The sequence below is a fragment of the Camarhynchus parvulus genome, chromosome 23 (assembly GCF_901933205.1).
Source record: "Camarhynchus parvulus chromosome 23, STF_HiC, whole genome shotgun sequence".
Lineage (NCBI taxonomy): Eukaryota > Metazoa > Chordata > Aves > Passeriformes > Thraupidae > Camarhynchus > Camarhynchus parvulus.
In genome coordinates, this window is record NC_044593.1 from 249,840 (window position 1) to 386,061 (window position 136,222).

General features: G+C 57.9%; 8 protein-coding genes across 8 annotated transcripts in view; 4 read left to right on the forward strand and 4 right to left on the reverse strand.

The window, feature by feature from the left end:
• Positions 1-7,905: 7,905 nt before the first annotated feature.
• On the forward strand, positions 7,906-39,679 carry WASF2 (WASP family member 2). The gene is given in 10 exon segments (XM_030964626.1): positions 7,906-8,006; positions 24,492-24,645; positions 28,418-28,552; positions 29,050-29,203; positions 30,257-30,374; positions 31,131-31,261; positions 32,611-32,766; positions 34,545-34,908; positions 34,911-35,064; positions 35,484-39,679. Coding segments are annotated over 9 exon segments (1,500 nt in total). The 5' UTR covers positions 7,906-8,006; positions 24,492-24,515; the 3' UTR covers positions 35,642-39,679.
• Positions 39,680-44,451: 4,772 nt separating this feature from the next.
• GPR3 (G protein-coupled receptor 3) lies at positions 44,452-46,869 on the reverse strand. The gene is made up of 2 exons (XM_030964725.1): positions 46,763-46,869; positions 44,452-46,318 (listed from the first exon to the last, which is right to left on the reverse strand). Exon 2 carries the CDS (start codon positions 46,145-46,147, stop codon positions 45,158-45,160), a length of 990 nt encoding a protein of 329 aa, XP_030820585.1. The 5' UTR covers positions 46,148-46,318; positions 46,763-46,869; the 3' UTR covers positions 44,452-45,157.
• Positions 46,870-48,153: 1,284 nt separating this feature from the next.
• On the forward strand, positions 48,154-53,033 carry CD164L2 (CD164 molecule like 2). The gene is made up of 6 exons (XM_030964726.1): positions 48,154-48,334; positions 49,780-49,881; positions 50,197-50,274; positions 50,452-50,517; positions 51,136-51,301; positions 52,645-53,033. The coding sequence occupies exons 1-6, from the start codon at positions 48,250-48,252 to the stop codon at positions 52,649-52,651; spliced, it is 504 nt and encodes a 167-aa protein (XP_030820586.1). The 5' UTR covers positions 48,154-48,249; the 3' UTR covers positions 52,652-53,033.
• SYTL1 (synaptotagmin like 1) lies at positions 52,682-59,071 on the reverse strand. Its single transcript, XM_030964727.1, is given in 17 exon segments — positions 52,682-53,700; positions 53,821-54,026; positions 54,101-54,200; positions 54,308-54,386; positions 54,454-54,615; positions 54,711-54,813; positions 54,892-55,065; positions 55,232-55,344; positions 55,608-55,705; positions 55,824-55,859; positions 55,862-55,922; positions 56,147-56,186; positions 56,480-56,579; positions 56,655-56,800; positions 57,129-57,393; positions 58,219-58,331; positions 58,891-59,071. Coding segments are annotated over 15 exon segments (1,773 nt in total). The 5' UTR covers positions 57,344-57,393; positions 58,219-58,331; positions 58,891-59,071; the 3' UTR covers positions 52,682-53,560.
• A 5,238-nt stretch (positions 59,072-64,309) lies between these two features.
• TMEM222 (transmembrane protein 222) lies at positions 64,310-70,101 on the reverse strand. Its single transcript, XM_030964596.1, has 6 exons — positions 69,975-70,101; positions 68,421-68,505; positions 67,736-67,767; positions 66,664-66,760; positions 66,246-66,376; positions 64,310-65,383 (listed from the first exon to the last, which is right to left on the reverse strand). Exons 1-6 carry the CDS (start codon positions 70,088-70,090, stop codon positions 65,296-65,298), a joined length of 549 nt encoding a protein of 182 aa, XP_030820456.1. The 5' UTR covers positions 70,091-70,101; the 3' UTR covers positions 64,310-65,295.
• A 4,698-nt stretch (positions 70,102-74,799) lies between these two features.
• On the reverse strand, positions 74,800-98,782 carry WDTC1 (WD and tetratricopeptide repeats 1). Its single transcript, XM_030964664.1, has 16 exons — positions 98,626-98,782; positions 93,215-93,352; positions 90,791-90,874; positions 89,679-89,725; positions 88,447-88,558; positions 87,844-88,031; positions 87,271-87,453; positions 86,932-87,026; positions 85,740-85,855; positions 84,589-84,664; positions 83,912-84,008; positions 82,426-82,599; positions 78,923-79,158; positions 78,381-78,549; positions 77,806-77,998; positions 74,800-77,697 (listed from the first exon to the last, which is right to left on the reverse strand). The coding sequence occupies exons 2-16, from the start codon at positions 93,320-93,322 to the stop codon at positions 77,500-77,502; spliced, it is 2,076 nt and encodes a 691-aa protein (XP_030820524.1). The 5' UTR covers positions 93,323-93,352; positions 98,626-98,782; the 3' UTR covers positions 74,800-77,499.
• Positions 98,783-103,652: 4,870 nt separating this feature from the next.
• On the forward strand, positions 103,653-128,923 carry SLC9A1 (solute carrier family 9 member A1). Its single transcript, XM_030964712.1, has 12 exons — positions 103,653-103,995; positions 120,511-120,971; positions 122,446-122,696; positions 123,160-123,377; positions 123,815-124,017; positions 124,236-124,325; positions 124,664-124,734; positions 125,210-125,383; positions 125,511-125,625; positions 126,043-126,144; positions 126,573-126,645; positions 127,289-128,923. The coding sequence occupies exons 1-12, from the start codon at positions 103,668-103,670 to the stop codon at positions 127,609-127,611; spliced, it is 2,409 nt and encodes an 802-aa protein (XP_030820572.1). The 5' UTR covers positions 103,653-103,667; the 3' UTR covers positions 127,612-128,923.
• Positions 128,924-134,891: 5,968 nt separating this feature from the next.
• Positions 134,892-136,222, forward strand: part of TENT5B (terminal nucleotidyltransferase 5B) — a 5,223-nt gene continuing 3,892 nt past the window's right edge. Inside the window, exon 1 of the mRNA XM_030964637.1 lies at positions 134,892-135,316. Within this exon, the coding sequence (XP_030820497.1) occupies positions 135,137-135,316 (180 nt within the window). The 5' untranslated portion in view covers positions 134,892-135,136. The remainder of the gene's footprint in view (positions 135,317-136,222) is intronic.

Here is a 136,222-nt window from a genome sequence, read left to right on the forward strand (position 1 = left end):
CCACCCTGGTGGGCACCAAATGGCCCCTGGCTGTGACATGATGGGGGAAATGGAGGCACGGGAGCAGGCTGGGGCGTCCAGCCATGCCTGCATCCAGGACTCATGCCAAGGTGCTGAACCCCCCCTCTGGCTCCTCCATGGCCCCTCCTGGCTGGTCTCGTGGGGGTCCATGACCCTCCATTCCCAGCTTGCCTCCAATAGGATGCTTCCCACGAGCATCAGATTTACTCTTTCCCACCCCATTTTTCCTCTCTCCCATTTCAGGTCACAACAAGCAGCCCTGAAAGATGATTAAATTCCCCCCCAGTAGGTAAATCCCACCAGGAAGCATCACCTGGCACACAGAGCCTCGCTGGGTATGACTGGCTGCTTGGACCACAGCTGGATTTCACTTATTTTATTATTTTTTGTCTTTTTTAAAGCCTCAATTATATCTCTCAAGCAGCATGAGCCACTCTGGAGCCTGAAAAACCTCGTGATGGGGCTGATTGTTGGGGATTGATCAGCACAGCCCAGCACCGCCTGGGTTTGCTGGGGGAAAGGAGGGAAAAGCTCAAAATTTTGGGGGGAAATGATTGTTTTGCTATTTTTTAATTTGTTTAGCATGGATTTTTGGAAGATTTCTGGGAGCTGCATTTGGGAGCACCCAGGGTGAGTCCGGCAGGGCCACGTGGTGTGCAGGGATGTGGGGTGAGCCAGGTCCTGGTGCCTGGCTGTGCCTCGGGATGGAAATGATGGTTTTAATTAAGCAGCTCTGCTGGGAGGAGGGCTCTGGCCTCTCAGGATGCTGCAGCTTGGAGACCAGGGATGCTGCAGGACCGTGGGATCAGGGATGCTGCACGTCAGAGGGGTCCAGGGCTGGGCCAGCACAGAGCCAGAGCACTGGATCCATGGCGAAGAAGGATGTAGGGACACTCAGAGGGCTGTGCCAGGATCCAGCACCCACCTGGCAAAGGCAGCTCTGCCTCCATTTCCACTGCCACCATCCCTTTGGAAACACGGCAGGAATTTGCCCCCCTGCCCCTGCCTTCCCCGCTGCCCATCACCCGGGGCCGGAGCCGGGGCAATTCCTCATTCCCGGGACTGTGCGGGGCTCGGGATGGTGAGCACGGATCGCGCACGTGTTGCACGCCCCTGTGCACCGCGGCCTGGCACGGGGAGCACACGGGATGCCTGTGCCGGTGCCCGGCCCCCCGAGGTTCGCGTCCCCCTCGCCAGGCAGGGCAGCAGCCGGAGCCGCCCTCGCCCCGAAGGCTGGAGCTGCCGGCAGCTTTGGACACCCCCTTCTCCTTCAAATTAATGGCTGTGCCGTGAAGAAAATTGAAGCCATTATTCTTCGCTCGCATCCTTTATACCCACCAACTTCAACCACTTGACATGCTAATCACAGCTAACGAGGGAGGGAGGCGATTTCCCACGTCAGACCCGCAATCCAGCGGAGCCGGCTGGGGAGCGGCTCCGTGTCGGGGGCACCGGCACCCCCAGAGCGGCACCTGCGCCCGCCCCGGCCCTTCCCGCAGCGGAGCGGTGGCAGCAGCGGCAGCCCCTCCTGCAGCCCCTCCTGCAGCCCCCACGGCCGTGCCACCCCGCACTCTCCGCTCCCGTTGCAGCCGGGATGGGGGTGCGGGTGGGTGCCGGCGGTGCCACCCCGCCGCGGGCAGCCCGTGCGGTGCCAGCCCGGCCGAGCCCACCAGACCACCCCTGCCTTTCCCAGAGCAGCGGCCGGGCCCGTGGAAGGCGCTTCCAAGCCCCGCGTGCCCGTCCCCGCCGCCCTCCTGCCGCCCTGCCGGGCCCAGCCGCGCTCCTGCAGCCGCCTGCCCATCCAGGGCTGGATGCAGCCCAGCCGCCAGCCGGGCAGAAAGCTCTGGAGTCCATTAACATTCCCCGGAGCGATCTAATCCCCCTCTCTGCCCTGGCTCTGGCTTTCACTTGGGTTTTAATCAAGCCCAGCCTGGCGCCTCTGCAATCAGGGGGGCGGATGGCACCCAGCTCCCGGTGGCACATGGGTGCTGCTGGCCCCGGGAGGGTGCCAGGGACGAGGGGGCGCCCGGGGCAGCGTGCTCGCAGGGGTCTCCACTCTCTGGTAATTTTAAAAGGCATTTTGGAGCCAGAGGAGCTGAGCTCAGCAGAGCCAGGGCCAGCAAAGCCAGGGAATAAAAGCACAGGCGGCTGCAGGGTTGTTATTAATGTTTGCTGGATGGTGGTGGAGGGAGGGCTCGGCACCGGGGGGGAAATAGCAGGCTGGGGTCCCTGGGAAGGGAGGGGGGTTTGGCAGCTGGATGTTCCTTCCCAGCACCCCAGTGATGGGTGGGGAGTGCAGGATCCGTGCCAGCACTCCTGGGGACTCAGCTGGGGCAGGAGTGGTGCTCCCCACACCAACAGCCCCAAAACAAAGCACTGGGGCTCAGCTGGGGCAGGAGCGATGCTCCCCACACCAACAGCCCCAAAACAAAGCACTGGGGCTCAGCTGGGGCATCGTGGGGGCTGCAGGACCCCCAGGATTTCTCCCTGGGAACAAGGAGGGTGCAGGGGGGTCATTGTCCCTGGGCAGCAGAAGGTGCAGGGGTACCTGGGGTGCCAAGCTAAGCTTCTGGGGCTTTGCCACTTCCCTGCTCCAGAGGAAGTAGGAGCTGGGAGGGCAGAGCCTCCTTGGGGGTCCTGAATGGGCCCCCTTTGGCTGAGTCTGGGGGCTCTGCAGGGCCACGATGGCCTCGCCGAGAGGGAAGGAACCAGGAGCGGTGCTGGATCCTCCCAGGATGGCAGTGGGGCTGGATGGGGGGGTCTGGGGGTGTGGGCAGAGGGAGCCACAGGGCAGCACATGGAGTTTTGGGGGCCAACGTGAGAGGCACGGCGTTTGTTTTTCTGGGGGCCCCGGGTGTGAGTTATCAGCAGCGGCAGAAGCGCGGTGCTTCCCGGCCGGGAGTTCACGCCGGCTCCTCGGGGAGGGATTAAGGGGATTATATTATTATTTGTTATCACTGAGGGGGGGAGGAAGAAGAAGAAACCTCCATGGCTGGGAACTCTGCCTAATCTGTGCACAGATTAGCTTCCTGCCTCTGACCGGCCGGGACGGGCTCCCCTGCGCCCGTCCCACTGGCACTGGGAGCCCCGTGGGTGACACGGGCTCATGGGGAGGGACATTCTGCCCCGGGGGTGATGAGAGCCACCCCAAGGCTCTCAGTGAGCTGAGCTCATGGCCACAGCCAAGGTTTTCCATCTCCTCTGGCCATGGTGAGGGGACCTTGGATGGTTTGGGGGGATCTTGGCCGGCTCAGAGGGAGCTGGAGCTCAGCTGGGCAGCACAGGCAGGGGATTTGTGCCTCCCTCAGCAGTGGGATGGGGGCGAGAGCCCCCAGTGACATCGCAGCATCCCCAGAGGATGGGCACAAGCTCAGCCCTGATGGGTCCTGTGCTGCTCCCTGCACATCCTGAGCCTCCCCTGCCTGGGGATGGAGATGCCCCTGGACACCGGGCACAGAGGGGTCCCTTGTCCTGCTCCATGGGCGCAGAGTGCCACACCACAAGGCAGGGGAGGTGTGGGACCACCCTGGGTGCTCTGGGAGCTGGCGCAGTCATCTCAGGAGATCCAGCAGCTGTTTATTGTCCCCTCTTTAAGCCCCCATCTCTATCTGCAGGGCCAGGAGTCCCCCCAGAACAGCCTCACACACGCACATCTTGAATTTTCCTTCCCCAAACCCCCAGTTCCCAGCAAGCAGGCGCTGAGCCAGGCTCACACATGGGGTGCAGGCACTGGGAGAGCCCCTCTCCAATTTTCCCTTGCCTGGAGCCTGCAGCCACCAGCCCACTGCAGAGAGCCATCATTAGAGCCCCTTCCACACACCCCATCCGCTGATGGACCCACGATTTCCTTTAGTCTTTTATTTACACTTTATTGCTCTTGTTTTTGCACTGGCAAAGCGCTGCTGGAGAGCACAGAAATCCTTCAGATCTCGGCTGGCAGCAGAGCTCTGCCTAATCATAGTCATTATCTGGAAGCAGGTAATGGGCATCTTTCCCATGTTAATTTGAAAACAGAATCAGCGAGAGCAGGACACCGGGGACGGAGCATGTTCCCAGCACCAGCCACTCCCTCTGGAGGGTTTTGGGGTGGCTCCGTGGGTGTTGGGGTGTGGGTTTGGGATGGGGAAACACAGAAACCCAGGCAGAACCACATGCCAAGCCTCGTGGCTCAATAAATCAGGCAGGAAAGGGGCTGCTGGCCGGAATCCCGCATGAATGGAGCCCGTCCTTGCTGCCACAGCAATAAAATCCCCCGGCCTTGTGTTTTTGGCGGCGAGGAGGATGATGGTGGCTCTCCCTCCTCCCTGCACCACCGTCAGAACTTGCCCCCGTGGCTGGGTCCTTCGCTAACAAGGACTCGTCCCTTTCATCCCCAGCGGCAGGAGGGGATGGGGATGGAGGTGAGAGGCGAGGATTTCTCCCGGGGCCGGGAGGGGAAGGCTGGGTGGCGTTGGAGTTTCTTTTGCCGAGATACCATTAACGAGTGAGCAAAGGTTGCGGAGTCTCCATGGAGACAAGACAGCAAGAGAAGGGAGCGGGTGTGCGCTGGGTGAGAGCTGATTAGTAAATGTCAGCGGCACAGCCACTGCCCGCGCCACGCTGGCGCGGGGACGCGCCGGGCACCCCGCACCGGGCACCTCCTGTGTGTCCTGGGCACAGCAGGCACACAGGGCACCTCCCGGGCATCTTCGAGTGTCCCGGGCACAGCGGGCACCTCCCGAGTGTCCCGGGCATCCTGGGCACCTCCTGTGTGTCCCGGGCATCCTGGGCACCTCCTGTGTGTCCCGGGCACCTCCTGAGCGTCCCGGACACCGCAGGACATCCCACGCATCCCATCCCTTCTGTATGCCCCCGGGTACCCCATGCACCCCTTCCATGCTGTGCATCCCAGGTGTCCTGTGCAGCACAGGTACCCGTGTGTGCATCCCAGGCACCCCGGGCAGCCCAGCCACCCCGTGGGCATCATTTCATCCTGGCTGTTCCCTGCACCCCAGGCACCCTGTGCATCCCAGGCACCCTGTCCGTCCTGTGAGCCCCATTCCACCCCCGGTGTGCCACGCGTCCTTGTGCACCCCAGCTCTGTGGGAGTCAGGGATGCAGGAGAAGAACTGGGAGCACGTTCCCAAAGCATCCTCACAGCTCTGCTGCTCACAGCCCTGGCTCCTTTCCCGCAGGGAGCAGGGATGCAGCTGTGCCTGCTGGGATAGGGGCAGTTGGCCAGGGAAGAGACATCCAAGGCTTCAACAAGCTGCCATCTCCTCCCTCCCGTGGAGAATGTCCCCTCTCCCAGTCCCTGGAGCGCAGAGGGAGGATGAGGCTGGACCTCCTGGGTCCCACCTGGTTCTCAGCAGAGTCCAAGCCCACGCTGAGGGAATCAGGGCTGGGATGAGGCACTGGTTTGTGCCAAGGGCTTGGACACGGCTGGAGCCCACCTGGGAGGGAGGTGGGCGGCAGGAGCAGCCTGGCTGCCCTTCCCCATGCCCTGAGCATCATTACCTCCAGCAGGACACAGGAAAGCACCTGGCAGGCAAGAGCACCAGGGAAAAAACTGTCGGGGGGCACGGCAGTGGTGGGGGGCTGGATCCTGCAGTTTAGCAGCTTTTATTCAGCAGCTATAAACAGAGCAGGAGAGATAAAGGTTGCAGTGCAGATACAGATTAGGTAGGTCCCTTGAGGCTGTGACACCTTGAGATAGAGGCAGATCTTCAAGGGAACGGCTCGCTGGCAGCTTGGAAAACATGGAGCTGAGCAGCCTCCAGCAGCACCCCAGCCCCTGGCCCACCCGCGCAGGGGAGAGCTGGGGCTGCCAGGGCAGGGGGCGTACTGGGGCAGTATCCCGGGTACCCCACCCATCCCTTGGGCCCCACTGCATCCCAGGCACCCTGGACATGCCGTGTGTCCTGTGCACCCCAGGTGTTCTGTGCATCCCAGGTACCCCATGTACCCCAAGTACCCTGTCCATCCCAGGCACCCCAGGCACCCCATGTGTCCTGTGCACCCCAGGTACCATGTGCACCCTGTCAATCCCAGTACCCCAGGTGCACCCTGCGGATCCCAGGTACCCCAGGTACCCTGTCCACCCTGTGCACCCCGTGTGTCCCATCCCATCCTGCCAGGACGCACACAGGGCAGCAGGGAGCACCAGGAAGCACTGACCATCCTGCAGCGATGGGGACTCATGGAGGAAAGCAATGCAAAAAACAGGCTAGAAATGGCTGTTTGGGTATGTCTGTGTGTCCATGTCTCCCAGCAGGATCCCGAGGGACCCCCAGGCTGTGCCACAGGGCGGAGGAGGCAGGGACACGAGGGACAGGCACAGCTCACAGCAGTGACCCTGGCTGCTGGCTCTGCCGTGGGTTTGTTTGCTGCCTGGCAGGAGCGCCGGTGATTTACTCCCTGTGGTTTGGTTTGAAGCAGGAGCACAGAGCAGGGAGGAGATGGATGTCTGTGCCAGTGCCCTTCATCCCACTCCCTCTTCCCCATCGAGCCCACAGGCTTGGTTTGATCAGGCAGGGAGGCAGGATTTAACGTCCAGGTGCACCAGCAGAAACATGGAATGCCATGTGGGGGAATTTCTCATCAGATCTCTGCTCCTGCAGTTTCTGGAGGGCATCAGCATCACCCCAGCTCTGCTGAGGACCAGGATGGGCCGCAGGATGCTGCCCCCATCCCTGGAAGTGTTCAGTGCCACGCTGGACAGGGCTCACAGCAAACCATGAGTTTTAAGACCAAGCCATGCCAGGACTCTGCTGCCTCTCTGCTGCGCTGGAGACCGAGCAGGGAGCGGGGCTGTGACCCCCACGGGCTGCCCTGTCCCCGTGGGACTGGGGTGCAGGGCAGCGCTCACCCACCAGGACCTGTCCCCGAGGGACTGGGGTGCAGGGCAGCGCTCACCCACCAGGGCCTGTTCCCATGTCCCCAGCAGCGCTATGCGCTACTCCAGGCTCCTTTAATCCCTGACTTTAATTCCCAGCCTCATCAAGTCATGGGGAGAAATCCAGGTGGGAGCAAAGCCAGCATCACCCGGACGGCTCCAGCAGCCATCGCCCCTGCCTGGCCAGCCAGGAGGGCAGGGGGCTGTCCCCACGGCCCAGCTGGGGACCCCCGTGATGGGAACCTGCTCTGGGGACTGGAGGTGGGCCGGGGATCCTGGGAGTCATGGCAGGACTGGCAGCTGCAGGCTCCGGTCCCGGTGCCCGCCCAACACTGTCCCTGTCACCTGCACCCCCTGCCCACCCCGCCTCTCCCCAAGGCCCCCGTCCCTCCAGCCTTTCTCCTGCAGGCCTGTCCCCTAACCCCGCACGCCTCGTCCCACAACTCCCACCCCGACCCCAGATCCCTGACCCCAAACCCCAGCTCCCACACCCCACACCCTGACCCCCGCTCCCAGGGCCGGCGCCGCCCCCGCCCTGGTGTGACACCCCCGCTCCCCCAGGTGGAACTTTCCTCACAGGGCGGGAGACCATAGAGGCGAAGGGCTACACCAAAGCGGAGCTCTCCGGGGGAGGTGCGGAAGTCACAGAGAGCCCTTTCCTCCAATGCCACTTGGAAGAATACCAAGTTATGGCTTTCATAAACGAACGAAAATATTTTTAATATGTTGTAATTGTGATTGGTGGCGCAGTTCTCCCCTCTGTCCCTGCAATCTGTCCCCAGACTGCCCAGGGTTCCCCCCATCTATGACCCGTCATAGTACACTTCTCTTTATTTACTCTCTTTGCGCGGCCGGCTTGGGTGCGGCTCTTCCGCTGCGCCAGCTCCGTACGAAAGTGGCGTAGGACGGCTTTGATGGACAGCGAGCCGCAGCCAATGGTGCGGCAGCGTCTGCAGGCGGACAGCCAATGGCGCGGCGGCGCGGCGGCCGGGGGAGGCGGGGCGAGGGCCCGGCGGGGCAGGGAGGGGGAGCCGTGGAATGGCGGACGGGCGGGCCGGCCCGCCCTGGTGGTAGTGAGACCGGGGGCGCGGAGGGGACAGCCGCGGACAGGGTGAGTGCGAGAGGGGCGAGCGGGCCTCCCCAGACCCCCCGGGCCGTCTCTTCCCGGCAGAGAGAGGCAGAGGCGCTGGAGTGGGCCGCAAGGCCCTTGCCAAATAGTGGATGCTGAGGTTAAATCGGGCGGTGTTTCCTGCCACATAGTGAGCCAGTGCTGCCCGGTCCCGGGCGGGGGGCTCTCGGGGGCTCCGTCCCCGGTCTGACACTGCCCCAGCCCCGCCGGGGCCGCGGTTCGGTGCGGGGTGTGTGGCTGGGCCGGGCTGGCCTGGGGGGATCGGGCGTAGGGGCGGGCTGCCCGGGGTGCTCCGAGCCCCGCGCTGGGTGACCGAGATGCCGCCTGGGCGCTGTCCCGAGCCCCGGCCGGTGTCGGCTGCCCTGGCGTGTCCCGCAGGTCTGGCCTAGCGGGGCACGCTGGGGGACCCAGGAACCAAGGGTCCCTTCCAGGGGGAGCAGCGCGGGGAGCAGAGGGGTCCCTCCCTTTGCAGACGCTTGCTGCCTGAGTGTGACATTGGGGCTTGTGAAAACCTCTCTGTGTCCGTGTCCAGAGTGTGTCTGGGTGGGAGCTGGGTGCCCTCATTGAGGGAATCCTCTCTGTCCTGCCTGTGTTCCAGCCCCACTCCTGGGTGCACCCCTCGATCTGTCTGGGGACACTTTTAGGTACGTGTGTCACCCGTTGTCTATGAACCATCCCCATGAAATCTACAACTACTTGATGTCACCCCCCGTGGGTGCTGTAGCGTGCTTAGGGAAATGGATTGGGGTGTTTTTAAGCTGAAAAAAGGCTTGGGGTATGGTTGGATGGTTCAGGTTAGTGCACTGACCTCCTGGTGGCCTCAGACTGTATTTCTTCTAGAGAAGAAATAAGTTACTTTGGAATGTCCTTGTGGTTGTACCTCACCAGTGTTCAGGTTAGTCTTGGGGTTACTTTGGGATACCGGTAGTCTGGAGAAAGGTGAGGGTTGCAGCTTCTCCCTGTTAGCTGTCACTTGACTTCAAGGACCTTCCTGTTGTAGGATTTTTTATTTCCCTGTCAGAGTTTCACATTTGGCCTTGCTTTTTGGCTTTCTTTAGAGGCAACAACAGAATTGGGCACCTCTCCATAGGTCAGAGCACTGGTGGGGCTGAGGGATGTGCTAGTGCTGGGAGTTCAGCACTAGGAAGCACAGAAAGTCTTAAATCTTTCAGCACTGCAGATGCTGGTGGACATGAAATTCTATTAATAATGATTAAAAAACTTCTGTTAAATACATCAGCTGCAGGCAGAGTCATAATTGATGGAGCCCTCTGTAGCCCTCACACTTTTGTCTCCTTCCTGAAGACTCGTAAGAGGGAGAAGTTGAAATTAAAAGATGTTGGAAGCCAGCTGAGGGGTACGGATGTGCTTCCCTGAAACAAAACCAGTGCAGCAATGTTGCTTTTATAGAATCATGGAATGGTTTGGGTTGGAAGGGACCTTAAAGACTCTGATTCCACCCATGCCCGGGCAGGGACACTTCCACAGGCCTGGGAAGTCCCTCTGTATGGGAAGTACTGAGTCTTGCACACTCGGTCACATGAGGAAGGGCAGCAGTTATGTTTTCCACCCATTTTCTGCATCTGCAGAATCAGTGGCTGCTGAACAGGAATTTATGCTGCAGGAATTCGGAGCGCTGCGTTGCGACACTTTTCGTTCTGATTTGTCCCTTGCTGACCTTGAGTGGGCTTTGCCATAGAAACCAACTCGTGGTTGAATCCCGGGCTGAGTTAAAAGCAAACCAGAGTTGCCATCTCCCCACGAGAGCGCAGCCAGTGCAGGAGTGACTTTGAATGCCCCTCGTGTCCAGAGCCAAGCAGGAGCGTTATCCCAGCGCTGGGGTAGAGCTCACCACACACAGAGTCCTGGGCACTTCGGGGGTTTTATTTCTTTTTAAGGAATGTGCTCAAAACGTGAAGTTTGAGTGACAGAGCGTGACCTGAGCTTGCAGGAGCTGCCTGACACTGATCTTGGCTCAAGCTGCAGTTGTCACTGTTGTTATCCCTGGGTGTGTTGGTGATGGTGGGACAGACTTTCTGGGATTTACCTCCCAAAGCCTTGATTTCTGCACCATTTAAAGCCTGGAGGAGTGGGTATAGCAGCTCCCTTGTAGCCCACCTGACATGAGGTGAAGCCCTGCTGTGCCTTCTAAGTGTGGGTTGTAAGAGGATAAACTTCTAGGGGTGAACTCAGTGTAAGCTTTTCCCTAAACTCTATATTTTCCACTGGTTTTAAAAAGAACTGTGATATTTTTTTGTCTCATCTGGTAATGAGATCAAAAAGTAAATGTCCCAGATTCCATTAATTTAAAGAAATAAAACCTTTCTGATGGCTCATGCCAGTATAAAATTGGTTCCCCTATGACTAATGTGACACACCACACAGAAATGGTATATTTTTGTGAGTTACAACTCAGAAGGTATTTGCAGACAGTGATTCATGACAAGGAATACAACCCTTCTGATCAGTCCCCACCCAGTTTCTCAGCGTGCTTTGAATATATCTCATTCTTCAGGGCTGGTCTAGGAAAAGTTGATTTCATTCACCAATGTTAGATAATCATGGTGTGTGGGTGGAGGGGTTAAAACTTCAGTGATTGCCTCATGTGCATAAAGTTACAGCTACAAATCCCTTTCCTGGGTTTATTTTTTTATATTTTTGTGGTGATAGAAGAACAAAGGTTGGTAGGATTAATGTTTTTCAAAAATTCAGGTTTTCTTTGACAGATTGTAATAAAGAAGATTTCAGCAAGTGTTAAGTCTTGGCTTTAATCCTTCTAGATATTTTCTCTCAGTGGGTTTTCTGGACTCAAAATGTTTAATAACTTTAGATGCAAGGTTTTGGGTTTGCCTGTTTGGTTTGATGATAATACTGAGCCCTTGGTCATTCAGTTGAGCAAAATACGTTGCTCATGAGTCAGTCACAAACCAGGAAAGGGACTGAATAGCAATTGTGTTTGCATGTGCTGTGGATAAAGTTCCTGCTGTCCTCATGCAGAATGGGACACCAGGAAAAAACACTGCCAAGAGCTCCTTCTGAGGGTTCCAGCGGCCACAGCCGGCCCTGTCCGGTGGCTCAGCTCTGCCCTCGCTCCTTTGTACCGTTTCTACAACAAATGCACAGGAAACAACCCAAAAGTGACACACTGTGAAAACCCAGGGACGCAAAATGCAGCTATTTTCCCAGCCTGTCTTCTGGTGTGTTACTTTTTTCAACAACACTCTGGCTGAAATGGGATCTGTAGTAAGAAATTTGTGTATTTGAGTGTTTATTCTCACTGTGCAAGGATAAATATTTGTGAGATCAGGGCCTTAGTTACTGCAGATTAACATTTATTTAAATACTTTAGGTATTTATAAACACGGGATTAAAAAAGGCATGTAGCAATGGCTTCTGGGTAATAAGCAAATGACTGCTCAGAACAGAACCACCCTGGTGACATTTACTTCCTTTTGTATTTTTGCAACTCTGTGTAATAAAAAGACATGTTGGTTCTTTTTTGAGGATGGGGGCAGATCAGGCTTCACTGTGGAGGGAATGCTTGGTAGAAGGTGATCAGATTCAGGCCTAATTCTCATTTATATGACATTTCTTTTTCCATCTGAAGGTTTGCAGGATATTTTTTTCCCTGCCTGGGAGGCAGTAGGAGGGGAGGTCCCTTCCCAGAAGAACTTAAATGTGAACTTCCACATTATTTTCTTGAGCAAGCAGCGTGAGCTGCTAATCACATTCTCCATCCCAGCTCTTTCCCCACAGTAATGGGCCTGGGAAATAGTTCATCTAGATCCTACCCTAATTCCTGAAATTGCAGGAAAGCTCTCTGGTGTTAGTTTGCTGCTGGAGAAGTGGTGGAGCTCAGATATCTCAAGTATGCTTCTGCCAGGGGCTTTGATGAAGGAATTCAAAGCAGCAGGAAGCTCGATGGATCTCTCACAGATGGGTCAGTGGTGACCTGCTCTGTTCCCTCAGTGCCTTCTCTGTCAGCCCCTCTTCCCCTGCAGTACCCCAGACCCTTTTTGGGGAGAAGTGGTGCTTTAAGGGATGCTGTGGTGCCAAGAGAGGAAGGCAGGGGATGCCTGTGAGGCAGCAGCAGTTGGCATTGGTTCTTGAGGGCTGGAAGTTCTGCCTGGGAGGCTGTTGCTGTGTCACTGCTTCAGGTGAGCTGTTCCCAGGTCCCTGCTGACTTGTTGGTGGGGTTTGGGTTCTCCTGCATTGCTGTTGGAAGCAGCGCAGAGTCCAGAATGGGTCAGACACAGAGCCAGCTGCTAAACATGGTTTGTTCTCACTGCTGCTGTAAATCAAACCTAAACCACGAGTTATTCCTTTGGTTCATACTGAAAGTGCTCCCTAAGAACTGAGCACTTCTCTTGTGTTTGATCATAGAACCCAGAACAGTCTGGGTTGGAAGGGACCTTAAAGCTCATCTGTGCCATGGGCAGGGACAGCTTCCACAGGCCAGGTTGCTCCAAGGCCTGTCCACCCTGGCCTGGAAGATGCAGCCTGCAAACCCTCTACTCAGAAGGGGCTTGTTTTATGTGAGTGGTGACAAATTTATTTGAACAGCTCCTTTGTGAAGCAAAGCCACACATAGATTTGAGATTGAAATCCCCTAATTGTGAAGTGAAGGGCATAAAAGGAAGTGTCCTAACATAATAAATATGGGATTTGCTGCCCCATGATCTCATGGATACATCAGTTAAGGAACTGATCAGACAGTTTAGGGAAGTGAAATCCGTGAAGGACAGTTAAATAATAGTGTTTGTTTCCACAGGGTTTTAAGGTGCACTGGGGTGCTGCAGCATGGAAAAGCAGGGAGAACTCTAACTCTGTGCTGCTTTTGTTTCCATGCTCTTTTCTTCTGCATCTGATGCCTGGCCATGAGAGTACGTGGGGTATCTGGAGGCTGGGTGATCCAGCGTGGCTGTTCCAAAGTCCTGTGGCTTGTCTTCTTCATTCACTGGTGTTCCCAGTGATGTTCCAGGGCAACCTGCCTCTTCCAAGCCTCCATTTCTCCCCGCTCATCAAACTGGGCTAATGACTCTGACCTTTTGTTTGTAAAGCAAAAGGAAAAGAATCAACAAAATACTGGAGCTTATTTACTATCATTACTGAAATGATGAGCAATGCCACTTTGCAGCACTTCAAAGAGGCTCTGCTCATAAGATGCTGGAAATCCCTTGAGAGAGAAAATGTTTCAGATGGAGAAAGAGGAGCGGGAGTATTCCTCACATTTTCATTTCCTAAGCACACTTCCCTGCAAGGCATGGAGGCACTATCCCCCTCCAGCCCCCTCCCAGCTGGACACTTTAAATCGTGCTGACAAAATTTGCTGGTTTTGGTAAACTCCAGACTTGCTGGTGTCAGTGCTCCAAGTTCTGCATAAATCATTCCCATGCTGTGGAGTTGTGCAAAGTCCTCTTGTTGACCTATTGTATTACCACTAATAAGATTGAATGTGGTTTTAATTTCTCATTTCCTCTTTCTCTGGATGCCCTTTTCCTACTACTTAGAGTCTTACTTCAGGTCTCTCTATAGCAAAAGTCTCTTTCTGTCACTCAAAGAATGAGCGATGCTTTGCTTTCAGAGCTCTCTGCACTGGAGGGCTTTAAGTGGCATTCAGAGGAGGCTATCAGCCACAATATCTGATGTATTGGTGTGGCTGCAGTTCATGCATGGAGTGCAAAAAATGGGATTTAATTGGGAGGGAGGGGGAATAACGGCCTTGGCTGAATGGATGGGTGAAAGTTCCCCGACCACCCCTTAGCCCAGCAAATGGTTGAGTGCCTGCCAGAGCGGAAGCGAGTTCCCTTTCAGGCACCCTGCCTTTGTCACCATAAGAAAAAGCACACACGCACTCGCATGGGTTTGGCCTTGCAGCTGCAAAAAAACCCAACCAGGCGAGAGAGAACCATGCACACACCCAGATCCTGTTCTTTCAATACCAGCAGCTGCGGAGCCGGTGCTTTGCTGGAGGAAAGCATAGAGCTATAAACACAGCTTGTGGAAAACCTTTACCTTCTGTCTAGGGCAGCATGAAATCACTGGCCGCTTCCCTTCTGCAAGCTAAATTAAAAACGGCTGTAATTAACTTATACAAAATAGCCTTTTGGTTGCTATTGAGAATTCAATATTGTATCAAGGAGGTTACATCTAGGGGCTGGCTTCACATGAGAGGTTTCCATAAAGCAGCTTATTATAGACCTTGTGGTAAGCTTGGCTAGAAAGGCCTGTGTCCTTAGCATCCCTAATAACGGTCTAATCTCTCTTTTCCCAAAAAGATCAGTTCAATAAAGTGATGATTCTCCCTGTACTCCAGTACCTGGTGTATTGCATCTAGCTCTGGGCCCCCAACACAAGAAGGATGTGGAGCTGCCAGAGAGAGTCCAGAGGAGGCCATGGACATGCTCTGGAGCCAGGCTGGGAGAGCTGGGGGTGCTCACCTGGAGAAGAGAAGGTTCCCACAGGGACCTCAGAGCCCCTTCCAGTGCCCAAAGGGGCTCCAGGAGAGCTGGAGAGGGACTGGGGACAAGGGCCAGGAGGATGGTACAAGGGGGAATGGCTTCAACTGAAAGAGCAGGTTTATGTTAGATTTTGGGAAGAAATCCTTCCCTGTGAGCGTGGTGATGCTGTGGCACAGGCTGCCCAGAGCAGCCCCCATCTGTGAAATCTCCAAGGCCGGGCTGGACAGGGCTTGGAGCAACCTGGGACAGTGGAAGGTGTCCCTGCCCACAGCAGGGGGTGGAACAAGATGAGCTTTTAGACCCTTTCCAAGCCAAACCATTCTGGGATTTTATGGTTTCAGACACCCTTGAATAGGTTTGGATGGTCCAGAGCCTGGAGTTTGCACTGGAGATTACGTAAGGTGAGATCACTGCTGGGCTCAGAACATGCAAAATGGAAACAACTACAGCTTAAACTGAATATTTTTCTGCCTGTCCCAAGGAGATTTCACAGGCATCTGTCACCACAGCCAAGCTGAAACCTGACCCCTCTCTGTCAGACCAGGGGGGCTGATCGAAACTGTGGGGCCTTGCTGGAGTCTGCTGGAAGGTTGTTCAGTCCCGCTGGCTGCAGGGATGGAGAAAGTGAGTCCAGGGATTGTCATGCTGTTGAGCAAAACCAGAGGACTGCTCCTCACAGCTTCCTGCAGCTCTGCCTGCAAATCCCAAACGGCAGCCTGGGATCCTGGGCTGTGCCTGTGCCTTGCACAGATGGCTGTGCACACACAAACCCTGCATTCAGCATTTCTGTGGGATCACCTCACTGGACACTGCCATGGAAGAGCAGGGTAATCCCAGATGTGGAGCAGGCCCTTCTCCCCCAGCCCTGCTTCCTCTCCCCACCCTTGAACAGGACAAACCATAGGTGTGGGGGAAAACTGCCTGGAAGATCCCAGGCACATGATGGCTTTTGGTGTGATGGGATCCTGCCTGTTCTCCCACGTTCACAGTGCTGCCCATCTTGCTGGGCTCCTGAGATCCCAAAAGCATATTATGGCTCTTCACATGGCATCGTGTTTATATTATTTATTTTTTCCCTCCACAATGGAAAGCCTGTGTATTATTTTGACTTTATTAAGATGCTGTTTATAAACCATTTTGACTTAGATGCTCAAGGCTGTTCTCTTGTTTTTTTGTGACCAAAATCCCAGCAGATACATCACTTCTGGAAAATATCAGGGAGTCAATGTCCTTTTTTTTCCCTCTCCCCTCATGTCAAAGGTTGACTTAAAATATTAATGCTGCAAAGATTCATTTAAGATATTAAAACTGTTCAGGCAAGAATACATGTACATATTGTAATTACTTCCTTTTTCTTACAATTAAAGTAATTGGATTATATTTAATGAGCTATTTACATTTAATAATTAAGAAAAGACTTATCTTTCCAGTATTCCCCAAGTGCAGCAGAAGGGTGGGGGCACTCAGAGCTGTGATATAATTATCTAGGCGTGAGTTGAAACTGAAAGAGCAGTTGAGCTCTATAGAAAACACTTGGAACTGGTTTGTTCCTACTCTTTCATTAATCAAAATAGTTTAGTGTGTGGCAAAGAAGGGAAGGCTGAGCTTAGCTGCAAATGAGACAGAGTTTATCTGCTGAAAAGGAAGGTTAAAATATGCTCGAACTTAACGAATAAGTCATTTAGGGGGAAGAAAGCACACCCTCTCTTTCCATATTAATTACCGAGCGCTGCCCAGGAATGAGAATGCGCTGCTGTATTGTGAGCTGGGCTTTGTTAGTGCGGCAGACACAAGCCTTTCCTGTGCCTGGGGAGGCTGCTGGGAGGGGAGGCAGCAGAGCTGTGCTCATTAGCGCAGTTCAGGCCAGGATGCAGGAGGCAGGCAGCAGCCCTGTGGTTCTGGGGCTCTGCACAGCCATCCCCACAGCCAGGGGCTCCTGCTGCACCTCCAGGGCACCTCTGGCCAGGGGCACTGCTTGCCTTCCCTCCTGCATGGTGTCTCTTCTGCCAGACCCTTTGAAGTGAGTTCAGCACTGTTACTGACGGTGAGGCTTGGGAAATTCTGCCATCCTGTTGTACCCTGGTGCCCTCCAGTGCTGCCTCCAGCTCTGGGGTGCTCAGCACGGAAAGACATGGACCCCTTGGAGGGAGTCCAGAGATGCCCTGGGGACAGGCTCGGACAGCTGGGAATGTCCAGCCTGGAGAAACCCCAGGGAGTCCTTAAAGCCCCTTCCAGTGCTTAAAGGAGAGCTGAAGGGGGACATTGGGCAAGGGGGAATGGCTTCCCACTGCCAGAGGGCAGGGCTAGGTGGGAAATTGGGAAGGAATCCTTCCCTGTGAGGGTGGGCAGGCTCTGGCACAGGGTGCCCAGAGCAGCTGGGGCTGCCCCTGGATCCCTAGACAAAGCTTGGAGCAGCCTGGGACAGTGGGAGGTGCGCCTGCCATGGCAGGGGATGGAACAAGATGAGCTTTAAGGCCCTTTCCAACCCGTACCATTCTAGGATTGTGGGATTCTAGGACTGAAACGTGCCCAGACCTCTCCCTACATACTCCTGAAATGTTTTAGAGCCTATTGTGTGCTTTCAAAACCCAAATACACTAAAGCTACCTGTTGATTGACGCTCGTGATGCCGCTCTGTGTTGTCACTGACCTTGTATCCTTGCCCAAATTATTCACAGGTTTAGTAGAGAGCATTCTGCTCCCTTTGCTGCTCCTGTTTCCTAGGAAGCAACAAAGCCAGAGCTCTTGTGGCGCTGAAGGAGTCCTGCCTCTCTCTCCTGATGTATACCCTCACAGCAAAGACCTTGAAACCTTTCTGTTCTGGAGCTTTAATTCCTGTTTAATCAATAGTTCTATATTCTGAGAATCAAATCCCTGTGACAGCTCTCTTTAATTGAGCTAAACTGCCTTTCTCTTGTCACGTCTCTTCTAGAGTTTTATTTAAATGCATTTGTTCTGCCTGTATCCTAGTCAGGTATTGATAGGAACACCAGGTGACCCTCTTTGTTTAACTTGTTTTTCAGCTAAATGAATGGAAACATTAATTAGTGCAATGGTTTGTTTCTTAGGAATTAAAAAAATAAAAGTCTAGGTCAAACTGCTGGCTCTATTAGCACTCCAGCAGAAGCCAGGAGGATCTGTATGTTCCCCATTAGTGACACCCCCATCCTTCCACCCCCAGACAGATTTCTGACAACAGCTCTGAGCGAGTCCCTCTCCAGGAGAGCAGCCTGGTATTTATTCCAGCAAGATCATCTTCAGCAAAGCTGATAACAAAAAGTTTAAAAGGAAGAGCCAAATTTTCAGTCACACCTGTGCAATCCCCTTGAGGGCAGTAAATGATGATGATAATGCATGAGCCAGACAAAAAAACCCGCAGAAAATGGCTTTCTGAGCCTCTTTTGCATTTTTCAGAGCCAGCAGACTGGAGGGGGGGGGGGAAGGCAGGGGAGGAAAAAAAAGGTTTATTTTTACTCTGGGATTGGAGCGGGCTGGATGTTGGTTGTGTCAAGGACTGCACGCTGTACAATCCTGGCTATGCTGCGGGATCAGGGCTGGCGTTCCCGCTGTGGGAACGTGGCTGTGGAAAAGGGCAGCGCTGCTCCTGCCCCACGTTATTGCCCAAACATCTCTTTCATAACACCGGCAGCTCGGGCCTGCAGAGTTCTCCACTTGGTGATTGAAGTGCGTTATTGGTACACGGAGGGCTCGTGGATGTGGGTTTTTGTGATCAGCTAAGTGTGTTCTCCCAAAGGTCCTGGATTTTCAGTAGATCCCGCTTCAGGAGAGCTTTTGTGTGATGGTGGGTGAAAACACAGCGTGTGCTTCCCATCCCACCGGCTGCTGAGACATGGTGGGCAATGTTTTCTGCTGTGCCTGGGGGGGTTTTACCCGTCCTTCTCCCCCGTGGTTTTTTGGGAGAATAGACCACTGTGAAAGGAAGCAGCCCTGCAGCTGCCCTTCACTGCTGACTCCTGCTCAGCTGCTGGCAGGCTGGGCTGGTAATGACAGATGAGCCTGTGATGCATTTTTGGGAATGAATACTTGTTACAGCTGGCGGGATGGAGTAGTTTGTGGCATCACATGGCAGTTTGCTCTATAATTTCGCTCCCTATTGCTCGGATGCAGCACTGATTGCTGGGTCTCTCTCGGAGCGTGGAACTGGAGCATTTCTGATTGCCGCATCCCTCTTCTCTGTGGCTGCATTGTGAGCTTGGATATAGCCCTGAGCACTCAGCAGAGCCTTCTGCTGATTTTTTTTTTCCCCCTCAGTTCTCCCTGTGTGTGTGTGTGTGGCTGCTGCTTCCCTTTCTGCAAGTCTTTTGGGGTTACATAAAAGCCAGTCTCTTTCTGGCCATTACAACTACATGGGGGAGTAGTTACTGCTGAGAGAAGCTTGAAATTTGAAGCAGAGTTGTCACAGACATTAGAAAGAACAGTCGGTCTGCGTTGGCAAGCTACTGAGTTAAATCTTATTTCATACTGATGGGAATTTCAGATCTGATTATCTCCTTTCCCCCTCATTCCCAGACCTGCTGGTGTGCCCAGTCCCCCGATGGGCACTCCTAGAGTCAGCTCTCCAAAGCGCTCAGCTCAAGGCTTGGTCTCCTTGGCTGTGCTGCCTGTTTGTGTCCAGGCAGAGGATTTTGTAAGCCCTGCCGAGGGCAGGGTGGTTGGTCACCCTGACGTACTTGGAAATCAAGCCTAAATTCCCTTCCCTTCCCCAAAAAAAGCGCTCTGCCCTCCTTAGGTGCTTTGTGCTACACCAGACACTATGACAGATGATCTCACTGCTGGGGTCCAGATTTATTTGCAGATGGTCCCTGATCTAAGAGGTTGTGTGTCACATTGAGCGGGGAATTACCCAGGTGACTCCCAGTAACACTATGCTAACTGGTCAAATACCAGTGAGGAGAACCTTGCCAGATCTCTCCCTCCACCTCACCTGTTATTTACAGCTCTTTGTGTGCGTTGCATCCGCAGGGCTCGCCTTGGAGTCCTGCCTGCCTTCTCCTCTGCACCACCACAGTGACTGTGCTATCTGCCTGCTCTACAAAAAAACCCCAAAAAACAGGTCTGGTTCCTCTCTTACTGTGCAGTGCTGTTTTCTGCTCTGCTCCAAAACACTTTTTTAGGAGCGTTTGCTCTGAGTTGCTGTTTTCAGTTGACAGAGCTTGCCTTGGAAAGCAAATACTCAATGCTAAAACATCCCTGTATTGCTTCTCAATAGTTGTAATCAAAGTCTGTCTCCTTTATCGTTCCTAGCAATTGTTCAATTTTACTGTGCCAGCCCTATTTATTAAAAATAGTCAATAAGACACAGCTTTGTGAGAGGGGCTTATGGACTGGCAGTTCTTGTTTGAAACAAACCAATTGTACTTGATTCTAATCCAGAACTGGGATTCCTGAGTGATCTGCTGCAGCAGAGCTCACGGGGAGAGCGGTCGATGCCTTACTGATAAGAAATCTTGGAGCAGCACGCTTATCTTGGATTTACCTCAGCTTTGCTTAAAGTGCTGGATTCTGAAAGGCAAGAATTGCAAGTCACACATTTTCCCCCCTTTTCGAGCCTGTGTTGGGCCACGCTTGTTCCCCAGTGCCCAAGAGTATTTACAGAACTAATTGCCAAAGTCAGAATCCTCTTAAAAGCTGGTGAGCAGGACGTTCAAGGTGAGAGCTTATTGTGGCAGGAGCAGGGTGTCAGATCAGCAGCCGTGGGAAGAAGCTCCACTCATGGATCCTGCTTTCTTGGAAAAGCACGAGGCGTCCAAGACCACGATGTGTGCAGTGAGAAAGGACAGGAGTTGTTGGGAAGGATGATGGGGAGCAAAAACCCTATGAATCCTGGAAACAAGGTGCCAGTTGAGGCTGGAAGATCAGTAGGAATGTAGGAGCAGTGAATTCAGCTTCCAGGGCTTTTTTGTGCTCAGCAAACTTTTTTCTGGGCTGGAGCAGGCCAGGGCTCGGCAGAGCCTGTGTAAGCATTTTGGGAGAGGGGAAATTATGAGGCATCCTGGCAATGCCCGGCTGTAGGTGGGGCAGCAAGGGGAAAGGAGCTGCGGGGCAAAGCTGGGCCTTTCAGATGGTTTGGCTTTTAGTCACTGCCCTCACAACATCATCAAGGCTCTTGGAGCCTTCTGTGATTCAAGTCATGACTTGGAGGCTTCAGAGGAAGTGTTTGGGAGCAGGTAGGAAGGGTTTGGTTCAAGTGGGAGAGGAAAATAATTTGTTTCCTTGTTTTTAAGAAGGTGTGAAGCACAGATGAGTCTTCTGAACATGGATTGATGCAGCAGGGTTTGTGGATTTTCCTTAGGGCTCTTCCAGCCAGCAGAGATCACTGAACTTCTTTTCCTCTCACTGTGTTTCAATGTGATGCCTTTCTTTGTTTTCCATATTCATTAGAAATCTGTTGCAGAGTTTTTTGTTTCTAGAGGCAGTTTCCTTTTACTTCTAACATACTTGATCTCTCCTGTTACACTGGGATCAGGGCAGCTCCTCTGTGTCCATGTCATTCTTGCAGCTTCTTTAAAAACGATGTCTGCACCCCAAAACTCTACACTCCCGAAAGAAATCTAGTCTCCAGCGTTCATAAGCAAATAGAAACGCTTATCTTTGCCCCAAAGATAAGGATTTTCGGCCTTGCAATTCATTTAAGTTGCATCTGAATGGTAGGATTTAGTTATAATATATGGTCTGTGGTCATTGTGTGACAGTGACTAATGCTTGATGACCAGGCTGGCCAGCCAGGGTGGAATTCTGCTGTGCTGTCATGCCCTGAGCACGGAAAGTGAAGCAGTTCTGGATGGCCCGTGCTTGGCACTGCGCTGTCAGTCGCCTCCTTAATGACTCTCTTAAAGAATAACATCATGAGCCTCCCAGAAAGCTTTTTTAGCTCTGTTCCTTCTTTTATTTACTGTGTCTCCTCCCTGCCCCCAGCTTGCCTTGTGCTGCCTCCAGTGTTTTGCTTCCTCTTCCCCATTCCCCCTTTGCTCTCATACCTTGCCCCTTCTCCACACCTGGTTTTCTGCCCTACCTGACTCCTGCTTTTGAAATACACCACTTATTTTACAATCCACGCTATTAATCTTTGTCCCACCTACTCACCAGGCATGAAGGTTTTACAGGAGCTCATTAGCTGTTATCTCTATCCTACCCTCCAAACATTCCAGGAAAAAGCAAGGTCTTACAGTCTTCTTGTAGGGACATCACCTGCTCTTTTTGCAGGTCCCAGATTTCCTTCCTAAAATCTTGAAGCTCCTCATCCTTCAGCTCGGAAGAGAGGAATTTTTGCTTTAAAATGCCTGGTATCCAAAAGCTGCTGGGAGAGCAGGGTGGTTGTCCACAGCCCGTCCTGCCCTTCCTGCCTTGATCATCTCTGATGCTCCCCAGGGTTAATTTAATCCCTGAGTTTGCTGGATCCTCGCTGAGCTTAGGGGCACCAGAGCTGTCCCCGTGGCCTTGGGAAGCACTGCTGCTGGGATCATGAGGGCAAAACTCTCCTTCTGCAGTGGAGTGTGGCTGGCAGGGTGGGGGTGGCTGGCAGGATGAGCTGGGCTATAAAGGGAGCCTTTTTCTTAGCCTTTATCTCTGCTGTCTTGTGCCAGTGCAAATTTGTGCTGTACGTGTGCTCTACGTTAGTTTTTCTTTTAAGAAAAGCAGTTCTCACTGCTACTCCTTTCTTTTACTTTCAAAACATGCTTTGAAGGCAAGCACTTTTGGGGTGTCTGTATACAGGCAGCATATTTAGAGCCTTTTTTTGTTGGTATTTGTGGCACTGCTCCCATTTTCTGCCCTGTCTTTCCCATCTTTGCAGTTACCTGCATTTATCCAACCATGCTACCCATCATCTTGGGGTTTTTTTGTCTCCTTTTATACAGAATGCTCACATCTCATTCCCTACTTCCAGGCTTATTTTTCCTGTTGCTGTTTTCCTTCTGTCTGTCCTCCACCTTGGAAGGTTTCCAGCCCGGCTGTCCAGTCCAGCTCTGCAGATCCCACCGTGTGTGCTCCCTGGCCAAGCCCTGGGGAAGCACAGGGGAGAAGCTGGATGCAGGCAGCCTGCAAATGCTGCCTTGTTTATGAGAGCTGCTTGTTGGTGCAGACTGCAGTCTGGGGGGAGCTGGGAAAGTTTGTCTGGCATGAAGCACTAAGGCTGACAAAAGATTGTAGGGCTTGGGCTGGAATCGATAAAACACGGGGTGTTGGGAAGGGAAGGTCAGAGCCCTTCCTTAGTTCACCCTGTTCTTTAAATATCCCAGCAGTTACTGATGGCTGCAGTGGACACGGGGAAAAACAACACGGACTCAATCCTCAGAGGATCTTGCTTTTATTTATTTGGGTGCAGATCTGGCTCCCCTGTTCCATAAGGCATTCGGTTTTGGGGACCCTTTCTGTGCAGCCTGGTCTCATGGCAGGAGGTTGGAACAGGATGAGCTTTAAGGTCCCTTCCAACCCAAACCATCCTGGCATTCTGAGATGCTGTGAAATCCCTCGTGTAGAGGCGTTGCAAAATGGTAGCAACCTACATCTGCTTGTCTGGGAGATATCCCAGCGCCCGGTGCTGCGGCTCTTGAACTCCTCTGCCTTAATGGGTCAAATTTAGCAATTCAAAATCTGGCTTCTGAGGTAATTAGGAGGGATAATGCCCACTTCTTCCTCTTAACACCCTGATAGAAAAGCATCCAGGAAGGACTCCTGGACCTCAAAGATAAGCTGCCAGCTGCCACAGAGACTATCAAAGGGTGGCTCAAAGTCAAGAGCAAACAGCTGATTTTTTATGGTTCTTGGGTTTTTGCTGGTGGTGACAGGAAGCCATGTTCCCCAAGCTGTTAGCTTCCTGTTTTATTTTTACACCCAGCCCGAGCAGATCCGCATGCCTATCACATGGGAGCTGCCTGCTTCTCTTGGGTTGTTCCTCAGCTGACCTAGAAAAGTGATTCTTTCCCCTTCTAAATTAATCAAGAACTTGGGATGTATTTGCTTTCACTTAGTCCTAAAGATTTCAGGCATGTATGATGCTCCTTCTAGTGAGCTGGTCACACAGGTTTCCTTCTCCCTCCTGGAGCTGGACAATCAGGGAGGGAGCTGTTTGAGGCTTAAATGTTTGGGCCTGTGAGCAAAGGAGATTTTTGTTAGTTCAAGACATTGACCTGCACATAAAAACATTTTCTTTTCTATCCAAAGCATAACTTCCAGACACTTAGGTTTTCTCCAGGTTTTTTATTTTATTAGTTTTTTAAAGAACTGGAAGTTTGTCCTGCCTGTTGTACAGTCAATCCTGACTTGCCTCTGAGCACACTCCAGTCCTGCATCCTGATTAGAGCTCCCTCAACTTTAAACTGCTCTAGCACGAAAACAATGGTCCAGTGTAAACCTCCTCCCCGGGGGATTTCCCAAGGGAAGAGGGGTGCAGCCTGCAGGATAAGGAACAGTCACCAGAAAGTTTCCTGGTCAGCTGCAAGCGCTTCCTGTTGTTCCAGGAGAGCCCCGTGTGTTGCTCCAGGAGGGAAGGCACCACGTGTGCTTTGGTGTGCTGGGAGAAGCCTGTTTTGTTCTTTCTTTTTTTGTGTAATAACATCTCCTGTCTTCATCTCCACGGTTTAAGCAACTATTGATTGCAAGTGGGGAATGTTTCTGAAGAGGAGCTCGTAAGAGGCGTGCCAGCGCTGTGTGAGCGCGGGAGGCAGGAGCCCTGTCCGGGCTCGGGCTGGGTGCAGGGGCAGCAGCGGCTGCGGCAGCACTGGCAGCGTGGGCGAAGGTGTGGAGTGCTCCATCTCTGCCTCTGTACCTGGGCTGGTGGGGCTCTGCTGCCACTGCAAGTCAGAGAACAGGAGGATCTTTATGTCTGATGAACCAGTTTTCTCAGGGTGGGGAGCTGGGGGAAGAAGGCTTATAAGTAAAGCCGTTTGAGAGCAGGAAAAACGAACACCATGGCTCTGGTGTGCCTGGAATTTGCGGTTGAGTAATCCTTTCCTGTTTCTTTTTTGGGTTGTTTTTCATCTTTCAGAACAGTGCCTGAAGCAGGTCCACCATGCCGTTAGTAACGAGGAACATTGAGCCAAGGCACCTGTGCCGTCAGACGTTGCCTAGCGTTCCGAGCGAGCTGGAATGCGTGACCAACATCACCCTGGCAAATGTCATTCGACAGCTGGGCAGCCTGAGTGAGTACCATGGCGAGCCTGCGCGTTGCCCTCAGGAGTCGCTACTGCTCTTTATTTAGCTTCCTTTCTACTCTCGTGTTCCTATTTCTCCCCCATCTGCCTTCCCTGGGTAATGCTAAAATGTTTTCCTAAAGAAATCTGATGCTAATTTCATATCCCTGGTCCCACTGCCTTCCTATCTAAGAGAAAATGGGGAGGGGGGTGTGTGTATGTGTGTGTGCATGTGAGAGGCTGCAGTGAAACTGCAGATGGAAGGATGGAGCACAACTCAGGCTTGTAAAATGGGAGGCTCTTGGAGCAGGCAGGATCTTGTGTCAGAGAACGTGCCTGTAATTGCATGTGCTACTAAATGGAGCTTGACTCTGTTGAATCTACACCATGTCAGTAGTCTTATTTTTAATGAAAGATAATTAAAGCCCCCACGCAGAAGCTCCAGTTTGCCCCTGCTGCTGTTTGTTGCGTTGTGAGACCCAAAGACCTGTGTGAGCCAAGTGGTGCCTCCAGAGCGTCGGTGGTTTGGGGCTGCTCACTCAAATGGCAGCATGAGCTGGAGCAATGCCTGGCTCAGCTCTCCAGTGGGCTGACCCATAGCCTTGGAAAAGCTGGAGGGAAAGCACAGGCCTACATGCCATAGGAGAAATGAAGAGTTAATTGTGGTCTCTCCGGGATGACTCCATTCTCTGTTGAAATGCTCTGGGTTCTGATTAACCACCTTTGTCCTTGAAGCAGTGAGACTTTGATAATCAAATTAATCTATTGTTTAGCTTCTCTGGGGTGTTTGCAAGCCCTTCTGCTTGCTCTGCAAAGCAAGCCCTTGTCTTCCGCCATGTGGCAGGCAAAGTTTGGGTGCAGCCTCTTTCCAGCAGTGCAAACCGTGGCTGTCACTGAAATCTGGGCCCGTGTTTGCTGCCAGTCGGTGTCACATTCTGTTGGGTTGGAGAAATGTCACTGCACAGGCGAGACCAGGCTCTCTGCTCGCGTTCAACTGGCCCTCGTTGCTCATTTGTTAGGTCTGGTAGCCAAGATGGTTGTGGAGTGTGAGTGAAATCCATCTCGTGCATGTGAAATGGTGAGGAAGGAGGCAGTAAAGCTGTGCAAAGCCCAGCTGCAGGGAAGGCTCATCCCTGTTCCGAGACACTGTGGGTTAGTGTGACAGCCCTGGCCAGATCCCACAGGTTTAGACCTTCTTTGCACCGATATTCATGCTGCTCTGCTTTTGAGGCACTGGGAGCCAAATCACAGCCTGGTTTCTTCTTTGGGGAGGTACTCTGGGAGCTGGGATGGGGGGATGCTGGACCAATCACAGGTACCTGGGGGGAAACTGAGGAGAGGAGAGGTGCTTCCTGCTGACACTTGGTGTGAGAGGAGAGCAGGGCAGGCGGGAGGGAAATGCTGAGCACCGTCCACTTCCTCAGGGTCAGCAGTATTTTAAATAAAGCAATGTTTAGACTACGCTTGCACCCAAATGACCAAACTCCTGCTCCCCACCCTTTCCTCTCTCCAAAAAACAAATTCTCTCTCTCCTTGTACCTTGACTATTACAGGAATGTAGAGCAGGTTCAGTAGGCTGTGACAGCCCTGTCAAGTGAATAATCAGCCATGCCTGGTGCACCACAGTCTCTTTACAAAGATGCAAACATAAATCTTGTCAAACTTTCATATTCCAGTGAGTTTACCCTTCGTTACTATCGCAGCTGGGAGCACTTTGTATAAGTCGACTGCGCGGTTTTGTGTGATTTTACAGAATCCACAGGCTAAAGATGGAAGGACCTATTAAATCATGCCGTCTGTCTTCCTGCCAGTGCATGACAAGGATAATTCTGATTGTAAGCTGCACTTTTGCAGTCAAAGTAACTAAACTAAAAACTTAATCTCTGTCTCACCCCATCTAAAAGTGTTTGTGAAGCTCAGGCGATGTGTGAGATGCTGGGTGATAACTCCAGGTGCACTTACACAGGCAAGTGTACACAGACCATCTCTTCTCTCTTCAGGGTCAAAACCAGTATATATATATTATTTTATACTTCAAATATACTTTGCAAGCCAAAGACTTAATTTTCCCCTAGTGCTTGTTGCAGTTCCTTGTGAAATGCAGAAATGTTTTTCACTTCTTGTGAAAGTAGAAACGAAATTGCAACTTTTCTTTTTTTGAGCTGTTGCTGGAAGGTTTCACATTTTCCCACAGATAAATTTTTACTCTCTTTGGGTCAAATAGGAGAGCTGGTCTGTGCTGATGTTGAAAATGGAGATTGCTTCATGAAACATGGCTACACAAGAGCTATCTGGCCGTTAGATCTCCAAACATAAAATCCTTCTCATGAGTTTGGGTTTGTTAACTGAGCATATGTGGAGTCTGCATTGTCTAGGAGGGTGGAAGGAAGAGGTCAGTGGAAGTTAACCTTCAGCATTTGCCTTCTACAAACACTTGGACCTGGCATTGCCACCAAAAGGGGTGGAGAAGGTTGAATTTTAACCTGGCTTGTTCCCCGTGCTTGGCAGTGTAAGGAGATCTCCTGGGAGCAGGAACAAGGAGTTGATATGTCAGCTTAGATAGCTGGGAGTGTTTGTGCAGCTGGGCTTTGGGGGATGCCCTCGCCTTGCCTCGTGCAAGGGTGCTTTGTCTCTCTGACTCTGTAGAAAACCATGTTTTCCAAAATTGCTGTTGAAATTAGACTTCCAACTGGTTTTTTTTCCTGAATGTCGGAGAGGATCTTTAGGAGTAACAGATTCCAGAGCAAACTGTTGACCATATGATGATGCACTTCAAAACCAGACTGCTTATTGGGAGCAGCCTTGTACTCAGCAGCCGTGGCTGGAAATGTTTCCCATCAGTGGAACACCACGGGCCCATGTCTGCGTTCGGTGCCAAGTCTGCTCTGCTCTCACTGTCCTCTTGGTGGGGGCTCCCTGTCTTGGGTTGTGCCTGGGAGCAGAACAAAAGAGCAGGACTCAGTGGGAGTTCTTGGGTTTCTTCCAGGTCTCCCACCTCTGTCTACCTGTGGCCATCTCTTGTGGCATGTAGGTTTTAAACTCCTAAGGATGGGGCCATGTTCTTGTTACTCCTGTAAGTGGTGCAGCTCCTGATCTGAGCACCAGGCTCAGCACTCATGGCCCAAACCATGGATGGTGCTTGACATAGCAGCCCATTGGGCAGTCCAAGCTGTTCCAGAGAGAATGTCCCTGATTGAGAAGTTCCCTTTTGGTTTTGATATAGAATCAATGTGAGAATTTTTCAGACACTGCCACCTGAAGGAACAGCAGGGTCAGTGCTGTCAGCTGTGGTTTCAACTCCAGCTTCAGGATCCAGGACTGGGTCTGCTCTCTACTTCCAGAGTACTTTGAGCTTGTAAATGTGTGCCAGCTCCCCTGGAGGCAGGCCTGCTGGAGACTGGGAGCCTTTGAGATTCTCCAGAGCAATAAAAATCTAACTGTATTTCCTTGTCTAATAAACAGAACAGCAGAGAATCTTAAAGGACCTTCAGATGCATCCGCATTCAGACCGGTGTAGTGTTGTCAGCCCTCTTTAGTTTGTTACTCTAATCGACTTTAAAGTGTGTCTCAATTGTTTCCTTATTGCTTGAAGATCCCTTGGAAATGTCAGGCTTTGGTGGAACAAAGCACTTTCTTCCTGGATGTTAAACTCAGCCCTGACAAACTTGAAAAGAAGAGTGGTTGGTTCTTTCTTTCTTTCTTTCATCATGAAAGCAAGCTGGGAGACTGAGTATGGTCTGATGTGGTTCATAAGGGTAATGTGGACACTTTAATATTGCAGGTAAATCTGCAGAAGACATATTTGGAGAGTTGTTTACTCAAGCCAACACCTTTGCCTCTCGGGTGAGCATTCTCGTGGAGAGAGTTGACCGCCTGCAAGTCAAAGTCACTCAGCTGGATCCCAAAGAGGAGGAAGGTAATGGAGTGGAGCACAGGCTGAGCGTGGTGAAGGTTCTCGTTGAGTCAGCCTGGTTGGTTCAGCACCATAAACCCATAAGCATGACACTGCCATGGGTGTTGGAATGTGTTCTCTGGGGCTGAGAGGGACTGTTTCCCTGCCTCCCAGCAGAGCACTTGGACAGCTGCTTGGGCTTTGCTCTTCAGTGACTCTCCACGTGGGAACTCACTCTCCAGCAGTTGGGTGGCAGTGGATGAGCTGCTTGAGCTTGGTCACAGGGGTTCCAAAGCCCGTGGGCCACTCAAGGGAGAGCTGTGTTGATGGAGCAGCAGATCTTGGCAGCACGCTGGAGATTTGGTGGATTTCCCAAGGGATCTGTGGGAAAAGGAACATGACCTTAAGAACTGCGAAGCATGCCAAGAACTCCAACTGAAGTCAGATGTTCACTGCTTGGGCTTCAGGGTCATTGGCCTGGGTCAAGCTGTTCTTCACTTGTTCTCTCCTCTTCCTTACAGTCTCCTTGCAAGGCATTAACAGCAGGAAGGCCTTCAAAAGCTCCACCACTCAGGACCAGAAGCTCTTTGACAGAGATTCTCTCCCTGTGCCTGTCCTTGAAACCTACAGGACCTGCAATACCCCTCCACCCCTCAACATCCTCTCACCTTACAGGTAGGGTTGCAATATCTCCTTGCAGAGAAGAACCTCTTCCTCCCAACCTGCTAGGGAGGTCCTTCCCCATGCTGTGCTGGACTGAAGTAGCTGTTTCCACTGGGAAATTGAGTTGCTAAACAAATCCACCAGGAAATCTCTGTCCTTTGGATTATGTGAAACTTTGCTTTTGAGGTCATAGAAATGAACATAGCTAGAAAATGATCTCTTTGGTTTTCTGCTGTCACTTCTGTGAGTGCCTTGGGGCCAGGCGTGGCTGGCTCTGCAGAACCATGCTGGGTGTGCTGCAGATGAGGCATTTTCCTTGTGCTCCTCCGTAGCCCAATGGCTCCTTTCCAAAGAGCTGCAGTGAGAGATGCAGAGCATTCACCTGGAGGTGGCTCTCACCCAGGCGGCTGCAGCAGGCATGGTGATGCTTCCTGTGGCCTCCAGTGCCTGGTCTGAGACATCTGGTGGGACCTACCCTGGCTGTGTAACCAGTTCTGAGCAGTCCCACTCTGATTCCATCTTGTAGGTAGTAGAAGTAAAGGGGGTCAGAATGCAGAGACTTATCCCACATCCATAAATATCTTCTGAGTAGGTAAAAAGTAATTACAGATAGCTGGAGGCAGCTGTCTCCTGCCAGACGCGGCTGCACTGCAAAGTGGGAGGAGAGGGAGTCTGTGTGCACTCACTCAGGAGCTTCAAGGACGCTGCTGCTCTGATTTAGGGTTCCTGAGCTGCAGGAGGAGGTTTTTTCACACCAAAATACAGCACAAACAAAAGGGAGTTGAAGCCAGAGACCTGCTGCTCTCCTGGTGATTGTTCAGAGCTATTAAGCTCTTGAGGTGCTGAGTAATGGAGGGTTTAGGTGAGGGCAGAAGGAGTGGGAGAGCTGGGGTGACTGTGGTGGGGGGCTCTTCCTGTTCTGAAATGGGGGCAGAGGCAAGAACAGCACTTGTGACCATCTCACTGCACTTGTGAACTGTCGTCTGAGATAGTGCCTTGTGTTTCCTTCCAAAAAATGTGTGACCTGATCCTTGTCTGTGTGCTTTTCTACTCCCCCTGTTCCAGGGATGATGGCAAAGAGGCACTTAAATTCTACACAGATCCTTCATATTTCTTCGACCTTTGGAAGGAGAAAATGCTTCAGGACACCAAGGATATCATGAAGGAAAAGCGGAAACATAGGGTGAGGAAGGGAGGAGGAGGAAGTGGGAAGTGTTAATAAATTTTGGACTCCAAATTTACTATCCAAAATTCAGGTTTGCACTTTTGGACTCCTGTGGGATCAATTCAGTCAAGTTTTATCTGCCTTGTTAATTAAAAAAAGAGAACAAAGATATCTCTAATTGGTTTTTCCAAATGCCACTGTCTTTGAGCCTTAATGTTAAATTATATTATAACATAAGAGATGTAGTCTTAACATACCTTATTTATCTTTTGAGCAACTGGAGTATTAAGCATGAAAACAGATTGTGATTCTTCAATGAAAAATAACAAAGGAGAGATGTAGGGCATGTTAGAATTCTGAGTGAGCACATCTAAAGCCCAGTTCTCTGTGGGCAAGTGTCCATATTGCACCCCAGAACACTGAACACCATGAGGGTGTAGGTGGAATTTGGGCATCTCAACACAGAGGCCAAAACCTAAATTGATTTGGGAAACCGAGCTTTTACTCTGCCCTCGAGCTGCTTGTGCCAGGGGGTGATGAGGGCATCGTGTCTGGGCTGCCCTGGGCAACCTGATGTTGTCTGGCATTTTTTATGTTGTCTGTGCTCCAGCTTTTTTATATGGAAGACCTTTGGAGAGTGCAGCAATCAGGAAAGTAAACTAAAAATCCTCTTTGAGAATGTGTCTTGTTGTAACTGCTCCAGGTCTGTCCTGTCCCTCTCTATTCCCAGTGAATTTAAAGCAAAATAAAGCTTGTGTTTGATTCCTCTCTTAGAAAGAGAAAAAGGAGAATCCGAACCGAGGAAATGTGAATCCACGGAAAATCAAAACCCGGAAAGAGGAGTGGGAGAAGCTGAAAATGGGACAGGAATTTGTGGAGTCAAAGGACAAGCATGGTCCTGCTGGGTAAGCAGGTCTGGGGCTGGGTGATTGGGATGCAGTTCACCCTGCGCTGCAGCTCCCCCAGATCCAGATCGATACTGCCACTAATCAGATTCTCCCAAGTAAATCCGCCTGCTGATTTGAAATTTGCCAAATAAATCAGGGAGCTGGAACAAGGTGGCAGGAGTGGCTCTGGCTGCTCTCGCTGCCTGTGGGCACAGAGGTGTTGGGAGCTTTGGCTCTGCCCCACGGCGATGCCCTTCCCTCACACCCAGCCGAGGGTGGCATCTCGGTGCCATTGTGTGATGGCTTTGTTACATTTCACAAATGGCTCTTCACACCCTAAAGTTGAAGCGGGGGCTGTCCCCATCCAAGTATTTCAAGCTACAGATCTCTCTTTAGCACTTCTGGCTTGGGAATTCATTTAACTTTTGACACCAGCAAGGCTGGAAGCAGACCGAATTCCCCACAATGCTCTTCTTCCTTGCAGCTTCCTTTCATATAAGAAAAAAATCTCTCTTTAAATCACACTCTCCAGCTAAAAATAAAACTTGCTTTTAGTTTAATAAGAGAACAGGTTTGGTTTCTAGCAGGGGAATCGAGCAGCACAACAGCACCATTTTCTTCTCCTCTTTTCTCATGTGAGTGTGTTCTTGCATTTGGATTCACTTGGGGTGCAGAGCCCCCAAAAATAGGGTGGTTCCCCCTCCCCACAGTGAAATGAGTCGACTGAAAGCATGAGAGTCTCTTTTCAGTACTATTCCATCTTTGAATACTTGTTTTAATGGCATTGTGGTTTCCATTTTGATATTCTATTATCGAGTTTATTTTTTGGCATCTTTGAGTATCTTCTGGTTTTGCCGCTGATGATACTCAGTGTAACTGCAAGTTCTTTAAGTTCAAGTTGGTTAAAAGATTCTTAAGTGCTTTTACAAAATCAAGTGTCAAGAAAAATGCAGGTATTCAGGTGTTTGCTTATTTATTAAAATATATACTCCTGCTGTTCTGGTGTGCAGAATAAACAGCCATAAACAGGGCAGCACCTGAGCAAATTTCAGCCAAAGAATTATGTAGAGTAAACCCATACAGGTGTATGTGATTCTCCATATAGGAGTCTTTGAGAAGTAAAGGGTTTTTTTAATGATGTAAAATCATGGATTGATTTGGATTGGAGAGGGCCTTAAAGTCCATCCAGTTCCACCCCCTTATGCCTTACACTAGACCAGGTAGCTCAAAGCCGCATCCAGCCTGGCCTTGGACACTTCCAGGGATCCAGGAGCAGCCAACCTCTCTGGACAACTCTCTGGGTAAAAAATGAGCTTTAGACATTGCCTTGAGCTCTTGAAACAAACAGTTGGTGTTGCTTTTCGCAGGTACCCCTCCAACATGGTGTATCAGAACGGCAGCATCGGCTCCAGCGAGAGCATGGATGGGAGCTGCTACCCGCCACCGCCGCAGACTGACTCCATTGTGCCACCACCTCCCTCGTTCCCAGATGACAGCCTGCCTCCGCCCCCGCTGGAATTTAGGTAAGCCTACGGGATCCCTTCTGTCACCAAGGAGTAGTAGGTGGTGTAAAAGGATGACATGAGACAGGCTGAGATAGTTCAGCAGAACTTCCTAATGGGTGGTGCATGGGAACCAGAATGCTCCTGTCTGGAAGGGAGGTGCAACTGCAGGTGCAGGCAGCACAGCTCTCCATGAATCCCAGCCACTGTCACCATTCCAGGCAGAAGGGGAGAACTGGAGCAGATTTACTCCACATCAGTGTCCCAGTGAATGGCTTGGCCCCTTTGCTGTGGTTTTCCAGTGCAGGTGTTCCATAGCATGGACTTCTGTTCCTTATGTTCCATTTGCACAACACTCTCAGGCACATCGTGGAATTCTTGGGGGTGTCCTGTGCAGGCCCAGGGGTTGAACATGATGATCCTTGTGAGTCCCTTCCTACTCAGGATATTCCATGACAGAGCTTTGCAAAGAACAGCTTCTTTAACCTCTTTTGCTCTGATCTGTGAGAAATGCACAACATGGGCACTGGAGATGGAGATGTATTTAAGTTTCAAGGACTTGAGCACAGCAGCTGCCTCCTTCCCAGAGACTTGGGTGCAAGTTCAGGTCATTTACTTCGGATTGAATGAAATGGTGACTCCCAGGCACCTCCAGAGATGAGAGTTACAGTCCAGCAGTGGCTCAAGACGCAAAGGGCGAAACAAGAGTAGACTTTCCTTTTTTTAAAGACATTAAAACAGAGTCAAGAGGAACAAGAGAAAGTCTGTCTGATAGACAGGGCTGCTTGGCTTCTCTCCATCTTATCCAAAGGCAGCAATGCTGCAGCAAAGGCTTTTCTGATGTGTCAGAGAGACCCAGCACTGCACTCTGCAGCCTGTGCCTCTCGGGCAGAGCAGACATGAGCTCTCAGAGGAAGCTCTCACTGCCTTATGCAGTTGCTTAGATCTCTGCCCAACCGCACAGATCTCCCCTCTTCTGGTTTTGTTTTGATAGTTGTTTTTAAGGAACCCTGGGAGGTAGATTTGATCTCCAGGAGTCTGTTTTGGATCAACACTATTAAAAATGGTGATGTCTTTGTGGCAAATGGACCTTATTTTTCTGTCTTGCCATGGAAGGAGGTGTCAGTTTGGGGCTTCCCTTGCACAGGATGTCACATTGTCACATGGGCAGTGGAGTCCTGTGGGATGAGCAGAGCCTCCATAATGGGAGATTCAGTCCCTCTTGCCTTGCTGTTTTCCATAAGAGCGTGTTGGGTTCCCATGTCCTCCCCTTCACTCCCCACAGTGAGCTCTGAGACATGGCTGCTGAATCCAGGGAGGAGATCCCTTCCAGCAGGTGTTCAGAGCATATGCTTTCCTGGCACCCCCGCCCTCCTCGTGCAGTTTATCCCAGCAGACTTCCCTGATCCCTGCCTGGTGTGTCACGGGCCTGACCTCGAGGAGGGGTGATGGCAGGAGCTCTGGAGCCAGGAGCTGCTCCGAGCTCGGATGTGCCCGCCTGGCCTCTGACCTCTGAGGTGAGGTGGCTCATGTTCTGGTCAGCCTGGGAGATGGGATGGAGGACAGCATTCCTGCCATCCCTAGAAGCTTTCTTTTTTCTGGAGGTGTAGGCCAAAAGAAACAGTGTGAGGGAACTAAAACCAAGGAGTGAGGTCTCCTGGAAACATCAGTTAAAGCTGGAACTTGGGTTTTTTTGTCTGGACTGCAGCAAACACACATGATTTGCATTAGCACAGAGACTGTACAGTCTGATCTGGCCTCAGGGCTGATTCCCTGTCTCTCTCGTTCTGTTGCCACAGCTATCCTGTAGACAACCAGAGAGGTTCTGGTTCTGGAGGGCCCAAACGATCCAGCCTGGTTAGCCCGAGCCACCCACCACCAGCTCCTCCGATCGGCTCTCCCTCCGCAGCCCGGCCGGGCTTTGCTCCCCCTCCGGCTCCTCCTCCTCCACCACCCCTGATGGAGAACACCCCCCCTCCACCGCCCCCCATGGGCTTCCCGTCCCCGGGAACCCCCCCGCCGCCCTCGCCCCCCTCTTTCCCCCCTCACCCCGAGTTTGCTGCCCCTCCGCCTCCCCCCCCTCCCCCGGCAGCCGACTATTCCAGCGTTCTCCCGGCTCCGGGGCCGCAGCCGGGCGCTGGGGCTGCGCCGCCCCCGCCGCCGCCCCGCCGCCCCCGGGCCCGCCCCCGCTGGCTCCCGGCGGCCTGGATGGGCCCCCGCCCCCCCCTCCGCCCTCCGACACCTCCGCAGCCAAGCCCAAGTCATCCTTGCCCGCGGTGAGCGATGCCAGGAGTGATCTGCTGTCGGCTATTCGGCAAGGTAAGGCTGTGTTTCCATGCCAGCGCTCTCCTCTGCCTCTGGAAAGCCCTTGGGAGCTGTCTCCTGGGAGCAGCGTGACTGCCTTGCTGCTCAAGGCTTGTCCCTTGTGGTCCCTCCTTGTCTGCCACCCTCATGAGCGCCTTGCTGGGTCTTACGCTTCCCCCAGCACTTCTGGAGATGGCAGTGCCGGAATTGGAGTGATGCAGGTTTGCTGGGGAAGGTGCAGCACTGGGGTTACCCTGGGGAGGGGCACAGGAGGGATTTGCTTCCCATTGCGCCTCCCCACCCAGCCCATCCTGGCTGTCACCATCAGCATTACCCCAACACCCCCAGCCTGCCTCGCTCAGAGCCCTGTGACAAGGGAGACAGTGTGAACCAAGAGCTTGGCGTGATCCCCTCTGTTCCCTTGTGCCCACCAGGCTTCCAGCTGCGCAAGGTGGAGGAGCAGCGGGAGCAGGAGAAGCGGGACGTGGTGGGCAACGACGTGGCCACCATCCTGTCGCGCCGCATCGCGGTGGAGTACAGCGACTCCGAGGACGACTCCTCCGAGTTCGACGAGGACGAGTGGTCGGATTAGCCGCGCTCCCAGCCCTCCTTCCCTCCTCTCCTGGGCTCGCTTCTTCCCGGATCAGGTGGCCAAACCTCGCACCACATCCTGCTCATCCCGTAACCAAAGATGTGCCAAGGGTTTTCAGACAACCAGCAGCATGTCTCCCCTCTCCCTCCCCTGCAGCTCTGGCAGGGCTCCGTGCTCTGCCTTTCCAAAAGGTCTCCTCACGGACACTGAGGATGCGGCACTGGGATTTAGCTGGAGGGGGTGTAACGGTTGCTTATTTAAAAGAGAGCTAAACCTCCAGGTTTTTGATGCCACCAGGCAGAGCACATATAAACCCTCCATCCTGAGGGATTTTTAAAGTAAAGATGGATGATCCTGTTGTGGCCATGTGGCCTTTTGGATGAAGGACATTTTCAGCTGGTTTTCTCAGTGCAACAGCAGACAGTTGATCTGATGGCTCTTCCTTGCCAGTGAATACTGGTAGTGCTGCAAGAAAATGGGCTTTAAATGTCAGTTCTCTGCTGCATCCCACTGTCACATAATCAGGTTTTTGGCAATAGTGCACAATTCTTTCCCCCCTGACCCCTGAGTATTAATTCCAGATCACCCTGCATGGGGTGCATTTCCCAGCTCCGAGGGTGCTGAGTGCCTTGGGTTGGGTGCAGTGTAAGGAGAGACTTTTTTTATTTTAGAAGCTGCCTTTACCTTCCTCAGATCTCCTGGACTGCTTTGCCAAGAGGAGACTTGCACAGAGGGATGTAAAACCAGGGCAGGATGCTTGTTCAGCTTCCCACTCTTGGGAAAGCAGAGCCACTGCCCCACTGAGACACATCTGTGGTCAGCTCTGAGCAGTGGCCAGACGTCGCCGGGCTGATTTTCTCCAATTCATGCTGAGATTGTGTTTTAAAATTCCAAATCCAGTGCCTAAGACAGGGAGATGGTGTGGGGAGGGGTTCTCTGAGCACCAGGCACTGTGGTGGTCCTTGGCCTGCCAGGGCAGTTTGAGAGGTGCTTTTTTTAGCAGGGTGACCGTACTTGCAACACAGGGACTTCAATGCTGGTATTGCCTTTGCTTCTTCTCCCTTCCCGCTAGGGAGGGGAGTTTGTGTGCCTAAAAACATCGTGTGTGTGAACTGAGTTGCCCATCAGTTACATCAGACCTAACCTACCCTAATTTTGTTATTACAATTCATTAGTTAATTTTAAGAGAACATTTTTTTTCTCCTCACTAACCCTGTGAATTAATTCCCAGGCTGCTGACTATAGATCCAGTACTGGCAGGGGAAAATGGGGAATTTGAACTAGCTGACCTCGGTTTTATTGCTGTTTTATGTTACCTTACATAGCATATGAGCATATCTTGGGAATCTAACCCAGATACCCCTGATGTGTATTTCAATTTGGACATGACTCAGTAAAGGTCATGCAAAAAGCAATTCCAAAGCCTTTTTGAGGTTATGGGTCCAGCTGTTGTGGGATGTGCATCCCACTAAGACCAACTCTCCCATCTTTTTGCCTTTCCTAAAGTATTTCACCAGCCTGTGCCTGTCTCTCTTCCCTGCCTCGCCTCCTTTAATGATGTTGCTGATACCTGGAACACTGGGCCCTGCCCGAGGCTGGCTGGAAATCCTGCTTGGGAGTTGATTGATGACTTCAGCTTGTGCCATCGAGTCCTTACTGATTCCCTGTGTGTGTGTGAGTGTTGAGATGGCTGGAGGATGTGCTCAGGGGTGCAGACCCAGCTGGGAGCCAGTGAGGCCCCAGAGGTTCCCCGGATGGCAGCACCATTGGGTTTGTCTGCAGGCAGGATGCAGGAACGTGGGCAGCCAGGGAACACCTGAGCCGCACTAGTGCCAGGTTCTGGAAGAGGGAACAAACCCCTGGGGTGCAGCGCAGTGGAGAGAGTTGGAAATGCAAAGGGATGGTTGCTGCAAGCTGGGTGAGGGGAGGAGAGAGGCACTGCCTCGTTCTGCTGCTCTTTCTGTGAGCATCCTCCTCTGGCTGCTCTGAGAGACAAGTTCCCGGGGAAAACGGGCCCTGAGCTAAGCTGGGCTGACAGCAGGATCACACAGGGAGGCGAGGGGCCCACAAATGCCAAACCTGGCTCAATTTGAGATTGCATTAACTAGACTTAGCCCTCGTTGGGAAAGGGGAGCGAGTCTTCCTGTCGCCTGAAATAGCAGAAGTGCCATATTCCCTGAGCCCCATGATGGTGTGTCAGGCAGGGCCGTGCCTGGGGCCTGGGACACGTCCCTCACTCTGCCTATTGCACAAGGATGCTTCTGTGTGGGCACGGCTGGAGGTGGCTCCTCTGGCCCCCAGGCAGCGGGAGGGACACAGCCTTGTCCCTGCAAGCCTGCTGGAAACACCCTCTGCTCCCAAATCCCATCCCAGGGCAGGCATCAAAGCTGCAGGATCCTACACAGAAGGGTTGTGGACAGGTCGGGGAGGTTGGTTGTTGGAGTGTTTTTTAAATCTCCTTTGATTACTGCCTTTTTTTTTCCTAAATCTTTGATTGCCTTAGCTTATGTGGGTATCCCTGAGGAACAGCTGCTCCAGAGAGGGACCATCTCTGAGTATCCTTGCAAAATCGCAGAGCTCTGGGCCACCAAGTGAGCTCAGTGTTTTTGAAAGCAGCAGGGGAGGAGGAGAGGTGCCAAAACCAACCTTTGCAAGACAGAGCAGCTGTGCTGGAAGCGCAGGGCTGCCCTGCCGCCTTTGCCCTCCTCTTGGGGGCTCTTACTCCTCCCTCCCCTTTCGTGGGGCTGGGGCGACGCTCAGGCATTTCCCAAAGCACGATCTGAGCTCCTGCTCCCCCTCGCAGCCATTTCGCCCATCCCGCGAGTCCGGGCAGGCACGGCCGCCCTCCCTTGCCTTGCCTTGCCTTGCCTTGCCCTGCCTTGCCTGGTTAAACATTCTCGCGGTGTCCTCGCCCGCAGTGCTTGGCTGCTGCTCCCGGCAGCCCTCTCCCCGCCGGGTCCCGGCTCCCCGGGCTCAGCCCGGCGCTCCGCCGGTGACCTTCACTGCTTCTCCTCCCTTATCAGAGCCACAGCGCCGGGCAAGAGGCTCCCGGGGCTCCCAGGGGCTGAGGAATCCTGCAGACTCTCATTTCAGGGAAAGGGGAGATTGGATTTTATATTTTTTTTTTTTTAGAACGTGAACTTATTTAACGTGTTTCTTTTGGACTTCCCTGCCCTGGAGGGGCTCTGGGACGGAGCTGCCTGGCAGGGCAGATGCAGCTGCCCCGGGTCAGGTTTCACTGCTGTTGGATTTCGGGGGTGCTTTCTTCTCTTCCTTTTTAAACAAAGCCTTGAAGTGGAAGTGGATCCAATGTTTTTATTACTGTATTAACATTCATTTTAATTCACTTCAGAAACTAACCCATTTTTCTTCCTGATTAGAATGTCATAGAATTAGACAAGCTGTAACCCCTCCTGAAGTGCCTTATTTTCCTACATGATATAAATATATTTATAAGAGTAATTATTCCACTTATATCTTAGGGGTTTATTGCTGAGCAGGAGATAAGGTGGGAGAGGAGGGATGGGAAGTGCCCTGCATGGACCCAGCCAGGCTGGGGGTGGAAGGGCGACGTTTGATGGATACTCTCAGGGTGCAGGGGGTTCCTCACTTCAGACCAAAGGAGTTTCAGCAGTGAAACTCTGCTTAGAAAGAAGAAAAAAGGACGAAAAACCCCAAACATGTGAGCAAAATACTGTAGACTTGTCAGGTTTTTTTTTCACCCCTGCAAAACAAACACTGATGGCCGGACTCTGCAGGGAGGCAGTGGGTGTGGGGGATCAGAGCCTGCCCCTGATCCATCCTTGCACATCCCAGTGCAGACTCTGCCTTCTGTATTCCCATGTAATGTCTGTGCTTTTCCCTGTCGGTTGCTGTATAAGCCAGATTTCCTGCTGCTTTGTTTTGTTGTTTTTAATAATCAACTCAGTAACCCCTGGATGAAGATCCCAACTGCAAATATTTTGTAATGTACGTGTATAAAAAAAAGTAATAATTTTTTTGATTCTTTTTTAAAACTTGATAAAATCTTTCTATCCACTTGGTGCCTGTGTGTGTTACTGTGGCGGGTGTGAGCTGGGCCTGGCACAGGGGCTGCTGTGGCTTTGTGTGTGACTTGGAGTCACGGGAAGGGACCTGAAAGCTCCTCTCATTCCATGGGCAGGGACACCTTCCACTACCCCTGGTTGCTCCAAGCCCTGTCCAGCCTGGCCTTGGACACTCCAGGGATGGGGCAGCCACAGCTGCTCTGGGCAAACCCAGCTCATTGCTGGGAGCGTGGGAGGTGCAGGGCCCCCTGAGCCAGTCGTGCCTGTCCTTGTGCCCTCCCTGCAGCCACCAGGGCGTCCCTTGGGAAGCCCAGAGTCCATGGAGGTGCCAAATGCCCCCTGCCCAGGCAGACACCATCGGCACAGACACCTTTTCCATGCCGAGGTGGGCTGAGGGCTATTGCCAGTGGGAATTTGAGGTCACAGCGCCAAGGAAGCCCCACCAGGAGCAGCCTCCAGCCTCCCTCCAGCCCTCCCTGCCATGGGAAACAAACCCGGGCTCCATTTTGCAGAGCAGAGTGGCTGCAGCTGGGCTGGGAAGGGGCTGCAGCAGCGTTTTGCCTCCATTTCACAGCTCCAGCTCCCTCGTGCAGTGAATGTGCCTGGCAGTGGTGGCTGCTGGCCCCGAGCTCAGGTGCCTCGTCTGGCCTCGCTCCGTGGGGCTCTGTTTTCTTGCTGCTTGGTGAAAAGCAACAAAAGGCTCTGTCCCTGCTGCTCCTCATCCCTGCTTTTACTGCGGGCTCTGCTCTGCCAAATTCCCTTGGCTTTAGGAGACACCGGTGCCTCGCTCCGCAGCGCTGTGCCTTTCTTGGCTGACAATGGTCCCTGGCTGCAAAACCTCATTAGATTAATTGGCCTTGCCAGCTCCTGAACAAGCAAGGCCTTTAGTCGTGCAGGGGCGCAGAGGGCAGGGGAAGGAGGGAGCTCTGGGGCTTCCACACTCCCTCGAGCTGCCTGTCCCAGCCCTTGGCTCCAGCTGGAGCCAGGGAGGAGCAACTGGAGCTCCTGGCTGCCTTAGGCTGGGCGTGGCTGTGGCCAGGTGGTGCCTTTGCTTTTCTGGGGTTCAGGACGACGCAGCTTTGTGCTTTTGGAGTGACAGCCCTTGGAAGTCGGGTGTTGGTGAGTTTCGTGCTGGTTTAACCCCCTAAACAACATCTGCCTTCCTGGGCAACCACAGAGCCCTATGCTTCCACCGTCCACGGAGCGGGGAAGCTCCCGGAGGCTGAGGTTCAGTGGGGTGCGGGGAGGAGAGGGCTGGCAGTGATTGATTGTGTGACCCCAGCCCTGTCCACGAGCCGCACTTTGCTGCCGCAGCTGGGGCAGCGTCTCCACAGCTCCGCAGCCCTGGCACACCCGCCTTGCCCCGGCCTTTGATCCCTCTCCGTGCCCGTCTGTCTCTTCCACATGACTCGGCCCAGGATCACAGCTGGCCGGGCTGCGCCTTCACAGGAGCCCCCGTCTCCAAAGACCTATTTAATTTTCTCCTTCAAGGTGGTGTTAGCAACACCCAGAAGATGCTGCCGGCTGCCTTGGACGAGTGGGCTGTGTGTCCTTTCCACCACTGACGTCAGCTTCTCTCCCTTAATTCCCCCTCTGGGACCGAGGAGAGTGCAGGCGCTGCCAGCTCGGATCAGCGTTAGCAGCCTGCTCTCCCCGCGTGTGGCAGCTCCGCCGTGCCAATGTCACCCCCGACTGGCGCTGCTGTCCCTGCCCAGGCAGCCCGGGTGGTGGGAGAGCGCTCCCCTCTCCCAGCATCCTGGGAGGGCCCGGTGCCAGCAGAAAGTCCCCGTTCCTCGCACGTAGGTGTGCTGAGATGGCAGCTCAGCCCCTCAGAAATGGCTGACTCCTCTCTGGCGCTCCTGCTGCCGGGTGGGTTTTTCTCTCCTCCTCCCTGCCTTTGCCGTTGCCTACGCGGGTGTGTGGGGAAGGCAATCGGCTCCCGTGCTGCGGATGGCTTTATCTGTAACTCTTCCATCTGCTCACAGCAGCTCACAAATAACCACGGGGTGCCAGAGGAATTATGTTATTTGGAGCTCAAGTTTCTGCAGTCTGGCAGGGCAGCAGCTCTGCGCCGGGCTCAGCCGCTCTGCAAAGGCCAGCGCCGCCATGGCCAGGGCTTAAGGCAGGACTGGGGAGGTGGCCAGGGCTGAATTACTCTGCCCATCCAGTTAGACAAAGCCCCAGCCCTGAGCCAGCATGGAAGCCTGGTCCTCTGGGAGCTCCCTGTGGGGAGCAGAGGGTCCTGCTGGCCCCGGGTCCCTGCACAGCTGTGGGCTCGTGGCACGAGGCTGCCTTGGGGGGACAGGGATAAAATGGGAGGCTGCTGAGCCCCTCTCCTTGAGCTCTGCCGTTCCCCACCAAGCACAGCCCTTCCAGACAGGCCTCCCTCCCTGGGAAGCGCCAAGGATGCCCCCAGAGCCATGGATGGCTGTGGTGGTGGCCGGGGATGATGCTCGAGGCCGGGCCGTGCTGGGACGTGCCTCCCGCTGCCTCCGGCATTTGGTAAAACACTTACAGCAGGGCCGTGTTTTCTTCATTTCCTGCCTGCTGCTGCTTCCAAGGAAACAAAATCCCCCAAGCTAGGGCTGAGGTTTCTCATTTAAATGTAACCCAGGCCCATAAGTGGAGCTGCCAGCCCTCCCCATGGCCCGGCGGTCCCAGGGCGGTGCAGGAGGAGGCACCTCAGGACTCGAGGTGCCATCATGGGCACTCCAGTAAGGCACTGAGAGCACAGAGCCAGCCCCGGGGTGGGGTGTGGGAAGGGCAGCTCTCAGCTGCACCCCAGGCAGGGCACCTGGGGTTCAGGGTGCCAGGGGGAGGTTTTGCAGCAGCAGCCTCCTTCCCTCCTCCCATCTGGCAAACCCCGGAGGTTTTGGCACCAGGGCTGGAGCAGGGTGGTTTGGGACCAGCCCTGGCTCTGTTGTGGGTGCTGCCAGCTCTCTCACCTGCGCGGTGGCCAAGGGCAAATGCTCGGAGCCAGATGTGGGCCCCACTGCTGCCAGCAGGACAGGGCTGCTCAGAGCAGAGAGCGGAGTGAACCCCAACCCGCCCCCCTGCAGCACAGCCAGGCCTTGGAGACAGGAGCTGCCTGTGCCTGCAGCATCTGCTGGGAGCCTGGGGAGGGCTGGCCCTGCCAGATGTGCGAGCACAGCTGGGGTGAGGCCGTGCCTATCTCTCTTAGCTCATATTTTAACCCCAAAGTTGGGCTGTTGGTCCCCCCCGAGCCTCTCCTGCACATCCCTGGCGTGGGGGTGGCTGCTCAGCACTCTGGCACCTTCTTGGGCGGGTTTGACTCTTTTTTATAGCTTCACTTTCTGCATCTTTCTCCACCCAAAAAAGGAGCAGGCTGGGCCCTGCTGGATCTCCCTGCCTGCTCCATCATCCCCCAGAGGCCTGGAGCAGCTGGGAATGGCTCTGAGCTGGTGGGGGTGACATCCTCGGGGTGTGGGTGACAGGGACCCCAGGGAGTGGGAGAAACTGGATGGGCTCGCACACCGTGGAGAAGCTCCCTCTGAAGACATCAGCAGGGGAGGCACGAGGGAGAGAAAAGCAGTTTCAGCTGCCACGTGATGTTGATAAAAGAATCACCAGGTAAAAACTGCCCCTGAGCACAGCAGAGCTGGGAATTGCGGGATTTTTCACTGCTGGGGGAGGCAGGCTTGGGATTTATCTCCTGAGGGATCTCAGCTGAGCCCTGGGGTAGAATGAACAGCTCCATCCTCTGGCTGAACCTCGCTGGGGACAGGGGGAGCCTGAAATTCCCCATCCCCAGCGCTGAGCCCAGCCCTGGGAGAGCAGGGGACCATCTGTGGGTCCCTCAGCCCCACCATTCAGCCCCGTCTCCCCTCATCACTTGCTGGCACAGCCCCTGCCAGCGCTCAGCCCAGGGAAATCTGCATTTCGTGTGCAATAAACAGCCCCAGCCTCGGGGCTGCCACCAGCTCCCCAGCCAAGGTGAAGCAGAGCCTGGGGGCCGCAGACATCCCTCGGCCCCGGCTGCTCCCAGCCCCGGGCTCTGCCACATCCCGGCACATCTGAGATGCACAAATTGCTGTGAGAGCCCTGCTGCCCCGGCCGGGGCGGGCTCGGGGGGCTCGGGGGGCGCACAGGCGGTACCCGAGGGGCTGAGCTGCCCTAATTAGCTCTGCCATCATTAACCCGCCTTCCCTGCCACCGGCAGGCAGCTGGGGCAGCAGGGTGGGTGTTCAGATCCTGTGACTCTGGGAATCTCGGTGAGGGGGTGCTGGGCACGGCCCCTGTGCCCCCTTCACCAGGAGAGGGACTGGGGGCAGAGGAGGGGCAGAGGTGCCGTTCCTGCAGTGGAGGGCCCGGGCTGCAGCCCTCGGATGGATGCCCACGGTGGGAATGAGTCCCTGCCATCCCCGGGTGGGGGACATGTCAGATGTCACCAGCAGAGCTGGATGCAGCCCCTGTGCCTGCTGGGGCTGTGAGGATGAGGATGGTCAGGGGCCTCCGTGCTGCTCCCCCGGGCCAGCTCCTGCTAACAGGATGTGATGGGTGCGGGAAGCGCTGTCACTCGGCATCTCTCATCCGGGAGCAGGGACACGGAGCAGGGGATGGCCCTGCTGGCACTCGGGAACCTCCCCCTGCTCTGCCCCCTCGGGAAACACCGTCCCACCCCCTCCCCAGCATCAAATAGCCGCACCTCATACCACAAATTAATTTATTCCCCTACCAGAGTTGTAAACAAGAAGCAGCCCCCCTACCCTGACCCACCGAGGGGTCCCCATCCCAGGGGTCCGCTTCACGAGGGGCCCTTCACATCCATCTCCCCAGAAATGTGCAAATCCAACCCCAGATGTGCAAAGAAAGGCTTTGGCGGGGGAGCCCTGGGTGCCGTGAGGGGGGTGGCGGCACACAGAGGTCCCCAGAACTTGTGGGTTTGGGGGTGCAGAGGCTCGGGCAGCCCCCCCTCCTGAAGGCAGCGAGCACTAGAGGGCAGCAGGGCCCAGCGCTGGGCGCGGGAGGGAGGCATGGAAATCAAATTAAATAATAATTCAAATACCAATAAATAAATAAATGGACGGCTGGGAGAAGGGGGGGAGGGGGTTGAGTCCCTCCTCCTCTGGCAACGAGTCTCTCCTCCCCTTCCCCAAATGTATAAAATATATTTTGACTATCTGAGGTAAATAACAAGGTTGTAAAAACAACAAGAGGGGGGTGAACGTTCCTGGCGTTTCCCCACCCTTAAAAAAATAAAGCATCATAAACAGTTTTAAAGAAAATATGAGGATCAGCCCCCTCTCTCTCACGCATAAATATAGATTATATTATGGATAAAAAATACATCTTGCTCTCTATTCAAAAAGTGGAAAAATAGAGGAAAAGAAGGGGTTGTGCCCAAAAAGGACGAGGCTGGGAAGAGCTGCTTGTTTCCAAGAGCTCCTGCATGAAAAGGGGGAATGAAAGCAAACCCCCCGGCTGCGATGGTGAGTGAGGGATGGGGGGATCAGACGTCGCTGGGGGAGCGGGAGCGGAAGGGCAGCGAGGGGGAGACGCAGCCGCAGCACACGGCCCACAGCACCTTCTGGATCTCGCGGTTCCTGAAGGCGTAGATGACGGGGTTCAGCAGGGAGCTGTAGGCGGCGGGGAGCAGCGTGGCGTAGGTGTAGAGCGCCGGGGAGCTGCAGTCCCCCAGCAGCCCGTAGATGGCAAAGGGCAGCCAGCAGGATGCCAGCGTGCCCAGGATCACGGCCGGCGTGGCGATGCCCTTGCGCGCGGCGGTGCCGTAGTGGGAGCTGGCCAAGAAGTGCCTCTGCACGGCGATCTGGTGCGCGTGCCGGCACACGATCCGGCAGATCTGCACGTACAGCTGCAGCATCACGGCCAGCACCGCCAGCAGGGAGGCCGAGAGCAGCACCAGGTGGCTCTTGGTCAGCGGCCTGACCACGCTGCAGGCCGACGGCTCCTCCAGGCAGTTCCAGCCCAGCACGGGCAGCAGCCCGTGGCAGATGGCGGCTCCCCAGGTGAGGATCAGCATGAAGTACGTCCTGGTGACCGTCCTCTCCGAGTAGTAGGTCAGGGCGTTGTAGAGGGACAGGTAGCGGTCGATGGTGATGGCCAGCAGGCTGCAGACGCTGGCCGTGAAGGAGCTGACCAGGAGCCCCACGGTGAGCAGGCTGGCGGCCTCTGATGGGATGAAGTACACGAAGGCAAAGTGCAGGATCAGCCCCACGCCCGCCAGCAGGTCGGCGGTGGCCAAGCTGCCGATCAGGAGGAACATGGGGGTGCGGAAGGCCGGGGTGTAGAAGATGACCACCACCACGATGGCGTTCTCACAGGAGATGATGGTCCCCGAGATGCAGAGGACAACGTCCCACGGGTTCAAGGCGAGGGGCTGCACCACAGACTCCAGATCCAAGGAGCTGCTGCTGCCATTCCTGGCTGAGAACCAGCCCTGCTGGCCTTCGCTGGAGTTGGGGGGCCCTTTCTCCATCATGGTGGCAGAGGGTGGCCTGCAAGAGCAGCCCCTCAGCACCAGCTGTCCACGAGCTGCCCCTGTGCCACCCGGACGGGACAGCACTGCTTGCCCCCAAAAGTTGTCCTCAGGACGGTGGGCAGAGCAGTGGAGGTTGAGGGTGTGCTCGCTGCTTGCTCCGAGGGGATTTTTCTGGATGAGATGGTTTAGTTTTAAAATAAATAGGTGAATAAAGGGAAGGGGAACACACACACACACACACATGCACACACACACACCACCCCTGCTCCTGCCTGCCTTAGCTGCTGGGGGTTGGGCACTGCATGATTTTGATGGGTAAATCCAAGGGAGCAGGACTGGCAGTGGAAAACACCAAAGTGAGGGGATCCCCAGCAGCAGGTAAAGGGGGTGCCCCTGCTCCCCGATCATCCCCCCGCGGGAGCAGACACCCTCTATGCCCACCATGGCATCCCTCCTTACCCCGGGGCCCTACCCCTCCCCGGGCGGGCAGCGCAGCCCCTGGACGGGCTGGGGGGGCACGGCCGCCCCTCGCCACCCTCCCCGTAGCGCGGCGCTCTGCCAGAGCGGGTCCCCCCTCCGCCGGTACCGCCGGTGCCGCCGGTGCCGGGCACTCACCTGCCGGGGCTGCGCGGGGCTGCCCCGGTGCCATGGGCGCCGCCGAGTTATAGCGACCGGACCGACCGGGGGCCGGGGGGGCCCGGCGCGGGTGACTCACGGCCCCCGGCCCCGCCGTGACGTCAATGCCGCCACGGAGCCAATCAGCGCCCGCGCGGGCAGCGCGGGAGCGCGCGCGCCGCATAGTAACCGCCGCTCATTCATAAAAAACAGCCCCAAACCCCCCGCACCGGCCCCCGCCCGCCGCCCCCGGACCCCGAGAGACCCCCGAGCCCAGAGGGACCCCCCGAGCCCAGAGGGACCCCCCGAGCCCCCGAGGGATCCCCGAGCCCAGAGGGACCCCCCGAGCCCCGGCCACCGCCGAGCTGCCGGGAGGGAGCGGGGCACGGGGCTCCCTCGGCCCTCTCCCCGCAATGCGGAGCTTTGGGGGCTCCGCTGGAGGGGGCGGCCCGGAGCTGGGGGTGCGGGTGGTCGAGGATGGGCCCCGTCCCGCCCCCGCACGGCCGGGGCTGCGCTGCGCCCTCCCCTCCCGGTGCGTCCCCGCGGGACGTTCCCACAGCCGGGCTGAATAATTCAGGGCCCGGAGGAGCGGGAATGCCCGGCCGGGGGGGCTGCGGGAAGGGCTGCGGGGAGCTCTGCCCCCGGAGAGGAGGAGGACGAGAGGAGGAAGGACAGGGCTGCGCTCCTCCGGACTCTTCCCTCGCGCCGCTTCCTCGAAGCCCACGCGTTTCGCCGGCGATCTGTCCCCGCCGAGGAGAGAGGGGGTCCCGGAGAGCCCGGGCCGGGCTGAGGCTCTGCTGGGACCCCTCGGAGCCCGGGCACGGCCCTGGAGCGGGCAGGGAGTGCGGGGCGTGCGGGGCGCTGGGCACGGGCCGGCTGCAGACGCACGGAGCGTGCAGGTGTGTACAGGGCGTGCAGGATGTGCAGGTGCGCGGTGTGTGCAGTGTGCACAGGGTGTGCTAGTGTGTAGAGGTGTGTGCACGTGTGTACAGGTGTGTACAGGTATGTGCAGGTGTGTACAGCTGTGTACAGCTGTGTACAGGTATGTACAGGTGTGTGCACGTGTATACAGGTGTGTACAGGTATGTGCAGGTGTGTACAGGTGTGTTCCCTTGTGCACAGGTGTGCACAGGGGGTACAGGTGTGTACAGGTATGTGCAGGTGTGTACAGGTGTGTTCCCTTGTGCACAGGTGTGCACAGGGGGTACAGGTGTGCAGTCCGCGCAGCCCCGGCTCTCCCACGGCCGATGAGTGGGTGGTCGGTGGCTCGGTGGGTGTGATGGGGGGTTCGCACCCCGTGAGAGCCCCCCCAGCCCCGGGCCGGGCCCGCCGGGGCGGGGCGGGGCGGGACGAGGCGGGGCCGCCCCCCCTCCCCCGCCGCCGCCGGGGCCGCCTCCCGCGGGCGCGCATCTGCTCCGCTCCGCTCTCCCCGGAGATCCGCGGGCACAGCTCCGCTGGGACCGTGCCGAGCCGGGCCGAGCCGGGCCATGGCCCCGCCGGGCCCCGCGGCGCTGCGCTGCGCGCTCCTGTGCGCGCTGCTGTGCGCGCACGGACCCGCTCCCACCCGCGCAGGTACGGCCGGGGCCGCGGGAGGGGAACTCGGGCCTTGGCAGCTCCGGGCAGCTGAACTTTTTTGTGGGGGTTGGTTTTTCCCAAGGGGTTCTCTTACCCCCACGGGACTCGGTCTCCCGAGCTCGGTTTGGGGGAGAGGGACCCCAGCCCCGCTCCCAGCCGCGCTCGGGGGGCTGGCACCCCCGAGGTCCAGGGGGGTGCGCGGGATGAGCGGCGAGCAGGGCCCAAGCTCCTCCCCAGAAAGTGTGGGGATCTCGTGGAGGGGAGAGGGGAGCGGAGCCGTCCCCTCCTTCGCGAGGTGCTGCAACTCCGGGCATTAATTATGCAAACCCCGGGCTTCCTTCGGCTCCCCTCTCCCATCCCCCGGCCTCTGCAGGGAGACGTTTCCACCCTGACTTGTCCCACGCGTGTTCCGGGAGCGCCCCTGGGAGCGGGGGGTGCCCTGGGCCGCCCCCTCCCTCCCTCCCCACACCTGGCGGCAGGAGCGGGAGCTGACAGAGCTGCGCTCAAACGTCTGATCCTGCGCCTGCCGCGATAAAAATAAATTATAAACCTGCCCAAAGCCTTGCGAACAAAGTCCTACTTTCCCATTGGCTCCCGGCAGGTCTCCAAATGCCGGAGGGGGGGCCAGCGGCGTGCCCACCCCCCTCCCGTAGCCATGGCGATGGGGCCGCAGCATCTCCGCTTCCTGCCGTGCGCCACCAGTTACCCCCTTGGCTTTTCCTGCCAAGGAAGGGAAGGGGCTTCTCTCCCAGCCGCGCAGGATTTTTGGGGAGCCCTGAAAGCTGGGGGGCTGCAGTGGTGGCTCCAAAGGGAAGCGCTGCCGGCAGAGGTGCCCTGTGCCTGCTCCGTCCATCCCGCAGCAGCCTCCTGCGAGCCCGGCCAGAGGGTTTGCCCTGCGAGCCTGGAACGCCCCCAGCGTGGGGAGCGGCTCCCGGCTCTTCCCCGGGACGGGAAACGCGGGACGCGGTGCGGGCAGGGCTCCCGCAGCCTCCCTGCACAGCCAGCGCTGTAAATTAATGATGAGCGCGAGTGGGGGAAGAGCAGCTCCGCAAGCAGCGGGTGACTCACCGGCTCACCGGGAGCGAACGGGGGTCCCGCGGGATGGCCGGGGCGGGCAGAGGGGGGACACTGCCCGGGTAGCCCCGACCAGGCTGGAGCTGCTGCTGATCTCATTCCAGCCTCCACCAAGGACCCCAGACCGCCATGCCGGGGATGTTCCTGCGTGGTGGGTGATGGGGGAGCCCTGTGTGAGCTGGGTGGGTGCTGGCAGCTGAGGCCGCCCCTCGCTGGATGCCACCAGCACCCCATGGGGACGGGTTTGGTGCTATGGGATGTGCCCTCATCCCTCCTGCTGCCCCATCAGAATTGCCCCTCCGTGGGGCTGGGGGGCCGCAGGGGTGGGTGCCGGCCCTGCCCTCACGGCCTTTCCCCGGCTTTGGCAGGAGAGTGTGGCCAGCTGAGCTCCTGCGAGCTGTGCACAGCTGTGCACTCCCACAACGGCACCGGCTGCGTCTGGGTGGGCTGCGGGACCCCCGAGGAGCCAGGTGAGGGGCCCGGCTGGGTGGGCACAGAGAGGGGCTCTCAGCAGCTCCCCAGTGCCCGGGGGTGGTGGCTCTCAGCACCCTTGGGTGCCCAGTGCCAGCTGCTTTCCCCATCTCAGCTGCTCCCAAAGCCCTGCCTGGGGCTCTGCCCTGCGGGGCGCAGCTCTGAGCCCCCACTGCCAGGCCCTCAGGGGGATGCCCTCCCTGGGAGCCAAACGTCCTCCTCCCAACCCCTCAGGTGCCCGGGCAGCCCCGGGCCTGAGCAGGACTGGCTGCCCTGGCGTGGGATCCCTGGGAAACTCTGCTCCTCTCCCGCAGGAGCAGGGAGCTGCGTGCGGAGAGGCTCAGCAGCGCAGGGGACCTGTGCTCTCTACAACAGCAGCGCCCTGTGCCGAGGTAACCCCGGAGCCCAAACCCCCCGACCCTCTGGCCTTGGGGACAGAGCTGCTGCTGGGGGTGCCAGGGCCATGGGGGTGAAATGGCACCACTGGGACAGGGGCAGGCTGCAGGGGTGTGTGGCAATGCCCCCTGCCACCCCTTTTACCCCCTTCCCTCTGTCCCTGCCTTCTCCAGCACTGAAGTCCCACACGGAGGAGCCTCCACGGTCCCACAGCAAGGAGCCAGTGACACACTCCACAAGTGAGTGGCTCTGGGCAGGGGTGGGAGGCAGTGGGATGGGGGTCCTGGGTGCCCCAGGGTTTTGTCCCAGCAAGGCTCTTCCCTCTCGAGCTCACACCCCTTTGGGAGGGATGAGCGGAGCTGATCTCAGTGTTGGGCCAATGGATGTCCCCAGTGTCCCCAGCCACAGCCCTGTCCCTGTCCCCTCTCTCTGCACTGGGCAGTGCAGTGGCTCAGGGCCGCCAGCCCTCCAGGAACAAGCCCTGATCCCAGCCTTGCTGGGAATTGCCAGCTCCAGCCTGGCTGGGAGTGGAGCAGGAGCCTCTTCCAGTAAGGGGGAACTGGAGAGCGCAGCAGGAAACCAGAGCCTGGAGCCTGCTGAATTATTGATCCACTGGGATCTTCTTGCTGCTGGCTCCTTTCCTGCAGCTCCAGCTGCTCTGGCGAAGGGCTGAGCCCATCCCAGCAGCCAGGGACTGGTGGGGACATCCCAGCCCCAAGCTGGGAGCTGCCATCCCTCCCTGGGCAGCCGCTGGCTTCCTCAGGACGCAGATCCCCTCTCTTTGGTGTTCCCATCTGTACTCATGGGTGCCCGCAGCACCCACAGCTCCCCAAACCCCCCGTTTTCCCCGGCCCCAGGGACCACCACCACCAGCGCCCCGCTGACGGGCAGCCCCGAGTTCCACGCGCCCGGCTCCGACACGGCCAGCTTCATCGGGGGCATGGTGCTGGTGCTGTGCCTGCAGGCCGTGGCCTTCTTCCTCTTCAAGTTCATCAAGTCCAAGGACAGCACCTACCAAACGCTGTAAGGGCCCCCCATGCTCCCCCGGGATCTGGGAGGGAGGGAGGGGAGGGGGACCCGGGCCAAGCCCCCCTAGAGCCAGGACTGGGTCACCTGGGGAGTGTCCTGTGTCCCCAGTCCTGTGTCCCACTGTGCTGTGTCCCCAGTCCTGTGTCCCCAGTCCTGTGTCCCACTGTGCTGTGTCCCGTGGCTCTTTGTGCCAGTCTGGCCCCGCGTTGCAGGGGATGATTTGGGAGATGGAGGGGTTCACGTGCCTGTCCCCTTGTCCAGCTGTCCTGGCCCCTCTGTCTGTCTGTCTGTCTGGGTCCTGGCTCTGAGCCCCCCCGGGGGTGGGAGGGTCCCAGATGTGTCCCTGGGAGCTGCCAGGGGGCTCGGTGCTGTCCCCTCGTCCCGGGGTCGCTGTGGCTGATGTGGGGCCGTGCCGCCTCTCTCTTTCCTTGCACGCTGCCAGAGAGGACAACCAGTAGGTGCTGGGCAGAGGGGAGGGGGTGTCCCCCCACCCCCAGAGCTTCACCCCTGCCTCGCCCCTCCCCGGGCACAGGGGGACGTGGGCCCTCCCTGCTGGTTTGCATGACGGTGTTTCCCAACTGGTTCTGCTGTTTCCTGTCAGTTGTTAGGGAGGGAAGGGAAGGGGGTCCCCCCCGGCCCCTTTCTGGCATGGAGCCCCTCGGGAGGCAGCCCCATACAGCCCCTTCTGCCAGCCGGGTGAGGGGTCCCCAGTGCCCCCAGCCCCACCCTGAGCCTCCCTGACAGCACAGGAACTGCAGGGCTCCCAGTTTGCTCCCAGTTTGGCCCCAGCAGCCCCTTCCCACTCTCAGCACCCCCTGCCCCACTGCCTCCCCACAGCCTTGGCGCTCGTGGGGCCGGGGGTTCCCTCGTCCCCTTGTGGGCTCCCGGGTGCTTTTCCCTGCAGGATTTTGGCTGGAGCACCCAACCATGCCCTGATCCATCCCCCGTGCCCGCCGGAGGAGCGGAGCCAGGGCCTTGCTGTGTGCTTTTGCTGTGCCTCTGTGTGCTCTGGGGGGCTCGGGGGTCCCTCTCCCCCACCCTCTCTCTGTGTGCTGTTTTGGGGAGGGGGCTGCGTGCGTGCGTGTGCTGTGGGGTGACACTTGTACTCGGGCTGCCCATTAAACTCTGCCAGGCGGTGTCTGCGTTGTGTCCAGGGTTGCTGTGGCCGGGGGGGTGCAGGGGACCCCCCCCCCCCTGCAGTGCAGTCCAACCCTCCCCCATGGCGTGGGTAGGCACTGGGACACCCCAAACCCCTCCCTGGGGCTGTGAGGGGCTGGGACCCCCAGGGGAAGCCCCCAGGACCTTTCCTGCTACGTCTCCTCCCTGTCCAACCCCAGGATCTGAGCTCCTCCCGGCTGGGGGGTCGCTGTCCCCGGCCCCCCCAGGTGAAGAGGCCGCCGCTGGTGTCCCCCTGCACAGCCCCCGCACCACCACTATGCAAGGCCAGGACCCCAGGGTGGGATGGGCGCCCCCAGCCCTGCACGGTGCCTGGGCTGCTCCGGGGCTCTGGGCCCCCCCGGCTGCTCCCAGGGGTGCAGCGGGGCTGGGGGGGCCCTCCAGCCCTGAATTCCACCTTGGGCCCCCACCCTGTGCTTGCCAGACGCCCCGGGCACGCAGGGACCGGGGGACACGGCCACGGGTGGCACTGGGGGACCCTTGGTGGCCCCAGCCCCGCACCGGGCAGAGCCCCAGCTGGAACAGGGGGACAGAAACCAATAAAGGAATTTCCTGTAATTTCTGGTGTCCGTGTCATTGTCACGCCCAGCCCCAGCAGTCCTGGGACAGCAAAAACACCTCTGTGGATTTGGCTGTTCTGCCACAGGGTGGGATTGGTGGGTGGCCACAAGCGACTCCAGCCCTCCCAGTGCCTGGGAACCAGTGAGGGAGCCCCAGGGGACGGGGCAGCCCAGCGTGGGGTACCCCAGTAAGGGAAGGGGCACCCTGGCAGAGCAGGGCCCCCACGCCAGGGGCTGAAGGACGGGGATGGAGGGCACAGCCCCACACTGGGAGCAGCAGGACGCAGCAGCTCCAGCCCCACAGCGGAGGGAGGAGGCAGGGGGAGCTGGCCAGTGCAATGAACAGCCACCAGACGTGCCCCCAGCAATACAAAGCTGCCAGACGTGCCCCCAGCAATACAAAGCTGCCAGCTGTGCCCTCTGGTGCCCCTTCATTGCTGCTGGAGGGGAGGGCGCAGAGCCCAGCCCGCACAGAGCCCACAGTCCCGCTGGCAGCAGCTGCTCCGCGGGGCTGGCGCTACCCCCGGGGCACCAGGTTGGTGCGCAGCGGCAGCAGCGCCTCCACCCAGCGCCCGGGCTGCTGCAGCAGCTGCTTCCACACGCCCTGCTCCTCGGCCGTGGAGTCCATCCAGCCCACGGGCAGCCCGTAGCTGCTGCCTGCGGGGAGAGCACCGCGTCAGCCCCGGCGCTGGGGACAGCCGGGGGGGCTGGGGACAAACTGGGGTTGGGGACCCCCCGGGGGGCTGGGGACACCCTGGGGACAGCCCCTGCTCTCACCGGTGCCCAGGCTGAGGCGGATGCCGCCCAGCTGGCGCTTGGAGAAGGCTTCGTGGTGCCAGAGGGTGAACTCGGCGCAGGCCTCGGCCAGGTCCCTGGCCTGGAAGCCGTCGTACACCATGGTGTGGTTGAAGAGGGGGTTCAGGCTCCGCTTCACCACCCGCGTCTTCTGCCGGCTGGCCTTGCTGTCGTCGGGCAGCACGTAGCTGGGGGGACACTGGGGTCAGGGGGATGCCCCAGCCGCCCCTCGGGGTGTCCCCAGGGTCACCCCCACCCTTACCACTGCACGAAGGCATCCACGGTGCCGCTCTGCAGCGGGATGAGGCTCTGAGCATCCTTCACCCAGATGTGCAGCTCGCCCGTGGGTGGCATCCCCGCTCCTGTGGGCCAGAGGGGTCAGGGCCACCCTGCTGTGCCATGCCGTGCCATGCCATGCCATGCCATGCCATGCCATGCCACCCCCCCGGCTGCCCACCGCCCCTCTCACCTTCTGAGCCGGCGGGGATGAACTTGAGGGCCAGGTTGAGGCTGCCACGGCTGGCCAGGCCGTCCGAGGGGATGGGCATCTGAGGGGAGCACGGGGGGTTACGGGGGCGCTGCACCCACGGGGGGCTCGGGAGGCGGGGAGCTCACCCGTGGCTGCAGACTGAACCACTCGGGCCGCGTGTTGGCCCAGTCCCAGGTGCCCAGGGCCACCTCCACCTCGCCCAGGAAGAGGTTCCTGCCCAGGCTGTCGTGGTGCCACACGGACAGGTTCAGGGTCCGGCCCTGCAGTTCCCTCTTCTCCAGCTTGTACTGGTGGGGGGGGACACAGGGTGAGACTGCCCATCCCACCCACCCCGTCTGAACCACGGGGACCCCCAAACCCACCCCAAAAGAGGGTCAGGAACCTTGAGGGTCTCGTTGAAGACGGGGTCCAAGCTCCTCTTCCTCACCGCGGTCTTGCGCTTGCTGCGGTTGGACTTGTCGGGCAGCAGGTAGGTCTTGATGTACCTGGGGCCGAGAAACGAGCTGGGGGCGCTGGGGCCGGGGGGCGTCCCCTGGGCAGCGCCGCGGGTCGGGGGCACTCACGGGTCCGAGCGCTGCTTCTTGGCCTCGGCCAGCTGGCGGCAGCGCAGGACGTGCACCTGCAGCTCCTTCTCGGCCGCCTGGTAGTGCAGGGAGAACTGCACGCAGCCCCGCACGGGCACCCTGCCCAGCTCCCCCTCGCTGTACAGGCTCATCAGGCTCCCGCTCAGCTGCGGGAAACAGCAAGGGGCGATGGGGAGGTGCGCCCTGCCCACCCTGAACCCCTGCCCCAGCGCAAACCCCAGCACCAGCCCAAACCCCAGTCCCATCCCATCCCAGTCCCGTCCCAGTCCCAGCCCGTCGCAATCCAGTCCGACCCCCCCCCCCCCCCCCCCCCCCCCCCCAGCTGAGGCTGGACACGGAGGAGCTGGTGCTCAGCAGCCTCGGGGGGGTGTGGCCGTTCTGTGGGGACAGTGAGTCTGGGGGCGTCTGATCCGTCTGGGGGGTCTCTGGTCTCTGGAAATGCAAAGAGGGGTCAGCACCCCCCCTTGGGCCCCCAGACCCGCTGAGGACAGCCAGCTCCCAGCAGGGCCTGGTGCTTGGGTGCAGCCCATGCTGTGCTGGCTTTGTCCAGTCCCCCCAGGTCCCCAAAACCCCATACAGACACCCCCAGACCCCCAAAACCCCCACACCCCCTCCAAAACTCCTTACAACCCTCTCCAGTCCCCCCAATCCCATACAGCCCCCCAGTTCCATGCACCCCCCCAGCCCCATCCCACCTGCCCAGCGCTGTGGCTGCTCTGCGCCGAGTCTGGCTCCTCCTCCTCCTCATCCTCCTCGGTGCTGCTCGAGCCCAGGGAGGGACCCCCCGGGTCACCTGCAAGGACAAGGGGTGGGCGGGGGTCCAAGCCAGCAGGGGGGGCAGGGGGGGATCCCTGCAGTGCTGGGGGGCTCCAGCCCCCAGCCCCCCCCAGCACCGACCCCGTCCCACTCACCTGGCTGGGCCGGGCTCTCCTGCTCCCTCGGGGGATGTCACCCTGCAGCGCGGGCTGTGAGCCCGGGGTCCCCTCCGCAGCCGGGCCGGGGGGGCTGGGCTGTGAGGGAAAGGGTCAGAGGGAACCCCAGGCACCCCGTCCTCCCCAGCTGCCCCCCCAGCCCAGCCCTCCCCTCTGCGTTCCAGGATGAGGGATGACCCAAGGGACACCACGGGACGCTTTGTGGGACATTTCCCATCGCTCCAAGGGCAGCACAACCCTGGGATGGCGCTGGGGGTGCTGCAGGGTGAACCCCACTGCTCAGCCCCCCAGCAGGGACCCACCTGGGGCTCAGTGGCCTCCTGCACCTCCTCGGCGGGGGAAACTGCGGGAAGAGAGCCCCGTTAGTTTGGCCTAGATGGCAGACAGACACCAGGACTGTGGGAGACACTGGGACAAGGGACAGATGGACAGTGGGATGGTGGACAGACAGATGCTGGGAGAGTGGGAGACAGTGGTGGACAGCGGTGGACAGCGGCAGACACCGGCCCTGACTGTGCCATCCCCTCCACCGGGGCTTCTGCCCCCTCCAGCCCCCTGGTGCCACCCCCAGCAGGCACCGGTGAGATGCCGCCAGCCCCGGGGCGCCTGCGGGGTGACGCCCTTCCTCCCCTCACCTCTCGTCCGTCTCCAAGGCACCATCCTCATCCTCCCTCTCCTCTGCCAGCGGCTCATCGATGGCCTCCAGGCTGAGGCCGCGCTCCAACTCCCCCGGTCCTGGGGACACCGGGGAGCTCAGCGGGCCGAGCCCGGTGCCCCCGCTCCCGGTGCCCCCCAGCGCCCCTCGCGTACCCCGGGGCCGCCTCCTGCGGCGGATGGAGGCTCGCACCAGGTCGGAGCCCAGCGGGTGCTGGTGGCGCTGCGCGCGGGCGTCGCTGAACCAGTCCCCGGTGAGGCTCCGCAGCCGCGCCGGGTCCGACACCGACTTGCGGAGTTTGCTGGTGGGCGGGAGGGGACACTGGGACCGCCGCGCTGGCACTGCCATCGGCCCCGTGCCACCGCCCCAGAGCCTCCCCAGTGCCTGGAGCCGCCCCAGCAGGGCCTGGGGGACAGCAGGACCCCTGCCCAGGGCCTCCGGGACCCCCGGTGCTGCTGTGACAACCGGGGGGGGCCACTCAAACCTGGCTGAGCTCGGGGGGTGACCCCATCCCCGGCGGGCAGGGGACCCTCGGCCCGGCTGCTCTGTCCCCGGGCAGGACAGACAGCAGGGAGCTGCTGCTGGGGGCTCCCCGCTGTCCCCAGGGGTGACACCGACCCCCAGCCCACCTGATGCGGCCCTCCTCCCGCCGGCGGAGCTGCCAGTCCCGCTGCAGCACCCGGGCGATGCAGCTGCGCTCCTCCTCCGTCAGGAAGCTCAGGTCCAGCGGCGGCTCGGGCTGCAGCGCCATGCGGGGCGGCGGGGACAGCGCGGGGACCGCGCGGGGACAGCGCGGGGACTCGGGCGGCTCAGCGCGCCGGGCGTGCACCAGCGATGCCAGCATCCCGAGGGGCAGCTGGGGGCAGCTGGGGGGGATCCCCCCCGCTCATCCCGCTGCAAGGACAGGCGGGGCCAGCTCAGCCCGCACCCCCGAACAGCCCCGGCCACAGACGGGGACACCGGGCCGGGGCCGAGGGTGCCCGGAGAAGGGAACGGGCAGCCCGGGGACACCGGGCCGCTCCTCCCGCTGCCGGCTCCGTGCCAGCCCAGCCCAGCCCGCGGCCGCTGTTTGCCCAGCGTGTTTGCTCAGGGCCGGCTCTGCCCCTGCCGCTTTCCCAGGGATTCAGCGGCTGCCAGGGCACACGGACAGATGGCAGAAGGGGCTCGGCTGCCCCCGCCACGGGCTGCGCCCGACCCAGGCTGAGCCGTGCTCAGCCCATCGCATCGCCCAGAGGGGTCTTGCCCCATGCCCGGCGCTGCCTCACCGCGGCCCTTCCTGTCCCCGGCGTTGGGAAAGCGCTGCCTGGAGTCACCGAGGGCAGGAAATTGCAGCAGCCGTGGGGCAGAACCAGCCTGAGCCCCCCGGGCCCGCCCCAGGCTCCTGGGCACGCACAGAGCCAAGCCCTGCGGTGTCCCCCTCACCAGCGGCCCTGTCCCAGCCCCAAAGGCGGCCCCACCCCGCGGGTGGCCTTGTCCCAGCCTGTCCCCAGCCCCTCGAGGGTCCTTTCCCCGCCCCACAGGTGCCCCTGGGGTGTCAGACACCCCCAGCCCAGGCCCTGAGCACAGCGGGTGCCGACCCCACCGCAGCCCGCAGCAAACCAGGGACCCCCAGCACACACAGGGAACCCCAACACCCCCTGCCCCCCTCGGGGCGACCTGGGACACCCACCAGCCCCCCGCCCCCGACATCGCCCCGGGAGGGGTCTGGGGGGCACGAACCGGCTCTGCCCGGGGCAGGGGTGATGCTGCCGCTGTCTCCCCGCCGCAGCCGCTCGTATCCTGTTTACCGCCACACACGGGGGGGTTCCCCCACCCCGGAACAGAGCCACCACCTAAAAATGTCACCTAAGTCTGAGCCGGGCGCTGCCGCGGCGCCCCGCTCCCTGCGGGACCCCCAGACCGAGCCGTGGAGGAGCAGCGGAGCCCCCAGGGGGGTGCTGGGGCCCGGCCCCCGCCCCGCACCAGTCAAACCAGTTCAACCTCCCCAGCGAGCCGCAGCCGGGGCTGGCGCGTCCCCCTTTTCTCACTGCAGGCAGCCCCACAAGATGGAGGGGGGGCTACAGACGGCGTGAAACACCCCCCAGGCCCCCTCCCCGAAGCGCACCCACGGCCAGCCCCTCCCGGGTGATCCCCCAGCCCCCAGGCAGGTCCCAGGGCTGCCCGGACCCCCCGGCTCCTCCCGGCACCACGGACCCGTCCCGGGGGCTCGGGCCAGAGCCGGGTCTGTGTCACAGCGCGGGGACAAGAGAGGCGCCCCGCAAAGCGGAGCCCCCAGCCCAGGCTGCTCCCCGGGCCCAGGGAGGAGGGTGCGCAGCCCCCGAGCGGGGCCGGGCAGCGGGACCAGCCCCCCCAGAGCCGCCCGGGCCCGGCTCAGCCCCGCGCCCCCCTTACCTGCCCAGCTGCGGGGGTCTCCGTGCCCCCAGCGGTGCCCCGGCTGTGCCCGGGGTGACTCAACCGCAGCCCTGCGAGCGCCTCCGCGCCCGGCGGCGCCAAAGCAGGGACTGGAGGCGGCAGCGCCCGCCGGACGGGACTCAACTGGGCTCAACTGGGCTGAACCGGGCGGCGTCAGCGCCCGGGAAGGGGCGGCGCAGCGGGGATGCGCCCGGGACGGGGGGACCCCAAGCCTGGGGGAGACTCCAAGGCTGGGGAAAAGGGGAGGGGGTGGGAGATGTCCCACCCTGGTGTCCCACGGGGGCTGGGGGCAGGATGTGGCTCTGGGGCTCCTGGGAGAGCGCCTGGGGGGACTGGGGGGACTGGGGGGACTGGTCTGTGCTGGGGTGGGGGAGCAGTACACCTGCAGTACACCTGCAGTACACCTGCCCCCCTGCAGCCCGCACCCCAAAAGCCCAGCGTGGAGCCCCAGGTCCCTGGGCTTTGCAGGACCCCATCCCCAGGGTGCCCCCATCCCATGGTGCATTCCCAGCGCACGGGACAGCCCCAGCCCCTCCCCAGACTGTGGTTCCTCCCATCCCCACCCCACGCCCCCCCAGCCCCACATTCCCTGTCCCACGGGTACATCCAGCCCCACCACCCCCATCCTGCTCTCAATGCCGGGCGTCCTGAGCAGCCAGGCCCACCCTGGGCGCTCAGCCCCACGCAGGATGGGCCCAGCAGGGAAAAACCCCGGGCAGGAGCACCACAGCAGGACCTGTGCCTCAGTTTCCCTCGATGCCAGAGGGAGAGCAGCTAGCTGGGGGTGGGGGACAAGCTCCCCCCCAGCTCTAATGTGAGATGGCAGCACTTAACGAGCACAGGACCGCAAGAAAAGGGGATTATTTTTAGCCTGGTGTCTCAGGAAATGAGACTTCAGCAGTGGCTTCGTGTGTCTGTCCCTGGGCCGCTCCCCTCCCTGTCCCTGTGCAGGCACTCCCTGCTCAGCCCCGGGGGGGTCCCAGAGGAGGGGGATCCCCCCAGTCCAGGGGTGTCCTGGGAATGCAGCCAGGCCTCTGCAGAGGGACAGGGATGTGGGGACACCTGAGTCCCCTCAGGGCTCAGCTCTGGGTCACCCCGGGTGGGCACCAAGCCCTTCCTGGGCACCCTGGGCCCTTTGCTCTGCAACACCCACAGTGAGGAGCCCTTGTGGGATGGAGAAGGGCATGAGGAGAAGCAGGACACGTCCTGCAGTGTGTCCCACCCCATCCCTGGTGACCCAGGGGTGCAGAGAGGGTGCTGGGTCTCAGCCACAGCCTCGGGTGCTGGGGACGGAGGCTGCACCAGCCGGTGACACCCTGGCACACCCGGTGACACCCTGGCACACCCGGTGACACCCTGGCATGCCCGGTGACACCCTGGCACACGCTGGCCAGGTGCCAGGCCAGCCCTCGGGGATAGTTTTCCTTGCAGGCAGCTCGTGGGACACAGGCATGGGGCAAGGTTCTGTCTCACCTGGGTGCTGCATGGGCAGCCCTGAGCCTGGCCAGGGGCGAGTCCCAGCCTGCTCCCAGCCCTCCTCCCCCTCCAGGACCTGCTCCTCAGGTCTGGGAGGTTCAGGCAAGTCTGGTTCTCCTGGGGGAAACTGAGGCAGGAGCAGGGGCTGGAGCATGGGTGGAGCCCCAGCAGTGGATTTTTGGGCGGTGGGGAAGCCCTTGCAGCACAGCCCCCGGCTTGGACACTGCCACACGTCCCCCAGAGGGATGGGGCTCCCTGGCCCCTTCCTCTGCCGGGGTCTCAGCCTTCCCTGCCCTCTGCCCTCCCAGGCCCGGTGATGTGGCACGCAGTGTTCCCTGGAATGGTGCCACACACGGGAATGGTGCCACAGCCCCCAGGACAGAGCCCAGCTCCCACAGGAATGGTCCCCAGCTCTCACGGTGACAGAGCCCAGCTCCCTGGGGCTGGGGGCCCTTTGCTTCTCCTCCTTTTCACTTTTCATTCCAAATCCCCTCACCAGAGCAGGGACCCCGAGGCGTTTCCAGCTGCGGCTCTGGCTGGGAATGACACTCAAGGCCTGCCTGGGAGGCCAGCGCTGGGTCTGGCCCCCTTCCCCTCCCCTGCCTGGGAAACAAGGAGGGACCCGCAGCCGGGGAGGCACCGCAGCCCCCGCAGCTCCCAGAGCTCCCGGCGGCACGGATATCGCACGGATATCGCTCCTGGGGGAGCCTTTGATGCACCCGCAAAGGGGGCGAGCCCTGCGACCCCTCCCCTCGGGCCAGCTGCCCAAAAGTGACCCCACTCCAAAGGCGGGGACATTCCCGGCTCCCCGCGGGACGGAGGTCGGGCCCCCCCAGCCCCGCTCTAACCCCGCTCCAGCCTCTCTGCCCGGCGAGGTCGGGCACCCGCGGCCGCCCCGGGCGAGGAGGGCGCGGGGGAGCAGCGGGGTCGCTCCAGGATGGATGGATGGATGGATGGATGGATGGATGGACGGATGGATGCAGTGACCCCGCTCAGGCCATGCGGCGGCGGGATGGATCCTGACATTGCATCCTGCAGCATTCCTGGCTCCCGGGGCCGCGCAGGGAGCAGAGGGGAGCAGGGCTGGCACAGCAGCCTCCTGCCCCTGCGAGGGGCACACTCGGTCCGGCCACTTCCCTCCTGTGACCTGGACCCCACAGCTCATCCCACACATCCCACAGAGCCCCTGAGCTCCCGGCAGCAGCAGGAGATTGTTTGGAAAATCCTGCCAGGCTTGGGAGGCGGTCCCAGGAGGGGCTTTGCATCCTCACCTCACCTCGCAGCGCCAGATGTGTGGGGATAAAGCCCTGGGAGCCGCCTGCCAGCCCGCAGGAGCTGGGCTTGCTGCCTGGAGGGGCTCAGCAGGAGCATCCAGGTGGTTTTCCATGAAATGGCTGCACCATGAAATCCCCTGGCCTCGGACACAACCTAATTTTAAGGCTCATGTGCTCCCTGCCCACAGCTCCAGCCCCTGGATATCAGATGGAACAGAAAATCAGCGGCTGCATCTGCAGTCAGCAGGCATAGCTTCCCCTGCTCCCAGCTCAGGCAGCAGACCCTGCTGGGAGAGGGGAAAATGAGTCTGGCTCTTTGCTTCTGGCAGCCCCAGGGCCAGGCCAGGCATCCCCTCGCCTGGGAACGATGGGGGCTCAGGGCTGGGAGGGGAAAGGCGCTGGGAAAGCAGTGCCTCCAGAAAAAAGGCCACAGACAAAAGGGAAGCTGTTCACAGCTGAAGGGAATCAGCCTTGGAAAAAGGCATCTCCCACCCCAGAACACTTGGCTGCCCCTGCCCCAGCATTAAACCCCAGGAACTCTTCCTGCTCTGCAGGGGTGGGGAATTCTCGTGCCCCAAAGCTCCCTCCCAGCAGCAGGGCTGGCAGTTTTCCCTGGAGCAGGGAACAGGGCGAGTTCGTGAAGCCAAAGGTGGGGGAGCTTTGGGCAGGAGAGGGGCCAGGGCTCAGTGGGGCAGGGAGATCCCGATCCCAACCCCGCTCTCGGCTGAGGGCTGGGAGGAGAGACAGCACCCGGAGATATCCACAGAAATCAGTTTATTTCCCTGCCGTCGGGATTATGAAACCACAGAAGCAGAGTTTAAATATTTACAAAGAAATCCAGCGCCCCGCAGAGATGAAGGGAACAAAGGATGAGGGATGGGGGCTCGCCCTCGCCATTCCAAACTCCGCTCTGGTAAAAAGCATCAGGAGCAAACGAGAGGGAATTTCACAGTGGGGTTTTGGAAGTCCAGGGGCCCCTGACACCCCCAAGCCTCAGCTTTGGCAATTCTCGCAGAGCTCGTGGATAAAACGTGGACGGGAGGGGCTCGAGGTTATTGCTGAGGGTGGCTCCAGCCCCGGGGCCGGCACTCCGAGGAATCGCCCGGCAATCGGCACAAGGGAAAGCTCTCCCCTCTCCCAGCCCTGGGCACGCCGGGCAGCGCTCCGGGGCGGGACCAGAGCTCGGAACGCTCCGTGCCTTCAGTCCGGCTCTCTCTGATCAGGATTCCAGTGCCCCAGCAGCCTCCATCCATGCTCTGCACACGGGAAGGGAAGGGAGGGACTGCACAGAGCAGCTCCAGGCTGAGGGGGAAGGCCACGACGGGGTGACAGAGGGACAATAATGAGCAGGAGGTGAAAGGGCTGGTTTAAAAGTGACTGAGGAAAAGGGGAAAGCACAGAAACGAGCTCAAGACGAGGGTCCAACCCTCCCACATGGCTGGAGGAGTAGGGGAATGGCACATGGGGAGGGGTCTGAAAACCAGAGGGCTGACAGCGAGTGGGCTCTGCAGTCAGAGGAAGCTGCAGACATGGCAGGGACCCCAGGAAAGCTTTCCTGCTGGCCACAAGCACTCCCTGACATGGATTCCTTGGAACTCTCAGGTACTGGGGTAAAGGTGTGCATGGAAAAGCCCTTCTCCCCCTCTGCAGGGAGTCAGCAGGGACCTGACCCTTCAGCCAGGCTGGGGTTAAAACTCCCCTGGCTCAGAGCCCTCCAAAACCTGCACCTGCAGAGCAGACCACACTGCAGAAGGGGTTCCAGCTCACATCCAACTGCCTTCCTGCCTGGCACTCAGGGACAACCCCCCATGGCCCATCCTGCCCGAGCTGCGCCTCCCCACACCAACCCCTGCACAGCCCCTGTGCCCCCACACCAACCCCTGCACAGCCCCCTGCACAGCCCCTGCCAGCCCCCCACACCAACCCCTGCACAGCCCCTGTGCCCCCCACACCAACCCCTGCACAGCCCCTGTGCCCCCCCACACCAACCCCTGCACAGCCCCTGTGCCCCCCACACCAACCCTGCACAGCCCCTGTGCCCCCCCACACCAACCCCTGCACAGCCCCTGTGCCCCCCACACCAACCCCTGCACAGCCCCTGTGCCCCCCACACCAACCCCTGCACAGCCCCTGTGCCCCCCACACCAACCCCTGCACAGCCCCTGTGCCCCCCACACCAACCCCTGAAACAGCCCCTGTGCCCCCACACCAACCCCTGCACAGCCCTGTGCCCAGCTGTGCCCCCACACCAACCCCCTGCACAGCCCCTGTGCCCCCCACACCAACCCCTGCACAGCCCCTGTGCCCCCCCACACCAACCCCTGCACAGCCCCTCTCCCCCCACACCAACCCCTGCACCCCTGTGCCCCCACACCACCCTGCACAGCCCCTGTGCCCAGCTGCCCCCCACACCAATCCCCAGACCCCTGTGCCCCCCACACCAACCCCTGCACAGCCCCTGTGCCCCCCACACCAACCCCTGCACAGCCCCTGTGCCCCCCACACCAACCCCTGCACAGCCCCTGTGCCCAGCTGTGCCCCCCACACCAACCCCTGCACAGCCCCTGTGCCCCCCACACCAACCCCTGCACAGCCCCTGTGCCCCCCACACCAACCCCTGCACAGCCCCTGTGCCCAGCTGTGCCCCCCAAACCATTCCTCAGCCACCAGCCAGGAGAAGCCTGTGCCCCAGTTTGCTGCAGCAAAGCCCAGCCAGCCAGGCAGCTCCCAGTGCCTCCAGCCCCCTCTCCAGCTCCAGGCTCAGGTGCTGCTCCCAGAGCTTCTCCAGCCCCAGGCTCAGCTCTCTGCCCCAGCTGCTGCCTGCTGGGAGCTCGGGGATCAAAGGGAAACGAGTGGCTTGTGAGCACTGCAGCGCCACATTTAGCAACAGAGAGCCCAAGGAGAAGCAGGGGAGTGATGTTTTCTCTGGCACAAGCTGAAAGGGACCAAGGGCTGCCTCCCCAAGCTGCAGCAGGCTCCTGGAGGGTGCACCCTGCCATGAGCTGTTCCCCAGCCAGCCCTTCAGCCTTCCTGCCTGGCCAGGCTCACCAGCAGGACCAGGGGAGCTGGCCCTGCCACGAGCGTCCCTCAGCAGCGTCCCACCTCACCTCCTGCCACTGCTGGGGCCATCCCTGAGTGCTGGGGCAGCCCACACCTCCCCTCTGGAATGTGTGCTACTGGAGAGGTGTGCCACAGGGAAAACAGCAACTCCTACCTGCAGACCCAGGGAATCTGAGGAAGCATCGGTGAGGAGGAGGAGAGCAGGGGATCAGAGAGACCCTCCCAAGGTGGATCTGCTCGTGCCACTGCAGGAGGCACAGTCTGCCTTGAGGCTTTTCTTGGCACTGAAAGCAAAGGTGCCCACCCCTCTCCTTCCTGATCCCATTCCCACCTCCCCAGCTGCAGAAAGGGAGAGGGCAGAAGCTTCCAGACCCCTGACACGGGGAGACACCATCGACAGAACAGAAACAGGAGGAAAAGAAGCCAGCTCCAGGAGACGAAGATGAGCTGTCACGATGGAGTGGGGCTGCCACCTTCCCTGGAAAAGGCTCCCAGAGCCCCAGGCCTCCATCCTGCTGGATAAGTCACAGTTTCTTCCTTTGTGTGCTCAGGCATTGGGGGGTCAGGGCTGCCATCACCGCAGGTGCAGGGTGAGAACCACGGTCACAATCACCCCCAGGAACAGGACAAAGGGCAGCCAGGTCTTCACAAACCCCCCTATGCTGCAGGAGGGAAAGGGGGCAAGGTTTAAATGTGAGAAACCAGCAGAGACAAAAGGATGGGAGAACTGGAGAAATCAGAGGGAGACAGATGCCTGACTGTTACCTGCTGCTGGCACTGCCACACACCCCATCCTGGAAATTTGGTGTTAAAAACTGAGGCTCAGTCAGGACCACAATAAATATATCACAAACAACAGGGCTGGAGTCTCCTTCCAGCTTAAATTAAGTGAAAGACAAGGCCATTTCATCCCTGCACAGACAGGAATGGTGACAGGAGGCCACAAAAAATGAAACCCCATTACCACAGGGCTTGTTATCCCAACTGCTGGTGGATTTAACCAAGACAGCTGGAGCTATCCTTGCCCAGGTAAAGCAGCTCTCCCAGGACAGGGAAGACTCCACAGAAGTGGAGCTTCATGAGCCTTTCCTTAAGGAAAGCTCGGGGTTTCCCTCCCCAGTGCAGTGGGAAGCTCCACAGCAGCTGGAAATCAGACCAGTTTTTATGTAAACAAGACTCAAGAGAGGGGAGGGAAACCAGTAATCCTTGGAGAGAAGCCATCCTGTGACCTTATGTTCTGACCTACCCCAGCCAGAAGACAACACAGAGTGAGATTTGCTTTAGCCAGCATTTCCCAAATTCCAGGCACTCCAGACCAGCAGCCAGAAACAGGGTTTTGGGAGCAGCATCTAGTGCAACCCAGCAAGTACTCCTGCTTCTCCTGCTGAGCACAGGCAGTGGCAGAACCACCCACGGCTTGGGGGGATGTTTCTCCCTTCTCCACGGGCCAGGTGATGCTTCAGAGGGCTCAGGAGAAGGAAAGGGCCCCTTCTGCTGCCGAATCCAGGCTGTCCCTCAGCTCACCTGACGTATCTCCCATAGAGGAGTGTGAAGAAGCACAGTTTCACCATGTTCCAGGAGGTGCTGTTATCATATCTCATCAAGTTTAAGGCCAGAGCCACGTGGGAATGGCAGTTGTCACAGCAAAGGTTGTGCTGGAACACAAAAAGGGATTAGAGCTCCTGTCCCTGAGGTTTCCCAGCCCTGGTGGAGAGCCCCAGGTCTCACCCCTGTGGCAAGGAGCCAAACAGTGGGGAGGGGAGGGATCCCTTCTAGGCCCCTGCAGAGATATGGGATGGTTGGGGTTGGATGGGCTTGGAAGGTCCTTGCTCCAACCTGGCCTTGAACACTCCCAGGGATGGGTGTCCAGAGTGTCTCTGGGAATGCCTGGAGCCCCCGGGGGACCCTCCCTCCCTCCTCCCAGGCAGGACAGGAGCTGTACCATGCGGTGCTTGTACTCCTCGGAGGCGTCGTGCACGGCCGTGTCCCACGCGTTGGGACCAGTGGCATAAACCTTGCTGGGATCCAGCTTCCAGTACCTGGGAGGGTGAGAACAGCTTCCTTGGCATGGTTCCACTGCTGCACGTGCCCCAGTGCTTGCTCCTTGGTGGAATCACAGCCTCAAAGGAGCCACGAGGGTCAGCGAGTCCCACTCCTGGCCCTGCACACCCGTAAAGGACTTGGACAAACCCAGGGCCTCTGAAACACACAGAGCCCAGCTCTTGCTGTTATCTTATCACAGGGGCTCTATACTGTGGTCTCCTTATCACAAAAGTTTCACACCTTCTTGGTGTTTCTGGTGGGCAGCTCCTCAGACTCTTTCTTCTTCACAAAGCAGCCAAGTGACTCCAGTTCCCTTCTCACCACCACCCCACTCTTTTACAGCATCTTCTTCTCACTGCTTACAGCTGTGGCCTGTTAAAGTCAGGCCTGCTCCTAATCTTTGATAATTGGCCCAGCTGCAACTCCTTAGGGGTAAGATTACTTTCTACACTATCTTTATTTGCTTATATTCTATCCCCCTACAAGCTCTGGTACAAGCAGGGGCAGCAGAAAGGCTGCTCAGCACCCCCAGCACCCCAGACAGGAATCACAGAGCTCAGGGGACAGCCCTGAGCTGCTCCTACAGCCCAAAGGAACCCCCCAGCCATTGTGAACACAAAGCTGACCTGGGAGACACAACCCCAGCACTGACAGGATGGAGAGACCTCAGCTCACCAGCACAGCCAGGCAGTGTTTACTCAGAACACTTGTTAACATCATCCTAGAACAGTTTAGCCTTTTCTTTTCCTTTTTTCTAACAAAGGCTCCACACAGCTCTGGTTATTAACACCACCACGTTGCTGTCATGCTGCTAAAACGATTTAATTTAATGTGGTTTCCTGAAAAGCAGAGACACAGCGGCCACCAAGGTGAACGAGGGCAGCTGAGCACCAGGAAAAGCAATGTCACAGCTCGTCTGTCCCCGGGAGCTGCAGGGCAGCTGCTCAGGTTAATACAAACACAGCACTTACTTCACAGGTTTCCCAAATGCCATGTTGTCCTCCTGCAAAAACAAAAGGAGAGCTGTCTCAGGAGGCTGAAGGCAATATTCAGGGCATGGCTGGTGCTGCAGGTCCCACAGGGGGCTGGCTGAGTGATCCAACTGCCCCCACACCAATCCTGGGGGTGCCTGGGTTAGGATTCCCGTGGTTCCCGTACTCCTGCTCCGGGCACATTTACACTGCACACTCAGTGACATCACCCACCTACAAGAGCCTTGTTCCCCTCCCCTTTTTGTTTTTTTTTAAGTGTTAATACATTGTTAACTCTTGGGTGCAAAAGTCCCAGTCTATTAGGAGCATTAATTATCCCAAATTAAAACCCTCTTTACTTTCAGAATCCCCTGGACCCTCAGCAGCTTCAGAGGCCTGGCACACACCTGATGCTGAGCAGCACGACACAAACAGCCACACTGAGGCAGCTGAAGGCACTTCTGCTGCTCAGAATTAAGAGAATTTAACTCCTGAACTCCCAATTTAGAGACAGGAACATGAGATTTTTTTTTCCCCTTCTCCTCACCAAAGCAGCCATTATTTATCAGGCCCCCAGATGAGCTCCAGATGAGCAGCAGCAAGGAGCCCAGACCCTGGGAGGGCCCTGGGGGTGTGATTTGAGCAGGAGCAGGCAGGGGAGGGCAGGGCACGCAGGGGTACTCACGGACACAAAGTAGGGCCCCGCGAAGTCGCGGATGACGCCGGCCGAGGTGCAGATGCCCATGTGGCCAATGATGGGGAACAGCCACCTGCGAGGGACAGGGACACGTCAGGGGACACCTGGCCCTGCTCCCACCACGGCAGCGGGGCCAGGCAAGGGCTGGCAGGGAGCAGAGCACAGCGAGAACACCAAGGAGGCACGAGGCTGGGAGGGAACGGCCCACCCCAAAGCACCCCACCCCAAAGCACCCCGCACACCAGGGCAGGGCAGGCAGGGCAGGGCGAGCCCCAGAGCCACACAAACCCCTCTGTGCAGCCAAGCACAAAGATCAGATCCTGCAGGGACTGCCTGGGCACAAAACCGGACTTTCCACTCCAGCAACCAAAAACCAGGTCGCCCTGCCCACCTTGCCATCAAGCTGCAGCTTTCCACAGCAAGCCAGAGCCAAGCTCTCCAGACAGAGAACAGAGCTCCTGGCTCTAGGAAGGGCACTCCCTCCTCTAAAAGATCCCACTGTTTCACAGACCTTCTCCCTGATGGGACCTTACAGCCCCAGGGAGCAGCACACCAATATCCCAAGCCCCTTCCACCACCAGATCCACATCCCAAACCCGTTCCCTCATCACACCTACATGCCAGCCTCCTCCACCACTGTACTCCAGGTCCCATTCCAGCCCTCTCCCACCTGCTCCAGCACCCTCAGCTTTGCTGATCTCCCCGACTCCCCTCTCCTCCCTCCCTGAGGGCCTCAGTGGCTCTGGCAGCTCCCTTCAGCACTCCCTTCAGCTGCGGTTAGGAATGTTAAAAAAGCTCTGGAAAATCCTCCAGGGAAAGGCTGAGGTGAAAATCTTAAGCAATCAAAAAAGAAAAGAGATAAAAAGGATAAAAGAGACGGCAGGAGGGAAGGGCCGGCTCTCCCCGGGCCGTTCCCGATCCCGGCACACCCCACCCCACATCTTGTACCCGACTGGGAGCCCGGCTGGGCAAACATCACCTGACGGGAGCCCGGGGGAAGAGCAGGTGGAAAAACAAGCCTCGCTGTGCCCAACCAACCCCCACAGCCACAGCTCTCCGCGTTCTCACGCGCGGAGCAGAGCTCCGAGCTCTCCCTGGAGCCTGCCCACGCCTGCCCGGGAAGGCACAGCCGGTCCCGGGGATGCACAGGAACGCACCGAGACTCCCCGGGGCACGGGCTGCTCCCAGATCCCCGCGCTCCAAAAGCGCTTCCCACGTTCCCCGGCTCGCTCCGCTCCCGCAGGGACGAGCCCGTTCGGCACCGGGCCTTCCCCCGCTCCCGCAGAACGAGCCCGTCCCGGGCCGGGGCCCCGCGGCAGCCGAGCGCCCCGGGACGGCAGGCGGGACCCGGGAGGGGCAGCGGGAACCGGGAGGGGCTCGGGGGGAACCCGGGAGAAGGGCCCGGGAGGGGCTCGGGGGCCCGGGGGAAGCGCGGGGCTCCCGGGACAGGCGAGGGGAGGCCCCGGGGGAGGCGCGGGGGTCCCGTCCGGGCCCGGCCCCGCCGCGCCGCCCGCCCCGGTGCGGCCCCGGCGGCTCGCTCACGTCAGGACGGGGATCGGGGTCCACACCACGCAGTGCGGGAAGCGGCCGCGCTCCGCGTCCGGCGCGGCGCCGCCGCCGCCATTGAACTGCTTCATCCCGGGCTCCGCCGCCGCCATGCCCGGGGCGCGCCCGCAGCGCGTCACTTCCGGCGGGCCGCGCGCTTCCGGCCACCGGGAACCGGGAACGGGCCCGGGCCCGGAACGGGAATGGGAACGGGACAGGGCCGGGAACGGGACAGGGCCGGGAATGGGACAGGGCCGGGAATGGGAACGGGAATGGGACAGGGCCGGGAATGGGAACGGGAATGGGAATGGGAACGGGAACGGACAGGGCCGGGAACGGGACAGGGCCGGGAATGGGAACGGGAATGGGAATGGGAACGGGAAAGGGACAGGGCCGGGAGCGGGAACGGGACAGGGCCGGGAATGGGACAGGGCCGGGAGTGGGAACGGGACAGGGCCGGGAATGGGAACGGGAATGGGAATGGGAACGGGAAAGGGACAGGGCCGGGAACGGGACCGCACCGGGTTAGGAAAATAACAATGGCTTTATTAGGAAGTTAAACTCCAGGAGGAAGCTGGAGAAGTGTGTTTATTCCAGATTCCCACCCAGCACAGCGCACTGGGAGCGCAGTGAGACCCGCGGGGCTGGGGCAGCACAGCGGGGTCAGGGCTGCCCCAGCCCAGCCCACTTTGGGGCGGCCGTGCCCCCCTTCCAGCCCTGCCTCCCTCCCCGCTCTCCTCGCAGCTGCTCATTTCCCCTCACGGCACAGCCAGGGCTCTCCACGAGAGCTCTGCTGTCCCTGCTCTGCCAGGGCCTGGCAGTAAAAACAAACACTCCTTATTAATACATAAATTAAAAATAAATATAAATAAAAGCAAGAATCCCTTCCTGCATGTGGCACAGAGGCAGCGCGGAGCCGAGGGGGTTTGGGGACTGACAAACCCCGTTCCCAACACTCATCACAAACTCACAGCTCCCACTTCTTACCAGCATTCCTTCCCCAAAGGCTTCTCCCTGCTTTGTGCCCTCCTCCCCTCCTGTTAGGCTGGGCCTGGCCGTGCGTGTTCTGTGTTCCAGGACAGAGCAGCACTGGCACAAAGAGCTTCGGACCCCGAGGGCTCCAGGGCTGAGCTCTGCCCACCTGAGGGGCCCCCCCGAGGGGTCCTGCCCTCTGCAGGGACCCCTGGGCAGCAGAACATGTCACTGCAGTGTCCTCTCAGGGTGGCCTCTCCCCCTGAGGCCACAGCAGCTCCCCTCGAGCACTCAGCTGTCTGATGGAAAGGAATCCACAAAATCGTCTGTCTCCAACAGAGAGGAAGCTGAGCAGATCAAACCCTGGAGAGCCAAGCCATGGCTGGCGCTTTGGTTTCTGCTTTCCTCTTCCAGGCCAAAGAGCAATGGGCACAAACTGGAATGGGGGAAATCAGCTTGGACAGGAGGAAGGAATCCCGGGTGGGAGGGTGGGCAGGCCCTGGCACAGCTGGGGCTGCCCCGGGTCCCTGGCAGTGCCCAGGGCCAGGCTGGGCAGGGCTGGGAGCAGCCAAGGGAAGGTGTCCTTGCCAGGGCAGGGGTGCAGTGAGATGCCCTTTAAGGTCCCTTCCAACCCTGAACATTCTCTGATTCCATCCTGGCACGCGGGATGGCAGATGCACACAAAGGTTGTGTTTCACTGAACGCTTTTTGTTCATCAAAGAAAAAATCTCCTGGCGTTGATTTGCTGCAGGCCAACACAAATATCAGAGATTGTGAAAAAGCCACAAACGAGGGCCAATGTTCACATCAGCTAATGTGGTGCTGGCACGTCGCTTGGATTAGGCAATGGATTTGCTCTTCCTGCTCATGGCTGGGAGGCTGCTAAGCAGGATATCACCAGGGAGCAGCTCCTTGGCAGAGCCACACGGCGGGGACAGCGCTGGCAGGAGCGTCCCCGCAGTGCCACCTCTGATAGGAGCGTCCCCGCAGTGCCACCTCTGTTAGGAGCGTCCCCACAGTGCCACCTCTGATAGGAGCGTCCCCGCAGTGCCACCTCTGATAGGAGCGTCCCCGCAGTGCCACATCCCCTGGCAAGGGGCAGCTGTGACAGGACTGTCCCCGCAGTGCCACCTCCCTCCTGGCGCAGCTCACTCTCCTCTCTCCCTCCCGAACCGAGTGCAGGAAGGCAAACCCCGCTGCCGGAGCTCGGGAAGAACACAGCTTTCCCCAGGCTGGATTAAAAAAAAAAATAATTAAAGCCCGAATCAATAGAGCACGGGTTGGCTGCGCAGCCCTTTGTGTCTGTCAGGGAAGCACAAGGGCTCTCCAGCCCCGGCAGAGCTCGGCTGAGCTGGAGCTGACAGCAGGGTCTTCCTAGTGACAACTGGGAAGCTGCTGCTGTTGTGCTGCTATTGATCTAAGCAGAATACAAAACACCTGAAGTCAGCAGGGAAAAATAGCTGCAGTTGGAAAAGGAGCTGTGGGGGGGAGCACAGGGAGGGGAGAGCAGGTAAGAAGTTCTCCATGCATAAAATTAAAGGCCGGGGTTTTATTGCAGCTCTCCTGCCTGACTACAGCCCTGGATCGATGTGCAGAGCAGGAATGGTGCCATCATTGTTTGTGCAAGCTCTCATCTGAGGAGGAACAAAAGGCTTTGCCAGGGGATGGCTCCTGTGCCTGCCCTCAGCCAGACACGCTCAGGACAGCAGGGACAGGGGGCCGGAGCCTTCCTGAGGGGAGCCATGGGGAGATGGACAAACTGTGGGTCTGTGCCAGCCCAGCCTGGGGTGATGGGGCGCTCTGGGTCTGTCCCTGGGTCTGTCCCAGCCCAGCCTGGAGCCCAGCCCGGGCGGGACCCGGGGCTGTCCCGTTCCAGGCTGGCCCGGGGCAGAGCCAGAGCAGCGGGCACCGAGCCAGGCCCTGCCCTGGGCACCCTCCCTGCTGGTGAGAGCTCCAGCGCTGGAGAGAGAGAGCCCTCAGGAGGGATCCCCTCCCTCTGCTGACACTGCCAGCCCAGGCGGCAGCAGGAGCTGCCTGGAAATGTCACCGGCCCCTCGTCCTCCCCGGCCGCAGGGAGCCTGCGCGGGGCTGGGTTGGATTGTTCCCCTGCTCTGGTTTTGCTGCTCCCTGCTCTGCTCTGTGCAGCCCCAGAGCCTCTCCTGGCTCAGTGTGAGCCCAAAGGTCCCTTGGGGCTCTGCTGGTGCCACTCACACCCCCAGGGGACACCCCAGCCTCAGCCACCCTCCCAAAAGTGGCCCTGAGCCACCCCAGCCCTCAGCTCCAGCCTTCGTGGCTTTTCTCTCTCCTGTCACTGCATTTCCTCCTCTCTCTCTCCCTCTCCAATGCACAGGGCAGCTTCTCTGGCTGAAGGAACAGCCCCAGTTTCCCAGGGGCACACTGGAAGCTGCATTTCCTCCTCCCTTTCTCCCTCCCAATGCACAGGGCAGCTTCCCTGGCTCGAGGCACAGCCCGTTTCCCAGGACCAGGGGCACACTGGAAGCGCTCCCAGAGCCCAGTGCTGGTTGTGGCGATTGCTCAGCCATGAAATCCAGGACAAAACCCAGCTCCCCGCCAGGCCAGCCCTAAACCCCCATCAGGCTCCGGTCCTGCAGGCCAAGGCCTGGACAGCCAGGAGGGCTGAGCTCCTCCAGCACCCTCAGCAGGCACAGTCCCACTCCCTGCTCCCGTTTTGCTCACACACAGGACCCATCTTGAGCCCTCTGCAGTTTTGTCGCTGCACTGCCAACGGTTCCATCAGAGAAAAGTGAATTTGTCAGGCTGCAAAAATGTTCCTCCCCCCACATCCCAGAGCATATCCCTCCTCTGCCTCCTCAACCCAATCCTCTCATCCAAATGACAAATAAAACTAATTTTCTGGGTCCTTCTACCCATTTCCACCCACAATTCAAACACTGAGCTTCCAACCACTCACTCCAAGAGCTGACCCAATTAGCTGATTGCCAATTCCAGCTATGGATGCTCATTGCTTTGTTACAGCAGAGCTGCCTTTGGAAGCAATAATTTATATCAGACAGGATTTGAAATGAAGAGGCCTCAAAAGACCTTCAGCTGAAAGGTGTCCAACAGGAATTTTTAAGAGAAGAGTTCAAATGGATTCTGAGAATAACAGCCTGGTTTTCTAGCTCTCCCTTAAGGCCTGCAGATTGGAGAGCAAGGAAATACTTGGGAGGCTTTGCAGCAGGAATCCAGAGGAAGAAGTGAGTTTATGAAATCCTTGAGCAAAGGAACATCTCTGGTGCAAAGGCTGGTGATGGGTGCACCACGTAAGGCAGGGAATGTGCTGCTGCTGGCACAGAACACCTCGGGAAGGGTGACTTGGGCAGGTACCTGGCTGTGCCCGAGCCCCCAGCGCTCCCAGCTCAGCCCAAGGGAGCAGCTCCAGGGCAGGGTGGGCTCTGATGGATGCAGCTCTGAGCCTCCTCAGGCTCCTGGGGCCAGCAGGGGCCTCTCCAGGATTTCAGAGCTCTGCTGTCTCTGGGAAGGCCCCTCAGACCAGGGACTGCTGCAGCAGCTCTGCAGGCTGAGCTCCCTCCCTCCCCCAGGCAGCTGCTCCCGTCCCCACCCCAGTGCTGGCAGCCCCAAACCCTCGCTCCTCTGACAGCTCCGAGTTCCCAAACCTGGATAAATTAACTCAGCACTGACTCCGTGGCCAGCTCAGCTCATGGGCCACGTTTTGGGCTCCCCTTCCCATGCACGCTTTGGAGCCTCTGCTCTCTGAGGAACTGACAGCACCTGGCCCAACCAGGCCACCCTCCGCCCACCCTCATGGAGCAGAAAGGTACAACAAAACCACAAGGATCCCCCGAACAAAACCACACCAAGAAAGAACTAGAACAAAGAATTGTTTAATCGCTTAACCCTTTCTCTTCCAGGGACCAGAGAAACAAGTTTTCTGCTCCTTCTAATGAGGGCAGTAAGGCTCGTGTGTTACCTCTACAACTGCAGGGGCAAAGTTTACGAGATGATCATCTTTAGTACTCAAAAAAGCGAGAAGCAATGGTCACCGCAACACTAAGAGAATCCTAGAGTCTCCTAACGGAGAGCCCATTGCTAGAATACAAAAATAAAGGAGGCATCCCTGCATATCCCAGGCTAGAAAGAGTTAACCAGAAAGAGCAGGAAGAAGCTTTCCCAAAGAGGGGGTTGAAGTAAACAGCAGAGGTCAATAAAGCAACATCTTCTCCTGACTTCCCCAGCATGTTTTTTTTTCCTTCACCAATAAATACAAATTCCTTGTTAACAAGCGACAAGCAGGTAATCTGCCCACAGCAAGGGGAAAAGAGGCTAGAGGCAGAGAGATTTTTCTCTCCCCTTCTCTCCTATTATTATTAATCTTCTTTTTTTTTTTTTAACCAAAGCAGCCATTAAAAACAGCAACCCACTGCAGAGGCAGGGAATCTGGTTGCTTTCACACTGCAACTGGCAGGTAAAAGAGCTGCACTGTCTCACAAGGGTAAAAAAAACCAAAAAATAGCTGCCACAGCAAAAGGTGAATGGGGAGGGAGAGGTCTGTTCTCTTCAGAGCTTTCCATCTCAGTCTCTCAGTTTAAAAATCAAAGTCTACAGACGTTGTCTACTGAAAGCTGAAAAAAAGTTTGAGTGGGAGGAGAAGAGGGAAAGGAAAAAAAAAAAGAGGATACGTCTAGTAGGAAGCCTTAAGCAAAAAAAGGAAAGGGCAGACCATGTCAGAAAGCCACCCAAGTGAGGAGAATTTTCTGCTGCCTCTGGGTTTGGAAGAGCAGCAAACGCTGGGGGTGCACCTGGCCACGCCCCCAGCCAGGTGAACGCAACAGTCACAGGTACTGCGTGAAAACAAACCAACAAACCTGCCCAGGGGCTGAGGGACACCTGGCCAGGTGAGCTCAGCTCGTCCTGCCCCCAGGGCCGGGCAGAGCAGGGGAGCTGGTCCCCTGAGGGGCTCCCCAGCACCGGGGAGCTTCACCCCGGGCCAGAGCAGGAGAGTGTCCGAGGGCACCCCCAGCCCTCCCTCTGCAGGAGCAGTGTCCCCGGAGAGATGCTGCCAGCTGCCCTCTCTGGCTCCTCAGCTCCAGGACTGTTCTGGAAGGCAGAGCCCTGGCTCAGGCAGCCCGCGCAGCTGCGCTCAGCGGTGCCTGGCAGCCAGAGGCAGCCAGGGCAGGAAAGGGAGGCCTCTCGTCTTTCCACGGCAGCAACAGGAAGACCAGGGATTGCAGCACATGGAAGAACAGCACACACACATGCGCACACGCTCCCAGACACACACCTCACACCCCTGGGACCAAGGCTAACATGTTCAGACCTTCGGCAGGAAGAGACGCGAGACAGCGCAGAGCGGTTCAGATCTCCAGGGGCTCTTTGGTCTTAGTTGATAGTCCTAGAAAAAACAACCTCCAGAGGTGGTTGTAGCACAGCTGTGTAAGATCTGTGGGGTATTTAGTGTTTGGCAACTGCAAGAGGGGAAAACAGGGCTGTGTGTTACAGGAGGGGGAGGAATGGAAGTACAGTGCTGTGTTTCCAGGTGTGCTCCTGGCTATGCAGCCAGCCAGGGCGTGGGGAGTGGGGAGAGGAAGGAGGGTTCCTGAGAGGACCACGAGTCCATCTGATGTTACACCAACAAAGAGGCAGGGAAGGCCCACCACGGCCAAGACAGAGCAGCTGGCTCTGTCAAAATGCTGCTTCTGACAACTCCAGACTGTAGCTGTATCATTCACACGGCGACAACAGCCTCAGCTCCTGCACAGGTGACATGGAGAGGAGAAAGTGAACACAGCTACACACCTTGGGCAATGGAGAGGTGCTGTCACCTGCCCTTTTCCTCAGCAGCTTTAGCTACACAAATCCTGGGCCTCTGATCCAGCCTGTGCCCATTGCTGTCACCTCCCTGCATGGGCTCAGGGACCACAGGAGGGAGTCAGAACTGGGCAAGCTCATTCTGCCCCGCGGAGCTGCACACACCCAGTGCCTTCACTGATCACTCAGCTACGACAGGGGCACAAACCAGGCAACCTCCAGTCCTCAATACAGCACAGCTACATCTGCTGACGTGTCTGAGATGGAAGCCAGAAGAAAGATGTTATGGGACAAAACAGGTGTTTCATGGCCAACAGCCATAAACCAGGGGCCTCTAGACAGGCTGGTAGCACAGTCAAGCTTTCAAAATCACTGCAGTAAATTCATTCCATAACCCCTGCCCTAGGTTTGTATTTTATTCAGGAATTTAACATCCCCCCCTGCAATGCAGGCAACAGCCCCTGTACCAGATCATACAGCAGCTCTGGAAAAATAATCACCAGTTACACTGCTCACAGACAACTCAAAGACCCCTGTTGGGACTAAATTCCACTAAAGGCAAACCCCGGACTGCACTGCCATGGAAGAGGAGGAGGAGGAGGAGGTGATGGTTTAGAGACGGCCGCTCCTGCCCCCGCCAGCTTGTCCTACCCTGTGCATAGTGCGAAACAGTGCAGTCATTCACCAGAGAAAGTTCAGGACCAAGGAAACTCGGTTCCCTTTCAGCCAAACATTTAGAGGAAGGAGAGGCAGTTCTGTTTTAGCTGGGCCGGCACTGGACCTGCCCCTCTGAGCTGTCTTCATCGTCTGAGCCTGCAGCCCCAGCGCTGGTCAGTCCCGTGATCCTGTAGCCCATGTTGAGCAGCATCACCTCCAGCGGGTCCGCGTTCATGCGCCGCTGGTTGGCCTGGGAAGCACCTTCCATGTCCACCACCACGCGGCCATTGAGCGTCTCACTCTGCAAGACACAGGGGCCAGCACTCAGCACCAAGAGGGGCTGCTGCAAGGGAGATCCCAGTGGGAGACACAGCAGGAAAGAGCATCCAACAACAAGGGCAGCTCTCACCTCCGGCCTGGGGTTCCAGAGCCGCACGACCGGGTCGATGCCGCTGGTGGCCAGGAAGCAGTAGCTGGGATGAGGCTGGAGACAGTTCACAATGGACTCGTCCCCCTGCAGCACACGCACCAGGTTGGTGGTTTCCTTCTCCCAGATGAAGAAGGAGCCGTCGTCCGAGCCGCTGACGATGTACTGGGCGTTGCTAGGGCAGAGGAGCAGAGCTGGGGTCACACTCCAGAGCCAGGCTCTAGCAGGCTGAGAATTTCACATGGCATCTATCATCAGCAGGCTGACACCCCTCATGCTTGCACATCCAGATAAAGCTCCCCATGCTGGCTCCCTGCATCCCCAGGAGCCCAGTTTTCAATCCCAAATGGATTTCTGAATTGCTAGCCCAACCAGGTCCTTCCGTGGATCTGCTCCTCATCAGCTGCTCATGCAGCAGCGTGGGAGGAGGGTTCCTGTCAGCTCATCCCAACCCTCCAAACCAGTGCCCGTGCCATTTTATGAACAGAAACATCGGACTACTTCCACGGAACAGATCATCCTGCTGCTGCTCACTCCTGTCCTGCACCCCTGCATACCTGCCAAAGAAATTGGCCTCTTTGATGTCAGTGGTGGTGTTGCAGTGGCCGCAGTACCGGAATTTGTAGTCGTAGCTGCGCTCCCTCAGCACCATCTCGTCCTCAGAGATGGAGTCCTTGCGGCCCGTGGCGCGCAGCCGGATGGGGCCACCCCCCTTCTTGTCTTCAGCTGCAAGGACAACACATTTCCCTCAGCACCACTGGGGCACTTCTAAGCAAAACACACGCCAGGAGACCCCAGCAGCCTCAGAGAAGAGTTAAGGATGATTCCAGCAGGAAGCAGGGCTCAGAGCATCAGCTTCCTTCCTTTCAGATTATCTCCTGGCTACATCAGACTCCTTTTATCACACTCTCACTCAAGAGCAAGCCAGGACCAGGCACAAGGAAAGAACAAGCTCAGGCCAGTTTTTGTGCACAGCAACAATCAATCTCTCTCAGAAGTTGGAGCTTGACTTCAGAGGGGCAGTTTAAGGAGGAAGGTCCTTGTGTGCTCATTAGATTGCAGTGTAACCTTGGAGAAGCCCAGGAGCAGCAGCACTCACCGTTATCACTCTTGGAGAAGAGGGCAGCATTGATGTCCCTGTCTAGTGCATCGCAGGCACTGCTGTGTGCTTGTTCTGGAAACTTCCCTTTAAAGTCATCCAGACACTCCAGCGCTTCTGCCACGTACTTGAGCTCAAAGAGGCAGCGAGCCAGGCGGAAATGGGCCTTCAGGTGGCAAGGATTTAGGGATATGGCCTTCAAGCAGTCCCTCAGAGCATCGTAATGGTCCCCATCCCTGAGGAAAGCAGAGCGCTGCATTAGCCAGCCCAGGCAGCAACAGCAAACATTTTCCACTGCTGTTTCCCAGCCCTCATTTCACTCCACAGCTTGTTGTTTCCAGCTCTCCACACAATCCCACACCCCAGGAGCTCGCTAACAGCATTTGCTGTGACTCGGGGGCACCACCTGACCCAGCCCAGCCTCCCCAAGGGCTCAGCAGACGCCCACAGGCAGCTCTGGGATGTGACCACACCAGGCTGCCCCGCCAGCCCTGACCTGCCATTTTAAATCCGAGAGAGCAGAGCTCCCTGCTGCAGCACATTTCGGGAAGTCCTTTGAAGATGGAGGATGCAGCAGCCCTCTGGCCAGGCAGCAGAGCCCTCCCGTGCCAGGCGGGCTCCCTGTCACAGCTCAATCGTGCCCCTGTGTGGACACACGGCACAGCTCGGCCCCAGCCCCTGCAGGACCTCCCACACAAAGGGACAAACGTCTCAAGCAGGAGCCTTTTCTACCTTTACAGGGAAAATCGGTGGAGTTTTAGAAGTGAGCGTTAGAGCAGATGGACTGGTGTGGGTTTTTGTGTCCTGTTTACAGCCTGAGCTCAGGGCTGGGGCAAGGAGGCTGGCAATGAGGCTGCCTGCCTGCGCTCTGCAAGCAGGAGGGACTTGTTGAGCCCTGTGTGGTGCCCAGCTCAGGCTGGCAGGGCAGACACACCTGGGGTGCCAGCACTGAGCCTCAACTGCTCTGACACCTGCCTAAAGCTGCCTGAACAGAGTGCCAAGGCTCCATTTGATAGCTAATAATAGCAATAGTAATGATAATGTTTCATATCTGTAACCTACATGCCCCACTGTGACTGGCAGTGCCCAAGGCCGGGCTGGACAGTGCCTGGAGCAGCCTGGGATAGTGGAAGGTGCCCCTGCCCATGGCAGGGAATGCAATGAGATGGGCTTTGAGGCCCCTTCCAACCCAAACCATTCCAGGATTCTGTGCACTGCACCTACCAAGGTCCAAAACACTCCCAAGGAGAGGATGAATTCACAGAGCAACAATTCCAGATCACGTGAAACCTCTGTCAGGGAACCACTGGAAGGCTCAGGTTGGAAGGGACAACCAGAGGTCATGCAGGACACGTTCCCTGCACCATCAGGGCTCCCTACATTCCTCAGGATTGTGTCCAGTTTTTGAATATCTCCAGTAAAGGAGCCTCCACACCCTGTGTGGGCAGCCTGTGCTCTGTGACCCTCACAGTAAGGATCTCCTCCTCATGCACAGGTGAACAGGGAAGAGGTGTCTCAGTGTCTGGCCTTATTAAGGGCAGCTCCAAATCCTGCAGGAGAATGTTTTGCAAACCATCCACCCTGCAGCTCCCTCCTGTCCAGGTGGGCACAGCCCAGCCCTGCCCATGAGATGTGCAGCAGGAACATGGCTCTGCAGGGCTGCCAGGGTTAACTCAGGACACGCAGCAATGGGCCATTTTTACTCAGAGAAAGAGGGAATGCAAGCTACCTGTTAGGATGACAGACAGGTGTCACACACTTGCACACCTGACTGGGCTTTTCAACTGCTTTGCCACCCTCAAACATCCTTCAAGCTCAACTACCAGCGCTGGCAGCCCAACAGACTGGTGTGAAAATGGACATGGTGGGATGTAAAGCAGGCTCTGCCTTCTCCCTTTGTTACAGGATTGACTCAGCTTGTGCAAAACTAGAAATCAGCTCAGAACTGCCAACGTGGACTGCTGAAAGCAATCCAGAGGGGGATGCAGTTGGCTTTTAGGAGCAAAATTTCAAAGGACAGCCTTAGAAGTGCTGGAAAATATGAGCAGCATCTTAAGGGAGATGAACAAGGGGAGGTTAGGAAATTACAGACCTTCCTTTTCTCTTGCTCTGTTATTCAGAGAATGAGGCCAAAGCAGAACCTGCAGGGTTCTGAGGGTGGCCTGTACCTGTTCCTGCTCCAGACATCAAGAACACCTCAGAGACACGTGGTGGTTCAGCCTGGGTCACTGTCTGCCTCTCCCCCTGCTCAGTGACATCCCAGCCACCTTCCCCACACTCCACAAAGTGTTCCTAGCAGAAAAGTGCCCCTTTTCTGCACCTGCAAGGTATCACCTCGGTGCTATTTAAATCCTACCCCCTGCATGCCACACAAACCCACTGTGTGTGTTTTCCACATCTTCCTGCTACCCAAAACTGTGGCAAAGCAGTAGCTGACACACTGAAAGGTTCAGATGTGCCAACACCCTTCGGGAAAAACGATTCCTATAAGAAAAATGTCATTCATGAGATCAGCACTCAGCTTCTGTGTTCCATCCCTTAATCCCAACCTATTGTTCTTCTCCTTCTGAACACTGAGGTCTTTTTGAGGCAGCTCCCAAATCTCTGCTATTGCAAAACAGCCAGTAGGCCAGTTACCAACAGTCACAACAACTGCTGGCTGCTCTTTATCTTGGCAAGAAGAGAGGAGAATTCATACTGGGGATTTCAGCAGGGAGAGGAGAAGGATATCCTCACAAAGCAAATGGAGATGAAGGACCACAGCTATTTTAAATATGTTAATGGCAAGTCATGGTACTCAGTCGTACTCTGCTCAAGGGGACAGGCACTAAAATAACTCAGCTGTATCTCACAGATGCAGCTCTGGCCACTGGTCAGAGCAGACATTACCTACTGCAGAGGCTGACAGGGTGTTTTGCAACCAGCAGGGCAGAATCCTCTGCACGCTGCAAGGATCTGCCACCTCCCCAGACCCCTCCCAGAGGTTTGTTTCCAGTCAGAGTGTGTGAGTTAACTGGGGTAACACAGGAACCACCAGGTCTGGGTGTCTGCAGTGTGAGGTACTTGGAGACAGCAGCAGCAAAGCCACCCCAGCAGCCCTAAAACAACCTCCTGTCATGGGATGTTACAAAGCACAGTCACCATTACGTCATGTGTTGACAGCAGATTTAAGAGCCCTTCTTTAATGCAAATCAGAACCACCCAAAGAAACACAGACACCCTTGGAGACATCCAGAGTGCTGTGAATCAGATGTGGATTTTGGGGTGCTTTTTCAACAGGAAAGGAGCAGGATTTCACACAGCACATCAGTAGGTGACACATTGGGCTGCTTCCCAGCTGTGCCTCCCCAGAATTTGTCCAGCACAGACTGCTGCACCACCCCTTTGTGCCAGAGGTGCCCAGCTGTGTTTCAGCCTGATGACCCCAATCCCCCCTGCCAGAGGGACACCAGGCCCCTGACCCAGGTGTCCCTGGAGTCCCCCGCAGTGGCACTGCCCCTTACCACTTGCGCTTCATGTAGGCAGCAGCTCTGTTCCCATAGAGCATGGCATTGTTGGGGGCCTTCTGCACAGCCTTGCTGTACAGCTGGATGGCCTGTGTCCACAGCTGGCAGGCAAAGGCCTCGTTGGCTTGCTGCTTGATCCTCTCCAGGTACGGGGGCAACTCCACCTGGGGGCTGCAGGGGAACAAGGGAGCAGCACAGGTGAGTTGTACGTCCTTCACTCCAGGTCAGACTCTGCAGTGCTTAGCTCCAGCTTAGCTAACGTTTGCTAGACTTCCTAATAAAAGATTCAAAAAAAGGCAGAAGGCCCTCTGGACCTCTTTTCTTAAGAGGAAAGTTTGGTTTTGACCACAGAATCCCAGAATAGTCTGGGTTGCAAGAGAATTGAAAGCCCATCCAGTTCCACCCCCTATCATGGGCAGGGACACCTTCCACTACCCCAGGGTGCTCCAAGCCCTGTCCAACCTGGCCTTGGGCACTGCCAGGGCAGCCAGAGCTTCTCTGGGCACCCTGTGCCAGGCCCCTCCACCCTCTGGCAGTCTCACTACATCAGTGTGACCATCATTTGACTGTTTCCAATTTTTCTTCATCTACAGAGACACACTCCAAACTGAGCAGTGGATATTTTAAGCATCAGACTTCACCAACAGGTCTTTGTTTCGACTGCATAAACAACATTTCCAGTGCTCTTTTAGCAATGCACAACAATGCACATGCAGAAGCATCTGAGCTCACCAGGCCCATGCTCCAAAGCCCAAAATTCCAGCCCCGTTCCTGCTGCCGCGGTGGAGGGGCCATCTAGAGGAGAGGAGCTGAAACAGTCCCCAAAGTGACTCTGGAAGAACCCAGACTATCCATATATGGTATTAAATAAGTGACTTGACTTTGAACCAAGTCTCATCAGCTGGAAGAAAAACAGCCACCAAGATGTGCTGCTGCTCCTTCACCCCAAATGCATTTTGTTTTAAAGAAAGAAATCAGCAGGAGCAATAGAAGAGGCTCCATCCAGTCCCAGCTCCCATGCTAGGAATGGCAGTAGCATTCCAGTGTTGTCACAGAACAATTCTGGCTGCTTCAGCTCAGTTTGCAGCAGGCAAGTGCCCAAAAAATGGCAGAGGGAAGCAAGGTTCCTTCACCTGCCAGCCTCTGCCACTATCAACACACAATTCCTGCAGGCCAGGAAGCAACCACCACTCAGGACACTTTGCTTCCAGGCCTGAAAAATCATTTCTTAGGTTTGTCCACCTTAATTCATCACAAGAGGAAAAATCCTCACAGACAATTTCTCCCAGGATGCTCTTGCCTGGTGTGACTCCTGTTCACAGCCCAGGCACGAGAGGCCAACACAGCCCCAAGGACAGAGGCCACCTGGCAATCCAGCAACAGGGCAAGGGGTTTGCAGTTCACACCTCTGTGGCAATCCTCACCCTGTGAGAGGCAAGGGACAAAGCCCCAGAAGCCCCAGGAGGGGCAGCTGTGCCCTCACCTCACGTGTGCCCTTCCCTCGGCCAGGCGGAAGCCGTTGCTGTGGAGATGGATCCCATTGGACACTCCATTGGTTGAGGTTTTGCCATTCTGCACTTCTGAGGGTTAGAAAAAGATATACACAACCATGCTAAGCATCAGTGTAGATTATACAAACTCAGGGTTTATTTTACAGCAGGGCCAACCCAACACAACAGCCCCATTCAGAGCAGAAACAAAACTTCCATGATTCCACCTGGGTTAGATTTGTCCTCTTATATTTACAAATCTCTGCAGTGTCCTTTGCAATACAATCCTAGATCAGAAAACCAGGCACACACAAAACTAAGTGCTAAGGGAATTACCTTAGACTGATTTCAGGCCATGGTTAGAGTATCGTGGAACCTTGGAATGGTCTGGGAGGATACCAGGACCTCAACCACTCAACAGTGTGCTTAATCCTCAAGCACAGCTTTAGGCACTCTCAACTCACACACCCCCCTCTCCACAGGTCACTTCTGCCCTCATGTTTTGTCCCACCGCAGAAGGAATTTGGCACCAGGGTATGAACTGCACTGCAGAAGCAGCCCAGCAGCACCCACACCCTGCTTCATTCTCCTCCTGCACGCTGAAAATGAATTTGTGCAGTGCAGAACTCCACTCTGCTGCTCACTCCCTTTGTGACAGCATCACACTTACCCCCTGAAGTGTGGCACTTCTTTGGGAGGAGAAAAGTGTATGGTCGCTGTTTGTACGTCAGATCAAACAAATAGACCTGAGGAAGGGAAAAAAGAGCATGAGACAAGCCTGCAAAACAGAGATGCTCAAGTCAGAAATAAAAGAGGGCTCAGTAGGTACACAGTTCCATGTTTGTGTTTGCTATTTCCAATTTTCTCACTAAGAATCATTTTTATAGATGGACACACAAGGGATGGCAGCAGTAACTGGGGTGTGTCCCAGTCCAGCCCAGTTCAGAGACAACAACACTGAGAAACAGGAACCTGGTCTTACTCCACACCTGCAGAGTTTAAAAGATGCCCTGACCACTGACCAACCTGCTCAGAAAGCTTCATATTTCAATTAAGTAACTGAAATATTTCAATTAACACAATGATAATGAAGAAACCAAACACTTATTGACAGAAAAGAGGTGAGACACCAAGGAAAAGTCTCTCTAAGATGAAACCAGTATTTTCCAAGAAACTGACACGGCAGCTCTGTGAAATCCTAATTTACAGCTGTACTGGGACAGGAATGGACAGCCCAGGCCAGACCCACAGCTCCCCCTCTCCTAAAGGGAGCGAGTGCACGTGTGAGAAAGAGCTGGAGAGGACAAGCACAGTGCAACCTGCCCACAAGCAAAGGTCCTGTTTAATCCACGCTGATTAATGCTGTCAGGAGGATTTTCTCATTCCATTGATAGGCTTTACAAAAGATCCATGAATAATACCCAGAGCTTAAAATTAAAGCAATCAATATTCCAGGTGAAGGCCTTTGCTTCTCCAAGTTCCTTATTCACTATATTCTATTACAGAAGCAGTTTGATGTTTCAAGAATGAGTTATGAAATCCTTTCTAGGTCAACAAAGGTCAGTTTCAGAACTGGTTTTGTTTATTTTCTTTCCCCTCTTCCTGAGAGTGAAATGTGAATTGGAAAACCACAACAGAACGTGGTTTAACTTTGATCAGTGACAGCATAACAAATATATCCCTAATCCCAAGTATTTAGTCAGAATTAATCGGAAAGCAGTTTAAAATCCATCACATTACCCACAGAGAAGTTGCTGTACCTATTTCCAACAGCACACAGCAATGTCCAGTGACCCAAAGTGAACTTTTCTGCCTCCTTACCTGCTCCCCTCCCATGTTGACCAGGAGCTCGGTGCCATCGGGGCTGAAGGTGACGTACGTGGCCACCAGGACCCTCAGCCGGTTGTTGTAGTCTGGGAGCTTCACTGGGAGGTGCCCTGTGGAGAGGACAAGTCCAGAATTATTGGCTTAACTCTCAACTGTTGTCTCTGTCCTAGCCCAGCCCTCCCTTTTAAAGAGCAAAGCCATGGAGCACAAGCACCTACGGGATTTTCCACTTCCCGCAGTTTACGGGATCCTTCCACGAGGAAACAAAACATGCACAGGTGCCTTTTCACAGGCTCTGGGTATTAATGCCCCATCTCTGCAAGTGTCCAAGGCCTGGCTGGATGGGGCTTGGAGCAACCTGGTCTAGTGGAAGGTGTCCTTGCCCATGCAGCAAGGTGTGCTTTAAGGTCCCTTCCAACCCAAACCATTCTGTGATTCCATTACTCCAGCTTTGCACAGCCACCCCACATAACTGCCCTGTTAACAATGAGCCTCCAGAACCCAGCAAATCTCAGTTTTGGGGATTCTCTAGGATTTGGCTTTTGTGATTTGTGGCCATCTGCAAATACTTCCATCCTCAACCCCCTAATTATGTTTCCTCAATAAAGCCCTCAGCACAAGGAAACCAAAGCTCCTAAATATTCAGCTCACACACAGGTTCTGTTCTTCAGACAGCAGATGTGTTGCATGACCAATTCAGGGGACCTGAGGAATCCTCTAGTGGGAATCATCAGGAGCAGGACTGTCAGAACTGGTCTGCTGAACATGCTGGTCTGAGATATTGTTAAAAAAAAAAAACAACCCAAACATTTTGGGGTAAAACATAGTAAATAATGAGCACTGGAGAAAAATGTCATCTACATTGCTCAGATACTGCATCACTGATTCTTTATCTGCAGGATGAGGACAAGTCACTTCTGTGCCAAGAAGATTTTGAACTGGGACCAGTTTCAGGAAAGCCTATAGAGCCCAGGCTATACCCAATCCTTCACTTTCCAGCAGGAGTGACAAAAACACATTTACACTGGACAAAAAGCAGCAAGGCTAGCTCACCTCCCCAGTGGAATAACGTGCAATTCCATGGGACATCCCATGGAAGAGCTGCCCTGGGCAGGGGTTTGCGTGTGATGGGTAACTCTGTTTCTGCACAGTGAAGCCCCCAGTGCCACCAAGAGCAAGGCTGTACCTGCCACGTAGTACTGAGCTGCCCCGTCCGGGAGGGGCTTCTGCCGGTCACAGAACGTGTGCACGCCAGCTGAGGGACTCTGCTTCATGCTTTTCCTACAGAGAGACAAACAGCCTCAGGATAACCACAGCAGTCAGCTGCTGGAAGCCTCATCTGCACCGGCTTTTCTTGCCCACCCACGAGGACACAACTGCCCATACAGCCATGGGGTCACCAGCCTCACACCATCCCGTGCACAGAAAAAATTGAGTGAAACTTCCCAGAAAGAGGAGAGTGCTGGATCCCTGTTCCCACCAGATGCCAGCCCCAGGAGCCTGCCCCAGAGGCAGGTGCTGTTACCTGTGGTTGTGGATCATGCGGATGTCGTAGAGCCGCACAAAGGGCCCGCTGGCCCCCACGGCCAGGTAATTGTTGTCCTGGGGGTTCACTGTCAGGCACTTGGCCTCCACCAGCTGCCCACAGTACTCAGTCAGGTCTATCAGGACCTCGGAGCGTTTGCTGTTCTCCCGCAGGTCGTACTGCCTGCAAAGGGGTGGCAGTGAGGCAGACATACCATGGGATAACAGAAGCAGCAGAAGAGATTCGTGCAGTGTCCTGAGCTGGGACAGCACTCACTAGGCCTCAGTACCAGGATAATCATTAAAAGCAGATCTACAATGTGCACAGATTTATTCAAGTTCCAAATTAAACTCCCAAGTCATGACCTGTTCCTTTCCCGACCTCCCTTTCCAGCAGTGAGGAAAATGGAGGAGCTGAGGAGAGTATTTATGACTCTTCAAGATAAACCTTTCCAGTTTCAGGAAAGGGAGAGATGAGGCTTAAGCTGTTTAGTACAGAGACGGCCTCTCTTCAGGTCTGTGCACAGCACACATTGTGATGGTTCCCAAAACCAAACCAACTGGAATTCTGTACCTGATTAAGCCATCTTCTGCTGCACTCCAGAAGGTGTTTGGCCACATGGGCGCCGTGGCAATCCGCTTCACTCTGTTAGTGTGATCTCCAAACATGTGCACGGTCTCCTTGACAGTCAAGTCATGGACGTGCACCTTGGAATCTGCAGCTCCCGTGATGAGGATCCGATCCCCCGAGTGCGGCAAGAACTGCGGCAGAGGGATTGGACACTGAGCCTGGAGCAGCACTGGGGCTGCTCACAGGGACACCCTGGCACTCACAGAGCAGGAATTCTGCTCCAGGAACGTGGGCTAACCCATGGTATTCCCTATTACACAGGTCAGCATGCACACTCAAGAGTCACCAGCTACAGCAGGACACGAGACTGGCTTCATCACACATCCCAGCTTGCTACAACCATTTCCTTCCAATTCACTGAGAGAATAAGCCTGGGATCTGCATAAACTAAGTGCAACATTAGATTTAATCCTTTTCCCCATAATTAGAAAAATTAAACTTTTTTTGGGGGAAACTGTTTGCAGGAAAATGTTTCCTAGCAAGGATTTATCCTTTTACTGCTCAGGTTGCTGTTTCTGTTAGCTGCTCATTCCTTCTAGCACATACCTTGACAGAAAAGATGTTTGCAGTGTGTCCTGTGTGCATAGAAAGGAGTTTCTTGTGGTGCAGAGGATCCCACACAATGGTATGCTGGTCATCAGAGCCAGAGGCCAACAAGCTAGAAGGAACAGGAGACAAACATGCACCATGAATTCTTCTGCTCCACACCGTGCCCGGGTCTGTGGAGCTGTTTGACCACAGACATCCATTAAGTTAATTCAGCCCTAACCAGCCCATTTCCTCTCTTCCCTCAGCTCTCTGTTCTTGCTGCTCACCATGTACCCATCCCTTCAGCCAGGTCTAGGAGCTAAAGCAGACAAAAAACAATTCCACAGAAAGCACAGCTGACTGAAGGATCTCACCCCCATTGCAATGGGAAAACAGGAATGTTTGGTCAACAGCAAAATGCAGGGCCTCCACCTTCCCCACCACCCTGGCTGTGTTAACTGCTCCACACCATCTCTGATCTCTAGCATCCATTCCCAGGCTCCAGAGGTGCCCAGGCTGTCCCAGGGCTCGTGGGGTGAACCACAAACTGCTTTTAAAGTCATTGCAAGGGGCTCTTGGCCTTGTCCATCCATCTGGACCAAAGGAATCTGACATCTGCAACTCTCAGCTCTTTTAAGCTTAGCCATTCTCTTTCAAGCACATGAAATTTTCACTGGTAAATAATTCTGAAAAGTATCAGAGGGCAGACTTTGGACACTGTAAGAGGCATGTGCAGAAATACCCACTCTTCCTCCAATCCACTCATTGCTCACACAGAAACTCTTCATTCCACTTGGTTACTGGAAGTTGCTCTTTAGTGTCCCTCTAAAATTGCAGAGGGGTGAATTCTCCACCTCCTTCCCTTGCAGATCTGTCCCCCAGCAGCAGCTTTTAACAGTGTGGTGAAGGGGGTGGGGAAGTGTCACCACCAGCTGGGCAAATCCTAAAGATCCATTATAATCCATAATACCACTTAAGAGAAGAGAAGCAGCCTGCAATCTCCACTTCTTAGTCTGACCATTTCCCTTCTGAACTCACTAAAGGGGCATTTCTAATAATATCCAGATATATTTAACAAAATAAAGCTTCTTTTGAAGCGTGAAGCTCTACTACAGCTCAAAATTTGAGCTTGAGCTCCACTTTACTAGAAATGGGAAGCAGCTGCTTATGATAACATGACCTACATCCTACTCTTGGGAAAACCTGGGGTTATGGCTTTGCTGATTCCCCAAATGAAGCCACATACTTACTCTCCTTTTTCATTCCATTCCAGACAGTTGACACACCCAGAGTGACCCTGAGGGAAGGAGGCAAGGGAAGATGGCATTAGTCAAACTTCAGATGTATCAAACAGAGCTGTCCTGAGACAAGGACACACTGAGCTCCTCACAAATAACTTCTTCCAATAAAAGTAGGGTTTTTTATTCCATCCCTGCAAAGAATTCCACACACTTAGTAGATAAGCACCTCCAGAAAAGACAGACATGGTAGAGCAGTTGGGGTAGAAAAGGCAAAATGAAACAAATAGAAAAAGGTAGTGTTGAATAAAATGGCAGTTTAGCCTCAGAGGCTACAGCTGAAATCCTGCTGTACACACAGAAAGGTGACTTTGCTTCCAAAGCCCTTGGCTAGGCTGACAAATTACATGTACAGGCACTCTGGGAACACAGGGAAAATGCACTTTTGATAGCTCTGTTAGAAGCACCTTGCTGCTGGGTGACTACACCATCCATCTTCATCCACATTAACCAACGACTGCACCAGGAAATGGGGGAGGGTTGAGCACCATTTGATGTGGGAGATGTGACTGAAAAGGGGGACAAAATAACCCTTTTCTCCCCCAAACCAAGATAATGGATGTGTTAGAGGTTACCTCAGTTGGGTGGAGCAGGGTGTGGAGAGTTTGACCCCCAGATGGGGCTGTTCACTTAAGAGTTCAATGATCCCTGTGGGTCCCTTCTAACTCAGAATATTCTGTATAATCTTGATCTTTTCTAAGGTATGTCAGAGTGCACTACAACCTGTTCCTTAGGGATCCCATTAGAGCTGAGCACATTGAACAGCTGACAATTGTCTTCTTCAGGCACCAGTGCTGAGATGAGGCGGTGCCCACCCTGTTAAAGGTTCTCCTCTAGGTGCACCAGGCAGTGCTGAGGTGAGGCGGTGCCCACCCTGTTACAGGTTCTCCTCTAGGTGCACCAGGCAGCGCAGCGCAGAAAGCTCATGCAAGCTCTCACTGAGCTCCTGGCTCTGATGCAGTTTGGGGGACCAAGAAATCAGCAGTGACATGATAAACCAGAGCAGCTCACACACTCCTGCAGCAAGGTGCCCCCCAGCAGCTGGTTTCCCTCTGCACACCCACCTGCAGCTCAGCCTCCAGCCCCAGGCGGCGGATGAAGGGGTCGGTGACGTGGTAGTGGCGCTCGAAGCCCAGCGCTCCCCTCTCCTGCAGGGGCAAAAGGGGAGCATGAGCACACTGAGCACGGCACACAAACACTCCTCCTGCCCTTTCAGAGAACGTTCTTCAGCTTTAAAAACCACACCAGGTATTGGGGGGTCCACAGGTCCTGTACTGTGGTAGGGGTCCACAGAATCCCAGAATGGTTTGGGTAGGAAGGGACCTCAAAGCCCACCCAGTGCCACCTCTGCCATGGCAGGGACACCTTCCACTGTCCCAGGCTGCTCCAAGCTCCATCCAGCCTGGCTTTGGGCACTGCCAGGGATCCAGGGGCAGCCCCAGCTGCTCTGGGCACCTGTGCCAGGGCCTGCCCACCCTCCCAGGAAAGAATTTCTTCCCAATATCCCATCTAACCCTGTCCTCCTTCAGCTCAAGGCCATTCCCCCTTGTCCCATCACTAAACATCCTTGTGACAACTCCCTCTCCAGTCTTCCCATCCTCTGAACATCTCCAGGTGGGCAAATCTTAATCTTTTCCCTGAACTGATTTGAAATGCTGTGTAACTCAGTGCCAGGCTCCAGCTGAGGAGCCAGAACCAGCTCTGGGAGGCCCACACTGGGGCAGAGTGAGCTGACCCGACCTGGCGCCGGAAGCAGAACATAGGGAAGAACTTGGGAATGGCTGCTATTATCCCTTGGCAAGGATTTCAGCAGGACCTCCATGCTGAGCTGCCCAGGAGAACTGTGCCACTGCAGAGCCGGTCCCAAGGCAGCAGCAGCACGGGGTGAGGAGCTGGGGAGTGGAACTGGCCAGCTGCCTCCAGGGATGGGCTGTTCCTCGGGCAGGGAGCAGAGCTGCAGTGCACAGGCTGTTCCAGAGGGATGGGAACAGCTGCCACAGAGCTGCGTCAGTACAAATGAAGGTGAAGGAAAGCAGGACAGTTGTTTCCCCTGTGATCTCACAGGGCTCACAGATGCATCAGCAGATGGCTCTGATGAAAGAAGGCCAACTGCAGAGGCAGGAATGAAGGAGAGAGAATGCCAGTCAGATTTTGGATAGAGCATCTAAATGGAGATTCTTCCCTAGGACTTGACCCAGCTGTGGTCTCACTCCATGCCACACTTGTCAACTTAATCCTTTGTCACCAGCATTTAGAGATGGGAACCCCAATGTCAAAATCACCCTGGTGGTGCCCAAAACACCACCCTGGTGGTGCTCAGAGCACATCTGCAGTCCCAGAGCACACACAGAAGTGCTGAATTCCCTTCCCAGCCCAGTGCTCAGTAATGAACTCCACACACCAAAAGCTATTTGAAGACAGAATGGAGACAGACATAAAAGGATTGGAGGCAAAACAAACCAGGCTTTTTGTAGGAGCTTCTATGACAGACTTCAAACCCCTTGATGTACTTTTGTGGAGAGCATTCCTGCAGCACTGCAAGGCCCATGCAAGGTGCTGCAGGTATAATTCTGTGCTGCTGCAGCCCCAGTGACTTTGTGAGGGCTGTGGGGTAGGATACTGCTTTTCCTACAAGGAACTGCCTGACTTAGCAATCTTCCCAAGGTCACACATCAAAGTCTGACAGAGCAGACAGTCTGAGACAGTCCCAGGCTAGGGCTCAAACCACAGAACCAGCTCTTCCTTGTTAGGGCAGCAAAACAAATCTCTGCACATGGATTGAATTACAAGCTTATAACAGAGTTTGGTACCGAACTGCAAAGTGAGCACTCGAGCCCCCGGTTCCTTATTCTGGCCACTCACAGATCCCTTTCCTGAATGCTGATTATCAGCAAAGCTGCAAATGATTTCAGGCCTCTGAGTCCCAGCAATAATTGCCTATTGTGTCTGCTGCAGCCAGTCCTTTCACGTTGATATTCCACCAAAGCAGCCATCAGATGACTGATCCCACCACTGTACAAGTTTTTTTTCCCCTACACAAAGGAAGCAACACAGCACACTCTAAAGAAAAGGAGACAGAGAGGCTGTGACAGAGATCATTAGCTTTACTACAGTCAGAAATACCTCTGATGGCAAGATCACACGGGGAGAACACAGAAAGCAGAGAGGGAAGCTGGCTAAGGGCCTTTGTGGTGCCCAAACACAAGCAGCTCTATTTCTCTCTTCAACTCAGAAGGAACAGAGCTGATGATGGCAAACCAACCCAGGGAGAGGAACTGTGCTCCTGTCATGCCAGACTACATCCCAGCTCTCCATTAAGGACAGTGACAGGTCCTGTGTGTTTGTTCTCCTAAGCTCCTTACAGGGCTTATCAATATGTAAGTAACAGAGATCTGGTTCCCAGGCAGAGGCAGCTCCAGGAGTTTCCCCACTCCGGCACTGACTGCCCTCTCTCCAGCCAGCACCACTGAACACGGGCTCACACCTACCTTGATCTGCCTGTGGATGATGTCTCTGGTGATGTTGGCTTTTGCCATCTTCTTGCAGTGGGGCAGACGAAGAGAAGCAGTGGGAAGAGCTGCTGTGCATCCAAGCATGCCAGGATCCACGCTGAGGTGTTCAGTTACCTGCAGGACAGCAGGGACACAGCAGGGGCGCGGCGGGGACGCCGCACGTTAGGCCATGCACACACTGCCCAGCTCCAGAAACACGGGCTAACAGCTGGGAAGTTGGGAATGAAGGCTCCTGAAGAAACTCAGGGGAGGAACAATGCAAGAATGGATGTCTGACTCAAGGCCATTCCCGGTTTGTGGAGAAAGTCAGGATGAGCAGAATTCCAGGACAATTTCCAGGTATCAGCCTGGAAAATCCATGCTTCTATCCCAGCAGAGACCCTGTGAGCCCAGAGCAGTTTCCTGCCCCAGGCTTCCCTCCCACCATTCCATGACCACTCCTGTCCAATGCCATGTTTCCCAAACTCTACAACCAACAAAGTGAATAAACACAGCGTTGATGCTTTTGGCCACATCTCTCTCATTTACTACATTGGATTATCAGCAAAACACCCCTAAAATATCCAAAAGGGCATAAACATTCCTTGGAAATCACAACATGAGGTCACAACTGAACACGTAATTACCCCAGCAAGAGAAAAGAGGTAACCAGTTAAAATTGAATTTCCAGGAGAAATTAAGAGTTTTGCATGCTCTTAATGGAGTTTAATGTACTAACCTAAATAATTGAAACCCCACGGAATTGGCTACTTCTGCTAAAAAAATATTCAAATTGCAGAGTGATGGTCCCAACCCTGAGCTGGACAGGCTGCCTAGCAAAGGATCAGTCAGTCCCTGAGAAATGCTGCAATTCCCCCAGTTTCCACCCCACTGCCTGGCCCATTTAGACATTTCTACAGTTCTCTTTAACATAACAAAAAGAATAAAAATGAAATTTCAAACACCCATTTTGTCCTATGTAACCTTCTAGTTTAAAAACATTTCCAAGCAGAACAAGCCAAAATTTTCCTCTTCTAAATGAGGAAATGCTGATTCATTGAAACAAGAGCATTTCACAGAAACGCTGCAACAAACAGGAGTCCTGGCAACCCTCATCTGATTCTCTGCTGCCACAGGAGGGCTTCTAGTGGCCCTCCTGTCCCACCCTGCCGTGGCAGGGACACCTCCCTCTGTCCCAGGCTGCTCCAAGCCCTGTCCAACCTGGCCCTGGGATGGGGCAACCACAACAACAACTTCCCTGAGGAGCTGGGAATGGCTCCCAAGGACAGGAAGGGGAGGAAGCAGCAGCATCTGGGCACAAGGGCAGGTGGATCTGCTGACCCTGCAGCTCCTGAGAGGATTCTGAGCTGCTTCCCCAAACTCTGGGACAGAGACTGAGGAGCAGGAATGTATCCAGGGAAGGGAATGGAGCTGGAAGGGGCTGGAGCCCCAGGAGGGGCTGAGGGAGCTGGGAAGGGGCTCAGCCTGGAGCAAAGGAGGCTCAGGGGCCCCTTGTGGCTCTGCACAGCTCCTGCCAGGAGGGGACAGCCGGGGGGTCGGGCTGTGCTCCAGGAACAGGGACAGGAGCAAAGGGAATGGCCTCAGGCACAGACACAGGGACAATATCCCACACACCTCAGTGCCTTCCGCTCTCCTCAGAGCTCCCCTACAACATTCCCAGGCTCTGCCCACAACCTCCCCTCTCCAAGCACCATCCAGCTCCCTCCTCCTCTTCCCTGCCCGGCAGATTTCTTGTCTCCCTCTTTGAGGGCAGTTGGATTTGGCTCTTAGGACCCCACCATGCCAGTGCCAAGCAGGCTGTCACGTCCCCACTGACAAACACCCCACTGCTCTTTTGGGAGTATTTTTCTCACATTTCCCACCTCTAGTTATGGCTAATTTCTAATCAGCTCCTTTCTCTTCCAACAGCCTCAAGGACACACGTGGGAAAATGCATGTGCATGGGAAGATCCATCTCTCCCATATACAGCCATAAATAACCCACACCAGGAGGCCAATTTAGAGCTAAATAAGTCACTGCAAAACCATTAATACCCCATAACCCCTCTATATAAACAGAGAGAAGAAATAGCCAAACCCCCCAAAACCACCACTCCTTAACAGACTGTTAAAAACTCTGTTTTTCAACAGAGACTTCTCTGTGCAGCATTTTCTACCTTGTGGAACATCTTAACTTTACTTCTTAAAAAATACAGGCGAGGAAAATCACCCAAGAAGTCAGACCTTGGGTAACAGGCTTGGATAAAACCCAGTCCAACAGGAATGCAGGAGCCCAAGGTGTCTCTCTTTCCAGGAAAGTGCTCGATTTGGCAGCTGGGTGCTGTAAAAGGCTCAAAGGTCTCCCAGACCTTGTGCCTTTGCTTGGCCAAGAAGGCTCCAAGAGCCTTTCCTCCTTTGCTATTTTTGTTGCTTAACAGGTATTCCCCAACTACAAAGGCTCTGGCAACTTTTAAATTATCATGGTTACACAGACAAAGGATTAAGAAGCCCAAATTCTCATTCCAGATCACATTCTGAGCATTAGCCACAACTGATCACAGTCCCAGACTCCCAGTCCCCATGGATATGACAGTGACCTCATTCAAATATTAAATAAATAAATAATAAACAATAAAATAAATATTAAGTGTTCTTAACACTAAAGACCCCACCACTGTACAGGCAGATCCAGCCTCCAGTTTCAAACTGATCCTGGAATAAAACAAAATCTCCCAAGACTTTTAGATCTCCTGCAAAATATGTAATAAAAATCAGACAAAAATCAACTGTGCCTCCCAATTTCTTAGACACAAAGGCCTCCAAACATGAAGTCCCTCCAAAGAGTCTGTCTTTGTCACCACTAAAGGAATTGGAAATTCTTTGGAAACTTCCACCATGGAAATTGGTAAAGAATGTTCCTCTTTAGGCAAAACCACCGTGCAAATTCTGCTCTAACCCATTCTTGCAGCTTCTGGCTTTTAACTAACCTGGCACAACCAGCCCCTGGTGGAAAGAGGGATGGAGCCCCAGAGTGAGGGACAATTTAGGACAGATCTGCACTGCTGCTACCAGGGCTGACTCCACAGGCAGCTTCCCTTGGCTCCAGCCAGAGACAGCCCCAGCCCCGGCTGTGTGCTCCAGGCCAGGCTGGACAGGCCCTGGAACAGCCTGGGATGTGGAGGTGCTGCTGCCCTGCAACAAAACCATCCCTGAGGTCCCTTCCAACCACCCCGTCCCATGGCCCGCGACCTCTCTGGGGTTATTCCTCGGATGACACCGGGGCACGTTTCTCTATCACCCCTCAAGGACAGCTTTCCCTCATCCCTCACTGCTCCAGCCTGCCTGGAGCACCTGGACAGGAGAAAAACCTGGGGTGCAGCGACAGCCTCTGCTCACACTGCTCCCTGAGCACACAGAGAGAGGATCAGCCCACCTGCAGCTCCTGCACTTTCCCCTGGCCTCCGCGGCCGCACACAACTGCAGGGCACCAACGGGGCTTTCGCAAGGCTCAAATGCACAGTCAAAAATTAACAAGGCACACATTTCCATGGGCTCCAAACTGGGCAGGCTCTGTTTGCACTGACAGCCACTGAAAAGCCCCTTAAGCTCCTGGGAAAGTACACTTCCAAAGGGTACTCCAGGGCATGGAGAGGAACACTCATGCCAAGCCTGGAAACAAAACCTCCACACTGATAACACAAATAATTCCATCAATTTAACATCAAACACTCCCAACACAGCCTGGATTTGGGGGATTGCTCCTTGGCTGGATTGTATTTCCCTCTCATGGAGCCACCTGAGCACCTCCCACCCACAGAAACACAGTGATGGGCGCTGCACAGGGGGGCAGAGCCCCAGCCTTGGCACCAGCACCCTTTGGGAAACTCCATCCGCCCCAAGGAGCTCCCCAGAGCAGCAGGACTCCCAAAATCAGCACTTTCAAACAAGCAATCCCATTCCTAACTGCCTGGATGTGCCCAAGTGTCTCAGGCTCCAAACTCAAGGTCACTGGAAAAAAACAGCACTCTGCACACCACGAGCCTCTGAATACACAGCTCACCCCAAGGGAAGATTCCTTAGACCCTTCCCTTCACCACCTATAAATTATTTCACCCCTCCAAACACCACCCAGAACCTGCCCTGAGAGGCTTCCTTATCTTCACAACTTATTTTCCTGCCCTCTTGACTTTCCAAGAGGTCACAGATCAAATTAAAATACATAAGTGTAGACAGAAATTTTTGTTTTAAGGAAACCTGAAAACCCAAGAGGGAATGCCCTGGTTAGCAGCAAACACCTAGTTAAAAGGTTTTTCTCCAGCTGAAGGAGCTGTCGGGAGCAGCAGTGGCTCCCCAGGATGGCCGGAGCAGGGAGCCAGGAGAAGAGGTGAGATGGGAGCCCTGGCAGGGGCAGCACAGGGGAACTCTGACACACTCGGGCCACACGGTGCTCACAGCTCAGCCCTCCCAGTGCAATCCTGCCTGCCCTGACCCAGCTGACACACCCACGGGAAAAGGGAAGAGAACAGAGAACCCCCAGCCCGCACAGGCAACACCCCAGCGCCAAGATGCACACGGCCCAGCAGCTCCAGGAGGAGAGGCTGACCCCCTCTCCAGGGAAAGGGGCTGCAGCACACCCAGCAGGGCAGGGAATGGCTCTGGAAGGCTTTAGCCAGGGCACAGCGAGCACAGGAGGGAGCAGGGCAGGGTCACACGCAGGAAAGGGGAGAGGAGTGGGAGGACAGGGCAGTGCTGGGGTGGGAGGGGGAAAGGAGGCAGAAAGCAGGAGCTGTACCTGGCAGGGGTGGCACCAGCAGATGCAGGGCTGGGGGGAACAGGGCCTGGGCAAAATGGGGGTGAGGGGCTGTGGTGGGAGGATGGATAAAGGAGAGATCCCTAAAGGCAGTCAGGCTCCTGGTAAGGAGAAGGGGGTGACACCTCGGGGGACAGCAGACAGAGCCTGGGGTGGGGGGAACTGATGGGAAAGACAGGGGTGGGGGAAATGTCAGGAAAGGGAGGCGAGGGGGGCAGCCGAGAGGGAAGGGGGATCGTGGGGATGCAGCTGTCAGGGAAAGGGGTTGGGGCCTGCAGGGCAGGCAGCTGACAGGGAAGAGGGTACAGGGGCACAGCTGACAGGGAAGGGGCAAGTGTGCTTCACTGGGGAGGAAAGGGGGGAACTGGGGGCAGAGCTGCCAGGGAACGGGGCACCGGGGGCAGAGCTGCCAGGGAACGGGCACCGGGCCGGCTGACCGACAAGGGGCCCGGCAGATGTAGCTGCGAGCGAAGCGGGTACGGGGCGCAGCTGCCAGGGAAGGGAAGGGGGCACCGGGGGGCGGCGGGCACGGAAGGGATCCGGGCTGGGGGGCTCTGTCAGGGCCGCGGGGCCCGTCCGGCCCGCGGGGGCCCGTTACCTGTCAGGCCTGCCGGGCGCGAGCGCAGCGGGCACCGGAGGCTGCGAGGCTCCATCCATGCGGGGCAGAGCGGACGCAGCGCAGGGGCCGCGGCGGGGCCCCGGCCGTGCCCGCCGCCCCCGGCCCTCGGTATCCCCCGCCAGCTGTCCGGGGCTGAGCTGCGCCCCCCGCCGCCGCCGCGCGCTGCGCATGCGCCACGCCAACTGCGCAACCGCCCCCCCCGCGCGCCGCCGCGCCCCGCCCCGCGCAAAAGGCGTAAATCCCGTTCGTGAATTCCGCCCCTTCCTGCCCGCCGCCGCGCCGGGACTGACAGCTCACGGAGCCAATGGGAAGGGAGGAAACTGACCAGGAGAGATCCGCCAATCGGCGTCGAGGGGGCGGGAGCGTGGCGGGGCGAAGGGGCTGCTGGGAGATGTAGTCAAGGCGGAGTGATGGCCGCCGCCTCTCCTGCCGCAAACCTGGGGGTTAAAGCCCCAAACCTGGGGGTTGGAGCCCCCTGAGCTCGGGCCGCTCCACAGCGGCCAGGATGGCGACGGGCCTGGAGGGGAAGCCGGGAAGGCATAGGCTGAGGTCACTCAGTTTGTCCAGCCTGCAGAAGAGGGGGCTCAGGGTCCTGTATCCTGTCCCTGGAAATGTCCCTGTCCCACCCCTGCCATGGCAGGGACACCTCCCACTGTCCCAGGCTGCTCCCAGCCCCAATTTCCAGCCTGGCCTTGGGCACTGTCAGAGATCCAGGGGCAGCCCCAGCTGCTCTGAGCACCCTGTGCCTACCCACACTCATTTCCCTCCCAAAATCCCATCTAAACTTACACTCCACCAGCTGAAGGCTATCCCTCCTTGTCCTGCCACTCCAGACCCTTTTAAATAATCCCTTTCCCTCTCCCTTGTTGAGCCAACCCTCGTTGGCTCCTTCAGGTGCTGCAGTTCGGTCACCCTGAAGCTCCTTTTGTCCTCACCCAGTCCTGCCAGCCTTTGCTCCGGGCAGAGGAGCTGAGCCCCCTGAGCCTGCGGGGACCCCCAGGACCGTCCGTGCCGGGCTGGCCGAGCCCCCTGACCCTGCGGGGACCCCCAGGACCGTCCGTGCCGGGCTGGCCGAGCCCCCTGACCCTGCGGGGACCCCCAGGACCGTCCGTGCCGGGCTGGCCGAGCCCCCTGACCCTGCGGGAACCCCAGGACCGTCCGTGCCGGCGGGCGCCCCTGACCCTGCGGGAACCCCAGGACCGTCCGTGCCGGGCTGGCCGAGCCCCCTGACCCTGCGGGAACCCCAGGACCGTCCGTGCCGGGCTGGCCGAGCCCCCTGACCCTGCGGGAACCCCAGGACCGTCCGTGCCGGGCTGGCCGAGCCCCCTGACCCTGCGGGATCTCTCCTCCCTGCACAGCACCGAGCCCGGGTTTGCTCGGAAAACAAAACTCTTCATAAAATAAAGCGCAAAGAGCCAGGGGGTGGCAGTGTTTGCAAAAATCCTCCCTTTGGCCTTGTCCTCCCCGCGGCCACCCGCCCTGCGGACACTGAGGACAAGCAAGCCCAGTCCCAACCCTCTTAATGAACCCTCCCAAAAAGGGGAGGTGTGTGAAAGAAATCAAAACTTACCCACTCAGCTCCCTGTAATTTATTTCCACAATTAAACATTCCTGAAGCCTGCTAATAAAGTGTAATGAATAGTTTAAATTTTCATTTGGAACTTAATTCCCTGGCTCCCAGACAATCCCAGCTGCACGGCAGAAGAAAATTCCTGCTTGGTTATTCCAAAAGAAGGAGGAAAAGCCCCTTAAATCAGAGACATCAGGCCTGAGGACTCCTCCTTGCACCTCCAGCCTCATAAATGACAGCTGCAATGGTTTGTCTCCATCCTGCAAGTCATTAACTGCTGTCAAAGTCCTTTACAGAAGGTAACTGTTAATTGTTGCCTCTGCATCAGTCCAGATCCTAATTAAACAAATAATAATCGGGATCCATCCTCACAAAAGGGTTTTATCTTCTTTTCTCAGATGCCATCTCCATGGGGACCCAAAGCTCCACGCAGAAAATCAGGCAGGCTTCAGATGCCCTTGACATGGAAGTTTTCCTTGCTGGCGGAGAGAAAACTGGGGCAGGGGAGCTGGATTTTCTCTCAAGCTGCTGACAGGAACGCCAGGGCTGGAGCCAAGCAGGACTTGCTGGTTCTGACTGTCAGACCTGGAGTTTCCTGGTGCAGTCTGAAAGCCGGGGAATGCAAACAGGGTGTTCTCCCAGCTCCTGCAGGAGAACCACACCTGGAAAGGATCCTCGTGGAACAGGGCTGTGGCTGTTCTGAGGAAAAGTGCAGGGAGCACGGAATAAATCTGCCTGAGAGCTTTCCCTTTTTACACTGTTGAAATTTAAGTCGTACAAAAGCATTTTTAATAATTATTATTAATTTTAAAAGACATTTTAATAATGTATTTTTAAATTAATAATAACTAAAAATAATTTTTAATTATTTTAATAATTTAAAAAGTCACCAGTTTCCTGGTGACTTTCCTGTCTCCTTTTCGATCCTCAACCTCAACAGAAGAAAAAAGGAAATTCAGTGTAAAAACCCCACAACACGCACACAAAGTTCAATTTTACACCCTGTGCCATAGTTAGGATGTCCCAGGGTGCAAATGCAGTTTCACAGACACAGATCCTGCTCTGCAAGTGGTTTGTCCTGCAGACGCCTGGAGCTGGACTGGGACTTGTTTGCAGGTTAAAACAGGTCAGAGCAAGGAAATTTCCTCTTGGCCAAGAACCTGCTCTAACCCAAATCCTCTGCAGGGCTGACAGGCTGACAGCCCCTTGTCCAAGCAGGACCAGCAGGAACTGCTGCCAGAGGCACGAGGCCTTCCCTGGGCGCTGCATCCCCCTGCAAACACCCAGCATCCGCAGCCCGCCTCAGCGCTGGCTGATCCTGGCGCCAGGAGGGAGCAAAACCCGACCCAGGGATTCCACAGGAGCATTTCTAGCTGTTCTGTGCCTGTTCTGGCCTCCAGGACCTGCCTCTGGAAGCCAAGCAGCCCCTGTGGTTTGGCCCACAGTCCTGCCTCAAACCAAACATCACCAGCTCAGGCTTCTCACCCAGATATGACTAAGCCCTTCAGAACGAGAAACGCTCAGGGTTTCTTGCTTAATTGCTAAAACAGATTAATTTGGCTGCCCAGCACACGGCCAAACGGAAAAGAGGAATTGACACGCCTAGCGGGTTCCTGCTGGGGCTGATGATCTGCTTTAATTGATGGGTCACGTTTGGGGATGATTTTCCACCCCGTGGCTGCCACAGGCTCCCCTCCTGCCCTCCCTATTCCCTGCAGCCTTCTGACCACTAGCACTTCGGGAGGCTTAAATCAAGAATGTAACTGGTGCAAACCAGCAAATGTCACCTCCAAAGCTCGAGGCTCAGCTGCCACATGTCATGGAAAGGGCCCATGCCTTCAACACATGCACTTCTCCCGAGAATTAAGGGCTGCATCTTTACCAAAAGGTCCCTTTGACACCTAAAGTCTGGGCAGCAAAGCAGGTAAAAGCCCGTTTGGGTTGCTCTGGTCACACACATGTGACAGCCAGGATGGCGGAGGAGAGCCAAGAAATCAGGGTGGCTGAGCCGGGTGCCAAGCGACCCCCCCAGGCTGCTCCAGAGGTTTCATTGGAGCCTTATCAGATTTCCTGGTGACTCAGAGCGAGCGAGCGAGCGGTCACCGGGGAGAAGGGCACGGGCAGGGCAGCGAGCAGAGCCGGGGCACAGCCCCATGGGGGTCCCGCACAGCGGCCAGCAGCCCCCCTGTGTCCCCAGAGCTGTCCCCTGCACACCCAGCACAGGCAGAGCAGGCTGCGCCTCTGCAAGGAGCAAACACAGGAGGCAGCAAGCGCTCAGCTGTGCCCAGGGAGCTGTGCCCGTGCCCGTGCCCGTGCCCCGGCCGGTCCCCGCAGGGTGCGGGGCACCGCTGTCCCTGCCAGCCCCAGGGCACAGCGCCGAGCCCCCCGCGCTCCCCGACAGCAGCAGACACCTGCTCGCACATCCCGCTGTCCTGCTGTGCTCCGGGCACCCCGATCGTGCTTTGGGGGCTTGGATTCCCGCCCAGCTCCGCTCCCTGCGCGGCCCCTCCTGCGCTTCCCCCCGAGCCAGCCTTGCAGAGCACCCTCTGCCCCTGCAACCCTTCCCCTGCATCCTCTTCCCCTGCACTCTGCCTGTGCCCGGCACCTTCCCTCTGCCCTGCGCCCTCTGCCCCGGCACGGCCTTCCCCGGCACCCACCTTCCGCCCCCTCCCACGCTCTCCCTTTCCCCTTGCCTTTCCCTCCCTCTCCCATCAGGATCCCCAACTCCCGTTCTCCCCTCTTCTCCCCCTGTCCGCTCCCCTCGCACAGCCCCGCTGCGCTCCTGGTCCCGGCCCCGGCCCCGGCCCCGGCCCCATCCTCATCCTCATCCTCATCCCCATCCCCGGCCCCGGCCCCATCCCCTCCCTCTCCCTCTCCCTCTCCCCATCCCCATCCCCATCCCCTCCCTCTCCCTCTCCCCTCTCCCCTCTCCCCATCCCCATCCCCTCCCTCTCCCTCTCCCCTCCCCATCCCCATCCCCATCCCCCTCCCTCTCCCTCTCCCCTCTCCCCATCCCCACCCCCCTCCTCCTCTCCCCCTCTCCCCACCCCTCCTCCTCTCCCATCCCCATCCCCATCCCCATCCCTCCCTCTCCCCATCCCCATCCCCATCCCCATCCCCATCCCCATCCCCATCCCCATCCCCTCCCTCTCCCCTCTCCCCTCTCCCCATCCCCATCCCCTCCCTCTCCCTCTCCCTCTCCCCTCTCCCCATCCCCATCCCCATCCCCTCCCTCTCGGTCTCCGCCGCCCCGCTCCCCGCCCCGCTCCCGCCTCCCGCCGCCGGCGCCGCCCCGCCGGTGCCTCCCGCCGCCGCCTCCCGCCCGCTGTGTGGGCCGAGCCCGGCGCCGCGGCCGCCCCAGCTCCGCTCGGGCTGTGGCGGGGCGGCTCCAGCCCTCGCCGCCGCGGCGGCCCCGCCGCCCCCGCCCGCCCGCGCCCCCGAGCCCGCCGCCATGGGCGCCGCGGCCCTGCGCGCCCTGCCCTGGGCGCTGCTGCTGCTGGGGCCGCTGCTGCCCGGGCAGGTCCTGCAGGCCAACCCCATGCTCACCTCCGAGGGCCAGCCCGCGCCGCTGCCCGGCGGCGCCGTGCCGGGCTTCACCCCCGCGCCGCCCGCCGCCCCCGAGGAGATCCACCCGCTCAAGGAGCAGCCGGCCAACGGCTCGGCAGAGGGGCACGCCAAGCACCGCAAAGCCTTCCCGGTCATCGGCATCGACTACACGCACGTCCGCATCCCCTTCGAGATCTCCCTCTGGATCCTCCTGGCCTGCCTCATGAAGCTGGGTAGGTGGGCGGTGTTGTGGGGAGGGTCCGTGGGAAAGGGCCTGGGGAGGGCCTGGAGAAGGAGGGACCCCCGGGCAAATGGGACAGAGACCCCCAGGCATCACAAGGAGTGACCCTCGTGAGCATCTGCCCCGAGAGACCCGCCGAGCAGCCCGGGCTGGGACCCCCTCGGCATCCCAGGGCAGGACCCCCCGGCCGGGGGGGACAGACACCCCCAGCCATCCCAAGGAGTGGCTCCTGAGAGCATCCCGAGGAGCGACCCTTTCGAGCATCCTGGGGAGAGACCCTCTGAACATGCCAGGGTGGGACCACCCCAAACATCCCGGGGCAAAATCTGCTGCACATCTTCTGCAGAGCTCCCAGGCCGGCTGGGCCGGGTGGGCACTGCTCTGCCCACGACCTTGGCTCTCTGTCCTGGGCCTGGTGGACAGCAGCATCCCGGTCCTCCACTCCCGCAGGCTCCTCATCTCCCGCCTGGCCTGGAGATGCTCCTGACCCCTGCTTGGACCAGGCTTGCTCTCCTGCCTTTGACACTCAGGGAGGAAGCGCCCGGTTTGCTCACTTCCTCTCTGAACCACAGATGCTTTTTGTAACCTTGGAAAAGTCCCTCAGAAGCCTCCCGGTGCTCGGCCTCCCCTTCCTCCCCCTCCGCAGCAGACCGGGGTGGCTTTGCCTCTGCTGCAAAGCGTCCCGAGATTCCCGCATTAAAGAGAGAGAGCGGCTGGGGCTGGGAAAGTCACCCGCTGGGATGAGCCTGGGATGCCCCGCTCTGGGAGAGCATCAAAGCATCGCTCTGCCGGGGCGGGGGCTGTTGACAAAGTGTTTTCCAAACTTCTGCAGCTGGATCAATAGCAGCCGAATTAGCCCAAACCTGTGACGTGATGGAACCTGCTGTGCTGTCCCCGGCAGTGCAGAGGTTGAGCTGGCCCTGGTCCCATCCCTGGTGATAAAGCCAGGGGGACAGGTGGAGTGTTTGCCTTAGAGCAGGTGAGGAGGGAAGGGAGCTCTGTGCTTCTTCATTGTGCTCCTCAGCTGCCATCAGTGGTTTAATAACGCCCACTTATGGGGCGCTCCAGCTTGCTGAGGGAAGTCTTGCTTTGGAGGCTTCCTAAAGCTGTTTCCTGTTGTAAACTGTGCCCTGTCCTGGTCTGGAGGGGTCTGAGAGACTCTCAGGAGCTCAGATCCTTCCTGCCCAGCTACTCCTCAAATACCCCATCCCCTTCCCAGCCCGCTGTGAGCGTAGGCAGGTGCAGCCCCATTTCCACAGTCCCTCCCGAGTGCTTTATTTACGTGCAGACGGAGGAGTGAGAGCACTTCAGACCCGGAGGCTTGTCTGGGAGGCAGGCAGTCAGGACAGGCTGGAACCAGGTGGGAGCCGTGGGCTTTGTGCCTTCCTGGCGTTCCCCAGAATGACCTGGGGGTGGAAGGTGCCTCTCCCTGGGGAGGCAGGGCTCCCTTCACAGGGCTCCCTTCGCTGTGGCACTGCGCCTTCAGCGCTGCTCCCAGAGCCGGGAGTGATGAAATCAGGAATATCTGTGCGGAAGCTGGAGGAGAAAGGAGGGGCCAATGGCCCGCGGGCCTGCCGGGGCCACGGGGAAAGCTGGCAAACAGCAGAGTGAGCGGAGCTCGGGGATGGAGGGGACACCCAGCACTCTGTGTCACTGCTGCTGTGGGAGCTGCTCCTGCTGCCCTTGCCCGGAGCCAGGGCTCGGTGGTGCTGCTGCAGGAAAAGTTGTGGCTGCCGGCTGTCAGCTCCTTGATGCTACAAGTATTATGCAAGACTGCGTGTTTCAAGGGGGGTGTTTTAGGAGAGGCTGCCCTGCAAGTTTGGCAAAGGTGGCAGGTGCTCTGCAGGGCTCCAGAGGTGTTGGTTATGCCAAAATCCACACCTTAGCTTACCTACAGCTGTGACAGGGCCCTGGCAGCAGGGCGGTCCCGGGACACCCTTTTCCTTGGCCTCCTTTCCAGCGTTTTGCATTTCTTGTTGGTGCTGCCTTGGCAGGCAGTTCCCAAGTTGCAGGTACAGCTCCCTGTGCTCGTGAGCAGCCAAAAACCTCTCACTGCTCTGTGTCCATATCCCAGCCCTGTCCATCCTGCCCTGGATCACAGGGTGTTGTTCAGCAGCAGCAAAATAGGCTTTTTTCCACGCAGGGATGGCTCTTACACAACTGGGCACTGCTGGTAGCACAGCCTGGAATGGCAGGATGGGGCTCACACAGCTCCAGGCTCCCTGCACCAGACAGGGTCTGCAGCATCCCGTTTCCAGGAAGAGAACAAGGGGGATGATAAATAGAACAGGAATTTGCAGTGCTTCCTCTTTCTCCCCACACCGTCAGTGTGCATTTATTGATGCATCAGGGTGACCCTAAGGGGACCAGCATCTTCTTTTTCCAAGAACAGGAATTCCTGGGGTGTGGGCTGTGCATGACAGCACCTCCTGCCTGTCCCCCTCCAGCTCCACAGTTCTCCTTGCTGGCTGAAGCTGGTGATTGAGCCACAGGTTGCTACAAAACTGAGTCTTCAAGCCTGTGAGCCACTGCAGGGTGTCACCCTCGGGTAGTGCAGGGTGACCATGTCGAGGAGCTCAGGAGTACTCCCAGGGCTCTGCTCCAGGCCAGCAGATGCAACCTGACCTTGTCCTGTTGCTCAGTTTCCCCCTGTTGCTCTTGATGCTTTACCCAGCTCTTCAGACTTAAATGCATCCTTCTGTTGTCCCATCCAAGGGGTTTGTCCTTTCTCCAGCAGCTCTCAGTGTGAATTTGTTTGGGAAATCAGAGGTGTGAGTTGAGCCCTTCCCCTCTTGCTGCAGTTTCTGTAAATTGCCTCGGAGATGTTGGTTTGGATTCCTCACCTGACGGGGCACAGGGGGATGTGCCCTGCATGTCCTGCAGGCGTGGGCTGTTCCTGCTGTGTTAATCCCCGTGGAGAAGGGGAAGCTGCTGCTGGCTGCTTTACTTAATACTCCCATGATATTTTAAGGCTGTGTAGGGGAAGAGGGAACGAGGGGCAGCTACAACCATGTGCATGTCATGTCTGGTGGCGGCCTGACTTTGCCAGGAGAAGCCTTTGCAGCTGCAAGTTGCAGCCAGACGTTGTCTCAACCTGTTGTATTGTTGCAGAAGGTCAGACCTTCCCAAAACAGCCCAGTGAGGAGCTCTCTGTGCCCTTCTCCAAGGTTTTGCAGGGGTATCATAGGGGTTCCTTCTCACCATTGCCAGGAAGAGGTTGGTGAGCTGAGGGGATTCCCTGCAGGAGAACCTGCTCTCCTCACTCTGAGGGTTGACCTTTCAGCTCACGCGGCTCCCAGAGCCGTTTAGGGGAATTCAAGTTGGACTGTAAATACGTCCTCGTTTCAGGGGAAAGGGAAGGAGTGAGTCAGGAATGTAAATAACAGATTGTGGTCAGGCTTTGCTGCTGTGCTGGGGCCAGCAGGCAGAGCTTTGTGGTGAGCACCAGCTCCTACCTGCCTTGGAGAAGAGCTGGGGCTACCTGTGCCTGCAAAGCCCATGCTGGCCCTTCCCTCCAAAGCCAGAAAGCAGAGAGTGATATTCCATTAGCCACCTTCACTGAGGCATGTCCTGCTGTCTGTCTGCTCCAAATGCATTCCCAGCCTCCCTGGAGCATCCTGGCCATTCCACCTCCAGCTCAAGGAGATGGCAGGGTGTGGGTTCACCTTGACTGGAAAGTAACCTAAAATGAATGTCTTGAGCCCAAGGTTTGAATGCTGGGTGGCTTCTTCCCTTCTTTTCTCTGGGAATCCATCTCCCCCAGATGGAGGGAGTCTTCATACCGGGGCCTGTCGTGACAGGACAAGGGGAAGTGCTTTATGAAAGCAGGTTTAGATTAGATATAAGAAAGAAATAACATGCTCAGAAGGTGGTGAGGCCCTGGCACAGCCTGCCCAGAGCAGCTGTGGCTGCCCCATCTCTGGAAGTGTCCGGGGCCAGGTTGGACAGGGCTTGGAGCAGCCTGGGACAGTGCAATGTGTCCCTGTGTGGAACTGCATGGGCTTTAAGGTCACTTCCAACCCAGACCATTCCATGATTCTGTGGCTCCTGGTGCCCACCAAGCTGCTCCATCACTTCCCTCTCTGCAGGAGAAACTAGGATGGAAAAATCCTCATGGATCAAGATAAAGGCAGTTTAATAAAGCAAAAGCAAAGGTCATGTGCGGAAACAAAGGGAAACAAAAGATTTATTCTTCACTTCCCATCAGCAGATGATGTCCAGCCACTTCCTGGGAAGTACCTTCAGGAGCGTAGTGGCTGCTCCGGAAAGCAAATGTCCTAATTAGAGCTGCCCACCCTCTCTTCCTCTGTAGCCTTTGCTTGATGTGGTGTGCAATATCCCCTTGGTCAGTCTGGGACAGTCCCAGCAGTGTCCCCTCCCAGCCCCAGCTCCTGCCGAGGGGTGACTGTGGGGCAGCTTTGTTGCTGTGAGCAGCACAGGGTGTTATCAACCCCCTCCAGCCACCAAAGAGGCTCTGCCCTCTGAGGGCTGCTGTGGGGCAGATGGGCTCCAGCTCAGCCAGACCAGGGCGTGGGGACATCCCTCCCTGTGTCCCCAGAGCAGTGACCACGCTGGGACCCACGGGGCAGCGCTTGCAGCTGAGCTCCTTGGCTCGCCACTGCTGCTGCTGGGACAGTCACTGAGTCTCTGCTGTGTCTCTCCTTCCCCCTTGGCAGCTCTGCTGTGTCTGGGAGAAAGGATGTGAACCAAACAGGCCAAATGTCAACACCTTCTGCTGCCACCCCACAGACCAGCCCAGGTCACCTGCAGGTCTCTCCCTGCCCCTCCAGACCGAGAGACGGCTGCCAGCGCCAGCCTGGCACTCGCAGGACTGTCCCCACCGTGTCCCCAGCGTGTCTGCAGCGTGTCCCCACCCTGTGCCTGTTGGGCTGGTGTAAAACGAGCCGGGGATGGAGCTGTGCTCAGTGAGCAGAGCCCAGGGCTGTGCCGGGGTGGGTTACGTGGGGACACGCTGGTGCCTTGGGGAGGTTTGGTGTCACAGCTCAGCCCGCCGTGCCAGCGCAGTGCCCGTGCTCGCTGACACTGCTTTGGAGAGCACCGGTGCTCCCCAGCACTGCTGTGCCTGCGGAGGAGCAAGATTAGGGAAGCTCTCAGGGCCTGCGAGCGGGTGATAGGTGCTGGGAGAAGAAAGGCAGAAGCTGATGGGTGCAGGTGGGGTTGTGGAGCCCCACAGAGGCTCAGGGCATGGGGGGTGGCTCGTGCGCTGGAGGAGAAGAGACAATTTCAAAATTGCCAGAGAAACGTTTGCAGAAGCTGGTGGCTGCTGGCTGGCAGCGAGATTTGGGTGCTAAAACTTTTGGGTTCTAAAAGACTTGGGTGCTTTTCAAACGTTTTATCAGCCCACATCCCTGCCCTGGAATCGTGGCTTTTGGAAGGGCCACCCCAAGGTCCTACAGAGCCCTGTGAGTGGAGGAACTTGAGATTCCTGTGGGTTGGTAAGCAGGGTAGGAAACCTGCTGTGGTGGTGGCACTGGATGGAAGAGCTGGATCTCGAGACCAGACACAGCACAAACACCCCAGAGCAAAGCCACTGGCGTGGGGACGCCTCTGCCAGTGCCACCTGCAAGGCTGGGAATGGCGCAGCAAGGAAACATTCCCAGAGGAGCTTTGCCCAGTGTTGGGAATATGTGTGTGTGACTCCCCAGGTGTGCTGGGGTCCTCCCTGTGGCCCTTCTGCCACCCCAGGTGTGCTCCCCTGGGCACGGATGGCCCTGCTGGGCTGGCCATGGCAGGGCTGGGCTGGGGAAGGGGCTGTTCCTGCTGCATCCTGGCACTGGCTGGTCCGGGTTCCCTCTCTGGGCTGGAGGGAAATGTTTGTCTCATTCTTGGTGGCAATGTTTGTCTTACAACCTGGCTTATCACGGCTGGCTGCAGACACGGGGGTGGTGAGAGCTCGGAGATCTCCCCAGTGTCCCCTCTTGTCCCAGGGAGCTGCTCAGGGGAGCTGGGCCTTGGGGAGTGACTGTTCAGAAAGGATTTTGAAGTGCTGCTGCAGCTGGTGCCACAGAAGTGTAAATTGTCGTGATGATGAATTTAAACAGTCTCTTCCAATGCAGACTTGTTGCATTCCCACTTCCTTGTTGGGGGATGATCTAAACATGCTCTGGCTCCCTTTTCCTCTGCTTTGCCATCTCAGAAAAAACAGCCACGGCATTTATTTTTCCTCCCTGATCTGCCCGTTGCTGGTGTCTGAGCTAAAAAACATCCAAACTGTTCCCTCCATGGATCTGAGAAAACCATTAGTTTAATTACGGTTGGAAGAGTGAAAGATCCCTGCTGTGAAGTACGGGATGGTGATGGAGTGGGAAAAGCAGAGCAGGTCTGTAATCACAGCCATTCCTCCCTGGTGAGCCCTAATGTCCATTACGGCAGGATTACACTCCGTTGCAGCCTTGCCTCTGCTCCCTGCAGGGACCCTGTTGCCTGTGGCAGCTTCTGGACCTCAGGGCCCTCAGGAGCCAAAGCTTTTGTTTCATCCCATTTGTCAACAAAGGCTTGGAGACCTGGTGCTGGGGTCAGGGATGGGCTGGTGTCCCACACAGGCTGCGGGTGGAATTTGGGATGTGGGTGTTGCCAGTCCCGTGGCAGCCAGAGCCCAGCTTGGTGCTGGCCTGGCTTTCAGGAATGCCATGGAGTTGTTCCTCCCCTGAGAGCTGCAGGTGACCTGGGCTGGCTTGTGGGGTGACAGCAGAACGTGTTGATATTTGGCCTGTTTGGTTCCCATCCTTTGTCCCAAGCTGCCCAATCACCCAACCACAGCTTGCCCACGATACCCAGACATGCTGGAGTTCCCTTGGGAGTCACTGGGGTGGAGGACAAGTCTTTTGTAATTAATGTAGCTGAATAGTCTCCTTTGGGGTTTGAGGATTGCACATGGGAGAAGGGAAAAGCAGGTGGTGGTGGAGGGCAGAGGGTGGTTCTTGGGGTGACACCAATGCTGTGGCACAGAGGGACTGCAGCCCCTCTGTGCAGACGAGACACAGATATCTCTCTAGCACTTGTACAAACCAGATGCTCGTTAGACTTGCAAATAAATACTTCTTTAACACAATCCTTCCCCTTTTCCCTCCTGCAAGCCCTGGTTTTGCATTTGGTTTCTTTTTTTTTTTTCTTCTGTTTTGTGTCCCCAAGGCCTAATTTGTTCAAATAAAACCTGAAATCCACACGGAATACTCTGTGAAAACACGGCCTTGCTGAGTGGAGCTGGGTTGCACCTCATCCCTGCGCTGGGCTGCCTGAGTCAGCAGCAGCTTTTTCTCACCCATTGGGGCTCAAAAATGCCAGCGTAGGTTTGATGAAAACCTCAGTGCTCTGAGATCAGGGCCAGACAGCTTCCAAGGGAACCGCAGATGAGCAGGGGATGGTTTGGGTTGAACCAAGTGTTGGTGGTTGATCCTCTCACTGCACTGAGGTCCCACCATCTGTTCTCCGTGGTGTTGGATATCTCATGGACCTCTCTGATTTCACAACGCCTTGCAGTTGTGTGTAAAATCTTGTCATGTTCTGTTTTTGGCTCCTTCCTGGGGCAGCAGAGCTCGTGTGTTCCTGCTTGGGAAGGAGGAAACCAAACTAAAAGCTCAGCAGACGGGCGTGCACACACTCGTTGCTGCCTGTTTGTCAGAAGGGGCAAGATCCAGGCTGAGCCTTGCTTGGAGAGGAGCAGTGAATCTGGTGGTGTGTCACTTCTGGAGGTACAGAAATTCCTGGTGTGTCACCTCTGGAGGTACAGAAGTCTGGTGTTACATCACCCCACGTCTCTTGGGGTTCCTTCCCAGAACCTGCCTGCGTAAGAAGGGCACGACTGAGGCTCATTTGAAGTTGGGCTGGTGTTTTGAGTGGAAAGTTTAGGAATGCAAAGTACTTTTTTGGTCAGAAGAGAGCACACACATTTTCTTGGGTTGCCCAGGAGTGACTCACAAACATCTCAGCATCCGAGGTCTTTGTCTCCAGAAAGTTGCAATACAATCGACCTCCAGGGACAGCACTTAAATCCCACTGAACAGAGGGTGCTGCTAGGGAAATAATTCCCCTCTCTTGTGCAAGACACGCACTTGCAGAGCAGACGCCCCGTGGCAGCAGTTTATTTCCAGTGCCTGGAATTATTCTGCATTTTGGAGTCACGACATGCTAAATCTTAATGACGGATTTGGAGGGAAGGCAGCTTCCCACCCCACTGCTGGAGATTTACCAGCAGACACACCAGGGGCGCAGATTTAAGTGCACACAGGCCTTTGAAGAGAAGAGCTGGTGTTTCCAGCCCTGTTAGTGCCTCAGTTTCCCTTGGGAACACTTTTCCCACAGCAGCCTTGCAAGGAACAGCTCCTCTGCTGTGTCAGCTGCTGCTCCCAGGAGCTGGGCTGGGTGTGAGAAGCATCATGGCTGGGATGGTGCTGGAAGGCTGGGGTGGTGCTGGAAGGCTGGGGTGGTGTCTCTGAGTGCTGGGATGGTGCTGGAAGGCTGGGATGGTGCTGGAAGGCTGGGGTGGTGTCTCTGAGTGCTGGGGATGGTGCTGGAAGGCTGGGATGGTGCTGGAAGGCTGGGGTGGTGTCTCTGAGTGCTGGGGATGGTGCTGGAAGGCTGGGATGGTGCTGGAAGGCTGGGATGGTGTCTCTGAGTGCTGGGATGGTTCTGGAAGGCTGGGATGGTGTCTCTGAGTGCTGGGAAGAGGTGACAGTGGCCGGGTGCTTGCGCTGGCTCCGGACGCGCTGCTGGCGTGTGCTGAGAGTGGTGTCACTTTGTCTGGGCTTGCAAAGCCCGGTAGTAATCAGTGCTAATTGCAATTACCTCCTCCCTGCTGTCCGAGTGGAGACCAACAGGTTGTTTCCTGAAAAGCTTTTGTTTGTCTTTCCTGCCCGTGTTGCCGGTAGGAAATCTGCCCTTCCTGGGAAGGGCGACTGGCATCGCCCTGCCTGGGGACTTTGTCTGTGGTCACCTCAGGCTGGCTCAGGTTTAACTCTCCCCACGGCTTCGAGGGGCAGCAGGAGCTGGGAATTAATTGCTGTGTCCTGTGGTTGAGGGTGAGGAGCTGGGAGAGCAACTGGGGCCTTATTTTGGGTGACCAGGCACTGTCTGTTTGCATCCCCCCTGCTCCAGAGCCTCCATCTGCATCCAGCAGTGTGAAGGTTCCCTTTGCAGCACGCAGATGTTAACTGGGAGCATTCTATTCCAGAAATCCCCTGGCACTGACCCCTCCTAACCCAGCTATTCACGGCATCCAGCGCCTTGTAGCAGCTGAAGGAATCTGGCAAGAGCGTGGCTGGTGAGAGTGAGTTATGTTTAGCTCCTTGTCCCTTTCCCTGGAGCTAAACAAGTTTTTCTAGACCTTAAACCTCCTCAAAATGTGCAAGTCCGGCTGCTGTCACGGTTTTGAAGGACATAAACCTGGATGAGGATGCTGTTGTCCCATAGAAAACTCACTTTTCCAGGGTAAATGAGCTGTGCCAGGAGGATCCCAGCCTTGCAGGCCTGGCTGTGAGCTGCACCCATCCAGAGCTGGTGGGGAAAAGTCAAAGTGAGTCTTGAAGCAGCCGCAGCAGAAATCTGGGTGGCAGCTTGTCCCCGAGTGCCTCCGTGCCCAGCTCCTGCTGGGTGAATGCCATGGGCTGGTGAGGAGTCACGGTCCCGCCCTAGAGAGCTGTGTGGAGCCTGCCCAGAGGCTCTGAACAGGTTTGGTGATTGCAGCTGTGGTTTGGGAGCGGCTCTGGAACAAGCCCGTTAGAGGAATGCAGTCAGCAGGATCGGGGTTACCGGGGCACCGGCGAGCACCAAACCCTGGGCTGGTGTCCCAAAGCTCAGTGGGCTTGGTGACTTGTCACAGGGCAGCTCTAGACCTGGGGAGGGGGAGGAGAGCTGCTCCATGCACAGCTGTGCACAGCTGGGCCTGGAAGAGGATTTTTGGAGATGTGGTGGCACCAAGCCTTGAAGGCTCCCATTGGTTCTGTGATTGGAATGCTGCAGCCATGGGGTGACAGTCCAAGGGCCCTGGGTCTCGCAGTCTTTAATGGCAATTAGGTCTTTCTTAATCTGTGATTTTCTTGCAGAGTGTCCTTGCCTTCCCTTCTGGTGTGAAGGAGAAGCATTATCTAAATGCAGGGCTGGAAATTGGGAGCTGCTGGGTTCTCACACCAGCTCTCACGCCACTCACTTGGGGACGTGGGCAAGTCCATTTAATGTCTTTTGTCTCTCATTTCCTTTTTACAGCTGGGAGGAAATTAATACCAGCTCTGTAAAAGACTCCCAATTGATCTGTTAATTTCTTGTGAGTGCTTCAAGATAAAACCAGGGTACGTGCCCTTGCTGCTCTCAAAAAAAAAAGTGTTCAAGTGTTTGTGCTGAAGGCCTCTGTCCATGGATTGTTCTCAGGGCGTCTTGTGGTTGTGTGTGGGCACCTTCTCCTGCGGGGAGGCTGCTGCTCCAGGTCCTCCCAGTCCTTCCCAGGGCTGAGGTTTGACTGGAGGGATGGCTGCAGCTCTTTGGCTCAGCAGTGTGCTCTGTGCAGGGAGTGCTGGGTGTTGGGTCACACCAAAGCTCAGCAGGCTTCTCAGAGCTGCCCCACGGTGTCTGGGAAGAGGGGCACAGCCCCTGGGGCTGGGGAGCAGCCAACCAAGGAGCCCATCCCTGTGTGGAGGGAAGAGTGGGTGCTGAGGCTGATGGGGCCCAGGGAGGAGGTGTCCTGTGTAAACAGCTCCTTTGTGAGCGTACACAGCCTTGTGCCGGGGGGCCGCCCATCCTGGCAGGCTGGGATCCAGGGTGCCTGCGATGATTCAGAGCTGGGATCAGCGTGTGCTCTCCCTCTCTGCAGCACTGCAGCACTGCCACGGGGTCCCAGCACACCTGCAGCACTCGCACACTGCACCTGCACCCCTCCAGGGCTGTGCTGGGGAGGGATTTGCCTTCACAGGGGCCGTGTGCTGCTCCTGCAGGGTCTCAGGGCAGGTGGGGAGCTGGGCTCATCTGCATGCAGCTCCTGGCTCTGGCTGCTGCAGGATGCAGCGATGCCTTTGGTCCTGTTCCCCAGGCTGCTCAGCTTTCTGGGGACCTTTCTGCATCTCCAGGTCCAGCCCCACACGGGAAGGACAACCTCGGCGTTTCCTGGGAGTGCCATCATCATCATCCTCCTCCTTGGGATGAATTTCTCTGCTGCTGCAGGAGGACAGTGAAGCTGTCAGACATCGCAGCCCTGCTGCACCTGCCTGCCAGCCCCTCCTCTCACAGTGAGGAGGGGAGCGTCTGTTGTTTCTCAGGGATGAAGGCTCTTCCCTGGGGCTGCGCCAGCCCGGCCTCCTGCTCTGGCTGATGTGGCTGTGCCTTGAGGGCTCCACCAAGCCATTTCTCAGTGTGCAGCCAGCTCAAGCTATGGGTGGTGGCTGCTTGGCTGAGCTGCAGCAAGGCTGGTACCTGGCAGTGCCTGCTTTTTGTCCTGTGGCTTTCAGGTTTTGAGTCACCCTAGGGCTGGCCTGATGCTATCAGCCCTGCTCTTACCTTCAGCAAAGCAGGGTCCAGCGGGGTCACCTTCCCACACACACCTGATCTAGGGGCTGTACCAGGCAGCCCTCGGGCTCCTATCACAGCAGCTCCTTCCTTGTGCCCCGGGCTGTTTGCTTTGGGTGGGAGACACGGGTAAAACCAGGGGCAGGGTGGGGCTGAGCTGGGTGAGCGGGGTCTGCAGGCTCAGGGGTGATAATGTCACACCAAGGGGAAATAAAACAGCCCTTTCCTCACCTGGCAAGGGCCCTGATGGCTATGGGCTGTGGCAGCAGGGCTTCTGGGGGCGTTGTGTGCTGGGCAGGGTCACAGCCACGCTGTGCTGGGCACCGTGGGCAGGCAGAGCCTGGGAACCAGCCCAGGGCTTCATCCCATCCCACGTGGATGAAGCTGATGCTGACTCCTGAAAAGGCCTGGAGGCTGTGGGGCAGGGCTGGATGCTGTCCTGAGCACCAGCCTGGTTGCCCACCCGAGTTTGGGGTGCAGGAGTGACCCCGAAATCAGGGCTGGATGTTTTGCTTTTCCCTTCTGCCCGCGCTGGCTTTGCACGCTGTGCCCACGGCCAGGTTTGGAGGGTGGCTCTGTGGCCCTTGTGTGGGATCTGCATTCACTCATGACTCACAAAAAGCAGCATAAATTAATTACCTTCCTGGTTCTTGGCTTTGCTTCGTAATTAGCGACAACAAAATAATGAGGCTTGAGTGAAACATTTGGTTTGTTCTGGAGGAAATTGTTTTGCTTAGAAGCACTTTCTGTACCTGTGCCTTAACACGAAAAACAAGAAGTCAACTTCTCACCAGGAAATGGCATTTTGGGGTGGAAAATCAACGCTTTTCCGTTCTGGACATCGAAGCCACTGGGTGCTTAAAAGGTTGCCCAAATCAACCCAAGCTGCTGAAACCGACCCCAAAAGAGCTGCAGGGGAGCACTGGGGTGACCTGCACCTGCATTGAAACCCTGCCTGCTCCCTGGTGAAACAGAAAAGGGTTTGGCAAAGCCCAAACTGCGTCATGGCCCCACATGTGCCCTCCCAGTGGGGTGCTGTGGGAATGAGCCAGCTTGGGGCTCTGTGGAGCTGGAATTTCAGGGCATGTGGTGATACTGGAGCTTGTGAGAGGCACTGAATGTAATTTAAGTGCAGTGGTTTTACCCCCTCTCCTGGCAGGGTGACACCAGCCGTGGCCTCGCTCTATTTATAGGTGTAAAGCACCAGCTTTTTAATTCCTTTTGAGCAAGTTCAATTTTCATCCCCTTCCCTCGAGGCTTCCCTGTTACATCTGGCGCAGCTCTCTCCGTTCTCCTTGTTCCCTGTCTTGCAGGGAGCCGCTGGATCCGGCTCCACTTTCCAAGGGAGAGCACAGCAGAGACACCCTGACATCCCTGCTGGAGGCCACAGCAGGCAGCAGAGCCTGGCTGATCCTCGGCCAGCTGCTGCTCAGGCCAGGGAAGAGAGAAATCCACTGTGGTTTCTCAGGGGGTGAAGGATAAATGGAAGAAGCTGCAGCCGAGCTCTGGAGGACTGGGATGGATTTTCCCCTGGGAGCCAGCTGCAAAATGTTGTGTCACTGCCCTGCCATCCTCACAGGGCTTTAACCCTGCTGGGGTCTTACCCCATCCTCAAAACAGCGTGGGAAAGCCAGATCCCAGGGGCTGGGAGCTCTGCAGCCCCTGGAGCCCAGCCCAGCCCTCCTGCCCTCCCTTCCCTCCCTGCTGCTCCTTGCACACAGAAAGAAGGGCATGGCGCTGCGTCACGGCTTCGTGGATCACTTGTCCCCAGGGCTGTGACACATCTGTGCCTTTGGGGTTCAGCCAGCAGAGTGTCAGTGTGGGGCTCTGCATGTGTCACACAGCAGCGTGGGAAGGTGAGCACACCTGCTGCATGCCTCACCTGGGATTGCTGCCCCTCTGCAGGACCTGCCCAGCCTGGTGTCCTGCAGGGTTAAAGTGGCCCCTGGAGGGGCCCCAGTGCTGTCAGACACTCGTGTCTCCTCCAGCCCTGCTCTCTGCAGTGTCCTTCAGAAGGGCAGCCCTTCTGAGCATGCCTGCTCCTTCCCAGAGCCAGCTCCACTCCCAGCCACCCTGCAGCCCACACCAGCCCCAGCCTGGGCTCCCCAGGGCTGCAGAGAGCATCTCCCGGGGGCTCCACTGCCCCTTGACCCTTCATCCACCACCTCCTTCCAGAACAGAATCCCCGGGGGTGGGAGAGCTCCTAGCCCTGGTTAATAATTGAGTGATTCCTCCAGCCTGCCTGCTGGAGCCTGCAGCTGCTCCAATAAACCTGGCCAGGATGGGGGGTTTGTGTAAGCACGCTCCTCTCTCGTGCCTCCTCTTGGCTGACAGGATCCTCCTGGAAGCATCCTGGCTCTCTGGGGCCGTGTCCCTGCGGGGGTGTTTGGGAATGTGGGGTGAAGCCTCAGGAGCATCCGGCTTAACCATGAACGTGCCGGGCCCTTCAGCTGTGCCCTGTGCTCCCTTCCCTGCTCCCTCCTGTCCAGCAAATCCACTGACCCCAAAATAAACCCCAGAAACGCTCAGAAGCTGCAGAACAGCCTTTGTCAGAGCCAGATTTCCCTGCCCGAAATCTCTTTAATTGGAAGGATGGGATTTCCTCCAGATCTGCAAGTGCTCGGTCTGTGGTTAAAACTGGGATTCCTGTCGCTGGTTCCTTTCTGCCCCAAGCCAAGGAATTGCTGCCCACCAGCGAGCGATCCCCGTGTGTGCCGTGCTGGGCACGTGGGAGCTGGCTGCGTGACGTGGGCAAGGAGCTGTTTTCACAGGAACTGTTATCTCCTGCACTTCCTTTTCTGTGTTTGCTCAGCCTCTTGGGGTTCACGTTTAACCCAACCGTCTCTCTTTTAATGGTTCAGGTGGTGTTTGACGCTGGTGAGAGGGAGCTGCTCCCATGGAGTTTGTTTTCCAAAGGAGGAAGCTTGGGTGACTGTGCCTGCCCTGTGCTGGGGATTTAGGGATCAGGGGTCACATTATTATTATTTTATTGTTCTTATTATTATCATAATCTTTAAAGCCATTATCAAGGCTTATTCCCCTTTCTGCTGCCCCTGCATGTGCCCTTGGCTGGGCATTGTCCTCTCCCAGCATCCTGCCCAGCCTTCCTCATCTTCCAGGAGGGAAGTTCAGGCACGGGGCTGGGATCAAAGCACTTCACCCTGGCCTCTTCCTTCCCACCAGTCACCCCCATCCCAAAGTGGGATGCTGGCTCCCACCAACAGATTGGTACCAGTGAGCTCTGGAATGCTCTAAAAATACTGAGCAGAGCAAGCAGGGAGCAAAAAATGGCTGAGATTCAGTGAAATCAAAGGCATAATTAAAATGCAGCCCGTGTAAGTGTATTTTTAGGGCCCTACAAAAAGGCTGTAAACCATTGAATTCCCATCAGCACACGAATGTTCCAGTTTAATGGAATCCTGGGGCCTGTGGGGAAGAAGTGAGAGATGCTTAATTGTCAGTGTTTGTGTTTTATTCATGATTGAACATACTTAGCAAGCAAAAACTGATCTGCTGTTGGCTTCTCGCTGCTTGTGTGGCTTTAAGCCTTATTCCAGCCAGAAACTGCCCGGTGTGCTGGAAGGGTCGGTGGTTCCCAGGGTTTGCACGAGCTGTGCACAGAAAAGGGATTATCACCTCCCCTCCCACAGGAGCTCTGTGCCAGGGCTGCCTTGGGGTGCTCAGAGCTTGTGTGGGCTCCAGGGGATCCAGGAAAGAGGAAAAATCCCACGGGGGTAAATCAGGAGCTGCATCCAGGCTGGGAGGTCCCTGAATGCAGGTGCCTGGGTGCTGGGGGTGCCTTGGGACAGGGTTTGGGTGTTCCCAGCTCCTCCTGCCTCCCCTCCAGCCCCAGGGACCCTCTGGAGCAGCTGGAATGGTTCCTGGAGTGTGAATCCTCTGGGCTGGCCCAGGCTGGAGCCTGTTCCTGCAGCTCAGGTGGAATCTGGGGGCTGCTCCTCCCCCAGGGACCTGCACGGGGCTGGGCTGTGGTCCTTAGGGAGGCTCTGTGGAACTGAGGCCTTTTCCCGTGGGAGCTGGGGGTCTGCCCAGGTGCACGAGGGATGAGCTGGCCATGGCACAGATGCGGCCCCTGCGGGCTCGGGGGGGATCTGGCTCCTTCTGGAGGGGATTGAATCTGTTGTGGGATTGCTGCAGATGGCACGGCCGGAAGGAACGGAGGAACGCGGCATGCCAAGGCAGGGTTCCTTATTTTAAACTGCTTCCCTTGCCAGGGAACAAATATGCCTCGCTTCAAAATAATAATTATAAAGGCTGGAGGAGATCCAGGGAGCCCAAAGCCCTTCTGTGGGTGTTGGTGTGCTGGCAGATGCCCGGCTGGGGGTGCTTGGTGGGAATGTCGTCCCAGCGGATCAGGGCTGGCTCAGGGACCTGCCTGTGGACTTGTGCTGCGATTGGAAATGGGGGAAATGGGTTCCCTGTTACCTCCAGGAGGGAGAATTGCATCCTGAGATGCACCAAGCAGCAGCTCCCATCCCACAGTGCCTGTGCAGGGATGCCTGGGGATGGGGCTGTGCCTGGCACATGGGGAATAGTGGGCAGGCTGCTGTCTGATGGGAGGGAAATGCCGCTGCCTGTGTGTGCCTGGGAGCAGCGCTGCAGTGGGGAGAGCTGGAGCAGGGACTGCTCGTGTGGGGAGAGCTGCCTGTGCTGCAGGGCTGTCACAGGCAGGGACACCTGCCATGGTCACCCTGGCGTCCAGGGAGAGACCCTGGCGTGTCCCAAGGGTGGCTGTCACCTGCTGCTGGGACTCTCAGGGTCCTGGCCCGAGACCAGCAGTACCACGGTCTGGTTAAGCTGCAGTTTCCACTTGACAGAGCGGGGCACGAGGGGAAACTGAGGCACACGAGGCGTGACGGGTCACAAGGAGAGCAGGGAGGGCTGGGAACTGGTCCCTGGCTCTGGCAGGGGTGTCCCCTGCAGACAGCATCCTCCATTGCTGTACCCAACGTGTCTCTTCCTCTCTCCCTCTCTCCAGGCTTCCATGTGATCCCCTCAGTGTCCAGCATCGTTCCCGAGAGCTGCCTGCTCATCGTGGTGGGCCTTCTGGTCGGGGGGCTCATCAAGGGGGTGGGTGAGAAGCCCCCCATCCTCAAGTCGGACATCTTCTTCCTCTTCCTGCTGCCCCCCATCATCCTGGATGCCGGCTACTTCCTGCCCCTGCGGCCCTTCACCGAGAACCTGGGCACCATCCTCATCTTCGCCGTGGTGGGCACGCTCTGGAACGCCTTTTTCCTGGGGGGGCTGATGTACGCCGTGTGCCAGCTGGGCGGGCCCGGCCTCAACCACATCGGCCTGCTGGCCAACCTGCTCTTCGGCAGCATCATCTCGGCCGTGGACCCCGTGGCCGTGCTGGCCGTCTTCGAGGAGATCCACATCAACGAGCTGCTGCACATCCTGGTCTTCGGGGAGTCCCTGCTCAACGACGCCGTCACCGTGGTGAGTGCCCCGGGGAGCGGGGTTTGCTCAGTGCAGGAGCGCCCCAGGGTGGGGGCACCTGTCAGGGCCATGCCAAGCTGCCTCCTGGCAGCTCCGCTTGGACCAAACCGTGTCCAGGTGCAAAGCTAAAAGTAGGGGCTTGAAACAGAGGTGGGTTGAGGTGGAGTGATGCTCTTGGAGGGCTGGGGAGGCTGAGGGCATGTGCCCAGTCAGCCTCCTGGTGCCATGGGCTCTGGGCATCTGCTCTCCTGGCTGCAGTTGCTGCTGTGCCCGTGCCTGCCCTGCCAGGGGAAGCATGAGGGGCTGACCCTGGGTCAGGCAGAGCTGCCCTGTAGCTGCTGCTCTGTCTGTCTCCTTTCTCGTGGCCACCCTTGCTGCCCTCCAGCTCCCAGGAGGTGGGAGGGCAGCACATCAGCCGTGGCAAAGGGAGAACTGGAGGGGCTGAAGCCAGGCTGGCCGCCCCCCTGCATCGCCCCCAGCCCCACTGCAAGCAGCAGCTTTGCAGGGACCTTTGGGAGGTGGGGCCAGGCCTGCTCCCTTTCCAGAGGACATCACTGCTGTCCAGGTGCTGGCTTGGCTGTCAGCGTGGCCTTCTCCTCTCTGCAGAGCTGACCTCTAAACTGACTCCTAGCCCACTGCTTTTTCCTGGCTCTTTTCCCACGTCCCAGCTGTCCATTCCAGAGCTGGCTGCTCAGCCCCTGCTGACAAGGTTCCTGGTGACAAAGAACACTCTGTCCCACCACGGGGCTTTTTCCAGGCACTTCTCCCCCATTTTGCAGCAGAGGGGTGCCTGCAGGGTCTGTGTCCCCGCTCTCATCCCTGGGGATGCCTTTGTCTGCCCCTGCCCCTGTCCCACCCAGGGCCTGGCCCCGGCAGGCAGGAGCTGGCACCTCGCCCTCTCCCTGCCTGCCAGTGCTGCTATTCCTGCAGGATGCCCTAAATCCTGTTTCCCATCCTGACATGTGCTTTAACATCTCTGCAGTGTCTGGGGGTGGGGGAAGGCAGCACAGCCCAGAGTCTTTCCCTCAGGTTTCCCTCAGCTGCAGAAGCCACCTCAAGGGTTTGGGCTCTTCTCTGGGCTGGGCAGGGCAGATGGGGGCTTTTCTCTCCATGCATCTGTCAGGAGTCCCCCAGCCTGGATCTGTCCTGACCTGCTCATTGGGAAAACAGGAACAGCCTCTGGCTGCTGACCAAAGGCCCTCCTGGGACAGCTGGAGAGCAGAGCTGTCCCAGACACATCTCTGTGTGTCCCTGTGGGCACAGAGGGCAGGGAGCTGGTCCCCCAGGTCTGTGTCTGGCACAGCAAAGCACCAGCAGCTGGATTTGGTGTGAGCCTTGGTCAAGCACCCAGCTTGGGGTCACCAAGCAGGGACACAGCTCAGGTGTGCCACACTCCCTGGACAGGTCTCCTGCGAGGTGAGGCTGTCCCTTCCCAGAGGAGCAGTTTGAACCCTGCTCTCCTTTTCCCTGCCAGGTCCTCTACCACCTGTTTGAGGAGTTTGCCAGCTTCGAGCAGGTGACCATCCTGGACATCATCCTCGGCTTCCTCAGCTTCTTCGTGGTGTCCCTGGGCGGGGTCCTGGTGGGCGTCATTTACGGGGTGATCGCCGCCTTCACGTCCCGCTTCACCTCGCACATCCGCGTCATCGAGCCCCTCTTCGTGTTCCTCTACAGCTACATGGCCTACCTGTCTGCTGAGCTCTTCCACCTGTCGGGCATCATGGCGTGAGTGGGAGCGGGGAGGGGGTGCCCTCCTGCCCACGACCCTTGGGGGTTTGTGGCATGTGTGACCACTGTCCTGTGGCTGGCCCAGCGTGGTCAGTGCGTGCCCAGTGAGGCCCAGGGGTGTTTGGGCGGGGATATGCAAGGAGGCACACCAGAGGAGTGGGTCTGGGGAGTTGTCCCACAGATCCCGGGGTGCTGGCAGCCTGTTCCTGTTCTCCCGGGCACACAGGAGCAGGCAGGGCCTGCTGAGCACTCAGGACACCGTGGGTTTGTGCTCCAGGGCTCACTCCTGCCCTGCCAAGGGGAGGACAAATCTCATATTGCCTTGAATATTAGCTGGTGGTTCACAAGGCCTGTCCTGCCCTGGAGTTTGGTGTCACAACACAAAATGCTGCTGCAGGGCCAGGGCTGGGGGCTGTCCCCATGTCCCCATGGCTGCTGAGGGCCCCAACCTCACCCCCAGGCTCATCGCTGCTGGTGTGGTCATGCGGCCCTATGTGGAAGCCAACATCTCCCACAAGTCCCACACCACCATCAAGTATTTCCTCAAGATGTGGAGCAGTGTGAGCGAGACCCTCATCTTCATCTTCCTGGGTGTCTCCACCGTGGCTGGTCACCACTACTGGAACTGGACCTTCGTCATCAGCACGCTCTTCTTCTGCCTCATCGCCAGGGTGTTGGGTGAGTGTCAATGTGGTGGCAAAGCCCTCGGGGTGGTAAAAGAATCATGGCATGGTTTGGGTTGGAAGGGACCTTAGAGCCAATCTTGTTCCAGCTGCCATGGGCAGGGCCACCTTCCACCACACCAGGTTGCTCCAAGCCCTGTCCGTCCTGGCCAGAGTGGCCACCTGGGTCATGGTGAACTCTCAGGACCGTGATGCCTTGCCTTGCTGGGGAGGCTGGAGATACCTGGGTGGCACTGCTCCACCGTGGGCATCACCCATGCTGGTGGTTGGTGTTGGGGAGATGGGGCTGAGGCCGTGGTGGTGCCAGACATGGGCTGGAAGCTGCCATGGGATGTTGAGATGAGCAGACAGCCCCTGAGGGGCTGCAGGGTGGGCTCTTTGGGACTGGAGGGGATCCTTGACCACTCACCCAGGACTGTGCTGCTCCCCCAGGTGTCCTCGTGCTCACCTGGTTCATCAACAAGTTCCGGATCGTGAAGTTGACGCCGAAGGACCAGTTCATCATCGCCTACGGGGGCCTGCGGGGAGCCATCGCCTTCTCGCTGGGCTACCTGCTGGACTACAAGCACTCCGGCATGCGGGACATGTTCCTCACGGCCATCATCACCGTCATCTTCTTCACCGTCTTCGTGCAGGTGGGTGGCACCCAGGCTGTGCTTTCTGAGGGAAAGGGGCTCTCATGGCCGTGTGGAGAGTGGGGAGCCCATCCCCAGCCTCCATCCCTGTCCCTGTCACTGCCCCGCGTCCCCAAAGCGCTGCACAGGGACACTGACAGCAGGTTGGCTTTGCTGGGCCCATCCCACCCCCACCACTGGGCCTTGGGCAGAGATGTAACCCGCCTCCTCCTCCCCAGGGCATGACCATCCGGCCCCTGGTGGATCTGCTGGCTGTGAAGAAGAAGCAGGAGACAAAGCGCTCCATCAACGAGGAGATCCACACGCAGGTAACGCGTGCTGCCTTAGCCCTCTGCTCTCTCTGCTTCTGCCACTCCACCTCTGTCACTGGGACCTGCCCCTAAATCAGAGCCCAAGGTAAGGGGGCAGAGCGAGGGCTCTCCCCGTCTGTGTCGTCCAGTGCCCGCTCTGACCCAGACCCCCGGTGCCTGTAGAGCCAAGCCCGGTTGTGTGGGTCCATCCTGCCCTCCCAAAGCCCATCCTGGACCCGCAGCCCTGATTTTACACACCCCGAGTGCCCTCCCCGTGTGTCAGTGTGGGTGTCAGGGGAGGGAGGGGGTGGGCAGGAGCCCTCCGAGCTGCTCATGCCTTGGACCATCTCTTCCAGTTCTTGGATCACCTTCTGACAGGGATCGAGGATATCTGTGGTCACTACGGGCATCACCACTGGAAGGACAAGTGAGTGGCGAGGTTTGGTGGCTGGGGAAAGGTTTCAGTCACCACCCAGAAGGTTTCACAGCTCTGTGAAATATCCACACTCAGACCCACCATGGGGAATTATGGCCCTGGACTGGGAGCAAGGGAGGCTGCAGGGCTGCACCCCTTGGCCTCACCACCCACAGCAGGTCCGTGGCAGGGTGGGAGCTGCCAGTGCCAGTCCCTGCAGGAGATCAGGGCCATCCCTAGTGGGTACCCGCAGGTGCTGGGTGTTGTAGAGACACCCTGGCTTGGGAGGGATTGAGGGAAGCCTGGCCTGAGCTGTGCTGGTGGAACTGGAGCCAGCACTGAGCCCAGCAGTGCTGACCTGGGCAGGGCTGGGGAATGGGAGTGGGGAATGGGGAGTGGGGAATGGGGAATGGGGAATGGGGAATGGGGAATGGGACAGGGCCAGGGCTGAGCTGTGGCTGCCCCTCCTGTGCCCTGTTCTGGGAAGGCTGAACCGCTTCAACAAGAAGTACGTGAAGAAGTGCCTGATCGCAGGGGAGCGCTCCAAGGAGCCCCAGCTCATCGCCTTCTACCACAAGATGGAGATGAAGCAGGCCATCGAGCTGGTGGAGAGCGGGGGCATCGGCAAGATCCCCTCTGCCGTCTCCACCGTCTCCATCCAGTGAGTTCCCTGCCCTGGGCACCCTCCCTGGCACCCTGAGTGCTCCCTGCTGCTGGCCGCAGGGCAAGCAGCCCTGGGGTGCTGCGTGGCCGTGCTCTGTGGCTCTGAATCCTGTCTGTCCGTGCAGGAACATCAACCCCCAGACCCTCCCTCTGGAGCGCGTCCTGCCAGCCCTGTCCAAGGACAAGGAGGAGGAGATCCGGAAAATCCTCCGCACGAACCTGCAGAAAACCAGGCAGAGGGTGAGGTGTCCCCTGGCACTGTGTGTCCCCTTTGCCTCGCTGGGAGGGGCAGGGACACTGCCCACCAGCCCTCAGCTGGGCCCTTCACCCTGCTGTCCCTGCCCTGCTGTGCCTTGTGCTCCTGGCCTGACTCTCGTTCCCCAGGAGGCTTTTCCTCCTGGATGGTGCTGGGACAGTCTGAGGGCCAGGCTGATTTGGTCAGTGGCCGAGCCCAGCCCTTAAGCCCTCGTTGGGCCAGGGTGGGTTGGGATCAGGCATCCTGTGGTGGCACACGAGGGATGAGCCACGAGCCTGCCTGGACCTGCTCTGCCCACTGGTGGCTGTCCCATCCATCTCCAGGACAAATGGGGCTGTGACCTTTCTCTCCCTCTCCATGTGGCATTTTAACCCGTGTCCTTTTCTGGGATCTGTTCCCAGCTGCGATCCTACAACCGGCACACGCTGGTGGCTGACCCCTACGAGGAAGCCTGGAACCAGATGCTCCTGAGGAGGCAGAAGGCCCGGCAGCTGGAGCAGAAGGTGCTGGGGGAACACCAGGGTGGGGCAGGATGGGGGCCAGGGTGGCTTCCCAGCCTGGGAGGGCACAGGGGTTTGATGACAGAGGGTGACCCCAAGCTTTGGGGGTCCTGCGATTGCCCCAGGCCCCAAGCAAGTCCCTCTGGCAAGGCTGGGAGCATCTGTGCCCGTGTCCTCTGCATCCCACTGCTGCTCCCTGCCCATCCCTGTGCCCAGTCCCCTGCCCATCCCTGTGTCCAGTTCCTGCCCATCCCTGTGCCCAGTCCCTGCCCATGCCTGTGCCCAGTCCCCTGCCCATCCCTGTGTGCAGTTCCTGCCCATCCCTGTGGCCAGTTCCTGCCCATCCCTGTGCCCAGTCCCCTGCCCGTGCATGTGGCCAGTTCCCCTGCTGCCCTGGCCGCGCCGCTGACGGTGCCCTGCTCCCGTTGCAGATGAACAACTACCTGACGGTGCCGGCACACAAGGTGGACTCTCCCACCATGTCCCGGGCTCGCATCGGCTCAGGTAGGTGGGAGGGGCTGCACGAGGAGCAGCACTGCCCTCACCTGGAGCCCTCGGAGCTGCCCTGCGCCTCCTCAGCTCCCTGTGGCTCTCCAGCCCCGATTGTCCCCAGCCCACGCCCATCCAGCCCAGCCCCACAGGGTTGCTGCTCGGAGCAGAGGCACCCAGCTGGCTCCCCAGCACAATTCCCCTGGCAAGGCAGGTTGGGCAGTCCCTTTGGAGCCCAGCTCGCTCCATCCACGCAGCCACATCTCTGTCCGTGCTCGTCCCAGCCCTCCTCAGGGCCGGGCATCAGAGCGCTTAGCCCCAAGACCTGTTGGGAATGCCAGTGCATTCCCAGTTTGTCCGTGGCGCATTTGCTTTGGCACCCTCGGTTCCCGCTGTCCTGTGCGTCCCCTCCCGCTCCGGGGACGGGGTGGCGGGTGTGCCGCGGCTGCCGAGCCCGCGGTTCATCAGCAGAGGGCAGCTTCGCCCTTCCCGATGGAGCCGGCTCCGCTGGGCTGTGGGAACCGGGAGAAGGAGTGACACAGCTGAATTGGAAATCAGCGACACAGCCAGGCACCCCAGCCCCAAACAAACGTCTGGGGTGCATCACCGGGGGTCCCTGAGACCCCCCTTCCCTGCCTGACCCCTCTGTGCCTCCCAGACCCGCTGGCCTACGAGCCCAAGGAGGACTCGGAGAACCTGCCCATCATCACCATCGACCCGGCCTCGCCGCAGTCCCCCGAGTCCGTGGACCTGATGAGCGAGGAGCCCAAGGGCTGCAGTGGCCTCCCGCCCTCGCCCGAGGAGGATGAGGAGGGGCTGGTGATGCGGGTGAAGGAGCCTTCCTCGCCGGGGACTGACGACGTCTTCACCCCGGGCAACGGGGACAGCCCCAGCAACCAGCGGATGCTGCGGTGCCTGAGCGACCCCGGCCCGCGGCCCGAGCCCGAGGAGGGGGAGCCCTTCATCCCCAAGGGCCAGTAGCTGCTGGCACAAAGCCTCCAAATCGTTTCTCTCTCTCTGTTCATTCATTCGTTCTTTGCTCTCCGTTTTGGTTTCTTGTCACTACACACTGGGTTCAGTCAGGGGAGCCTGTCCTGGATGGACTGGGATTGCCAGGACAGCTCTGCCCAGCGAGCCCTGGGCTGGCCCCAGCGAGCAGGGAAGGAGCCCTGGGATGCCCCGGGCTCCTTGGGCCGCGTGGCCTGGGGGTGATGGACAATTTTCCGCCCGGGATTGGGATTTGCAGGTGCCTCACAGCCCCCGCGGGGCTCCGCAGAGGTGCCCACCCACTCAGGACCTGCGGCCGGCTCTGACCAGGGGTCTCCACAGTCACTCCCCATGGCACAGCTCCCCCTCTCCCCTCCTGTGCTTCACTGCCCCCTCGCCTTGCTCCGGAGCGGAGAGATGGGACAGCAGGAGCTGTCACGGGGCGGCGCACACACACACACACACACACACACTCCCTGTCCCCTCCCCTCACCTCGGGCTCCTGCCGCTGCTCCCTCGCCTTGGCAGCTTCCCCGTGGGCCCGGCTGTGCCTGGGATCCTCCCTCCTGGCCTCACATTTCATGCCAGGTCTTTTCAAAGAAATATTCTAGAGCCATGCAGGGGGGAAGCTGGGACCCCCTCGCTTTGAGCAGCCTCTCCATCCCTCCTGGAACTGCTGTCACCTGTCCCCGTGGGGACCCTCCGGGGGCAGCCTCAGCCCCTCGCCCTGTGCCAGCGCGGCAGCGGCTGCTCCTTAACCAAAGACAGGCCCGGGGTGTGCCAGGGGGGATCGTTTGTCCCCCTGCAGTGAGAGGAGCTGGGGAGAGCCGAGTGCCAGCTCCCCCAGCCTGGGGACACCTTGGATCCAGAATGTTGGCAGCAAGGGCACGACTGGGGGTGCCGGGGGCCTGCAAGGACCCATCTTTCCCCAAGGCTTGGGAGGGATCACTGGGTGTTCTGGTGGCTTGCAGCCCTCGCCGGGCTCAGGGGTGTCCTGTGTGTGTCACCTTGTCCCCCACCTTGTGCCACCCGGCTCCCGCCGTGTGCCACCGTGGGTGCCACGGGGCGCTCACCACCCCTCCCCGGGGACCCCGGCCACTGTCCCCTCCCCGTGCCGTGCCTTGCCACGCTCTGCCCCGCTGCCTTGGTGGGCGCCTGTCCCACGTCCCACCCACCCCACGCCCCGCTGGCACCCCCAGGGCCGGCGTCACCGGGGCGAGCGCCCGCGCCGCTGCCTGCGCCTGCCTGCTGCCCTGCTCTGTTTCCAGGAGGAAAAATAGCAATGGAAATTCTCTTGTATAAAAAGAAAAAAAAACCAAACCCACATGTAAAGAGATTCTTGGTTTTTATCATAAATATTCTAATAAATTAATGTTAATTTTTAGTGGGGGTTTTTCCAGCTGTTCGGGCTCCTGGCGCTGCCTCACGGTCCCGGCTGTCCCAGGGGAACAAGGTGGCTGTGACACTTGATCCCCATTGCTGGCACGGAGAGTTTGCCTCTCACCCTCCTGCCTGGCTCAGGGACAGCTGGAGTCCCCTCCCAGGGGGACATTTTCAGCTTTGGCAAAGACAGAGGCTCAGGAGAGGCTCCCAAATCCCTCCCTGGAGCTGTGCCGTGTGAGGCTGTGTAGGGAGGCTCTCCCGGGGGAGGGTCCTTTCCCGGGGGATGGATCGCCCGGCGCAGCCCCGGGATGCCAGCCCGGGGTCCCAGCACGGCTCTGCCCATCCCGACCCCGGTGTGTTGTCCCCAGGGAGGAAGGGCCAGCAGCTGCCTTGTGCTGGCACTGCAGCACGGCTTGGGGGGTAAATGTTCCATGCCCAGGGGAGGGGGCCTGGGAACATCTGAGCTCTGTGATTTTCTTCCTGGGTTTCCCCAGGAGCCCTCCCAGAGGAGCCAGTTCCCATCAGCATCCCAGGACTGCCGAGAGGGAAGCGGCTCCGGGTGAGGAGCAGCTCCAAACCCCAAAACGCCCCGGATCCCTCCAGCCTCAGCAGAGTCCCGGGGCCGGGGGTGTCCCGGGGCAGCGCAGCCCCTCGCTCTGGGGAATTGCGATGGGAATTCGTTCCACGGCTGCAAAGCCCTGAGGCGGAGCCGTGACTCAGCCCGCGGCCATCCCGCGGCGCCGCAGCTCACCTGCCCGGAATAGCTGAGCGCCAGGGTCCCCCTGCCTGGGCCGGGGCTCGGCTGGCTCACCCCGCTGCAGGGCTCACCCTGGGCACGATGAGGTGGGCAGGGATGTGTGACAGGCGGTGCCAGCTTAGTGCGTGCCGCCCTTGCATCCTGAGCACGGTCCGGGGTAGTTTGTCCACTGCCCACCTGGACACTGCCCACCCCGGACACTGCCCACACTAACACTGCCCACCCTGACACTGCCCACCCACTGCCCACCCTGGACACTGCCCACCCTGACACTGCCCACCGTGGACAGTGCCCACCCTGACACTGCCCACACAGGACACTGCCCACCCTGACACTGCCCATCTCTAACACTGCCCACCTTGGACACTGCCCATCTCTAACACTGCCCACCCGGACACTGCCCATCTCTAACACTGCCCACCCTGACACTGCCCACCCTGACACTGCCCACACAGGACACTGCCCACCCTGACACTGCCCACCGTGGACAGTGCCCACCCGGACACAGAGGGAGCAGCAGGAGCACGGCAGCCCCGGGCAGTGCCCAGGTAACTCACCTGCCCACGTGCTGGGGAGCATCACCTGCGGCCTGATTTCAGTCATGCCTTTAGAGCGAGAACTCCCCAAACCCAGGCATTTCCAGGATATTCTCGTTTCTGTCTCAAAGGGTGAGTAACTTTTTTTAATGAGGGAGGACTAATGATCCCTCCGGGGCTGTGCTGTCACCACTGAGCCACTGCCAAAGCACTCACAGTGCTGGGGCTGGGGGGTGCAGGGGCCGCAGCGTGTCCCCCCAGCCCCAGGGTCCTGGCAGTGATGTGTTTTCCCTGTGTGTGCCCCCTGTGCCCCGTATCCCCCTCTCCTTCCCAGAGCATGTTTGGACCTTGGTGGTAGCACCAAGAACAGGGAGAAAACAGACTCTGAGCAGGATGACCTTGTCCTTCCAGGTGAGTTCCACGGTGTTTATGCCCCTTCCACAGCCCCCAGCCAGGAGGGTTAAAGATCTGCTGCCCTGCCCCACCCAGGAGAAGGGCTTTCCTGTGCCTCAGTTTCCCTCTGTGGTCCAGCACGAAGCCTGGGGTGCAGCGGGTGGCAGGAGGGGAGGGACTGTCCCCATGGCCCCAGCAGGGACCGAGAGCCCTCGAGGTGCCCATGAAGTCCCCGCCCGAGTGAGCCAGCTGCTCCAGGCTCAGCAGCCTCCAGAGCAGAGCTCCCGGCTGTCCCCAGAGGAGAGGGCACAGCGAGGCTGTCCTGGAGCTGCCACCACCTGCAGGGCACTCAGAACCCGGAGCGAGGGAGCGGCTGTGCTCCCTGCCAGCCCCCAGTTATGGCGCCGGGGTGGGTCATCCCCTGCCAGGGCTGGAAAGGCACAAGTCACGCCAAGAAAAACAGCACGTGGTGTCACCGGGAAGCCACCGAGCCTGGGGACACACAGGTCACGCTGCCAGGGGACAGGGATGTCCCCAGCCAGTGACAGCCCAGGGCAGATTCACGGCAGGGCACATCAGTGCTGGGCCACATCGCTGCTGTGTCCCTGTCCCACAGCCCGGCGGGGCCCTGTCCCCCCCACTCCCCGGGCAGCATTTTGCAGCAGCCAGGGGAGGTGACAGGTGCCATTCCCGAGCTCTGTGTCACCTGCACTAATGACACCCTGCGCTCCCTTTCATCCCAGCGCCTCCCGGGTGGCCCCTCTCCGGCAGCATCACTCATCATCCCTTCCAGGATGGGATGTGGCCGAGTCTGGGGGTCCGGGGTGGTGACACAGGGACGCCAGGCTGAGATCAGAGTGGCAGCAGAGTGACACCCCTCATGCCATGCAGTGGGTGCTCACAATGCCCCTAATGCAGCCAAATCCAGCCTTGCTGTGGCCAGCACAGGGACAGCGTCCTGCCTCTTTGGAGAGCTGGTGGCACTGCCCCAGGGAGGCCAGCGAGGAGCGGTGGCACCTCGGGGACGGGCTGTGTGGGAGTGAGCGGGGCTGGACAGCAGCTCCAGTGCCTGGGAGGTGTCCAGGAGCCGTGTTTGCCCAGGGAGGATTTGGACAAGGCCACGGAGAGGACTCCACCTCCTAAACCCACAGGGGCACGTGGACACGGGCATGTGCGTGGGGATGGCAGCGTGGGCGTGGGGACAGTGACGAGAGTGGGGACAGCAGCGGCTGGGCTGGGAACAGCGGCTGTCTGGCCAGGGACGGTGGCTTTTGTGCAGGGGGATGGCTGGACTCTGCCTGGGGACACTTTGTGCCCGCGTGGGGCAGCCACGCACAGCGGCGCCCGCACGGTGACAGCTGCCGGGGCGCGGGGACAGGGCCAGCCCGGGACACGGTGACGCGGGCGCGGTGGCGGTGCCGTGGGAGCGGGACACCGGCGCGCCCCCGCCCCGCCAGCAGCGCTGCGGCTCCCGCGGGGCGGCTGCGTGACGCTGGTGGCTCCGGGAGCAGGGCTGGGTCCCTCTGCTTGCTCAGGGAGGTGGCACACGCCCTGCCTAATGCCGAGTGGGTCGGAGCCGTCCCACGCGCGTCACGGAGCGCCCGAGGTCCCTTCCCCGCAGGCTGGAGAGATTTTCACCCACTGCCCCAGTCCCGGCCGCTTCCCGCTCCTGTGCCCCAGTTCCCGCTGCCCGGGGCTGCCCGGGGTCCCAGCGCCCCCAGGGGCTCCGACCAGGTCGGGGGGTCCCCTCTGCCCCCCGTGCCCCTCCCCGTGCCCCGGCCCCGGGGTGTCCCCGCTGCTCCCCACGCCGATCCCCGGGGCACGGAGCGGGGTCCGGGGTGCTGCGGACCCCAGACCCGCCGGTCCAGCGGGGTCCCGGCTGCCCGAGCCGCCGCCCCCCGCCCAGCCCCGTCCCACCCCCGTGTGGCCCAAGGGGCTCCGCCACCCCCGTGCCACCCCCGGGAGGCAGGATCCGCCCGCGTTTCACCCCCGGACGATGATTATTCCTTAATTGCCCACAAAACAAACGAATAAAGGCCGGGCTGGCCCTTGCCGAGCTAGAAGGAAGCGGCCCGGGTGCCATTCCCGGCGCCGGGCTCGGTCCCGGGGGTCGCCGCCCGGGATGGGCGGTACCGAGCGGCCCCGCCGGCCCGGCTGGGTGCCTCGGCTCCCTGCAGCGGGCTGAGGGTTCCTCCGGAGCCGGCAGCACCGGCGTGCCCCGGGCCCGGGCAGCACCAGGGTCCAGCCCAGCTCATCCCAGAGAGATCTGCGGTTCCTGTCCCTGCCTGGATCCCCCAGGGCGGCCACAGCCGGGGCTCCCGGGCCCGTGGGGTCTCAGCCCTTCCTCCTGCTGCATCCCCCGGTGCATGGAGCCGTGCCCAAAGCCATTCGGCCCCTCTCAGCCTCTTGGGAAACCCTCCCCGATCCAGCCTTTTCGCCAGCGACGTCAAAAGGGTTTTGCAATGAGAGGCAGCTGCCTGATTTTTAATGAAGTTCCTTGGAAAATCAGTTTCCAGCAGGGCTGCCCTCGTCCTGTGCCCCAGCTGGGAGCCTCACGGGAGCACCCGGGGGCAGCTTTTCATCCCAGTGGAGAAGCCTGCAGGAGTCACAGGGGTGCAGCCAGGGAGCAAAACCCCACAGCAGGAGGAGCATCCCAATGGGGACCCCGGCAGAGGGACCCCACCCCCGGGAGCCCCTCTGGCTGTCAGTGCATCAGGAATGGGGAGGATTCCAGACGGAATCGGGGCTCCACTGCCCTTCTCTCCCCCCCAACCCCAGCTGTGGATGCTCCTGAGCACCCCAGTTCCCCCAGCTCCTCTTTCTGCAGCCAGCTCCAGCTCCCAGCAGCCAACCCTGGGATGTGGCAGATCTTCCGAGCCAGACTTTGCACCTTGGAAGAGCTCTGCAGCGCCTTCCCTGAGGTAGAAAGTCCCAGGGTGGATGATCGGGAGTTTTCTGGGGAGTTCTTGCAATCAAACCCTGCGAGGGTGTAAAACACAACCAGCGCTGGCTCGGCTCCTGGCGGGGCTCTGGGCTCCCGAGGAGGGATCCCGGCTGGAAGCAGGAGCCGGGCAGTGGGAGCGGCCGTGCAGGTGCGGAGCCGGAGTCACTCTGTCCATCCCGGGGCCGCGGGGCAGCAGCTCAGCACGGAGGGAGGGCCCTGCTGGAAATGTCTGCAGGGTGAAACGCGGAGAAATGAGCGCTGCAGAGGGATGGGGATTGTTGGGATGAAAGGAAATGGCTGGTTAGAGGCTGGGGACACATCTGGCCCCAGGGGGAGGCGGTGGCTCAGCTGAGAGCTCGGCCACGCTCTGGGATTCAGGGGCTGGGTCTGAGCTCCTGGAGCTCCATCGCCCCAGGGTGGGACCCAGAGCTGGCACATGGGGGCCCTTTTGGCCAGGGACAGAGCCCAGGGGGAGCTGGGCGTGCCAGGATGCGGACACTGAGCTGTGGAGTGACGGACCATGGGGTATCTGTGGGGTGCCAGACCGTGGCCATCACTCCAGGAGAATCAATGGGGCCTGCAGAGCATCAATGGAGCGTCAGATCACAGAGCGTCTGTGGGGCACCGGGGCATAAATGGGGCATCAGGGGCATCAGGTCATGAGGCATCAGGGGCATCGGTGGGGTAACAGTGGGGCATCAGTGGGGTACCAATGGGGCATAAATGGGGCATCAGTGGGGTACCAGGGCATATCAAAGGGCACCAATGGGCCACCAAAGGGCACCAACAGGACGTCAGAGGGCACTGCTGTGGCACGAGGTGACTCAGTGGGACACCAAGGCCGTGGCTGGGGTCCCACAGGACACCCCAGAGCCACCCGGGGCCAGCCGGGGCTGTCGCTGTCCCCCGTGTCTCCGGGGCTGTCGCTGTCCGCCGGTGCCGCCGGTGCCGCCCGTGCCCCCCGGGGCTGTCCCTGTCGCCCGGGGCTGTCGCTGTCCCCCGGCGCTGTCCCTGTCCCCCCGGTGCCACCCGCGTCCCCCGGTGCTGTCGCCGTCTCCCGTGTGCCGAGGCCCCCGCCCCTTGCCCCGCCCCTTGCCCCGCCCCCTTCCCCTCATCGCCGCTTCGATTGGCCCCGGTCCAGCCGCGCCCCTCCCCCTGGGCACGAGCTCGGGCCGGGATTGGCGGGGGCCCGGGCCAATGGGGCGCGGCGCGGGTCCATAAAAGGCGCGGCGGGGGGCGGGCGGGCGCAGCGCTCGGCGGAGCCGGTGGCGGGCGGGGGGCGGCCGGGGCCGGTTCTGTGCGAGTATCTGCGGGCACCGACCGCGCTCCCGCCGCGCCCCGCGCAGCCGCCCCTCGCCGGTGCCACTGGGGGGGTTGTTTTTTGTTTTGTTTTTTTGCTTTCCCCCCCACTTTTAAATTTTCCTCCCGCTTCCCTCCGCACCGGCACTTCCGGCGGGTTTCCGGGCGGTTTCCGGGCGAGCGGCTCCGGCGGCGGCGGCAGGGGCGATGCTGGAGGCGGCGGCGGCGGGGCCCGCTCCGGGCGGCGCGGAGCAGCGCGGGAGCCGCTTCAGCGTCCTGACATGGGAGCAGGTGCAGCGGCTGGACCAGATCCTGGGCGAGGCCGTGCCCATCCACGGCCGCGGCAACTTCCCCACGCTGTCGGTGCGGCCGCGCACCATCGTGCAGGTGAGGGGGCCGCGGGGCTGAGGGGGCCGCGGGCCGGGCTCCGGGCCCCGCTGGACTCTGCCCCGCTCCGGCGGGGGTCAGGCAGAAAATAAAAGTGCTGAGGCGGCGATAACCGGCCCGGCGGGCCCCGAGCCAGCCCGGCCGGGCACCTCGGCCTCCTCCCACGGCCCGTGCGGGGCCCGGGGAGCGCGGAGCCGCTGGACGGGCCGGGCTGGAAGGGACCTTAAATTAACACCGGGGAATGGCCTCGGCTGAGGGACCGCAGGGAGCCCGGCACGGCTCTGCCCGGGACAGCCCGATATTCCAAAGCGATGTCCCAATGCTGTGTCCCACAGCAGTGTCCCACTGCTGCCCGACTCCTGCCAGGCTTGGAGCTCGGGAAAAGCGTCTCAGCCATGGGCACAGACACCTTCCAACAGTGCAGCTTGCTCTGAGTCCTGCCTGGCCTGGCTGCTCCAGGGGGAGTTATAAGTTTCGGGGGGCCTGGCCCCCATCATCCCGGGGGTCCCGGTGGGGCTGGCCCCTGCCAGCAGCCACAGCAGGAGTGCCTAAAGCTGGCAGGACCCTCCCGAGCAGCTCACCCCATCCCCGGAGCTGCTGCAGCTTGTGCCAGAGATCCTGCTTGGCTTCCTCCCCTCTTACCTTGCTCCTACTCTTTTTGAGTTAATTTATTACCCTTAAAAGCAGTGAAATGTGTGTGGCCAGGGCAAAAGTGGCTTTTTTTGGAGCTGCTTCCACGAAATGACTTCGTGCTGGTGGACATGTTGGGCTCGTGCTGGAAGAGGCAGAGTTATTAATTCAAAGGCCGGATCAAATGTCCGTGTCCTTTGATTTCTGGGCACCCCTGGCTGAATTCTCCAGAGCCTGCCCGAGACTTCGGCTTGTTCATGAGCTCCTCTTAGTTTA

Excerpts from the sequence above, each read along its gene's own strand:
- CD164L2 (XM_030964726.1), top strand. The coding sequence starts at position 48,250 with ATGGCCCCGCCGGGCCCCGCGGCGCTGCGCTGCGCGCTCCTGTGCGCG. Across the intron at positions 49,882-50,196 it reads CGGGACCCCCGAGGAGCCAG|GAGCAGGGAGCTGCGTGCGG; the intron begins GTGAGGGGCCCG and ends CCTCTCCCGCAG. Across the intron at positions 50,518-51,135 it reads GCCAGTGACACACTCCACAA|GGACCACCACCACCAGCGCC; the intron begins GTGAGTGGCTCT and ends CCCCGGCCCCAG.
- WDTC1 (XM_030964664.1), bottom strand. The coding sequence starts at position 93,322 with ATGCTTGGATGCACAGCAGCTCTTCCCACTGCTTCTCTTCGTCTGCCC. Across the intron at positions 84,665-85,739 it reads TCAACATGGGAGGGGAGCAG|GTCTATTTGTTTGATCTGAC; the intron begins GTAAGGAGGCAG and ends TCCCTTCCTCAG. Across the intron at positions 79,159-82,425 it reads GCCTACATGAAGCGCAAGTG|GGATGGGGACCATTACGATG; the intron begins GTAAGGGGCAGT and ends TGCTTTCCTCAG.
- GPR3 (XM_030964725.1), bottom strand. The coding sequence starts at position 46,147 with ATGATGGAGAAAGGGCCCCCCAACTCCAGCGAAGGCCAGCAGGGCTGG.
- SLC9A1 (XM_030964712.1), top strand. The coding sequence starts at position 103,668 with ATGGGCGCCGCGGCCCTGCGCGCCCTGCCCTGGGCGCTGCTGCTGCTG. Across the intron at positions 120,972-122,445 it reads TCAACGACGCCGTCACCGTG|GTCCTCTACCACCTGTTTGA; the intron begins GTGAGTGCCCCG and ends TTTCCCTGCCAG. Across the intron at positions 122,697-123,159 it reads CACCTGTCGGGCATCATGGC|GCTCATCGCTGCTGGTGTGG; the intron begins GTGAGTGGGAGC and ends CCTCACCCCCAG.
- TMEM222 (XM_030964596.1), bottom strand. The coding sequence starts at position 70,090 with ATGGCGGCGGCGGAGCCCGGGATGAAGCAGTTCAATGGCGGCGGCGGC. Across the intron at positions 68,506-69,974 it reads ACCCCGATCCCCGTCCTGAC|GTGGCTGTTCCCCATCATTG; the intron begins GTGAGCGAGCCG and ends TGTCCCTCGCAG. Across the intron at positions 66,377-66,663 it reads AGGAGTACAAGCACCGCATG|CACAACCTTTGCTGTGACAA; the intron begins GTACAGCTCCTG and ends TTTGTGTTCCAG.